Source organism: Leucoraja erinacea, unplaced genomic scaffold (assembly GCF_028641065.1).
Source record: "Leucoraja erinacea ecotype New England unplaced genomic scaffold, Leri_hhj_1 Leri_451S, whole genome shotgun sequence".
NCBI classification, from domain to species: domain Eukaryota; kingdom Metazoa; phylum Chordata; class Chondrichthyes; order Rajiformes; family Rajidae; genus Leucoraja; species Leucoraja erinaceus.
The window spans coordinates 1-115,824 of record NW_026576352.1 but is presented as its reverse complement, the minus strand read 5'-3'; the positions used below and the strand labels follow the sequence as shown (position 1 = coordinate 115,824).

Genomic DNA, 115,824 nt, shown 5'->3' with positions numbered 1-115,824 from the left:
TTACCGCTAGTAAATGCCTATTTACATAGTAGGTATTACTCTTATTCCCCCCTTCATACATGGAGCCTGCACTGCCCTTCGAGCCTGCACCATTCGCCATTCAATATGATCATGGCTGATCATCCAACTCAGTATCCCGCACCTGCCTTCTCTCCATTCCCCCTGATCCCTTTAGCCACAAGGGCCACATCTAACTCCCTCTTAAATATAGCCAATGAACTGTGGCCTCAACTACCTTCAGTGGCAGAGAATTCCGCAGATTCACCACTCTCTGTGTGAAAAATGTTTTCCTCATCTCAGTCCTAAAAGATTTCCCCCTTATCCTTAAACTGTGACCCCTTGTCCTGGACTTCCCCAACATCGGGAACAATCTTCCTGCATCTAGCCTGTCCAACCCCTTAAGAATATTGTAAGTGTCTATAAGATCCCCCCTCAATCTTCTGAATTCCAGCGAGTACAAGCCGAGTCTATCCAGTCTTTCTTCATAAGGACCTAAGAAACAAAATTACATCTGGAGTGCGGCTGCCATTACTCCCTCTGGGAGAAGCCCATTTCTTACAGGTAGCATTTGATGAGCATGTCATCAGCATTTTAATATAATTCCTACAGCATTTCAATATCATTTTTACAGCACTCCAGCATTTCCACACTTGTGTCTGTGTCCTGCTATTTTTCTCACCGTTGCCTCTCCTTTGCTGCTGGGCCCGCTGCTCTGCTCACCGTTGCCTCTCCTTTGCTGCTGGGCCCGCTGCTCTGCTCACCGTTGCCTCTCCTTTGCTGCTGGGCCCGCTGCTCTGCTCACCGTTGCCTCTCCTTTGCTGCTGGGCCCGCTGCTCTGCTCACCGTTGCCTCTCCTTTGCTGCTGGGCCCGCTGCTCTGCTCACCGTTGCCTCTCCTTTGCTGCTGGGCCCGCTGCTCTGCTCACCGTTGCCTCTCCTTTGCTGCTGGGCCCGCTGCTCTGCTCACCGTTGCCTCTCCTTTGCTGCTGGGCCCGCTGCTCTGCTCACCGTTGCCTCTCCTTTGCTGCTGGGCCTACTGCTCTGCTCACCGTTGCCTCTCCTTTGCTGCTGGGCCCCCTGCCCTGCTCACCGTTGCCTCTCCTTTGCTGCTGCTGGGCCCCGTTGCCTCTCCTGCTGCTCACCGTTCTGCTCTCCGTTGCCTCTCCTTTGCTGCTGGGCCCGCTGCTCTGCTCACCGTTGCCTCTCCTTTGCTGCTGGGCCCGCTGCTCTGCTCACCGTTGCCTCTCCTTTGCTGCTGGGCCCACTGCTCTGCTCACCGTTGCCTCTCCTTTGCTGCTGGGCCCGCTGCTCTGCTCACCGTTGCCTCTCCTTTGCTGCTGGGCCCGCTGCTCTGCTCACCGTTGCCTCTCCTTTGCTGCTCCTGCTCTGCTCACCGTTGCCTCTCCTTTGCTGCTGGGCCCGCCGTCAGGGCTTGGTTTGTGCTGTGCCCCGTTTGTGACCGTCTCTCTCCTTCCCTCTCTCTCCTTAGACTCAGGAGGACTCAGAGTCTCTCCTTAGACTCAGTTCATGCTGAAACGTTGCCTATTTCCTTCGCTCCATAATAATAATAAATTTTATTTCAGACTCAAGGTCCAGACAAGGGGCAACATTACATAAAAATGCATTGCATATTAAAAATAATATCATAAAATGCATATAAAATCTTAGTATATCAGATTCAGATTCAACTTTAATTGTCATTGTTAGTGTACAGTACAGAGACAACGAAATGCAGTTATAAAAGCATCATAAATTATATGTTATAAAAAACAACAAAAAAACACAATACATGAATTAAAATCCAGAATAAAAGAATGATCAATGTCCTACAACGAGCCAACGATACCCGTGTCTCCACAGCTGGGATTCGTAGCGTGTAGTGCCAAACCTTATGTTTGACAAGGCCACAATAAGCACATTTTTAGAGTCATTTATCCTGCAAATGAATTTATACATGTGATGTCTTAGGATAGCTTCTAAAGTACTGACTCCTGCAGCCACAAACATATTACTGGCACTACACCATCTAGGTTTCCTTAGCAGTGTTCTCATGGCATCATTATATGCCACCTTTAGTCTCTGCAAACTACATAGATGCTGCTGCTGCATTAGAAACCTAGAAATTAGGTGCAGGAGGAGGCCATTCGGCCCTTCGAGCCTGCACCGCCATTCAATATGATCATGGCTGATCATCCAACTCAGTATCCCGTACCTGCCTTCTCTCCATACCCCCTGATCCCCTTAGCCACAAGGGCCACATCTAACTCCCTCTTAAATATAGCCAATGAACTGGCCTCGACTACCCTCTGTGGCAGAGAATTCCACAGATTCACCACTCTCTGTGTGAAAAACGTTCTTCTCATCTCGGTTTTAAAGGATTTCCCCCTTATCCTTAAGCTGTGACCTCTTGTCCTGAACTTCCCCAACATCGGGAGCAATCTTCCTGCATCTAGCCTGTCCAACCCCTTAAGAATTTTGTAAGTTTCTATAAGATCCCCTCTCAATCTCCTAAATTCTAGAGAGTATAAACCAGGTCTATCCAGTCTTTCTTCATAAGACAGTCCTGACATCCCAGGAATCATTCTGGTGAACCTTCTCTGCACACCCTCTATGGCAATAATGTCCTTCCTCAGATTTGGAGACCAAAACTGTACACAATACTCCAGGTGTGGTCTCACCAAGACCCTGTACAACTGCAGTAGAACCTCCCTGCTCCTATACTCAAATCCTTTTGCTATGAAAGCTAACATACCATTCGCTTTCTTCACTGACTGCCACATCCTCCAGCATTCATTACTTATTCTGTAAGCTTTGTAAAGTTATTTTTGATTTGTATTGATGTGTATTTGTGAGTGTGTGTATATAGACACACACACACACACACACTGAACTTGTTTTCTCTCCTGTTTGTTATATTGTTTACAGAAAGACATTGTTGCCATAGTGGGAGTACAGAGAAGGTTCACCAGACTGATTCCTGGGATGTCAGGACTTTCATATGAAGAAAGACTGGATAGACTCGGCTTGTACTCGTTAGAATTTAGAAGATTGAGGGGGGATCTGTTCCCGATGTTGGGGAAGTCCAGAACAAGGGGTCCCAGTTTAAGGATAAGGGGGAAATCTTTTAGGACTGAGATGAGAAAATCATTTTTCACACAGAGAGTGGTGAATCTGTGGAATTCTCTGCCACAGAAGGTAGTTGAGGCCACAGTTCATTGGCTATATTTAAGAGGGAGTTAGATGTGGCCCTTATGGCTAAAGGAATCAGGGGGTATGGAGAGAAGGCAGGTACAGGATACTGAGTTGGATGATCAGCCATGATCATATTGAATGGCGAATGGTGCAGGCTCGAAGGGCCGAATGGCCTCTACTCCTGCACCTATTGTCTATGTTTCTATGAAAGTGCCAGGAGAGGGGGTGGTTGCGTGGGACGGGACCAGGGAGTTCCAGAGGGAGCGGTCTCTGCGGAAAACCGACTGGGGGGGAGATGGGAAGATGTGGCCAGTGGTGGGATCCCATTGGTAGACAAATAAGCTGGGGAAACTCAGCAGGTGAGGTAGCATCTATGGAGCGAAGGAATTCGGGTCGAGACTCTTCTTCAGACTGATGTGCGGGGGGGGGGGGACAGGAAAAAGAAAAGAAGAGGCGGAGACAGTGGGCTGAGGGAGAGCTGGGGAGGGGAGGGGAAGGAGGGAGAAAGCAGGGACTACCTGAAATTGGAGAAGTCAATGTTCATACCGCTGGGGTGTAAACTACCCAAGCGGAATATGAGGTGCTGCTCCTCCAATTTGCGGTGGGACTCACTCTGGCCATGGAGGAGGCCCAGGACAGAAAGGTTGGATTGGGAATGGGAGGGGGAGTTGAAGTGCTGAGCCACCGGGAGATCAGGTTGGTTATTGCGGACCGAGCGGAGGTGTTGGGCGAAGCGATCGCCAAGCCTGCGCTTGGTCTCACCGAGGTTGATCATACGCTGAATAATCCAACCACATTTTTGTTTGGAAGTGGAAAGAAATAAAATAAATTGCATTCATTGCAACGTGTAAAAAGAGTTGAGATACTATATTATAGATACATAGAAAATAGGTGCAGGAGGAGGCCATTCAGCCCATCAAGCCTGCAACGCCATTCAATATGATCATGGCTGATCATTCAACTCAGTATCCCATCCCTGCCTTCTCTCCATACCCCCTGATCCCTTTAGCCACAAGGGCCACATCTAACTCCCTCTTAAATATATAGCCAATGAACTGTGGCCTCAACTACCTTCTGTGGCAGAGAATTCCACAGATTCACCACTCTCCCTGTGTGAAAAATGTTTTTCTCATCTCAGTCCTAAATGATTTCCCCCTTATCCTTAAACTGTGACCCCTTGTTCTGGACTTCCCCAACATTGGGAAAAATCTATAACAATTGTAATTTTTCTGCATGTCATTGTGGTGTATATCATGTCTTGATTGGTGAGTATGTTTAGTTTGTGACTTTATTTGAAGCAGAAATAATATGAATGCTTCATTGACCATAATTCCGACTTGAAATGCTGCCTAGGTTACCTGACTGTCTCTCTCTCTCTCTCTGTCTCTCTGTGTCTCTCTCTCTCTCTCTCTGTCTCTCTCTCTCTCTCTCTCTCTCTCTCTCTCTCTCTCTCTCTCTCTGTCTCTCTCTCTCTCTCTCTCTCTCTCTCTCTCTCTCTCTCTCTCTCTCTCTCTCTCTCTCTCTCTCTCTCTCTCTGTCCTCTCTCTCTCTCTCTCTCTCTCTCTCTCTCTGTCTCTCTCTCTCTCTCTCTCTCTCTCTCTCTCTCTCTCTCTCTCTCTCTCTCTCTCTCTCTGGTCTCTCTCTCTCTCTCTCTCTCTGTCTCTCTCTCTCTCTCCCTCTCTCCCCTCTCTCTGTCTCTCTCTCTCTGTCTCTCTCTCTCTCTCTGTGTCCCTCTCTCTCTCTCTCCTGTCCCTCCCTCTCTCTCGCTATAGGATCTTTGCTCTCTATCCCTCCCCCTCCCTCTCTCTTCCTCCCTGTCGTTTCCGACGGTTGTGTTTCGGGACCAAAGTGAAAGTAAAGTTCGAGTGTTTGAGTGTGTGTGCCCGCCGCTGCCTCCCCGGGGCTGTAAGGTACCGTAAACCAGAGGGGAACGCGGGCCGGGGGCGCGGTGGGCTAGCAGGGGGGTCGCGGGCCGAATGGGCGCACGAGTGGAGACTGGAGACCCGGTGGGGAAGATGGTAGCGGGGTGGGGCGTTGTCGGGTGAAGTTTCCACCCGTCCTGTCCCGTGTCACACACACACACACACAGTCACAAACACGTACACACACTCACACAGACACACAGACAATAGGTGCAGGAGTAGAGGCCATTCGGCCCTTCGAGCCTGCACCGCCATTCAATATGATCATGGCTGATCATCCAACTCAGTATCCTGTACCTGCCTTCTCTCAATACCCCCTGATCCCTTTAGCCACAAGGGCCACATCTAACTCCTTCTTAAATATAGCCAATGAACTGTGGCCTCAACTACCCTCTACGGCAGAGAATTCCACAGATTCACCACTCTCTGTGTGAAAAAAGTTTTCCTCATCTCGGTCCTAAAAGGTTTCCCCCTTATCCTTAAACTGTGACCCCTTGTTCTGGACTTCCCCAACATCGGGAACAATCTTCCTGCATCTAGCCTGTCCAACCCCTTAAGAATGTTGTAAGTTTCTATAAGATCCCCCCTCAATCTCCTAAATTCTATCGAGTACAAGCCGAGTCTATCCAGTCTTTCTTCATAAGACAGTCCTGACATCCCAGGAATCAGTCTGGTGAACCTTCTCTGCACTCCCTCTATGGCAATAATGTCTTTCCTCAGATTAGGAGACCAAAGTTTTCCTCCACACACATCACACACAACACACACACACACACACACACAAACACACACACACACAAACACACCACACACACACAAACACCACACACACACACACACACACACACACACACCACACACACACACCAACGCACCAACCCTCACAACAACCACCACACACACACACACACCGACACTATCCACACACACACACACAAGTCACACACTACACAGGAACACACACACACACACACACACACACACACACACACACACACACACACACACACACACACACACACACACACACACACACACACACACACACACACACACACACACACACACACACACACACACACACACACACACACACACACACACACACACACACACACACACACACACACACACACACACACACACACACACACACACACACACACACACACACACACACACACACACACACACACACACACACACACACACACACACACACACACACACACACACACACACACACACACACACACACACACACACACTCACACACGGGTCAATTGCCTGTGATCTCTCTCTGTTTCACGGCCAGTGGCAGCGCAAGGCTCTAGTTAGATGCGGGGAGAGAGTATAGACACAGGCCCTTCGGCCCAACACGTCCAGGTAACATGTTCCCGATGTTGGGGGAGTCCAGAACCAGGGGCCACACAGTTTAAGAATAAGGGGTAAGCAATTTAGAAAAAAAATGAGGAAAAACTTTTTCACCCAGAGAGTTGTGAGTCTGTGGAATTCTCTGCCTCAGAGGGCGGTGGAGGCCGGTTCTGTGGAGGCTTTCAAGAGAGAGTTAGATGGGGCTCTTAAAGATAGCGGAGTCAGGGGATATGGGGAGAAGGCAGGAACGGGGTACTGATTGTGGATGATCAGCCATGATCACAGTGAATGGCGGCGCTGGCTGGAAGGGCCGAATGGCCTACTCCTGCACCTGTTGTCTATTGTACTAGTGAAACATAAGCTCCCAATATATCTATACTAAATGCTTTTGTGACTTTTTGGCCTTATCTACCTGTGACGAAGAACTTTGTACCTGCACACCTTAATCCATCTGCTCTATAACCCTCCTTATCTCCCTGTGATGCCACAGTCAATAAATTATTATCCTGTTCTCCAAGATGCCTCTGTTGTACAACATTCCCCATGGCCCTACCATTCACTGTGTACCTCCTGCCCTGGTTTGACTTTGCAAAATTAAACACCTTGCACTTGTCTGCATTATAGACAATAGACAATAGGTGCAGGAGGAGGCCATTCGGCCCTTCCAGCCAGCACCACCATTCAATGTGATCGTGGCTGATCATCCACAATCAGTACCCCGTTCCTGCCTTCTCCCCATATCCCCTGACTCCGCTATCTTTAAGAGCCCTATCTAACTCTCTCTTGAAAGTATCCAGAGAACCGGCCTCCACTCTGCCGGGACTCGCGGATGGCCAGCTTGGACAACAGCCCCTTTAGATATTGGAACCTCACACACTCCAAAAAAGGGTTCAGAGAAGATTTACGAGGATGTTGCCAGGACTAGAGGGTGTGAGCTATAGGGAGAGGTTGAGTAGGCTGGGTCTCTATTCCATGGAGCGCAGGAGGATGAGGGGAGATCTTATAGAGGTGTACAAAATCATGAGAGGAATAGATCGGGTAGACGCACAGAGTCTCTTGCCCAGAGTAGGGGAATCGAGGACCAGAGGACATGGGTTCAAGGTGAAGGGGAAAAGAGGAATCTGAGGGGTAACTTTTCCACACAGAGGGTGGTGGGTGTATGGAACAAGCTGCCAGAGGAGGAAGTTGAGGCTGGGACTATCCCATAGTTTAAGAAACAGTTGGACAGGTACATGGATAGGACAGGTTTGGGGGGATATGGACCAAATGCAGGCAGGTGGGACTAGTGTAGATGGGACATTGTTGGCCGGTGTGGGCAAGTTGGGCCGAAGGGCCTGTTTCCACACTGTATCACTCTGTGACTAGTGTAGATGGGACATTGTTGGCCGGTGTGGGCAAGTTGGGCTGAAGGGCCTGTTTCCACACTGTATCACTCTGTGACTAGTGTAGATGGGACATGTTGGCTAGTATGGGCAAGTTGGGCCGAAGGGCCTGTTTCCACACTGTATCACTCTGTGACTAGTGTAGATGGGACATGTTGGCCGGTGTGGGCAAGTTGGGCCGAAGGGCCTGTTTCCACACTGTATCACTCTGTGACTAGTGTAGATGGGGCATGTTGGCCGGTGTGGGCAAGTTGGGCTGAAGGGCCTGTTTCCACACTGTATCACTCTGTGACTAGTGTAGATGGGACATGTTGGCCGGTGTGGGCAAGTTGGGCTGAAGGGCCTGTTTCCACACTGTATCACTCTGTGACTAGTGTAGATGGGACATGTTGGCTGGTGTGGGCAAGTTGGGCCGAAGGGCCTGTTTCCACACTGTATCACTCTGTGACTAGTGTAGATGGGACATGTTGGCTAGTATGGGCAAGTTGGGCCGAAGGGCCTGTTTCCACACTGTATCACTCTATGACTCTATGTACACGTGGAGCACAGACTCATCCAGTCCACGATCGTGGCAGGAGGCTGGCGAGTCTGTGAAACACGAGAGAAACAGGTTGCAGGGGACTCCTCAGTGCTGTACCTTCCACCCCAGGTCCCCGATGTAGAGGGAGGGTATCCCTGCTTGGGGGGGGGGGGGGTTACTAGGAACCCCACACTCCAATAACTGATGTGTCTCTTAAAGATAGCGGAGTCAGTGGATATGGGGAGAAGGCAGGAACGGGGTACTGATTGGGGATGATCAGCCATGATCACAGTGAATGGCGGTGCTGGCTGGAAGGGCCGAATGGCCTCCTCCTGCACCTATTGTCTGTTGAATGGCGAACTCGGAGGTGGAAGGAAGGAAATAGATTTACTCATTCTCGAGTGTGGGCCGTTTGTACAAGCTATTGAGGGAGTCCAGTGTAAGTTCACAAGCTTAATTCCCGGGATGGCGGGACTGTCATGTGCTGAGAGAATGGAGCGGCTGGGCTTGTACACTCTGGAGTTTAGAAGGATGAGAGGGCATCTCATTGAAACATATAAGAGTATTAAGGATTTGGACACGCTAGAGGCAGGAAACATGTGCCCGATGTTGGGGGAGTCCAGAACCAGGGGCCACACACAGTTTAAGAATAAGGGGTAAGCCATTTAGAACGGAGATGAGGAAACACTTTTTCACACAGAGAGTTGTGATTCTGTGGAATTCTCTGCCTCAGAGGGCGGTGGAGGCCGGTTCTCTGGATACTTTCAAGAGAGAGTTAGATAGGGCTCTTAAAGATAGCGGGGTCAGGGGATATGGGGAGAAGGCAGGAACGGGGTACTGATTGGGGATGATCAGCCATGATCACATTGAATGGCGGTGCTGGCATCTGTTGTCTATTGTCTAATGCTAATGCTCTTCCCTGCAGGCATGCTGGAGTTCGGGCATGGACAGGCAGACGATATCTTGGACCCTAGTTCTGATCCTCTGCCAGGCAATCCACTACGCCTATGCTGGTGAGTTGCTGAGACTTGTTCGAACATCTCCGCTCCTCTCTCTCTGTGTAAACCTCTCTCCATTGGTCACCTCCTCTGTTTCCCCCTCTCCCCTCTCCTCCCCCGGCCATAATCGTTGCCTCCTGCAGCCGCCTTGAAGGTACTGGAAGCATAGAAACATAGACAATAGGTGCAGGAGGAGGCCATTCGGCCCTTCGAGCCAGCACCGCCATTCAATGTGATCATGGCTGATCATCCACAATCAGTACCCCGTTCCTGCCTTCTCCCCTGACTCCACTATCTTTAAGAGCCCTATCTATCTCTCTCTTGAAAGCATCCAGAGAACCGGCCTCCACCGCCCTCTGAGACAGAGAATTCCACAGACTCACAGTTCTCAGTGTGAAAAAGTTTTTCCTCAACTCCGTTCTAAATGGCCGACCCCTTATTCTCAAACTGTGTGGCCCCTGGTTCTGGACTCCCCCAACGTCGGGAACATGTTTCCTGCCTCTAACGTGTCCAAACCATTAATAATCTTATATGTTTCAATAAGATCCCCTCTCATTCTTCTAAACTCCAGAGTGATACAGTGTGGAAACAGGCCCTTCGGCCCAACTTGCCCACACCTTCTAACTTGTTCCAGCTACACTCGTCCAACCTGCCCGCATTTAGGGCATATCCCTCCAAACCTGTCCTATCCATGTACCTGTCTAACTGTTTCTTAAACGTTGGGATAGTCCCAGCCTCAACTACCCCCTCTGACAGCTTGTTCCATACACCCACCACCGGCCAACAATGTCCCAGCTACACTAGTCATAAAGAGATACAGTGTGAAAACAGGCCCTTCGGCCCAACTTGCCCACACCGGCCAACAATGCCCCATCTACACTAGTCCCACCTGCCTGTGCTTTGCCCATATCCCTCCAAACCTGTCCTATCCATGTACCTGTCTAACTGTTTGTTAAACGATGGGATAGTCCCAGCCTCAACTACCTCCTCTGACAGCTTGTTCCATACACCCACCACCCTCTGTGTGAAAAAGTTACCCCTCGGATTCCTATTAAATCTTTTCCCCTTCACCTTGAACCTATGTCCTGTGGTCCTCGATTCCCCTACTCTGGGTAAAAGACTCTGTGTATCTACCCGATCTATTCCTCTCATTATTTTATACGCTTGTGTCTGTCTGCCATCCAAACAGATAAGATACATCTGAACCAAGTGCAGGCAGGTGTGACTATTGTAGCTGGGACATTGTTGGCCGGTGTGGGCAAGTCTGAGGTCCTGTTTCCACACTGTATCAAAATCACAATCACAATCATACTTTATTAGCCAAGTATGTTGTGCAACTTACGAAGAAGTTGATTTTCCGTACAATCATACAAATAAAAAGCAACAAGACACACAAAACACATTTTAACATAAACATCCACCACAGTGACTCCTCCACATTCCCCACTGTGATGGAAGGTGAAATAACGTTCAATCTCTTCCCTTCTTTGTTCTCCCGCGGTCGGGGGCCTTGAGCCTTCCGTTGACGGGACGATCTCACTCCCGTAGACAGTGGCAGGCCTCCTCGTTGGGGCGATCAAGCTCCTGCATCGGGTGGGGGTGAATCTCAGCTCCCCCTTGCCGGGCGATCTACCCCAGGGTCGGGGCTGGTCGAACGTCGTGCGGCTTTTGAATCTTCCCGACTTCGGTCTCAACCCGAGACTGCGAGCTCCTCGATGTTAAAGTCCACAGGCCGCAGTTGTAGTGTCGATCCCAGGCAAGGGATCGTCTCCGATGGTAAGTCCACGGCCCCGCGGTGGGGCTCAAAGTCTCCAGCTCCACGATGGTAGGCTGCAGAGCAACCGGAGATACGATCCGGAAAACAATCTCATCTCAATGTCTATTGACATTGGGTCAGGAGTAGGCCATTCGGCCCTTTGAGGCAAGGTAAGAGACAGAAAAAAGTTTCCTCCAACCCCCACACCCCCGCCCACCCCTCCCCCACACATAAAACAAACCAGAGAACATTAACATAAAACTTTAAAAAAACAAGTTCAAGTGAGTTTGTGAGTTTATTGTCATGTGTCCCTGTATAGGACAATGAAATTCTTGCTTTGCTTCAGCACACAGAACATAGTAGGCATTTACTACAAAACAGATCAGTGTGTCCATATACCATGATATAAATATATACACACATGAATAAATAAACTGGTAAAGTGCAAATAACAGAAAGTGGTTATTAATAATCAGAGTTTTGTCCGAGCCAGGTTTAATAGCCTGATGGCTGTGGGGAAGTAGCTATTCCTGAACCTGGTTGTTGCAGTCTTCAGGCTCCTGTACCTTCTACCTGAAGGTAGCAGGGAGATGAGTGTGTGGCCAGGATGGTGTGGGTCTTTGATGATACTGCCAGCCTTTTTGAGGCAGCGACTGCGATAAAACACACTAGAAATAACAAAATTAGACAAAAAGGGCAGCTATTGAAGCACCACCTGGTGGAATGTACTGTAGAGACATAATCGTTGGTAGTTGGAGATAACCGGTGCTTTGTCCTTGTAGCCACGCCGGTGTTCAAGATGACGGGTCCACAGTCGCCGATCGTGGCCATGGTGAATGGTGTTGCTGTGTTGGAGTGCCAGCTGATTCCGGAGAAGCTGCTGCCCGGGATGGAGATCCGGTGGATGAGGAGTGATGCCCGGGTACACACGGTCGTCCACCTGTACCGTAACGGCCACGCGGTGACGGAGGACGAGGACGAGGCGTACAAGGGCCGCACGCAGCTCTTCAGCGAGCAGCTGGCCGTTGGCAACGTCTCGCTGCGGCTGGCCGGCGTGCGCTTGGCCGACGAGGGCGACTACCTGTGCATGGTGGAGCACGAGAGGACCATCGAACAAGCAGCAGTCCCGCTGAAGGTCACCAGTGAGTTGCCCCGTGATCCTGCCCCCTCCACTCCTCCACCCACCACCCCCAACCACCGTCCACCACCCAGCGATCACCAGAGTCTTGGAGTCTAAAAACGGCCTGTCCCACTTAGGCGACTGCAGGCGACCGCCAAAATATTTTCACCAGAAGGACCTCTTTGCTCCTCTGCTCATTGTTGCTGAAACATTTTCAACATGTTGAAACATTTTCGGCAACAATGAGTATAGGAGCAAAGAGGTCCTTCTGCAGTTGTACAGGGCCCTAGTGAGACCACACCTGGAGTATTGTGTGCAGTTTTGGTCCCCTAATTTGAGCAAGGACATTCTTGCTATTGAGGGAGCCCAGCGTAGGTTCACCAGGTTAATTCCCGTGACTGTCATATGCTGAGAGAATGGAGCGGCTGGGCTTGTACACTCTGGAGTTTAGAAGGATGAGAGGTTATCTTATTGAAACATAAAAGATTACTAAGGGTTTGGACACGCTAGAGGCAGGAAACATGTCCCTGATGTTGGGGGAGTCCAGAACCAGGGGCCACTGTTTAAGAATAAGTAGTAGGCCATTTAGAATGGAGATGAGGAAAAACATTTTCATCCCAGAGTGTTGTGAGTCTGTGGAATTCTCTGCTGATAGAGAGCTAGATAGGGCTCTTAAAGATAGCAGAGTCAGGGGATATGGGGAGAAGGCAGGAACGGGGTACTGATTGGGGATGATCAGCCATGATCACATTGAATGGCGGTGCTGGCTGGAAGGGCCGAATGGCCTCCTCCTGCACCTACTGTGTATTGTCTATTGTAATGGCGACAATTTGGACTGCCGGCGTCATATCAGGGTCCCCGAAAGATTTTGAACATTTCAAAATTCCAGCAGCGACAAAAAAAAGTTGCGACACTTGAAAAAACACCGAGCGCCAATACGTCATCTCGTCATGTATCTTTCGGCAACCCTGATACATCAGTCAATGGTACCGGCAGTCGCCGAAAAAATCGCCAAGTGGGACAGGCCCTTTAGAGTCTTGGAGTCCCACTTAGGCGATTTTTTAGGCGACTACAGGCGACTGCCAAAAGAATTTTCAACATGTTGAAAAAATTTCGGCCACAATGGCAACAATTTGGACTGTTGTAGGTTGTCGCCTGGTGGCGTAGGTTGTCGCCGTTGCTGACATCAGTGAATTCCATTGTCCTAGTCACTGGCAGTCGCCTAAAATATTGTCCAGAACTTCTATCCCACCTGCCGGCTTCATTAACTGACTTATCAGGGTCGCCGAAAGATTTTGAACATTTCAAAATCCAGCGGCGACAAAAATGTTGCGGCTCTTGAAAAAAAACACCGCGCGTCAATATCGCGTCGCGTATTTTCGGGGGTCTGGTACGTCAGTCAATAATGCCGGCATTCGCCGAAAACATCACTAATTGGGACTGGCCCATTAGTGACATGGAGTCTTGTGCACATAGTCTTAGAGTCTTAGAGACATAAAGAGTCTGAGAGGCGTTGAGTCTCAGCTTCATGACGTCTTAGAGGCAGCATCTTGGACATTCTCTGCCTCAGAGGGCGGTGGAGGCAGGTTCTCTGGATGCTTTCAAGAGAGAGCTAGATAGGGCTCTTAAAGATAGCGGAGTCAGGGGATATGGGGAGAAGGCAGGAACGGGGAACTGATTGGGGATGATCAGCCACGATCACATTGAATGGCAGTGCTGGCTGGAAGGGCCGAATGGCCTCTACTCCTGCACCTGTTGTCTAATGTCCTTCCTGGTCAACTGGTCCCTTGAGCCTCTAACACCAGGTAACACCAGGTCAACTGGTCCCTTGAGCCTCTAACACCTGGTCAACTGGTCCCCCTTGAGCCTCTAACACCAGGTCAACTGGTCCCTTGAGCCTCTAACACCAGGTCAACTGGTCCCTTGAGCCTCTAACACCTGGTCAACTGGTCCCTTGAGCCTCTAACACCAGGTCAACTGGTCCCTTGAGCCTCTAACACCAGGTCAACTGGTCCCTTGAGCCTCTAACACCAGGTCAACTGGTCCCTTGAGCCCTTGAGCCTCTAACACCAGGTCAACTGGTCCCTTGAGCCTCTAACACCTGGTCAACTGGTCCCTTGAGCCTCTAACACCAGGTCAACTGGTCCCTTGAGCCTCTAACACCAGGTCAACTGGTCCCTTGAGCCTCTAACACCTGGTCAACTGGTCCCTTGAGCCTCTAACACCAGGTCAACTGGTCCCTTGAGCCTCCAGGTCAACTGGTCCCTTGAGCCTCTAACACCAGGTCAGTGCTGGTGCAGGGTGTTGGTCATCCATTGTTGCCGTATTTCACTGACCGACCTCTCTCGCCACCGCAGGTTTGGGGGCGCGTCCCACGCTCCGGTTGGAAGGTTACCACGACGACGGGATCCTGGTGCAGTGCAACTCCACGGGTTGGTTCCCCCTGCCCACCCTGCTCTGGACGGTCCAGGGACGCAAGGATGGGCTAGACGGCTCTGGCACACGGACCGCCAGGGATGCCGACGGCTTCTACCGTATCTCCAGCTCGGTGGAGGTGCGGCAAGGGCTGGCGGCCGTCTGGTGCCAGGTGCGGGCACCACTGCTGACGGAACTCCAAGTATCCCGGATCCACATCCCAGGTCAGGACACCGCACGCATCCGACGTCTGCGGGCATTGGGGCAGGTGGGCGCGGCGGGCATCGGTACTGTAAGTTCACGAGCATGCAGGTACAGCAGGCAGTGAAGAAAGCCAATGGCATGTTGGCCTTCATAACAAGAGGAGTTGAGTATAGGAGCAAAGAGGTCCTTCTGCAGTTGTACAGAGCCCTAGTGAGACCACACCTGGAGTATTGTGTGCAGTTTTGGTCCCCTAATTTGAGGAAGGACATTCTTGCTATTGAGGGAGCCCAGCGTAGGTTCACCAGGTTAATTCCTGGGATGGCGGGACTGTCATATGCTGAGAGAATGGAGCGGCTGGGCTTGTACACTCTGGAGTTTAGAAGGATGAGAGGAGATCTTATTGAAACATATAAGATTATTAAGGGTTTGGACACACTAGAGGCAGGAAACATGTTCCCGATGTTGGGGGAGTCCAGAACCAGGGGCCACACAGTTTAAGAATAAGGGGTAATCCGTTTAGAACGGAGATGAGGGAAAAGCTTTTCACCCAGAGAGTGGTGAGTCTGTGGAATTCTCTGCCTCAGAGGCCGGTTCTCTGGATACTTTCAAGAGAGAGTTAGATAGAGCTCTTAAAGATAGCGGAGTCAGGGGATATGGGGAGAAGGCAGGAACGGGGTACTGATTGTGGATGATCAGCCATGATCACATTGAATGGTGGTGCTGGCTCGAAGGGCCGAATGGCCTCCTCCTGCTCCTGTTGTCTATTGGTGTAACACTCCATTCTCTTCCTCCCTTTGTCCGCAGATGAATTCTTCCCCAGAGTTTCCAAGTACTTCAGTGCTTTCATGGTGTTCCTGGTCTTTCTGCTCATCGTGCTGTTCGGTGGCAGCATTTATTACTACTGGAAGCGGAAGAAAACCAAGGGTAGGTTGTGAGCAGTTTTGGGTCCCCGTATCTGAGGATGGAAGTGTTGGCTCTGGAGAGAGTCCAGAGGAGGTTCACCAGAACGATCTTGCTATTGAGGGAGTGCAGCGTAGGTTCACCAGGTTAATTCCCGGGATGGCGGGACTGCCATATATTGGCGGTGCTGGCAGGATGGGCCGAATGGCCTACACCTGCAACTATTATCTGTTGTATATTGATATGGATCGGATGCAGGCAGATAAGAGATGGCCTTGGCATCATGTTTAAGAAAGAACTACAGGTGCTGGAATAATCGAAGGCAGACAAAAATGCTGGAGAAACTCAGCGGGTGAGGCAGCATCTATGGAGCGAAGGAAATAGGTGACGATTCGGGTCGAGACCCTTATTCAGACTGATGTGGGGGGGGGGGGAAGAAGAAAGGAAGAGGAGGAGACAGTGGGCTGTGGGAGAGCTGGGAAGGGGAGGGGAAGGAGGGAGAAAGCGCGTACTAAGCGTGTACTTAGCGTGAACTTCGCTTCCGTTTGGTCGCGCCAAACGCATGCAAGTGGGACAGGCCCTTTACTCCAGCATTTTGTGTCCACCCATAACACTGACGAATGGATGTATAGACTCTGGGAATGCCGGGAGGGATTTTCCCAATCTTTTTCCAATGTATATATTTTTCAATATTCAAAATAAAGTTAATCTTTTAAAGAAAATCACTCACCTCTTTCTGCTAGTTTTACTTGCTCTATGGAGCGAAGGAATAGGTGACGTTTCGGGTCGAGACACTTCTTCAGACTGGCTTCATGTACAGCATAGACATAGTGGGCCGAAGGGCCTGTTGTTGAGTTGCCCACTTCTATGTTGTATATTCAGGAAGGAGATGAGGAGGAATTTCTTTAGTCAGAGGGTGGTGAATCTGTGGGATTCTTTGCCACAGACGGCTGTGGAGGCCACAAGCCAGTAGATATTTTTAAGGCGGAGATAGATAGATCCTTAATTGCTACGGGTGTCAGGGTGTTACGGGGAGAAGGCAGGAGAATGGAGTTGGTAGTGTGTGTGTGCCCCTGTGTGTGTGTGTGTGTGTGTGTGTGTGTGCCCCTGTGTGTGTGTGTGCGCGTCTGTCCCCTGTGTGTGTGTGTGCATGTGTGTGTGCGTGTGTGCATGTGTATGTGCGTGTCTGTCCCCTGTGTGTGTGTGTGTGCGTGTCTGTGCCCCTGTGTGTGTGTGCGCGTGTGTGTGCGTGTGTGTATATCTGCCCGTGTGTGTGCCCCTGTGTGTGTGTGTGTGTGTGTGTGTGCCCCTGTGTGTGTGTGCCCCTGTGTGTGTGTGTATGTATGTGTGTGTGTGCATGTGTGTGTGCCCTGTGTGTGTGTGTGTGTGTGTGTGTGTGTGTGTGTGTGTGTGTGTGTGCGTGTGTGTGTGTGTGTGTGTGTGTGTGTGTGTGTGTGTGTGTGCCCCTGTGTGTGTGTGTGCGCGTGTGTGTGTGTATATCTGCCCATGTGTGTGTGCCCCTGTTTGTGGGTGCGTGTGTGTGTGCCCCTGTGCGTGTGTGTGTGCCCCTGTGCGTGTGTGTGTGCCCCTGTGCGTGTGTGTGTGCCCCTGTGCGTGTGTGTGCCCCTGTGTGTATGTATGTCTGCCCGTGTGTGTGCGTGTGTGTGTGTGCGTGTCTGTGCCCCTGTGTGTGTGTGCGTGCGTGTGTATATCTGCCCGTGTGTGTGCCCCTGTTGTGTGTGTGCCCCTGTGCGTGTGTGCCCCTGTATGTGCGTGTGTGTGTTTGTGACCCTGTGTGTATGTATGTCTATGTGTGTCTGCCTGTGTGTGTGCCCCTGTGTGTGCATGAGTGTGAGTGTGTGTTTGCGTGAGTGTGTTTGTGTGAGTGTGTGTGTGTGCGTGTGTGTGTGCGCGCGAGTGCATGTGTGTGTGAATGTGTATGTAAGTGTGCGTGAGTGTGTCTGCGTGAGTGTGTGTGTGAGTGTGTGCGCATGTGTATTCGTGTTTAATAAGAAATGTGTACCAACCTTGTTTTTTCTCTTGCAGAGTTGTACAAACGGCCGACACTGGAGAGTAAGTAAATCTATTTCTTTCCTTCCACCTCCGAGTTCTCCATTCAATAGACAATAGGTGCAGGGCCTGTGCAGTTGTACAGGGCCCTAGTGAGACCACACCTGGAGTATTGTGTGCAGTTTTGGTCCCCTAATATGAGGAAGGACAATCTTGTTATTGAGGGAGTGCAGCGTAGGTTCACCAGGTTAATCCCCGGGATGGAGGGACTGTCATATGCTGAGAGAATGGAGCGGCTGGGCTTGTACACTCTGGAGTTTAGAAGGATGAGAGGGAATCTCATTGAAACATATAAGATTATTAAGGGTTTGGACACGCTAGAGGATGGAAACATGTTCCCGATGTTGGGGGAGTCCAGAACCAGGGGCCACACATTTTAAGAATAAGGGGTCGGCCATTTAGAACGGAGATGAGGAAAAAAAAATTCACCCAAAGAGTTGTGAGTCTGTGGAATTCTCTGCCTCAGAGGGTGGTGGAGGCCGGTTCTCTGGATACTTTCAAGAGAGAGCTAGATAGGGCTCTTAAAGATAGCGGAGTCTGGGGAGAAGGCAGGAACGGGGTACTGATTGTGGATGATCAGCCATGATCACATTGAATGGCGGTGCTGGCTCGAGGGGCCGAATGGCCTACTCCTGCACCTGTTTGCAATGTTTTCTAAAGAAGGCGCTGGGGCAGGGCTCGGGTAACGAGGGGAAGATGGAAGGTTCTAGAACCTATTGTCCATAGTCTATTGGTTACATAATGCTCGCACCTTAACCTGTTGCCAATAAGGGCCTTGTCTGAAGATGTATTTTCTGTTCTTTGCAGAACACAAGACGATATGCGACGCTGTAGGTAAGAAAGTTACATTCTATCTGCTTCAGATCTTGCGTCAAGGAATACTTGGTCAAATGAATGAGTTGATGTTGATGTGAATGGTCCATTCTGTGTGATAGGGGAGGTGCTAACACAGTGCGGTGATCAATGAGGGGTGGTCTACTCTAGGGGGCATGAAGGGGGATGTCTTCTTGCCCACCCTCTGCTTCTCTTCCCTTGCCAAGCTCGAACCTTGAAAACACGTGATTTACAGAGACCTGTTACCCACGCATTCACTGGGGAGAACATGCAAAGCACACGGACACACGCGCACACGCACACACACACACACACACACACACACACACACACACACACACACACACACACACACACACACACACACACACACACACAGACACACACACACACACACACACACACCCACACACACACACCCACAGGCACACACACGCGCACACACACACGCACACACACACGCACATGCACACGCACACAGTCACACACAGACACACACACACACAGACACACACACACACACACACACACACACACACACACACACACACACACACACACACACACACACACACACACACACACACACACACACACACACACACACACACACACACACACACACACACACACACACACACACACACACACACACACACACACACACACACACACACACACACACACACACACACACACACACACACCACACACACACACACACACACACACACACACACACACACACACACACACACACACACACACACACACACACACACACACACACACACACACACACACACACACACACACACACACACACACACACACACAGATAGACAGACACCTTGAGTGGAATAGGCAGGAACTGGGAATGATGATTTTCGTTTAGAGATACAGCACGAAACAGGCCCTTCGGCCCACCACGTACGTGCCCACCAGCGATGCCCGCACATTAACACTCTCCTACACACACTAGGGGCAATGTTACATCTATACCAGGCCAATTAACATACAAACCTGTATGTCTTTGGCATGTGGGAGGTAACGGAAGATCTCGGGGAAAACCCAAGGGGAGAACGTGCAAACTCCGCAGAGACAGCACCGGTAGTCGGGATTGAGCCTGGGTATCGGGAGAAGGGGCGGGTAGTTCAGCTGACTGCCGGAAGGCTCGGTGTACGTCGGGAATAAGGAAGAGATCTCGGCTCATACTGACATCTCTCTCTCTCTCTATTTCAGATGAATTGGAGCTTTTTACAGGTGAGTGCTCACCTTTACCTGGACGTGTCTAGATCAGACACTCGTCCTCATCACCTGGGAAGATGCTGCCTCGCAGGGCCATCTCTCTCAAGTGTCCGTGCCGACCAGCGATCCCCACACATGAACACAACCCTACACACTAGGCACAATTTACAATTTACAGAAGCCAATTAACCTGCAAACCTGCACGGCTTTGGAGTGTGGGAGGAAACCGGAGCACCCAGGTCACGGGGAGAACGTGCAAACTCTGCACAGACAGCACCCGTAGTCAGGATGGAACCCGGGTCTCTGGCGCTGTGAGGCAGCAGCTCTACCCGCTGCTCCACCATGACACCCCGCATCTGTCCAAATGTCTTCTACAACCCATCATTGTACCCGTTTCCACAGCTTCCTCTGGCAGCTAGACAATAGGTGCAGGAGTAGGCCATTCGGCCCTTCGAGCCAGCACCGCCATTCAATGTGATCATGGCTGATCATCCCCAATCAGTCCCCCGTTCCTGCCTTCTCCCCATATCCCCTGACTCCACTATCTTTAAGAGCCCTATCTAACTCTCTCTTGAAAGTATCTAGAGAACCGGCCTCCACCGCCCTCTGAGGCAGAGAATTCCACAGACTCACAACCCTCTGTGTGAAAAAGTTTTTCCTCATCTCCGTTTCAAATGGCCTACCCCATATTCTTAAACTGTGTGGCCCCTGGTTCTGGACTCCCCCAACATCAGGAACATGTTTCCTGCCTCTAGCGTGTCCAAACCCTTAACTGTCTTATATGTTTCAATGAGATATCCTCTCATCCTTCTAAATTCTTCAGTGTACAAGCCCAGCCGCTCCATTCTCTCAGCATATGACAGTCCCGCCATCCCGGGAATTAACCTTGTAAACCTACGCTGGGCTCCCTCAATAGCAAGAATGTCCTTCCTCAAATTAGGGGACCAAAACTGCACACAATACTCCAGGTGTGGTCTCACTAGGGCCCTGTACAACTGCAGAAGGACCTCTTTGCTCCTATACTCAACTCCTGACTGAGTGAAAAAAGTTGCCCCTGACCTCCCTCTTCAATGTGTGCCCTCTCACCTTACGGTTGTGGCCAGACAGGAGTCATATAACACCAGCTGATGACGATGGAAGCTAGGTCCTCTAATGAACCTGTCCCACTTAGGCGACTACAGGTGACTAGGCTGTCTCCACATGGTCGCTGGTGTGTCGCCTGTATGTTCGTGAGTCGTCTCTTAAAGTCGCCCAAAGAGTCGTAGCGTCTTTCTGGTCGACGATGGATTTTCGATATGATCAAAAATGTTCGCCGGCCGTGGGTTTGAGGCCAGTGAGCGTGGCTTGATTTCTCCTGACGTAGGTGTGGTCGTAGGTTGTCGCCAGGTGAAGTAGATTGTCTCCAGGTGACGTGGGTTGTTGCCAGGTTATGTTCAGTTCAAGTTCAAGTGAGTTTATTGTCATGTGTCCCTGATAGGACAATGAAATTCTTGCTTTGCTTCAGCACAACAGAACACAGTAGGCATGAATACAGAACAGATCAGTGTGTCCATGTACCATTAAATATGTAAATACACACATGAATAAATAAACTGATCAAGTGCAAATAACAGATAATAGGCTATTAATGTTCAGAGTTTTGTCCGAGCCAGGTTTAATAGCCTGATGGCTGTGGGGAAGTAACTATTCCTGAACCTGGTTGTTGCAGTCTTCAGGCTCCTGTACCTTCTACCTGAAGGTAGCGGGGAGATGAGTGTGTGGCCAGGATGGTGTGGGTCTTTGATGATACTGCCAGCGTTTTTGAGGCAGCGACTGCGATAAATCCCCTCGATGGAAGGAAGGTCAGAGCCGATGATGGACTGGGCAGTGGTCACTACTTTTTGCAGTCTTTTCCTCTCCTGGACACTCAAGTTGCCGAACCAAGCCACGATGCAACCGGTCAGCATGCTCTCTACTGTGCACCTGTAGACGTTCGAGAGAGTCCTCCTTGACAAACCGACTCTCCGTAATCTTCTCAGGAAGTAGAGGCGCTGATGTGCTTTCTTAATAATTGCGTTAGCATTCTCGGTCCAGGAGAGATCTTCAGAGATGTGCACGCCCAGGGATTTGAAGCTCTTGACCCTTTCCACCATCGACCCGTTGATATAAACGGGACTGTGGGTTAGCGTAGGTTGTCGCTGGTGCTGACTTCGGTGAATTCCATTGTTGTATTCACCGGCGGTTGCCTAAACATATTGCCTAATGCCGCCAGTTTTTCGGCGACCTGCTACGACTGTGACAGTCTCCGAACAGATCCCCTAAGTGGGACGGGCCCTTAAGTCCTCTGCTGGATTGTCAAGTTTGTTTCCCCACTATCGCAACATAATATATTGTCTTTTTTCTTCACTTTGATTTCAGCAAACGCCAAAGAGAATTTGGGTAAGTTACAGGAGATCGTCGGTTGTTCTGGGTTGTTGGGGGGAGAACACATCATGCTGGAGTAGTATGATGAAAGAATGGGTCGACTGGGCTCATATTAGAGTTACAGAGTGATACAGTGTGGAAACAGGCCCTTCAGCCCAACTTGCCCACACCGGCCAACATGCCCCATCTACACTAGTCATAGAGTGATACAGTGTGGAAACAGGCCCTTCAGCCCAACTTGCCCACACCCACCAACAATGCCCCATCTACACTAGTCACAGAGTGATACAGTGTGGAAACAGGCCCTTCAGCCCAACTTGCCCACACTGGCCAACAATCTCCCATCTACACTAGTCACAGAGTGATACAGTGTGGAAACAGGCCCTTTGGCCCAACTTGCCCATACCAGCCAACAATGCCCCATCTACACTAGTCCCACCTGCCTGCGCTTGGTCCATATCCCTCCAAACCTGTCCTATCCATGTACCTGTCCAACTGTTTCTTAAACGATGGGATAGTCCCAGCCTCAACTACCTCCTCCGGCAGCTTGTTCCATACACCCACCACCCTCGGAAAGTTACCGCTCGGAATCCTATTAAATCTTTTCCCCTTCACCTTGAACCTATGTCCTGTGGTCCTCGATTCCCCTACTCTGGGCAAGAGACTCTGTGCATCTACCCGATCTATTCCTCTCATGATTTTGTACACCTCTATAAGATCTCCCCTCATCCTCCTGCGCTCCATGGAATAGAGACCCAGCCTACTCAACCTCTCCCTGTAGCTCACACCCTCTAGTCCTGGCAACATCCTCGTAAATCTTTTCTGAAGATTCTCAAGCTTGACAATATCTTTCCTATAACACGGTGCCCAGAACTGAACACAATATTCTAAATGTGGTCTCACCAACGTCTTGTACAACTGCAACATGACCTCCCAACTTCTATACTCAATACTCTGACTGATGAAGGACAAAGTGCCAAAAGTCTTGTTGACCACCTTATCTACCTTCAATCGACCTTCAATGGCCCTGTACAACTGCAGATGGACCTCTTTGCTCCTATACTCAACTCCTCTTGTTATGAAGGCCAACATGCCATTGGCTTTCTTCACTGCCTGCTGTACCTGCATGCTTACTTTCATTGACTGATGAACAAGGACCCCCAGATCCCGTTGTACTTCCCCTTTTCCTAACCTGACGCCATTCAGATAATAATCTGCCTTCCCGTTCATGCCACCAGAGTGATGTAGAGAGATAAAGAACAAAGAATGAAAGAACTGAGGAGTTGCGGAGGGACTGGTCTCTTGGAAGAGGGGTGGTGATGGGAAGGTGTGGGTGGTGGTGGGATCCTGTTGGAGGTGGTGAAAATGTTGGCGGATTATGTGCTGTATGCAACGGCTGATGGGGTGGAAGGTGAAAGAGCTGAAGGTGGGCTGGCGAGGAGAGGACAGTTGTGTACGCTCTGTACTAACTGGGGCATTGTGCTTACATACGGAGATTAGGGTTGCAAACTGTCCCGTATTAGCCGGGACATCCCGTATATTGGGCTCAATTGGTTTGTCCCATACGAGACCGTTGTTACTCGGGTTGCCTCACCCGTCCAGACGTAGTGCAGCCCATGGAGTGCAGCAGCAGCACCTCGCCCGTGGCCCCGTAGGTCGCTCAGCAGCCCGGCCAGCTGTCCGACCTTCAGACCTTCGCTGACCCCCCACACCACCACCACCACCCCTCCTTCTCACGGACGATCATGAGTTGGACGGGGCGCTGGACTGTGCGGGCGGCCCCCAGGCCAAAACTCCTCAGCTGGCCCCGCCGGCTGGGCTTTGTGTACAGTCCAGCACCCGGGGCCAACTCATCATTCACCCAGACACGGCCCAGTCAGTCAAGATTCAAGAGAGTTTATTGTCATGTGTCCCAGATAGGACAATGAAATTCTTGCTTTGCTTCAGCACAACAGAACATAGTAGGCATTTACTACAAAACAGATCAGTGTGTCCATATACCATTGTATATATATATATATATAAACACACATGAATAAATAAAACAGGTAAAGTGCAAATAAACAGATAATGGGCTATTAATGTTCAGAGTTTTGTTTGAGTTGAGTTTAATAGCCTGATGGCTGTGGGGAAGAACCTGGACGTTGCAGTCTTCAGGCTCCTGTACCTTCTACCTGAAGGTAGCGGGGAGATGAGTGTGTGGCCAGGATGGTGTGTGGGTCCTTGATGATACTGCCAGCCGTTTTGAGGCAGTGACTGCGATAAATCCCCTCGATGGAAGGAAGGTCAGAGCCGGTGATGGACTGGGCAGTGTTTACTACTTTTTGTAGTCTCATGCTCTCCAGGGCGCTCAAGTTGCTGAACCAGGTCACGATGCAACCGGTCAGCATGCTCTCTACTGTGCACCTGTAGATGTTTGTAGGTCAATGAATTGCCGTGGGGAATTTGTCCCGTATTTTGACCTTTTGTCCCTTATTTGGGAGTGGGAAAGTTGGCAAACCTAACGGGGAGAGAGAGACCTGCTGGGCTGCACGCCAAAATATAAATGATGTTGTACCTTGGTACATGTGATAATGAAGAATCCTTGACCAACCCACTGATGGCAATCTTTGTTTTATTGCAGAGCTGGAGAGGACTTTGTGTACTGAAGGTAAAGACTCGAATGTTATAAATCCGCGGCCCCTCCATCTGTGCCCCCCCCACCCTGCTCTCCCCCCCCCCCCCCCCCCCCCACTCCCCCCCCTGCTCTCCCCACAAACCCCATTCTGCCCCCCCCCCCCCACTCTGCCCCCCCCCCCTCCCTGTCACTGTGCTATATACCACCCCCCCATTCTGCTTCACCACCCCACCCCTCCACTCACTGCTCTCGCCCCCCAGGATAGAGAAGTGGTTGGCAGACAGGAAACAAAGAGTAGGGATTAACGGGTCCCTTTCAGAATGGCAGGCAGTGACTAGTGGGGTACCGCAAGGCTCGGTGCTGGGACCAGCAGTGACTAGTGGGGTACCGCAAGGCTCGGTGCTGGGACCAGCAGTGACTAGTGGGGTACCGCAAGGCTCGGTGCTGGGACCAGCAGTGACTAGTGGGGTACCGCAAGGCTCGGTGCTGGGACCAGCAGTGACTAGTGGGGTACCGCAAGGCTCGGTGCTGGGACCAGCAGTGACTAGTGGGGTACCGCAAGGCTCGGTGCTGGGACCAGCAGTGACTAGTGGGGTACCGCAAGGCTCGGTGCTGGGACCAGCAGTGACTAGTGGGGTACCGCAAGGCTCGGTGCTGGGACCAGCAGTGACTAGTGGGGTACCGCAAGGCTCGGTGCTGGGACCAGCAGTGACTAGTGGGGTACCACAAGGCTCAGTGCTGGGACCGCAGCTATTTACAATATACATCAATGATTTGGATGAAGGGATTCAAAGTAACATTAGCAAATTTGCAGATGACGCAAAGCTGGGTGGCAGTGTGAACTGTGAGGAGGATGCTATGAGGATGCAGGGTGACTTGGACAGGTTGGGGGAGTGGGCAGATGCAGTTTAATGTGGATAATTGTGAGGTTATCCACTTTGGTTGCAGATTATTAACTAAAAAGTAACAATTTTTTTCATCACAAGTATTTTTTTACTCGTGAAGTTTCATCAACGGTGTGAAAAAATGTCCAGGAGTTAAAAAATATTTGTGATGAAAAAAATTGTTACTTTTTACTCGTAGAAGCTCGTGAACATACTCGTGGACAGGGGCTTAAATCTTCTCTGTATCCTATCCAGTTTGACAACATCGTTTCTGTACCAGGGTAACCAAAACGGAAAACACAATACTCCAAATTTGGCCTCACGAATGTCGTGTCAAGTTGGGAAAAGGGGAAGTACAACGGGATCTGGTGGTCCTTGTACATCAGTCACTGAAAGTAAGCATGCAGGTTACAGCAGGCAGTGAAGAAAGCCAATGGCATTTTGGCCTTTATAATAAGAGGAGTTGAGTATAGGAGCAAAGAGGTCCTTCTGCTTTTTGGACACATTAGAGGCAGGAAACATGTTCCCGATGTTGGGGGAGTCCAGAACCAGGAGCCACAGTTTAAGAATAAGGCGTAAGCCATTTAGAATGGAGATGAGGAAAAACGTTTTTCCCAGAGAGTTGTGAATTGTCTATTGACGATTGTCTATGGAAGGGCATGTTTACACCATATGTAACTCTAAGACTCTATTCAGTGGTGTAGAGGTGATTAGTTTACTTTTAGTTTAGTTGAGTTTAGAGATACAGGGCAGAAACAGGCCCTTCGGCCCACCGGGTCTGTCCGCGCCGACCAGCGATGCCCGCACACTAACACTATCCCACACACACTAGGGACAATTTATCCATTTACACCAAGCCAATTAACCTACAAACCTGCACGTCTTTGGAGTGTGGGAGGAAACCGAAGATCTCAGAGAAAACCCACGCAGGTCACGGGGAGAACGTGCAAACTCCGTACAGACAGCGCCCGTAGTCGGGATTGAACCCGGGACTCGGGCACTGCAATGGCTGTGAGGCAGCAACTCTACCGCTGCGCCACCGTGACTGCCCAATTAATGTCTTCTTGTTTGTGTTCACAGCTGCTGAGAGGGTGATCGGATCTGCAGGTGAGGCTGGTCTTGTCAACGGTTCACTGCCCTGTCCGTCGGAGAGGGGAGGGGAGTTGCCAACTGTCCAGTATTAGTCGGGACATCCCCTATATTGGGCTAAATCGGTTTGTCCCGTTTGTGACCGCCCTTGTCCTGTATTTGACCGCTACCACTCGGGTCGAGGGGACTGTCGCGTCCGGACCCCGCCTCACCGTCCCGTCCCGATGTAGTGCAGCCCATGGAGTGCAGCAGCAGCAGCAGCAGCGCCTCGCCCGTGGCCCCGTCGGTCACTCAATAGCCCGGCCAGCTGTCCGACCTTCTGACCTTCGCTGACCGCCGACACCACCCCTCCTTCTCACGGCCGATCATCGGTTCATGAGTTGGACGGGGCACCGGACTGTGCGTGTGGCCCCCGGGCCAAAACTCCTCAGCTGGCCCCGCCGGCTGGGCTTTGTGTACAGTCCAGCACCCGGGGCCCAACTCACCATTCACCCAGACACCGCCCAGTCAGTCAACGGATGCCCTCGGGAATTCGGACTCCCAGATTCCGTTGTACTTCCCCTTTTCCCAACTTGACACCATTTAGATAATGAGTCAAGTGAGTTTATTGTCATGTGTCCCTGTATAGGACAATGAAATTCCTGTTTTGCTTCAGCACACAGAACATAGTAGGCATGAATACAGAACAGATCAGTGTGTCCATATACCATAGAATATATATATGCACACAACAATAAATAAACAAACAAAGTGCAAATAAACAGATAATGGGCTATTAATGTTCAGAGTTTTGTCCACGCCAGGTTTAATAGCCTGATGGCTGTGGGGAAGTAGCTATTCCTGAACCTGGTTGTTGCAGTCTTCAGGCTCCTGTACCTTCTACCTGAAGGCAGCGGGGAGATGAGTGTGTGGCCAGGATGGTGTGGGTCCTACATTTAATCATGTAATGATAATGCATGATAAGGGAATGACGTTTAGTGCAAGGTAAAGTCTGATCAAGGCTAGTCTCCAATGCTGTAGATAGTAGTTCAGCACTGCTCTCTGGTTGTGGTGGGATGATCCAGTTGCCTCTATCTGTTCCCTGTTCCTCTCTAGTGCAAGTGACCTTTGATGCTTACACGGCCAACCCCTACCTGGAGGTCTCGGAGGACTGCCAGACCATCTTGTTCAGGGAGGAGTGGAGAGATCTGGAGGAACACAATATGCGTTTCACCGCACGACTCTTTGCCATGGGCAAGGATAGCTACCGGAGCGGGACTCAATACTGGGAGGTGTTTGTGGGCATCAAGCCGGACTGGGACATGGGGGTTTCTGTTCCATCTATCCCCAGGCACGACTGGGTCACCATCTGCCCCAAGAACCAGATGTGGGCCATCGCCAAGAGGGGACCCATCTACGAGGCCAGCTGCAACAACCCACTACCCCTGGAGCGACCGGCCACCGCCCAGATCATCGGTGTGTACCTCGACCACAATCTCGGCCTGGTCCGCTTCTACGACGCAGAGAACCTGGCCCATATCTACAGCTTCGCAGCGGAATTCAGGGAGGAAATCTTCCCCTTCTTCAGCCCCTGGGGATCGCAGGACATCATTAAGATCTGCACCCCTCTTTCCCCACACCTCGCACATCGTAGACCAACCCAACTCAGCCAAGCGTTAGGCAAACCGGCCAATGAATCCAACAATGTTCTTGTTTAACCATCCCGATTCTTAGCCCCACAGGAAGGCACCAAGTTCACATTGGACAGATGCCAGTCAAGTGTTTAGGCTTGTGTCGGGAAGGGGCAGGTAAATCCTGACCACGCAACATACAGACGTTGTCACCTTAGTCTGCAGAAGAAGATTGACAATAGGTGCAGGAGTAGAAGCCATTTGGCCCTTCGAGCCAGCACCGCCATTCAATGTGATCATGGCTGATCATCCCCAATCAGTACCCCGTTTCTGCCTTCTCCCCATATCCCCTGACTCCACTATCTTTAAGAGCCCTATCTAACTCTCTCTTGAAAGTATCCAGAGAACCGGCTTCCACCGCCCTCTGAGGCAGAGAATTCCACAGACTCACAACTCTGTGAGAAAAAGTGTTTCCTCGTCTACGTTCTAAATGGCCGACCTGTTATTTTTAAACTGTGTGCGTAGCCCCTGGTTCTGAACTCCCCCCAACATCGGGACATGGTGGCACAGCACTGGAGTTGCCTCCTCTCAGTGCCAGAGACCCGGGTTCGATCCCGACTACGGGTGCTGTCAGTACAGAGTACAAATGTTGATTCCACTATGGTGGATGTCCGTGTTAAATTTTATTTTATGTGTATATTGTGATCTTTTCACTTAGTAATGACTGTATGGTAAGTCAAATATCACTGACCCTTAGTTGGTTAAGTGTCAATAAATACCAACTTGAACGTGAATTACCCCACATACTAGGGTTAGTTTACAGCAGCCAATTCACCTGCAAACCTGGACATCTCTGGAGTGTGGGAGGAAACCGGAGCACCCGGAGAAAACCCACGCAGGTCCCACAGGTTGAACTGGACTGCATAGTACCTGATGCAAGGCTACGCTTTAGACAATAGACAATAGGTGCAGGAGTAGAGGCCATTCGGCCCTTCGAGCCAGCACCGCCATTCAATGTGATCATGGCTGATCATCCCCAATCAGTACCCCGTTCCTGCCTTCTCCCCATATCCCCTGACTCCACTATCTTTAAGAGCCCTATCTACTCTCTCTTGAAAGTATCCAGAGAACCTGCCACCACCGCCCTCTGAGGCAGAGAATTCCACAGACTCACCACTCTCTGTGAGAAAAAGTGTTTCCTCGTCTCTGTTCTGAATGGCCGACCCCTTATTCTTAAACTGTGGCCCCTGGTTCTGGACTCCCCCAACATCGGGAACATGTTTCCTGCCTCTAGTGTGTCCAAACCCTTAACAATCTTATATGTTTCAATGAGACACCCTCTCATCCTTCTAAAATCCAGAGTGTACAAGCCCAGCCGCTCCATTTTCTCAGCATATGACAGTCCCGCCATCCCGGGAATTAACCTTGTAAACCAAAACTGCACGCAATACTCCAGCTGTGGTCTCACTAGGGCTCTGTACAACTGCAGAAGGACCTCTTTGCTCCTATACTCAACTCCTCTTGTTATAAAGGCCAACAAGCCATTGGCTTTCTTCACTGCGTGCTGTACCAGCATACTTACTTTCATAGAGTGATGAACAAGGACCCCCAGATCCCGTTGTACTTCCCTTATTCCCAGCTTTGACCTGACAGTATTGCAAGATAAAGTCTAGTTCATAGTTTAAGGTTCTCCAGTGAAGTAGAGGGGAGGTTGGGACTCTGGTTGCTGAAAGGACTGATCATTACCTTATAACAGCTGGGAAGAAACATAGAAAAATAGGTGCAGGAGTGGGCTATTCGGCCCTTCGATACCGTTCCTGAATCTGGGACTATCTTGGTGTGAACAGATCCATGTTCTCCTGAGATGCTGCATAATCTACAGTCTTTACTGTGTCTTAATTTGTAAAGCAGCAACTCTTTGTCTGATACCTGCGGAATGTTCCTGGTGTAGACTCACTATGTGAACACTAATGCAAATGTTGCAGTGAGAATATGCCTGTGAGTATATGTGCCTTATTTTTCAAACCTTGTGAATAATGTATTAAATTTTTATAAATCGATATGTTTGGTCTGAATTCCTGGCACCGTTTATTATCACGTTCACTGAGGTACCGTGAAAAGCTTCTTGTCGCATGCCAACCAGTCAGTGGAGAGACGGCGTGATAGTCCAGTAATGTCCGATTCAAAGATAGTCCGAGGATCTCCAATGAGGTACATGGTAGTTCAGGACTGCTCTCCAATTGTTGGTAGGATGGTTGGCAGACAGGAAACAAAGAATAGGGATTAACGGGTTCGGTTCAGAATGGCAGGCAGTGACTAGTGGGGTACCGCAAGGCTCGGTGCTGGGACCAGCAGTGACTAGTGGGGTACCGCAAGGCTCGTTGCTGGGACCAGCAGTGACTAGTGGGGTACCGCAAGGCTCGGTGCTGGGACCAGCAGTGACTAGTGGGGTACCGCAAGGCTCGGTGCTGGGACCGCAGCTATTTACAATATACATCAATGATTTAGATGAAGGGATTCAAAGTAACATTAGCAAATTTGCAAATGATACAAAGCTGGGTGGCAGTGTGAACTGTGAGGAGGATGCTATGAGAATGCAGGGTGACTTGGACAGGTTGGGGGAGCGGGCAGATGCATGGCAGATGCAGTTTAATGTGGATAAATGTGAGGCTATCCACTTTGGTGGCAAGAACAGGAAGGCAGATTGCAGATTACTATCTAAATGGCGTCAACTTGGGAAAAGGGGCAATACAACGGGATCTGGGGGTCCTTGTTCATCCGTCAATGAAAGTAAGCATGCAGGTACAGCAGGCAGTGAAACTGAATGGCATGTTGGCCTTTATAACAAGAGGAATTGCGTATAGGAGCAAAGAGGTCCTTCTGCAGTTGTACAGGGCCCTAATGAGACCACACCTGGAGCATTGTGTGCAGTTTTGGTCTTAACCCAGGAACGAGTGGGTTAACGTACGATGAGGGTTTGTCGGCACTGGGCCTGTACTCGTTGGAGCTTAGAAGAATGAGGGGGGACCTTATTGAAATCTACAGAAAAGTGAAAGGCCTGGATAGAGTGGATGTGGAGAAGATGTTTCCATTAGTGGGAGAGTCTAGGACCAGAGGACACAGAAGGAAAGTATGTTCCTTTAGGAATGAGATAAGAAGGAATTTCTTTAGTCAGAGGATGGTGGAGGCCAAGACTCTTACACTCATAGATAGGGTGGTCAAGAAGGCTCTCAACACATTGACCTTCAACAGTCAGTGGGAGAGAGGAGGGCGAGAGGGAGAGAGAGATGAGAGAGAGGGGGGAGATAAAGAGGGGAGAGAGAGGGGAGGAGGGAGAAAGGGAGGGGAGATAGAGAGGGCAGAAGAGAGGGAGGGGATAGAAAAGGGGGAGAGGGGAGGAGGAGAGAAGGTGGGGAGGGGAGAGGGTGGTTGAGAGAGAGGGGGAAGAGAGATAGCGGGCGGTGGGGAGAGGGGGAGAGAGAGAAGAGAGAGGTGGAAGTGTGTGAGAAGAGGGGAGGAGAAGAGATGGTGGGGGAGAGGGGTGGGGGTAGAGTGGGTGGTTGAGAAAGAGGGAGGGTGGGATCGAGAAGGGGGAGGAGAAGGGATAGAGAGAGAAGGGGGGAGGACAAGAGATTGGGGCGGGGAGAGGGAGGGAGAGATCGAGAAGGGGGAGGAGAAGGGATAGAGAGAGAAGGGGGGAGGAGAAGGGATAGAGAGAGAAGGGGGGAGGAGAAGGGATAGAGAGAGAAGGGGGAGGAGAAGGGATAGAGAGAGAAGGGGGAGGAGAAGGGATAGAGAGAGAAGGGGGAGGAGAAGGGATAGAGAGAGAAGGGGGAGGAGAAGGGATAGAGAGAGAAGGGGGAGGAGAAGAGCTTAGGGCAGAGAGAGGGAGAGAGGGAGAGGGAGAGATCGAGAAGGGGGAGGAGAAGGGATAGAGAGAGAAGGGGGAAGACAAGAGATTGGGGCAGAGAGAGGGAGAGAGCGGGAGGGAGAGATCGAGAAGGGGGGGGAGAAGGGATAGAGAGAGAAGGGGGAGGAGAAGGGGTAGAGAGAGAAGGGGGGAAGACAAGAGAGATTGGGGCAGAGAGAGAGAGAGAGAGCGGGAGGGAGAGATCGAGAAGGGGGAGGAGAAGGGATAGAGAGAGAAGGGGGGAGGACAAGAGATTAGGGCAGAGAGAGGGGGGGTTGAGAGGGAGAAGGGAGTGTGTGTGTGTGAGAGAGAGAGGGAGGGAGATGCAGAGACAGGCAGGCAGGATGTGCTTCAGAGCAAAGATCTGTGGTTCAGAGATACGTTCCCTGCCGTAAGTCGGGGCGGGGTGAGCGGAGTTTGCTCCAGTCAGTAGCAACTGGGCCAAAGTGACGCGTTTAACAAAGTGAAAGTCCCTGGCGATCGCTGAGAGGGAGCGGCCTCCGCGTTGTGCCGCTGTTGCTGTCTGTCTGTCTGTCTGTCCCGGGACGCGGTGAGTCCACGGTCTCTCCCCCCTGGTCAGGGTTTGTGTTGGGGGCGAGGGAGGGAGGGAGACGGCTCAGGGGGGTCCGGCTAGCAGGGAGTGTTACACCAAATTGTGAGGCGAATCCAACGCGGAAACAGACCCTTCGGCCCGGCTTGTCCATGCCCGCACAAGGGTGTAGCCCAGCGGGACAGCGCAGGCGCCTCGGGAGGGAGTTTTCGGGTCGAGACCCTTCTTCAGACCCCCAAATATCACCCATTCCTCCCCCCACACACCATGGCCTATCCCGCTGAGTTACTCCAGCACTCTGTGAAACATCACCTATCCATGTTCTCCAGAGATGCTGCCTGACCTGCTGAGTTACTCCAGCACTCTGTGAAACGTCACCTATCCATGTTCTCCACAGATGCTGCCTGACCCGCTGAGTTACTCCAGCACTCTGTGAAACGTCACCTATCCATGTTCTCCAGAGATGCTTCCTGACCCGCTGAGTTACTCCAGCACTCTGTGTATTTTTGTGTTATACATTTTTGCCTCCACCACAGTGAGGAGGTGTTTGGGGGACTCACTGTGGTGGATGTTAATTTGTGTTTATTGTTGTTTATTATTGTATCATTGTATGTATGACTGCAGGCACAACATTTCGTTCAGACCGTAAGGTCTGAATGACAATAAAGGAAATTCAATTCAATAACCACTTCCTGGTTTGGACAAAAAAAAGAGGTGAGAATTATCACGCACCTTCTGTCTTTTCATCTCTGCTTTTTGTCCGACCATCTGCCTCTTACCTGTCACCTCTCCTCACCTGTATCACTCGACAAGATGTGTCCCTCTCGCCTGTTTTTTTCCTCTCCCCTCTCCCCCCCCTCGAAGGGCCGAATGGCCTACTCCCGCACCTAATGTCTATTGTCCACAGGGCCATAACATCCACAGAACATCAATAGCCAACATGTGCAGCAGTAGGCCATTCGGCCCTTCGAACCAGCACCGCCATTCACAGTGATCACAGCTGATCATCCACACTCAGTACCCCGTTCCTGCCTTCTCCCCATATCCCCTGACTCCACTATCTTTAAGAGCCCTATCTAGCTCTCTCTTGAAAGCATCCAGAGAAACGGCCTCCACCGCCCTCTGAGGCAGAGAATTCCACAGACTCACCACTCTCTGGGTGAATAAGGTTTTCCTCATCTCCGTTCTAAATGGCCTACCCCTTATTCTTAAACTGTGTGGCCCCTGGTTCTGGACTCCCCCAACATCAGGAACATGTTTCCTCTCTCTAGCGTGTCCAAACCCTTAATAATCTTATATGTTTCAATAAGATACCCTCTCATCCTTCTAAATTCCAGAGTGTACAAGCCCAGTTGCTCCATTCTTTCAACATATGACAGTCCCGGGAATTAACCTGGTGAACCTATGCTGCACTCCCTCAATAGCTAGAATGTCCTTCTTCAAATTTGGAGACCAAAACTACACACAATACTCAAGGTGTGGTCTCACTAGGGCCCTGTACAACTGCAGAAGGACCTCTTTGCTCCTATACTCAACTCCTCTTGTTATGAAGGCTTTCTTCACTGCCTGCTGTATCTGCATGCTTCAAGTGCTGCTGGAAAGTGTAGGAAGGAACTGCAGATGCTGGTTTAAACTGTAGACTGCTGGAGTAACTCAGCGGGACAGGCAGCATCTCTGTAGAGAAGGAATGGGTGACATTTCAGGTCGAGACCCTTCTGCTGTAAGGTCATCAACTCGGTGAAAGACTCATTGGGGACAATTTCCAATTTTACCCAAGTCAATTAATCTGTGGACCTGAGTGTTTTTGGAGATTGGGAGGAAACCAGAGCACCTGGAGAAAACCCACGCAGGTCACGGGGAGAACGTGCAAACTCCCACCTGCAGGAATTGGTGGACTGGTGGGATTTCTTTCTTGGTTCTCCAAAATATTCCAAATGGAATTTAAACTGTGGAGGTGGTGAAGGGAGGGCTTGAGCCAGAAAGGGTTATTGGGAAGAAAGAGCTACTTTAAATTTAGTTGCATCTGGTTGGGTAACTATAGTTGGGTGGAGATTATTCCATGTTTTAATTGTGCGGGGGAAGAACGAATTGCTGTACACGTCTGTCTTTGTAGCTGGGATCACAAATTGGATGGAATGCCCTCGTCTGCTCCTAATTGGTTTGGGTTTGGTGTAGATCTTGTAATCTATGTCGATCTGACCATTTAACATTTTGTAAAAACAGGTCAAACGGTGAGCTTCATGTCTGTCTGTCTTGGAGAGGGTTCCACCCTGACCAGAGAATTCAGAAGTTTGGTGACACTCGCTTCTCTCTCATAGGCGTTAGTAACAAATCGAGCTGCCTTTCTTTGGACATGTTCAATGGAAGAAATGTTTTTATTTGTGTATGGGTCCCATGCTGCAACTGCGTAGTCCAAATGATGTCTAACGAGGGTGAAGTATAGCTTCTCCTCGACAGAAGTTGAACAATGGTGAACGTTGCACCTCAGGAAGTTTAGGGCACCTGTTGCTTTCACCGTTGCATGATGAGTCTGACTATTCCAACGCAGATCATTCTGCAATTTGATGCCAAGATACTTGGTTTGTTTGGATTCTTCAAGGGTGACACCAAGTATATTGTAAGATGTTTCGCTGTCCTTGGAGCCAGCATGGACTGTGTGGGCCGAACAGCCTCCTTCTAGGTCATAATATATCAAATTTGTCTTTCAGGAAGCCTGGACTCGTCAGGGCCATTTAGTGGGAGCGGATGGAGTCCTGGACACTGGCCCTGGTCCTTGTGATTAAAGCCACACTAGCTGGTGAGGAGAGATACACTGTTCTCTACACGCCTCTCTCTCTCTCTCTCTCTCTCTCTCCTCTGTCTCTCTCTCTCTCTCTCTCCCCCCCACCCCCCCCCCCCCCCCCCGCCTCTTCTCTCTTCCCCTCCCCTCCTCTCCCTCTCACCCCCATTTACCACCTGTCCTTCTCACCCTGCTACACCTGGCAGAAACAAGGAACTGCAGATGCTGTTTTACAAAAAAAAAGACACAGAGTCCAGGAGTAACTCAGCGGATCAGGCAGCATGTTTGCAGAGTATGGACAGGTGTCGTTGTGGGTCCATGTTCTCCAGAGATGCTGCCTGACCCGCTGAGTTACTCCAGCACTCTGTGAAACGTCACCTATCCATGTTCTCCAGAGATGCTGCCTGACCCGCTGAGTTACTCCAGCACTCTGTGAAACGTCACCTATCCATGTTCTCCACAGATGCTGCTGCACCCGCTGAGTTACTCCAGCACTCTGTGAAACATCACCTATCCATGTTCTCCACAGATGCTGCCTGACCCGCTGAGTTACTCCAGCGCTCTGTGAAACGTCACCTATCCATGTTCTCCACAGATGCTGCCACCCGCTGAGTTACTCCACACTCTGTGAAACGTCACCTATCCATGTTTCTCCACAGATGCTGCCTGACCCGCTGAATTACTCCAGCACTCTGTGAAACGTCACCTATCCATGTTCTCCACAGATGCTGCCTGACCCGCTGAGTTACTCTGTGTCTTTGTCTCGGTTTCGTTTATAGTTGCCGTGGGTACTGTGGTACAGTGGAAAGCTTTTTGTTTTGGCAGTAGAAAGACTATACATGATTACAATCGAGCCGTCCACAGTGTACAGATACAGGATAAAGGGAATAACGTTTAGTGCAAGATAAAGTCTAAGGATAGTCCGAGGGTCTCCAATGAGGTAGATGGGAGGTCAGGACCGCTCTCTAGTTGGTGAGAGGACGGTTCAGTTGCCTGATAACAGCCGGGAAGAAACTGTCCCTGGATCTGGAGGTGTGTGCGTTCGATTTCACACTTCTGTACCTCTTGCCAGATGGGAGAGGGGAGAAGAGGGAGTGACCGGGGGTGAGACTGGCCCTTGATGATGCTGCTGGCCTTGCCGAGGCAGCGTGTAGCTTTTAAGTGTGTAACATTTAGAATATTGTGTTCAGTTCCGGGCACCGTGTTATAGGAAAGATATTGTCAAGGTTGAAAGGGTTCAGAGAAGATTTACGAGGATGTTGCCAGGACTAGAGGGTGTGAGCTACAGGGAGAGGTTGAGTAGGCTGGGTCTCTATTCCATGGAGCGCAGGAGGATGAGGGGAGATCTTATAGAGGTGTACAAAATCATGAGAGGAATAGATTGGGTAAAATCTTTTACCCAGAGTAGGGGAATCGAGGACCAGAGGACATGGGTTCAAGGTGAAGGGGAAAAGATTTAATAGGAATCCGAGGGGTAACTTTTTCACACAGAGGGTGGTGGGTGTATGGAACGAGCTGCTGGAGGAGGTAGTTGAGGCTGGGACTATCCCAACGTTTAAGAAACAGTTGGACAGGTACATGGATAAGACAGGTTTGGAGGGAAATGGACCAAGCGCAGGCAGGTGGGACTAGTGTAGCTGGGACATGTTGGCCGGTGTGGGCAAGTTGGGCCGAGTTGAGAGTGTGGAGTTCTCTGCCTCAGAGGGCGGTGGGGGCCGGTTCTCTGGATGCTTTCAAGAGAGAGCTAGATATGGCTTAAAAATAGTGGAGTCAGAGGATATGGGGAGAAGGCAGGAACGGGGTACTGATTGTGGATGATCAGCCATGACCACATTGAATGGCGGTGCTGGCTCGAAGGACCAAATGGCCTCCTCCTGCACCTAATGCCTATTGTCTATTGTGTGGTCTCACTAGGCCCCTGTACAACTGTGGAAGGACATCTTAGCTCCTATACTCAACTCCTCTTGTTATGAAGGCCAACATGCGCAAAGCTGCACACAATACTCCAGGTGTGGTCTCACTAGGCCTCTGTATAACTGCAGAAGGACCTCTTTGCTCTTTCAGGTTTGGAGACCAAAACTGCACACAATACACCAGGTGTGGTCTCACTAGGGCCCTGTACAACTGCAGAAGGACCTCTTTGCTCCTAGACTCGACTCCTCTTGTTATGAAAGCCAACATGCTCAAAACTGCACACAATACTCCAGATGTGGTCTCACTAGGGCCCTGTACAACTGTAGAAGGATCTCTTAGATCCTATACTCCTCTTGTTATGAAGGCCAACATGCTCAAAACTGCACACAATACTCCAGGTGTGGTCTCACTAGGCCTCTGTATAACTGCAGAAGGACCTCTTTGCTCCTTATTACTCGACTCCTCTTGTTTTGAAGGCCAACATGCCAATACTCCAGGTGTGGTCTCACTAGGCCTCTGTATAACTGCAGAAGGACCTCTTTGCTCCTTATACTGGACTCCTCTTGTTATGAAGGCCAACATGCTCAAAACTGCACACAATACTCCAGGTGTGGTCTCACTAGGCCCCTGTACAACTGTAGAAGGGCCTCTTTGCTCCTTATACTGGACTCCTCTTGTTATGATGTTGTTTAATGTTCTGACCTGTTATTCCAGGTGCAGGGCACCAGTTTCTAGTGAGTGCTCCCCAGCTCCCTGTGTTGAGCAGGGTTGGGCGTGATGTGATCCTGGATTGCCAGCTGACACCCCCTCAGCCCGTGGACAAGATGGAGCTGCGCTGGATTAACGTGGCACAGAGCTACACCTCGCCCGTCCACGTATACAAGAATGGAGCAGACGACCTGACCCACCAAGCTGCAGCCTACCAGTATCGGACACAACTCTTCCCTGAGCTCATCCCACAGGGAAACCTCTCCCTCAGGCTGAAGGACGTTCGGCCCTCCGACCAGGGTCAGTACAAGTGCTTTGTGGTCTCCAACCTTGCCCAGAACGAGGACAAACTCACCTTGATCGTTGCAGGTAGGAGCTGGCTTCCTGCATATGACATATTGATGAAAGAATGGGCTTGTATTCTCTGCAATTTAGAAGGATGAGAGGGAAACTTTGAGATATTGGACACGCTAGAGGCAGGAAACATGTTCCCGATGTTGGGGGAGTCCAGAACCAGGGGCCACAGTTTAAGAATAAGGGGTCAGCCATTTAGAACGGAGACGAGGAAAAACTTTTTCACCATGAGAGTTGTGAATCTGTGGCAATCTCTGCCTCAGAGGGCGGTGGAGGCAGGTTCTCTGGATTGAGCTTTTAGGGCTCTTAAAGATAGCGGAGTCAGGGGATATGCGGAGAAGGCAGGAACGGGGAACTGATTGTTGTGAATTGTGAGTCTGTGGAATTCTCTGCCACAGAAGGCAGTGGCGGCCATTTCACTGGATGTTTTCAAGAGAGTTAGATTTAACTATTCGGGCTAATGGAATCAAGGGATATGGGGGAGAAGGCATGATCACATTGAATGGGAGGTGCTGGGTCGAAGGGCCGAATGGCCTATTCATGCACCTATTGTCTATTGTTTATTGTTTATTGAATCTGGAGGTATGTGTTTTCAAGCTTCTGTACTTCTTGTCAGAGGTGGGTAAGAGGGGTGAGTGGGTGGGGGTGGGGGGGGGGGGGGGGGGAGGGGATGAGGGGGAGGGGGGGGGGTAGAGAGGGTGGGGGAGGGTAGGGGACTAAAGACGGGATGAGTAGGATGAGAATCTTGCTTATGTTGGTGGCCATGCTGAGGTGATGTGAAGTGTAGATGGAGATATAGAGCTCTGCACTGTGTAAACAGACTCTTAGACATGTACATGGATAGAACAGGTTTCGAGGGATATAGGCAGGAGGGACTTGATAGAGGTCTTTAAAATGACGAGAGGGATAGACAGAGTTGACGTGGATAAGCTTTTTCCCATTGAGAGTAGGGAAGATTCAAACGAGAACATGATTTGAGAATTAAGGGACAGAAGTTTAGGGGTAACATGAGGGGGAACTTCTTTACTCAGATAGTGGTAGCTGTGTGGAATGAGCTTCCAGTGGAAGTGGTGGAGGCAGGTTCGATTTTATCATTTAAAAATAAATTGGATAGGTATATGGACGGGAAAGGAATGGAGGGTAATGGTCTGAGTGCAGGTAGATGGGATTAGGTGAGAGTAAGTGTTCGGCACAGACTAGAAGGGCCGAGATGGCCTGTTTCCATGCTGTAATTGTTATATGGTTCTACATGTTGGTTAGCATGGGCAAGTTGGGCTGAAGGGCCTGTTTCCGTGCTGTAATTGTGATATGGTTCTACATGTTGGGTAGCATGGGCAAGTTGGGCTGAAGGGCCTGTTTCCGTGCTGTGTGGTTATTTGGTTCTACATGTTGGTTAGCATGGGCAAGTTGGGCTGAAGGGCCTGTTTCAGTGCTGTAATTGTTATATGGTTCTACATGTTGGTTAGCATGGACAAGTTGGGCTGAAGGGCCTGTTTCCGTGCTGTAATTGTTATATGGTTCTACATGTTGGTTAGCATGGGCAAGTTGGGCTGAAGGGCCTGTTTCCGTGCTGTAATTGTTATTTGGTTCTACATGTTGGTTAGCATGGGCAAGTTGGGCTGAAGGGCCTGTTTCAGTGCTGTAATTGTTATATGGTTCTACATGTTGTCCATGTTGCTGTTGTTTCAGGCATCGGGGAGCAGCCTTGGATGGATGTGTCGGCCAACAGTGGGGTCGGCATCAGTGTGACCTGCCGCTCTAAGGGGTGGTTCCCGCGACCCATCGTCCAGTGGACCGGCGGAGACGGGGTCAACGAGACTGGCCGCGCGACAAACACCTTCCACGAGGACCGCCAGGGCCTGTATCAGGTTCAGAGCACAATCGTCCTGCCCCGGAGCTCGGGGAAGGCCCACTCATGCCTCATCCTCAACCAGGAGCTGGTGGAGTCCCAGCACACACGCCTGGAGATCGCAGGTGTGTCTCATAGATACATAGAACATTGGTGCAGGAAGAGGCCATTCGGCCCTTCGAGCCAGCACCACTATTCATTGTGATCATGGCTGATCGTCCCCAATCAATAACCCGTGCCTGCCTTCTCCCCATATCCCTTGACTCCACTAGCCCCTAGAGCTCTATCTAACTCTCTCTTAAATCCATCCAGTGACTTGGCCTCCACTGCCCTCTGTGCCAGGGAATTCCACAAATTCCCAACTCTCTGGGTGAAAATTTTTTTTCTCACCTCAGTCTTAAATGACCTCCCCTTTATTCTAAGACTGTGGCCCCTGGTTCTGGACTCGCCCAGCATTGGGAACATTTTTCCTTGCATCTAGCTTGTCCAGTCCTTTTATAATTTTATATGTTTCTATAAGATCCCCCCTCATCCTTCTAAACTCCAGTGAATACAAGCCTAGTCTTTTCAATCTTTCCTCATATGACAGTCCTGCCATCCCAGGGATCAATCTGGTGAACCTACGCTGCACTGCCTCAATCACAAGGATGTCCTTCCTCAAATTAGGAGACCAAAACTGTACACAATACTCCAGATGTGGTCTCACCAGAGCCCTATACAACTGCAGAAGAACCTCTTTACTCCTATACTGAAATCCTCTTGTTATGAAGGCCAACATTCCATTAGCTTTCTTCACTGCCTGCTGTACCTGCACGCCAACTTTCAGTGACCGGTGTACAAGGACTCCCAGGTCTCGCTGTACCTCCCCCTTACCTAACCTAACCCCACTGAGATAATAATCTGCCTCCTGTCTCCGTGCCCACGTACGGTTCGGGCAGGGTGCATTGTCCCGAGGCTCGCCAACGTTCCCACTCCCAAATAAGGGACAAAGGGTTAAACACGGGACAAATTCCCCACGGCAATCCGTTGGCCGACTGGGCGGTGTCTGGGTGAATGATGAGTTGGCCCCGGGTGCTGGACTGTACACAAAGCCCAGCCGGCGGGGCCAGCTGAGGAGTTTTGGCCCGGGGGCCACACGCACAGTCCGGTGCCCCGTCCAACTCATGAACCGATGATCGGCCGTGAGAAGGAGGGGTGGTGGTGGTGTGGGGGGTCAGCAAAGGTCCAAAGGTCGGACAGCTGGCCGGGCTGCCGACCTGACCGACGGGGTCACGGGCGAGGTGCTGCTGCTGCTGCTGCGCTCCATGGGCTGCACTACATCGGGACGGGGAGGATGAGGCTGCCCTGCCAGTTGGGGGGGGGGGAGGGGGGGGGGTCGAGATGCAATGGGACATCTACTAGCAGTGGGGGGAGAAGCTTTGTACACTCTATGCTGAGGCACTGAGTTGGGGAACAGGGACTGGGAGGGTGAGGTGGGGACAGATTTACAGAGAGAGTCTCGATCAAAGTGAAGTTGTGGTGGACAGGAGCAGGGAACAGGGAACGCATGGGCGAGAGTTTAGTTTCACTTTAGTTGTAGTTTAGTTTAAAATTTGTTTTAAAATTAGTGTTAGATTAGTTTTGGTTAGTTTTTGTGTTTTTTTTGTTTTTTTTTTAATTTAATTTTTATTAGAAGTACAAGAAGTTACAGTAATACACACCACATATATCTTATTACATTTGTTGTACCCCTTCATTTTTTGAGCTTTAAGAAAGATAGAAATAAAAGAAGTAAGGAAAGTGAGAAAGAGTTGTGAAGGTGCAGGAAAGTGTTGGGCCAAGAAAGCCCCTTAGAAAAGGAGTTAGAGAAGGAAGTTAAGAAATAGACCCTAGAAAAACGAGAAAGAAAAAGAAACAATCGCTCTATTATAAAAAACTGCAAAAAGGGATATACCAACCGTATTTTTCATCTCCCGTTACCAGATCCTGCCACCATTTATTTTTTAAATTACTGTTGCACGTTATGCTTGTAGTAAGTACATATTTTGGAAGTGGTCTGGTTAGTTTTACTTTAATAGGAGATTACTGCTAGGTTAGTGGTAGTTTAGACAGACAAAAAATGCTGGAGTAACTCAGTGGGTCAGGCAGCATCTGTGGAGAACATGGATAGGTGACGTTTCACAGAGTGCTGGAGTAACTCAGCGGGTCAGGCAGCATCTGTGGAGAACATGGATAGGTGACGTTTCACAGAGTGCTGGAGTAACTCAGCGGGTCAGGCAGCATCTGTGGAGAACATGGATAGGTGACGTTTCACAGAGTGCTGGAGTAACTCAGCGGGTCAGGCAGCATCTGTGGATAGAAGGAATGGGTGACGTTTCGGGCTGATCAGTCTGAAAAAGGGTCTCGACCCGAAACATCGCCCATTCCTTCTCTCCAGAGACACTGCCTGTCCCGCTGAAAATAGTTACTCCAGCATTTTGTGTCTATCTTCGATTTAAACCAGCATCTGCAGTTCTTTCCTACACACTAGTTGAGTTGAGTTTATTGCCAGGAGTATGGGGATGTAGTGAGCTGCTGCTGGTGTGTGTGTGGGTGTGTGATTCTCGGTCATGTCTCCTCTGTAGATGATTTGTTTCCTCGAACCTCGGGCTGGCTGGTGGCGTTCTGGATCCTGGTGGTGCTGGTGCTGGCAGCCATCGGCTTGGCTCTGTGGTTCTACCGCAGAAATCAGCAGCACATCCGCGGTGAGTAAAATCACCATCACACATAACGTGTCTGGAATATGTGGCGTGTAGTCTAGTAGTGAGTGTGGGACTGTCCCTGGTCACTACAGTGTTGTAATGAGCGTGCAACAGTGTCCCTGGTCACCACGTTCTTGTAGTGAATGTGAGAGTGTTCTTGCTCACCACAGTGTTGAGTTGTGAGTGTGGGACTGTCCCTGGTCACCACGGTGATGTAGTGAGTGTGCAACAGTGTCCCTGGTCACCATGGTCCTGTAGTGAGTGTGCAACAGTGTTCCTGCTCACCACAGTGTGCTCACCACAGTGTTGTTGAGTGTGGGACTGTCCTTGCTCACCACAGTTCTTGTTGTGAGTGTGCAACAGTGTCCCTGGCTCACCACGGTCCTGTAGTGAGTGTGGGACTGTGAGTGTGGGACGGTGCTGTGGTGTGTGTGGCACAGTGTCCGTGGTCACCATGGTGCTGGAGGGAGTGTGCAACAGTGTCCCTGCTCACCACAGTGTTGTTGTGAGCGTGCAACAGTGTCCCTGCTCACCACAGTGTTGTAGTGAGTGTGCAACAGTGTCCCTGGTCACCATGGTCCTGTAGTGAGTGTGCAACAGTGTCCCTGCTCACCATGGTCCTGTAGTGAGTGTGCAACAGTGTCTCTGCTCACCACAGTGTTGTTGTGAGTGTGCAACAGTGTCCCTGGTCACCACGGTCCTGTAGTGAGTGTGCAACAGTGTCCCTGCTCACCACGGTCCTGTAGTGAGTGTGCAACAGTGTCCCTGCTCACCACAGTGTTGTAGTGAGTGTGCAACAGTGTCCCTGCTCACCACAGTCCTGTAGTGAGTGTGCAACAGTGTCCCTGCTCACCACGGCCCTGTAGTGAGTGTGCAACAGTGTCCCTGCTCACCACGGTCCTGTAGTGAGTGTGCAACACTGTCTCTGCTCACCACAGTGTTGTTGTGAGTGTGGGACTGTCCCTGCTCACCATGGTCCTGTAATGAGTGTGCAACGGTGTCCCTGCTCACCACGGTCCTGTAGTGAGTGTGCAACACTGTCCCTGCTCACCACAGTGTTGTTGTGAGTGTGGGACAGTCCCTGTCCCTGGTCACCATGGTCCTGTAGTGAGTGTGCAACAGTGTCCCTGCTCACCATGGCCCTGTAGTGAGTGTGCAACTGTCCCTGCTCACCACGGTCCTGTAGTGAGTGTGCAACAGTGTCCCTGCTCACCACAGCCCTGTAGTGAGTGTGCAACAGTGTCCCTGCTCACCTGTAGTGAGTGTGCAACTGTCCTTGCTCGTGCCCTGTAGTGTGTGCAACAGTGTCCCTGCTCACCACAGCCCTGTAGTGAGTGTGCAACAGTGTCTCTGCTCACCACAGCCCTGTAGTGAGTGTGCAACAGTGTCTCTGCTCCCCACAGCCCTGTAGTGAGTGTGCAACAGTGTCCCTGCTCACCACAGCCCTGTAGTGAGTGTGCAACAGTGTCTCTGCTCACCACAGCCCTGTAGTGAGTGTGCAACAGTGTCCCTGCTCACCACAGCCCTGTAGTGAGTGTGCAACAGTGTCTCTGCTCACCACAGCCCTGTAGTGAGTGTGCAACAGTGTCCCTGCTCACCACAGCCCTGTAGTGAGTGTGCAACACTGTCTCTGCTCCCCATGACCCTGTAGTGAGTGTGCAAACGATCAGAACTGCCCTGTAGTGACAGCAACAGTGTCTCTACATAGAGTGTTGCCTGTAGTGTAGTGAGTGTGCAACAGTGTTCCTGCTCACCACAGTGTTGTAGTGAGTGTGGGACTGTCCTTGCTCACCACAGCCCTGTAGTGAGTGTGCAACAGTGTCCCTGCTCACCACAGCCCTGTAGTGAGTGTGCAACAGTGTCTCTGCTCACCACAGCCCTGTAGTGAGTGTGCAACAGTGTCTCTGCTCACCACAGGCAGCCATCTCTGTGTTCTATTCACTGTTTTCTCTACTGATGGAGTGTGTGTTTCGTTCTTGCAGCTTTGAAGAAATCGGCAGGGGCTCTGGGTGAGTGACATCTACATCCGCTCTCGTGCAAGAGATGTTTCCAGGCACAACAGTAGTGCAACGATAGAACTGCTTCCTCACAGCACCAGATACATAGACAATAGGTGTAGGAGTAGGCCATTCGGCCCTTCGAAACGTCACCTATCCATGTTCTCCACAGATGCTGCCTGACCCGCTGAGTTACTCCAGCACTCTGTGAAACGTCACCTATCCATGTTCTCCACAGATGCTGCCTGACCCGCTGAGTTACTCCAGCACTCTGTGAAACGTCACCTATCCATGTTCTCCACAGATGCTGCCTGACCCGCTGAGTTACTCCAGCACTCTGTGTCTGTCAATGGCTGTAAGCAAGCAGAAGGAAACCAGTTTACTGGCAGAATACTCACCAAACTCAGCCTCAAGCTTCTTATACTCTGCAAGAGAGAGGAGCGTTAGAGATAGATTGACTAATCTAGTCACACGAGTATAATCTGTCACATGGACTCGATGGAGGGCAGGAGAAGGGAGAAGTGGAACAAGGCAGTACAATGTGCAGGAAGGGATGGAGTAAGTGTGGGGAGGTGAATGTGTGAGGCAAAGTGTCTACCTTCGATTTTTCCAGCATCTGCAGTTCTTTCTTAAACATGATGCCAAGGCCATCTCTTATCTGCCTGTGTGCGATTCATATTAATAGACAATAGACAATAGGTGCAGGAGTAGAGGCCATTCGGCCCTTCCAGCCAGCACCGCCATTCACTGTGATCATGGCTGATCATCCACAATCAGTACCCCGTTCCTGCCTTCTCCCCATATCCCCTGACTCCGCTATCTTTAAGATCCCTATCTAACTCTGGGAGAGGGGGGAAGAGGGAGTGGCCGGGGTGAGACTGGTCCTTGATTTTGATGGTGGCCTGACTAATGGTGGTCATGGGATGATACAGTGTGGAAACAGGCCCTTCGGCCCAACTTGCCCACACTGGCCAACAATGTCCCAGGTACACTAGTCCCACCTGCCTGCACTTAGTCCATATTCCTCAAAACCTGTCCTATCCATGCACCTGTCTAACTGTTTCTTAAAAGTTGGGATAGTCCCAGCCCCATCTACCTCCTCTGGCAGCTTGTTACATACAGCTGTGTGAAAAAGTTACTCCTCAGATTCCTTTTGAATCTTTTCCCCTTCACCTTGAACCCATGTCCTCTGGTCCTCGATTCCCCTACTCTGGGCAAGAAACTCTGTGCATCTACCCGATCTATTCCTCTCATGATTTTATGCACATGTTCCTACCGTGTAGCTGTATTGATATTTTATGGGTTCTTAATACCATATACCATGGATATCTGTTAAATTTTCTCGAATTTTACACTCTTGTTCAGACACTGTGAACTGTACATGCTTAGGAAGGAACTGCAAAAGCTGGTTTGCACCGAAGATAGACACAAAATCAATTTTTTTTATTTTTAGTTTGTTTAAAAGTAAGTTTTGGAGGATTTTTTTAGTATTTCTATGTGGGGGAGAGGGGTATGGTAAGGGAGAAACCATTTCTCAGTCACTTCCTGGCATGGAAGTTCTTCTCATCTCGGTTTTAAAGGATTTCCCCCTTATCCTTAAGCTGTGACCCCTTGTCCTGGACTTCCCCAACATCGGGAACAATCTTCCTGCATCTAGCCTGTCCAACCCCTTAAGAATTTTGTAAGTTTCTATAAGATCCCCCCTCAATCTCCTAAATTCTATGTTTCTATTTGGTCCATATCCCTCCAAACCTATCCTATCCATGTACCTGTCCAACTGTTTCTTAAACTACCTCCCCTGACAGCTTGTTCCATACACCCACCATCCTCTGTGTGAAAATGTTACCCCTCTGATTCCTATTAAATCTTTTCCCCTTCACCTTGAACCTATGTCGTCTGGTCTTCGATTCCCCTACTCTGGGCAAGAGACCCTGTGCATTAATGTAATCATACCTGGTGTTTGATTTTATTTCTTTCTGTTACAGAGAATGATGAGCTGAGGCAGAGAATTGGTGAGTGCTTCTGACATTTCAGTCGTGAATTCTCATCTTTTACTATGGAATCCTGTAATGTTGATTTTTTTAAAAATCTCTTGCAGATGAGCAAGTAAAACTAGCAGAAAGAGGTGAGTGATTTCCTTTAAAAAAATCTCCTTCATTTTGAATATTGAAAAATATATACAGTGGAAAAAGATTGGGAAAATCCCTCCCGGCATTCCCAGAGTCTATACATCCATTCGTCAGTCTTATGGGTGGACACAAAATGCTGGAGTAAAGGGCCTGTCCCACTTGCATGCGTTTGGCGCGACCAAACGGAAGCGGAGTTCACGCTAAGTACACGCTTAGTACGCGCTTTCTCCCTCCTTCCCCTCCCCTTTCCAGCTCTCCCACAGCCCACTGTCTCCTCCTCTTCCTTTCTTCTCCCTCCCCCCCACATCAGTCTGAAGAAGGATCTCGATCCAAATCGTCACCTATTTCCTTCGCTCCATAGATGCTGCCTCTCCCGCTGAGTTTCTCCAGCATTTTTGTCTACCTTCGATTATTCCAGCACCTGTAGTTCTTTCTTAAACAGAGTTCTTCCAGCATTCCTGCTTCCGTTTCCGACTGGAATCCTCATGGAATGTTGTCTGTGTTTTCCAAGCGGGTGTGTGTACAAGACTTGTGGCTCATCAGTCATTTTAACGACTGGATTTCTCTTCTGTTTCAGAGTTTGAACAACATCAGGTGGAGAAAAGTAAGTTGCCAAATTGTCGGGGTTGTGGTGTTGGGTGGTGGGCATGGGGGGCTGGATAGAAACATAGAAAAATAGGTGCAGGAGTAGGCCATTCGGCCCTTCAAGCCAGCACCACCATTCAATATCATCACGGCTGATCATCCCCAATCGGTACCCCGTTCCTGCCTTCTCCCCATATCCTCTGACTCCGCTATTTTTAAGAGCCCTATCTAGCTCCACCTTCTCTGAGGCAGAGAATTCCATATATTCACAACTCTGTGTAAATTTGAGGAAGGACATTCTTGCTATTGAGGGAGTGCAGCATAACATCAATAGACAATAGGTGCAGGAGTAGGCCATTCTGCCCCTCGAGCCAGCACCGCCATTCATGGCTGATCATCCACAATCAGTACCCCGTTCCTGCCTTCTCACCATATACCCAGACTCCGCTATCTTTAAGAGCTCCATCTAGCTCTCTCTTGAAAGTATCCAGAGAACTGGCCTCAACCGCCCTCTGAGGCAGAGAATTCCACAGACTCACCACTCTTTGTGTGAAAAAGTGTTTCCTCGTCTCCGTTCTAAATGGCCGACCCCTTATTCTTAAACTGTGACCCCTGGTTCTGGACTCCCCCAACATCGGGAACGTGTTTCCTGCCTCTAGCGTGTCCAAACCCTGAATAATCTTGTATGTTTCAACAAGATGCCGTCTCATCCTTCTAAACTCCAGAGTGTACAAGCCCAGCCACTCCATTCTCTCAGCATGACAGTCCCGCCATCCTGGGACTTAACCTGGTGAACCTACGCTGCACTCCCTCAATAGCAAGAATGTCCTTCCTCAAATTAGGGGACCAAAACTGCACTCCATGGTCTCACTAGGGCTCTGTAGAGTGGAGCACCTCTTTGCTGCTCCACTCAACTCCTCATCCAAACTGTGATGTTTCTCGGTGAGGGGCAGTAGTGGTCCGCGGAGGGTCGTTCGAGGGACTGCATTGGCAACCCACAGAGCCCGGGGTCAGTCACTAGCCCATCCAATCCAAGGTTACCATGAGAAGTCTGTATAAGAGTGGCGATGGTTGCAACTCTCAGTCTGGGAGAAAAGGTGTTAGGGCATGAAACTGCAGCCTTTGTAAACCTCCTGTTAATGTTTCTTTAATTTCTTCTGCAGAGCGGGCAATGGAAGCAAGGAGTGATGGTGAGCACGAGATGTCTTGGTTGCCAAGTGTGTGTGTGTGTGTAGTGTCCAATTTGCTGCCATTTCTCCGGCCAAACGATGACTGTTCCCATTCTCTGCTGGTGGTATCAGTAACAGGTATTCCTTCCCAAGTGGGTCATAGAAAATAGGTGCAGGAGAAGGCCATTCGACGTGAATGCTTCTACTATATCCCCTCCTAGGAGGTTAAAATCCCGTGAGAGCTCCCTAACCAGCATCACCCCATTGGAAACAACACTAACTGAAACTCACCTGCAGACATGGAAGAACAGATTAGCCAATGTCCCTATTTCATAGAAACATAGAAAATAGGTGCAGGAGGAGGCCATTCAGCCCTTTGAGCCAGCACCGCCATTCTTTGTGATCATAGAAACATAGAAATTAGGTGCAGGAATAGGCCATTCGGCCCTTCGAGCCTGCACCGCCATTCAATATGATCATGGCTGATCATCCAACTCGGTATCCTGTACCTGCCTTCTCTCCATACCCCCTGACCCCCTTAGCCACAAGGGCCACATCTAACTCCCTCTTAAATATAGCCAATGAACTGGCCTCAACTACCCTCTGTGGCAGAGAGTTCCAGAGATTCACCACTCTCTGTGTGAAAAAGGTTCTTCTCATCTCGGTTTTAAAGGATTTCCCCCTTATCCTTAAGCTGTGACCCCTTGTCCTGGACTTCCCTAACATCGGAAACAATCTTCTTGCATCTAACCTGTCCAACCCCTTAAGTGGTTGGACCACTGGCTGATCATCCCCTATCAATAACCCGTGCCTGCCTTCTCCCCATATCCCTTGATTCCACTAGCCCCTAGAGCTCTATCTAACTCTCACTTAAATCCATCCAGTGACTTGACCTCCACTGCCCTCTGTGGCAGGGAATTCCACAAATTCACAACTCTCTGGGTGAAAAAGCCAGTGGAAAATGTCCTGAATGGCTGGGAGACAGTTGCCAGTGATCCTTTGACTATATAAACAATCTCCTTCGACCTCCGTCAACTATGTTGAAGACTAGCTTCGGGAAAATTGGACACCGAATAGTGGAGAGTGAAGATGACCTCCTTCGACCTCCTTCAGCTATGTTGAAGACTATCTACGACTACCTTCGACCACCTTTGATTATCTATGAATGACATGCCGACCTACTAGGTCCTACTTCGACTAAACCTACGAGTAAAAAAAGAATCGATTTTTTCCATGTCGACTTTTTTTTACTTGCGGGCATTTTTCAGCATGTTGAAAAATACGCCGCAACCTAGCTGAGGCCTCGAGTACGCAGGGACTACTCTCCAGCGTGAAGGAGAGTTACAAAGACATCCTAGGACCTTGTGTCAACCATGCTGCGAGTATGAGTCGAGGGTAAACTCGCCAGAACTCGCGGATTAGGTCGCCGCAGTGGGACAGTCCCTTAACTCTCCAATGTGTACAGCAGTGGCGAGCCTCTATATCGCATAAGGACACAAAATAAGAAGAGCTTATCTGGAGGCTGTCGTGTTTAATAGTCTGATGGTTGTTGGGGAAGCAGCTGCTCCTGAACCTGGAGGTTACAGTTTTCAGGCTCCTGTACCTTCTTCCCGATGGCAGTGGTGAGGTGAGCGCCTCAGTGGTGAGGTGAGATCTTGTCATTCATTAGGTACATTCTCACTGACTGCCTTTATAAAGTTGAAGAAGGAACTGCAGATGCTGGAAAAATCGAAGGTAGATAAAAATGCTGGAGAAACTCAGCGAGTGAGGCAGCATCTATGGAGCGAATGAATAGGTCAAGTTCAAATTCAAGTTCAAGAGAGTTTATTGTCATGTGTCCCTGATAGGGCAATGAAATTCTTGTTTTGATGTGGGGGGTTGGCGGGAAGAAGAAAGGAAGAGGCGGAGACAGTGGGCTGTGGGGGAGCTGGGAAGAGGAGGGGAAGGAGGGAGAAAGCAGGGACTGCCTGAAATTGGAGAAGTCAATGTTCATACCGCTGGGGTGTAAACTGCCCAAGCGAAATACGAGGTGCTGCTCCTCCGATTATAAAGTGGGCCCTTAACTTAATGGCGATTATTATCTCTAAATGAGTGACGATATTGTTCCAGACTATCTTGGAATGTTCATTACAATGTTCACTCATGTCTGTGTCTTATCCCTCAGAACTCCAGAAACTTCGCCAAGAATTTGGTAAGAGATGATTTACTTTTTAGACGTTAGAACTACAGCCACCGTGTCCGCACCAACCAGCGATCGTTCCCTACCCTCGCGCGATCCCACACTCGCTAGGGACAATTTACAATTTCACCGAAGCCAATTAACCCACAAACTTATAGGACTTTGGGGTGTCAATAGACAAATAGACAATACCCCGGTTGGCGCAGGTTGGCGTAGGTAGTCACCAATGGAATTCACCAAAGTCACCATCGGCGACAACCTGCCTCATCCTGGCGACAAACTACGACGGCACCTACGTCAGGAGAAGACTACGCTCATTGACGTCAAACCAAAAAGTTTTGAATGAATGAATAAGTTTATTAGCCAAGTATTCACATACAAGGAATTTGCCTTGGTGCTCCACCCACCAGCGACAACGACATACAGTAGACACGAATGACACATAAAACATTAAACATTATTGATTAAACATGTGAATTAAATTAAATACCAGATCAAAGGGGGGCTACAGATTGTTGGCTGTTGAGTAGAGCAACTACTCGTGGATAAAAACTGTTTTTATGTCTGGCTGTGGCAGCTTTGACAGTCCGGAGTCGCCTTCCAGAGGGAAGTGATTCAAAGAGTTTCAAAGAGTTTGTGGCCAGGGTGAGAGGGGTCAGAGATGATCTTACCCCCTCGCTTCCTGGCCCTTGCAGATCGTTTCAAAATCCAGCGGCGACCAGAAAGATGCTTCGAATCTTTGGGCGGCTGAGGAGACGACTCACGACCAGACAGGCGACACCCCGGCAACAGCCTAGTCGCTTAAAAAATCACCCAAGTGGGACAGGCCCTTAAATTGTCCCTAGTGTGTAGGATAGAAGTGATGCGTGGGTTTATGCTGGTCAGTGTGGACTCGTTCGGCCTGTTTCTACGCTGAATCTCTGAAGTAAACTTTGAGCCATTGGCTTGATACTGACAGGTTGTGTTCTAAATGGTTGTGTGCTTGACGCCTGGTACGTTTGTCTTTGCAGAAGAAGAGAAGAAGGCCATCAGAGCAGGTAGGTGCTGGTTTGCTCACAGAGGTATCTACACCGCTCTCCACACACTAGGATCTGGGGGTCCTTGTTCATCACTCACTGAAAGTAAGCATGCAGGAACAGCAGGCAGTGAAGAAAGCCAATGGCATGTTGGCCTTCATAACATGAGGAGTTGAGTATAGGAGCAAAGAGGTCCTTCTACAGTTGTACAGGGCCCTAGTGACACCACACCTGGAGTATTGTGTGCAGTTTTGATCTCCAAACTTGAGGAAGGACATTCTTGCATTTGAGGGAGTGCGGAGTAGGTTCACCAGGTTAATTCCCGGGATGGCGGGACTGTCATATGTTGATAGAATGGACCGGCTGGGCTTGTATAATCTTGAATTTAAAAGGATAAGAAGGGAATCTTATTGAAACATATCAGATTATTAAAGGTTTGGACACGCTAGAGCAAGGAAACATGTTCCCGATGTTGGGAGAGTCCAGAACCATGGGCCACAGTTTAAGAATAAGGGGTAAGCCATTTTGAACGGAGATGAGGAAAAACTGTTTCACGCAGAGAGTTGTGAATCTGTGGAATTCTCTGCCTCAGAGGGCGGTGGAGGCCGGTTCTCTGGATGCATTCAGGAGAGAGTTAGATAGAACTCTTAATGATAGCGGAGTCAGGGGATATGGGGAGAAGGCAGGAATGGGGTACTGATTGGGGATGATCAGCCATGATCACAGTGAATGGTGGTGCTGGCTCTAAGGGCCAAATGGCCTCTACTCCTGCACCTATTGTCTATTGAGTCCAACTGCAGTCTGGGAGGAACTGTAACTGGTGAATCTGTGGAATTCACTGTAACAGTTGACGGTGGAGGCCAAGTCATTGGGTGTTTTTTAGGCAGAAATTGAGATTCTTGAATAGTGCGGGTGTCAGGGGTTGTGGGGAGAAGGCAGGAGAATGGGGTTGAGAGGGAAGATAGATCAGCCATGATTGAATGGCGTAGTAGACTCGATGGGCTGAATGGCCTAATTGTGTGTCCTGTGACATATGACCTGACAAACTAACCACCTGGCCGTCTCGACCCGAAATGTTGACTCCACTCGATTCCTCCTCTCAAGAGATGCTGCCCGTCCCGCTGAGTTACTCCAGCTTCTTGTGTCTTATCACTGGCCTCTCAGCACCCTTGGGGAAACTGGGTGAGAGGGACTGCAGCCGCTGGTAATTGTGTCAGTAATCCATGGCTATCCTCTTCTCTTACAGAGTACGAATTGCGGGAGGCAGGTTTTGGTAAGTATATGTTGATGGGTCAGTCAGGGCCGATATTTGCCAGTGACATTGGGCATCATCATTGACGAGCGAGTGTGGTAGAATGTCCTCCAGTCGTACAGCATGGAAACAGGCCACTCGGCCCAACCTGCCCATGCCCCTTCTAAACCAGACCCATTTGCCCGCATTTGGCCCACATCCCTCGACCCTGTCCGTGACTCCCTCTTGGTCTGGTCTCAGTTGGGTAGGAATCTGAGAACTTCACATAGAAACATAGGTGCAGGCCATTCGGCCCTTTGAGCCAGCACCACCATTCGATATGTTCACGGCTGACCATCCACAATCAATACCCCGTTCCTGCTTTTTCCCCAGATCCCTTGATTCCGTTAGACAATAGACAGTAGGTGCGGGAGGAGGCCATTCGGCCCTTCGAGCCTAACTTCCAGGATGGGTCGGCAACCTACGGCCTGAGGGCCGGATCCGGCCCTTAACCCGAAATCATCCGGCCCGCAGGCGTATTTTTTTCAATTTGTTTTGGCGACCTGGGAACTACAGCCAGTCCCGGGGCAGGCGAGCCGACCTGGGCACTACAGCCAGACTTGAGGCACGCAGTCGACCTGCGCACTACAGCCAGTCCTGGGTTGCTAGATTCTAGGAGCTGGCGGCCTCCAACTGGAATTGACCTTGAGGGCTCCAGTGGCAATGCCTGTGGACATTAGACAATAGTGCAGGAGTAGGCCATTTGTCCCTTGGAGCCAGCAATGCCATTCAATGTGATCATGGCTGATCATCCCCAATCAGTACCCCGTTCCTGCCTTCTCCCCATATCTCCTGACCACTATTTTTAAGAGCCCTATCTAGCTCTCGCTTGAAAGTATCCAGAGAACCGGCCTCCACCACCCACTGAGGCAAAGAATTCCACAGACTCACCACTCTTTGTGAGAAAAAGTGTTTCCTAGTCTCCGTTCTAAATGGCTTACTACTTATTCTTAAACTGTGTGTGGCCCCTGGTTCTGGACTCCTCCAACATCGGGAACATGTTTCCTGCCCCTAGCCTGTCCAAGCCCTTAACAATCTTATATGATTCAATGAGATCCCCCTCATCCTTCTAAACTCCAGAGTGTACAAGCCCAGCCGCTCCATTCTCTCAGCATATGCCAGTCCCGCCATCCCGGGAATTAACCTGGTGAACCTACGCTGGGCTTTCTCAATAGCAAGAATGTCCTTCGTCAAATTAGGGGACCAAAACTGCACACAATACTCCAGGTGTGGTCTCACTAGGGCCCTGTACAACTGCAGAAGGACCTCTTTACTCCTATATTTACCATGGACTTTTACCATCACGGAGCTGGCCGACAGCGGAGGCTGTGGTGGCGTTGTGGCTGCGACATGTTTCACAAAACATGGGGGGGATTGTCCCCCACCTCTCAAAACATGGGGGGGGGGGTACAGGTCCCCGTCCCCCCAGGATTTCCACCCATGCAAAATGGGACTCACTTAGATACTGCATCTTGGTCAGCATGAACCAGTTGGGCCGAAGGGCCTGTATCCATGTTGTATGACTATAACTCAGTAGATACCCTCGCTTGTCAAAAACAACGCTGGAGAAACCAAGCAGGTTAAGGCAGCATCTGAGCAGAGCAACTATTAATGTTTCATATCAATGATCATTCTGATGGAATGACATTTCTCTGCGACACTTGCTCCTCTCTCCACAGATGCTGCCTGACGTGCTGAGTATTTCCAGCCTTCCTTGTTTTTAGTTCAGATTTCCCACATTTTAAAATTTCTGATTAGTTTTCAAAAGGTTTATTGTTAACTTTCACACTTCTGTCTTTCAGACAAAGAGAAGCAGCTTGCATTAAAAGGTACGTGATGGTAACTGGTGCTGAACAGTCGATGTATTTCTCCTTGTCCTGTATCACTGCACGATAGGCAGCGCCGCCAACAGTCTGGGTGCTATTTCATCTGTTTCTGTTATTTTTTGGTGTGTTTTGAAAGTTTGTGTAAATGATCTCTGGTTTGTTTGATGTGGGGGGAGGTGGAGGGGGAAACTTTTTCATTCTCTTACCCGATTGTTATCCGGATTGCATCTCTGGTCGACATGCGGCCTACCATCGATGGAGCTGGAGGCCTCGCTCAGACTGACTTTGATCCCCACCACGGGGACGTGGACTTAACATCAGAGTCCATCCTGTGCCTGGGATCGCTCCAAACGCAGCCTGCGGACTTTATTCTTGCTATTGAGGGAGTGCAGCGTAGGTTCACCAGGTTAATTCCCGGGATGGCGGGACTGTCATATGCTGAGGGAATGGAGTGGCTGGGCTTGTACACTCTGGAGTTTAGAAGGATGAGAGGTGATCTTATTGAAACATATAACATTATTAAAGGTTTGGACACGCTAGAGGCAGGAAACATGTTCCCGATGTTGGGGGGAGTCCAGAACCAGGGGCCACACAGTTTAAGAATAAGGAGTAAGCCATTTAGAACAGAGACGAGGAAACACTTTTTCTCACAGAGAGTGGTGAGTCTGTGGAATTCTCTGTCTCAGAGGGCGGCGGAGGCCGGTTTTCTGGATGCTTTCAAGAGAGAGCTAGATAGGGCTCTTAAAGATAGCCGAGTCAAGGGAGGTTAAAGATAGGTTGTCGCCGGGTGATGACCTTGGTGAATTCCATTGGCGGCAACCTACGTCTACCAACGTCAACAGGCGACAGGTACCGGCGACTAAATTGTCTTGACAGGGTCGTTGCTTGTCGTAGCTTGTCGTAGCTTGTCGCAGGTGGACGTAGGTGTGGTCGTAGATGGAAGTCCTAAGTCGTGACGAATGGGTTGCTGCTTGTTGGTAGCTTGACGTCGACTAGGTGGTACAGACATTGTCGTAGGGTGGAGGGGGGGGGGGGGGCAAGTTGCCGTTTTTTTGGGGACCTGCTACGACCGTGACAGTCGCCGAAAAAAAATCTCCTGAGTGGGACAGGCCCTTCACTGTGGTGGATGTTTTTTTAATATTTATTTTTATTAGAGCCAATTGTTCAGAGGTAAAACATTCGGCATCTAAAATTATACAATTATTGGACAGCTTCATTTTTATCCTTATAACCTAAAAAGCCATGAAAATGAAAAGAGAAAAGAAAAAGAAACAAGAAAGAACAAAGAATAGAAGGTGAAAAGATAGATCGAAAAGGAACATCTCCTAAACTACCAAGTGGTGTGGCAGAAAGATATAGAAATAAGAAATAAGAAAGAGAAAGGTGGAGATATACCTTGCCCCTCGTCCCCTCCACCTCACCCAACCCAACCCAGCAACGGATTTAAATTTAGATTTGCACCATGCTATTGTTGTAAGAATTCGGTGAAGGGTGTCCATGTCTTGAGAAATTGATCTGTTTTTTCCGCCAAGAAAAACCTAATGTTTTCCAAATGTAGTGTCTCAGACATGTTTGTAATCCACATCTTCACTGTAGGGACTGTTGTCTGTTTCCAAAATTTAAGCATTAATTTTTTCGCCAAGAACGGCGAAAATGTCTTTGAAGTCACTGTGGTGGATGTTGATGTTAAAATGTGTTTTGTGTGTTTTGTTGCTTTGTAATGGGGTAACTGACTTGGCAAATGAAATTCCTCGTATGTTGCAAAAACATACTTGACTGATGAAGCATGATTGTGATTGCAGACGCACTCCACCCTCGTTTATACATTACACATTTCCCCAAATCTCTGCTCCCTGTCTCACTTTGCCTCACACATTCACCTCCCCACACTCACTCCATCCCTTCCTGCACATTGTACTGCCTTGTTCCACTTCTCCCTTCTCCTGCCCTCCATCGAGTCCATGTGACAGATTATACTCGTGTGACTAGATTAGTCAATCTATATCTAACGCTCCTCTCTCTTGCAGAGTATAAGAAGCTTGAGGCTGAGTTTGGTGAGTATTCTGCCAGCAAACTGGTTTCCTTCTGCTTGCTTACAGCCATTGACAGACACAGAGTGCTGGAGTAACTCAGCGGGTCAGGCAGCATCTGTGGAGAACATGGATAGGTGACGTTTCACAGAGTGCTGGAGTAACTCAGCGGGTCAGGCAGCATCTGTGGGGAACATGGATAGGTGACGTTTCATAGAGTGCTGGAGTAACTCAGCGGGTCAGGCAGCATCTGTGGAGAACATGGATAGGTGACGTTTCACAGAGTGCTGGAGTAACTCAGCGGGTCAGGCAGCATCTGTGGGGAACATGGATAGGTGACGTTTCATAGAGTGCTGGAGTAACTCAGCTGGTCAGGCAGCATCTGTGGAGAACATGGCTAGGTGACGTTTCACAGAGTGCTGGAGTAACTCAGTGGGTCAGGCAGCATCTGTGGAGAACATGGATAGGTGACGTTTCACAGAGTGCTGGAGTAACTCAGCGGGTCAGGCAGCATCTGTGGGGAACATGGATAGGTGACGTTTCATAGAGTGCTGGAGTAACTCAGCGGGTCAGGCAGCATCTGTGGAGAACATGGATAGGTGACGTTTCACAGAGTGCTGGAGTAACTCAGCGGGTCAGGCAGCATCTGTGGGGAACATGGATAGGTGACGTTTCATAGAGTGCTGGAGAAACTCAGCGGGTCAGGCAGCATCACTAGAGAACATGGACAGGTGAAGTTTCACAGAGTGCTGGAGTACATCAGCGGGTCAGGCAGCATCTCTGGGAGAATATGGATAGGTGACGTTTCACATAGTGCTGGAGTAACTCAGCAGGTCAGGCAGCATCTGTGGAGAACATGGATAGGTGATGTTTCACAGAGTGCTGGAGTAACTCAGCGGGTCAGGCAGCATCTGTGGAGAATATGGATAGGTGATGTTTCACAGAGTGCTGGAGTAACTCAGCGGGTCAGGCAGCATCTGTGGAGAACATGGATAGGTGATGTTTCACAGAGTGCTGGAGTAACTCAGCGGGTCAGGCAGCATCTGTGGAGAACATGGATAGGTGATGTTTCACAGAGTGGTGGAGTAACTCAGCGGGTCAGGCAGCTTCTCTAGAGAAACAGACCATTCAGCCCACCAGAGATGTTTCCTTGACGATTTACATGACGATTCGGGTCAGATGTACAGAAAGGTGAAAACGCACATGTCCAGATTCAGGGACAGTTTCTTCCCAGCTGTTATCAGGCAATCGAACCATCCTATCAATAACTAGAGATGGGTCCAGATCTCACATCTACCTCGATGTTAATCATCTTTAATCAGACTTTACTGGACTTTATCTTGCACTAAACGTTACTCCCTTTATCCTGTATCTGTACACTGTGGACAGCTTTATTGTAATCATGTACAGTCATTTTCACGGAATGGACAGCAAGCAACAAAAAATATTTTTACTCTACCTCGGCACATGTGACAATAATAAACTGAATTAAAGGAGAGGAGTTGAGTATAGGAGCAAAGAGGTCCTTCTGCAGTTGTACAGAGCCCTAGTGAGACCACACCTGGAGTATTGTGTGCAGTTTTGGTCCCCTAATTTGAGGAAGGACATTCTTGCTATTGAGGGAGCCCAGCGTAGGTTCACCAGGTTAATTCCCGGGATGGCAGGACTGTCATATGCTGAGAGAATGGAGCGGCTGTGGGCTTGTACACTCTGGAATGTAGAAGGATGAGAGGGAATCTTATTGAAACATGTAAGATTATTAAGGGTTTGGACACGCTAGAGGCAGGAAACATGTTCCCGATGTTGGGGGAGTCCAGAACCAGGGGCCACACACAGTTTAAGAATAATGGGTGAGCCATTTAGAACGGAGATGAGGAAACACTTTTTCACACAGTTGTGAGTGTGGAATTCTCTGCCTCAGTGGGCGGTGGAGGCCGGTTCTCTGGATGCTTTCAAGAGAGAGCTAGATAGGGCTCTTGAGCTTAGCGGAGTCAGGGGATATGGGGAGAAGGCAGGAATGGGGTACTGATTGGGGATGATCAGCAATGGCTCGAAGGGCCGAATGGCCTTCTCCTGCACCAATTGTCTATTGTCTGAATTGCAGTGGTGAAGAAATTAAGATTGCTTTTAACGTGCTGATTATTTCAATGTTTGTTAAATACTTTGGTGATAAAACATGGTATCGCGGGCAATGTTACGTGGACAGAGTGGGGATTTTATTCATCATTCAACTTTCTCCTTTCTCTACAGAACAATGGAGACCACTCGTGATGAAAGGTGAGTCAGGCCACAGGTGGATGGTCCCAGAATTGGGGAGAAGGCAGGAGAGTGGGGTTTGGGAGGGGAAGTGAGGTCTGCCATGGTTGAACGGTGGGGTAGACTCAAGGGGCTGAATGGCCTTATTCTGCTCCTGTATCTTATGGATTTCTGTTTTCTCTTTCAGAATGGGATAGGATACGCAGCCATGCAGGTGAGCCTGTTGGGGAATGGACTATATGTCCAAGCTGACTGTCAAGCATCTGATCTTGCAACCATGCAATAGACAATAGGTGCAGGAGTAGGCCATTCGGCCCTTCGAGCCAGCACCGGCATTCACTGTGATCATGGATGATCATCCACAATCAGTACCCCATCCCTGCCTTCCCCCCATATCCCCTGACTCCGCTATCTTTAAGAGCCCTATCTAGCTCTCTCTTGATAGCATCCAGAGAACCGGCCTCCACCGCCCTCTGAGGCAGAGAATTCCACAGATTCACAACTGTCTAGGTGAAAATGTTTATCCTCATCATTCTAAATAGCCTACCCCTTATTCTTAAACTGTGGCACCTGGTTCTAGACTCCCCCAACATCGGGAACATGTTTCCTGCCTCTAGTGTGTCCAAACCCTTAACAATCTTATATGTTTCAATAGGATCCCCTAACATCCTTCTAAACTCCAGAGTGTACAAGCCCAGCTGTTCCATTCTCTCAGCATATGACAGTCCCGCCATCCCGGGAATTAACCTGGTGAACCTACGCTGCACTCCCTCAATAGCAAGAATGTCCTTCCTCCAATTCGGAGACCAAAACTGCACACAATACTCCAGGTGTGGTCTCACCAGGACCCTGTACAACTGCAGAAGGACCTATTTGCTCCTATACTCAACTCCTCTTGTTATGAAGACCAACATGCCATTCACTTTCTTCACTGCCTGCTGTACCTGCATGCTTACTTTCATTGTTTAAGAGGGAACTGCAGATGCTGGAGAATCGAAGGTTACACAGAAAAGCTGGAGAAACTCAGCGGGTGCAGCAGCATCTATGGAGCGAAGGAGGAGGAGGAGGGGTTTCGGCCCGAAGCGTTGCCTATTTTCCTTCGCTCCATGGATGCTGCTGCACCCGCTGAGTTTCTCCAGCTTTTCTGTGTAACCTGCTTACTTTCATTGACTGATGATTAAGGACCTCCAGATCCCGTTGTACTTCCCCTTTTCCCAACTTGATACCATTTAGATAAAAATCAGCCTTCCTGTTTTTGCCACCAAAGTTGATAACCTCACATTTATCTACATCAAACTGCATCTGCCATGCATCTGCCCACTCACCCAACCTGTCCAAGACACCCTGCATCCTCATAGGCTCCTCCTCACAGTTCACACTGCCACCCAGCTTTGTGTCATCTGCAAATTTGCTAATTTGAATCTCTTCATCTAAATCATTGACGTATATTGTAAGTAGTGCAGTGGTCAGAGTATGGCGGGTACCGCTGATCCGATGCTTTGATTGCAGGGAGATGTGTGGTCTTTAACATAGAAACATGTGCAGGAGGAGGCCATTCGGCCCTTCGAGCCAGCACCACCATTCATTGTGATCATGGCTGATCGTCCCCTATCAATAACCCGTGCCTGCCTTCTCCCCATATCCCTTGACTCCACTAGCCCATAGAGCTCTATCTAACTCTCTCTTAAATCTATCCTGTGACTGCCTCCACTGCCCTCCGTGGCAGGGAATTCCACAAATTTACAACTCTCTGGGTGAAAACGTTTTTCTCACATCAGTCTTAAATGACCTCCCTTTGATTCTAAGACTGTGGCCCCTGGTTCTGGACTCGCCCAACATTGGGAACATTTTTCCTGCATCCAGCTTGTCCAGTCGTTTTATAATTTTATATGTTTCTATAAGATGCCCCCTCATCCTTCAAAACTCCAGTGAATACAAGCCTAGTCTTTTCAATCTTTCCTCATATGACAGTCCCGCCATCCCAGGGATCAATCTGGTGAACCTACGCTGCACTGCCTCAATCACAAGGATGTCCTTCCTCAAATTAGGAGACCAAAACTGTAAACAATACTCCAGATGTGGTCTCACCAGAGCCCTATACAACTGCAGAAGAACCTCTTTACTTCTATACTGAAATCCTCTTGTTATGAAGGCCAACATTCCATTAGCTTTCTTCACTGCCTGCTGTACCTGTAAGCTTTGAAACATGTTTAGTCAGTAGCGGCAGTGCTGTATCGAAGGGCCGAATGGCCTACTCCTGCACCTATTGTCTTTATTCTCTTGTGTTCCCTTGTAGTTATGGTGGAGCCTGATCCCCTGACGGCTGGTGGATGTTTGGAGTTATCTCCTGTGCAGATTAGCGCAAGATCTGGACCGCCGGCGGTCGTTCCACAAGCTCCGGAACGCTTCGACTCCGTCCCGTACGTGCTTGGGAAGGACGGATTCACGACCGGCACGCACTTCTGGGAGGTGGAGGTGGCCTCCAAGGCCTACTGGGACGTCGGAGTAGCAAGCGAATCCGTCGAACGCAAGGGTATGCCCACCCTCACCTCCGACAATGGCTTCTGGACGCTTGGGCGGGACGGGGAACCCTACGCGGTGAGCGATAAAAGTCGCTCGGCCATCACCGTGACCAAGAGCCCGACCAAGATCGGCGTGTTCCTGGACCTGGGGGCCAGGAAGGTGGACTTCTACAATTCCGATACCATGTTCCTGCTCCACACCTTCAACATCAGTGGCTCGGGCAAAATCTTCCCGTTCTTCTCTCCTGGATGGAGTGATGCCCCCTTGACAATTTGCCCACTTAAGAACTAGCAGTAGCAGGATCGGTCCGAGTTAGCGTGGATTTACGAATGGGGAAATCAAGCTTGACTAATTTTCTGGAATGTTTCGAGGATGTAACTAGGAAAATGGACAAGTGAGAGCCAGTGTCCGTGGACTTTCAGAAAGCCTTTGATAAGGTCCCACATCAGAGATTAGTGGGCAAAATGAGAACACATGGTATTGGGGGTAAGGTGCTGACATGGGTAGAAAATTAAGGTTGCAGGTGTCAACTTATCTACATCGACGAGACCAAGCGCAGGCTTGGCGATCGCTTCGCTCAACATCTCCGCTCAGTTCGCAATAACCAACCTGATCTCCCGGTGGCTCAGCACTTCAACTCCCCCTCCCATTCCCAATCCAACATTTCTGCCCTGGGCCCCCTCCATTGTCAGAATGAGGCCCAGCGCACATTGGAGGAACAGCAGGAACGGGGTACTGATTGTAGATGATCAGCCATGATCACACTGAATGGCGGTGCTGGCTTGAAGGGCCGAATGGCCTACCCCTGCACCTATTGTGAATGTGTCCAAGGTGATTTGTATAGGGTGGACAATATTGAGAGTAATGACTCAATGGTGATTATGTCACATGAGGTGCATCATGCCATGAACAAGCTGTCCAACAACAAAGCAAGTGGCTTGGATCATATTTCTGCTGGACATCTTAAGTATGCGAGTATGAGGATAACTCGTCTCCCTGCTATTTGTATTACTGGCTTTATGATTCATGGCTTGTTACCAAATATCACTCAATGTTGTCTGTTCTGCTAGTGCCGGTCATTAAGGACAAAGCTGGTAAAGTAGGCAGCCTAAATAATTACAGACCCATAGCTTTAGCCAGCATATTGTCAAAAGTCTTAGAAAGAGTTCTGAAGTACAGAGTAAATGAGTTTGTTAACTCCACAGCTAACCAGTTTGGCTTAAAAGCTAAACATGCACTGACTTGTGCATATATGCCCTAAAGGAGATTGTAATAAATATAGAGGCAAAAACTCTTCAATCCTTATGTGCTTTATTGATGCTTCCAAAGCCTTTGATTATGTTAATCACAGAAAGCTGTTTGTTAAAATGAGTCAAAGAGGGGTGCCTGAATACATTGTGAGAATTCTGGCCTACTGGTATGCCCACCAGACTATGCAAATAAAATGAGGCAATAGGGTCTCAGCCCCAGTTGGGGTTAGCAATTGTGTTAGACAAGGGGGGACATTGTCCCCAGTCCTTTTTAATCTTTATATTGATGATAACAATTAAAAGCCTTAATACAGGTGCGTGATTGGTAATATTTTAGTGAACCATATTGTGTATGCAGATGATCTTGTGGTCTTTAGTCCATCTACCACTGGTCTCCAGCAGCTCCTGACTATATGTTCTGTGTATGGTGTGGAACATGATATCCAATATAATGCTTCTTAGAGTGCTGTTATGATCTGTAGAACCAAAGAGGATAAATGTCTAAAATGTCCTGACTTTCTGACGATAATCATAGTGTCTGTAATAAGATCAAATATTTTGGATATTTTATTACAGAACAAATGACAGATGATGAGGATATTTATAGGCAACGACGTATGCTGTATGTACAGGCGAATATTCTCTTACGCAGGTTTGGTGCGTATACAGATGTGGTGAAGATGTCGCTTTTTTTTTTTAGAGCATATTGCACACCACTCTATACTGCACACCTGTGGTCAATCTACGGAAAAACAAGTTTACAGACTTAAAGTAGCTTATAGTGATGCCACGAGAACACGACTAAAGAAATCGAGATGGTGAAGTGCTAGTGAGATGTTTGTGGCTGCAGGAGTCAATACTTTACAAGCCCTCCTAAGAAATCATATGTATAAATTCATTTGCAGGATTAATGACTGAAAATGTAATTATGGTGGGCTTGTCAAACATAAGGTTTAGCACTACACGCTACCAATCTCAGTTGTGGAGACGATGGTATCGTTGTCTCGTTGTAGGACACTGATCTTTCTTTTATTCTGGATTTTAAACCATGTATTGTGTTTTTGTACACAATTTATTGTGCTCTTAAAAGTAATTTACTAAGCCTTTATATGTCATTTATTGTGTTTTTATATGCAATGTTTTCTTGTAATGTCGTCTTTTATCTGGACCTTGGGTGTAATAAAGTTTAATAATATAAAGAAAATACTTTAAAAAGTCATTGCCAATAAAGTGGTTAGTAACCTCTTATTGGTATCAAAAACAGGAAGGCAGATTACTATCTAAATGGTGTCAAGTTGGGAAAAGGGGCAGTACAACAGGATCTGGGGGTCCTTGTTCATCAGTCTATGAATGTAAGCATGCATATACAGCAGGCATGGTCTGGTTTGGCTCAGCCACCAAGCACGACTGCTGGAGGCTGCAGCGAATCGTATGATCAGCTGAGAAGGTTGTTGGCTGCAACCTTCCCCCCATTGAAGAACTGTACTCTGCAAGGGCCAGGAAGTGAGCGGGCAAGATCATCTCTGACCCCTCTCACCCTGGCCACAAACTCTTTGAATCACTTCCATCTGGAAGGCGACTCCGGACTATCAAAGTTGCCACAGCCAGACATAAAAACTGTTTTTTTCCACGAGTAGTAGCTCTACTCAATAACCAAAAATCTGTAGCCTCCTTATGCTCTGGTATTTTATTTAATTCACATGTTTAATCAATAATGTTTTATTATGTGTCATTCCTTAAGGGCCTGTCCCACTTAGGCGATTTGTCAGCGGACTGCCTGCGACTTGAAGCTCGTGGCACTCGTCTGCAAAACCGCGAACTGGAACGGCGGCTGTCAGAGCGTAACACACACACATCACAAAGGCGGGGGTCAGGGCAAGCGGGGGGACCGCTGTCTGAAATACACACGGTGCAAAGCCAAGGTGATACAGACACACACCGCGGTGAACAGGAAGGTTAAGACGGCTAGCACAGTGTACGGTAAGTCCTTTAAAAGAAGGGGGAGAAGGGGGGGGGGGTGGGAAGAAGGAGTGGAGACACTTTTAAGAAGTTGGACAACTTTTAATAAGCCAGAGATACACAGCTGTAAAGTTTAGCGGACATTTAACATTCCCGGTCGGTTATCCTTGGTTCTGAAAACTCGTGTTTACGTTTTTTCCCCCCAATGAGCCAATGAAAATGCCCGGTCAGCAAAGGCAATGAACTAAATTTACTACCTCGACCTACCCATAACTACATGGTGACCCCACTACCACTGCACATACCACTACAAAAGTATTGATTTTCTCCAGGGCGACCAATTTTTGGTCGTAGAAAAACTTTCAGCATGTTGAAAGATTTGCTGCGATCATACTGAGGCCACGACTAGTTCCCAGAATGCGGGAACTCCTTTCGACCATGAAGGAGACTAGCCAGAGACCACCAGCGAATGTGTGGTGATCGCAGAGTCTCCTGCACCCGCCTAAAAAGTCGCCTAAGTGGGACAGGCCCTTAACTGTCACTGTGTCATGTTGTCACTTGCGGGCGGAGCACCAAGGCAAATTCCTTGTATGCGACTACTTGGCCAATAAAATTATTCATTCGTTCATTCAAAGTGGATATTTGGTCATATTGTGAGCTTTCGTCAGGGAGAGTTACAGAAAGTTATATTAGTTGGGATACTAATATATTAAACCACATACTCCATGGTTTATTGAGCTAGTTTTCCCCCAAAAAAACTGCAGTAATCAAAGCCTAAAGGGTAGGATGGGAGTGAAGCACAGTGTTTAGACGGTGGAATGATTTTTATCAGTCTAATAGAATGATTTTCCAACTCCAGTGTTAATTACATTTCTTTTTTCACTCCTAGTTTTCTTTACATATTTTAAGGATGTTCAAAAAGTTAAATGATTTAAGAGAATTTTCCCAGAACTCGAGGGCTTGAGATATATGGAGAGGTTGGGCAGACTAGGACTTTATTCCCTGGAGCGCAGAAGGATGATGGCTGATTGTATAAGAGGTGTATAAGATCATAGAAACATAGAAAATAGGTGCAGGAGTAGGCCATTCAGCCCTGCACCGCCATTCAATATGATCATGGCTGACCATCCAACTCAGTATCCTGTACCTGCCTTCTCTCCATACCCCCTGATCCCTTTAGCCACAAGGGCCACATCTAACTCCCTCTTAAATATAGCCAATGAACTGTGGCCTCAACTACCTTCTGTGGCAGAGAATTCCACAGATTCGCCACTCTCTGTGTAAAAAATGATTTTCTCATCTCGGTCCTAAAAGATTTCCCTCATATCCTTAAACTGTGACCCCTTGTTCTGGCCTTCCCCAACATCGGGAACAATCTTCCTGCATCTAGCTTGTCCAACCCCTTAAGAATTTTGTAAGTTTCTATAGGATCCCCCCTCAATCTTCTAAATTCTAGCGTGTACAAGCCGAGTCTACCCAGTCTTTCTTCATATGAAAGTCCTGTCATCCCAGGAATCAGTCTGGTGAACTTTCTCTGTACTCCCTCTATGGCAAGAATGTCTTTCCTCAGATTAGGAGACCAAAACTGTACGCAATACTCCAGGTGTGGTCTCACCAAGACCCTGTACAACTGCAGTAGAACCCCCCTGCTCTTATACTCAAATCCTTTTGCTATGAAAAAGGATGAGGGGAATAGAGAGGGTAAATGTCTGTAGGGAGAGGTTGGGCAGTCTAGGTCTAAGTGACGTTTCGGGTCGGGACCCTTCTTCAGAGCAAGAAAGAGGTCCTTCTACAGTTGTGCAGGCACAAAGGTTTGTATGAAGATTACGCATATTTCTTGTCTACACTTCCATGTTAGTGTTCTTTTCTCTGTCCCACCAGCCTGCCTGCCATTCCCATTGCTCCGATCATCTCAGTTGTTTAAACCTCATTTCTGAGTTGAGTAGTATCTCCAAACTTTGGAATTATGCCTAATCATCTAATAACAAGTGTCTGCGAAAGAACTGCAGATGCTGGAAAAATCGGGGTAGATAAAAATGCTGGAGAAACTCAGCGGTTGAGGCATCATCTATGGAGCAAAGGAATAGGCGGTGTTTCGGGCCGAGACCCTTCTGTGGGGTTAGGGGGTGGAGGGGAGGGGGGAGGGGGGGGGGGGGCAGGATGAAGAAAGGAAGAGGCGGAGGAGACAGTGGGCTGTGGGAGAGTTGGGAAGGGGAGGGGAAGTAGGGAGAAAGCAGGGACTACCTGAAATTGGAGGTCAATGTTCATACCGCTGGGATGTAAACTACCCAAGCGATCTATGAGGTGCTGCTCCTCCAATTTGCGGTGGGCATCATGGTATATTTCTGTAAAATGTGTTTGGTTGAATATATTCTGATGCATGTTGACAACGTGATGGCCATTGTGACACGATGGCCTTTGCGTTGCCGTGGCAACGGCCACTCAGAGGGGGCAAAGTATTTGGATGTCACCATAATTGTACCAACTCCCAACAACACGGGGACATTACAACACCAGCGCAGGTGACAAGGGGATAAATATCCAACGGCTCAACGATGGAGACCATCAACGTCACTCCGAAAGCAAATGTGATCTGGACCAGTCTCGGAGCAGTGAGTTTGTGCTTTTGTGAAAACTAATGGTTGATGTGTCCAGTTTTGGTCTCCTAATTTGAGGAAGGACATCCTTGTGATTGAGGCAGTGCAGCGTAGGTTCACGAGATTGATCCCTGGGATGGCGGGACTGTCATATGAGGGAAGATTGAAAAGACTAGGCTTGTATTCACTGGAGTTCAGAAGGATGAGGGGGAGATCTTATAGAAACATATAAAATTATAAAAGGACTGGACAAGCTAGATGCAGGAAAAATGTTCCCAATGTTGGGCGAGTCCAGAACCAGGGGCCACTGTCTTAGAATAAAGGAGACATCATTTAAGACTGAGGTGAGAAAAAACGTTTTCACCCAAAGAGTTGTGAATTTATGGAATTCCCTGCCACAGAGGGCAGCGGAGGCCAACTCACTGGATGGATTTAAACATTAAAAAGTGTTTCCTCGTCTCCGTTCTAAATGGCTTACCCCTTATTCTTAAACTGTGGCCCCTGGTTCTGGACTCCCCCAACATCGGGAACTTGTTTCCTGCCTCTAGCGTGTCCAAGCCCTTAACAATCTTATATGTTTCAATGAGATACCCTCTCATCCTTCTAAACTCCAGAGTGTACAAGCCCAGCTGCTCCATTCTCTCAGCATATGACAGTCCCGCCATCCCAGGAATTAACCTGGTGAATCTACGCTGTACTCCCTCAATAGCAACAATGTCCTTCCTCAAATTAGGGGACCAAAACTGCACACAATACTCCACGCCCTGTACAACTGCAGAAGGACCTCTTTGCTCCTATACTCAACTCCTCTTGCTATGAAGGCCAATATGTCATTCGCTTCCTTCACTGCCTGCTATACCTGCATGATTATACAATAGACAATAGGTACAGGAGTAGGCCATTCGGCCCATCGAGCAAGCACTGCCATTCAATGATGTCACGGCTGATCATCCACTATCGGTACCCCGTTCCTGCCTTCTCCCCATAGCCCCTGACTCCGCTATCTGTAAGAACCCTATCTAGCTCTCTCTTGATATTATTCCGACTGCAAAGTTTAATTTAGAAAATTTAATCTGCAGAATCCAGTCCTTGGCATTGAAACAAGGAGGCGACCAACCAATGCAGACATAATGTCCATTTTTCTTGCTTTTGTCTTTGCAGTCTAAGGCCTTGCGATGTGCAAAGAGGAGGCCACTGTTGCTTAGGAGACGGTGGCTGAGGTCACTTCCAGTCAGGATACCAGCGCCGGGATGGAATCTCCCCCTCGGCAACTCACTGGTGAAGCCTCTACTCCGGGTCAGAGGGTTGCCAGTGAGGTTCCTCGCCAGGAAGGCGCTGATGCCAGCCAAGTGGCTGCAGGGGAAGCACCTGAGGAGGCGGCCATTGTCCACAAGGGAGAAGAGATGGCCGGCTAGAGTCCCGCGGAAGGTGGCCACAGGCTGCTTGCCTCAACATAGCTCACCTCGTGGGAAGAGAACGAAGGTGAAGAACATCAGGCAAGAACCATCAGTGCCAGCTCGCAAATCACCAGCCATTATAAATCTACTATCAGCATCTTAAAATAGCATATTGCTAAAGAGCAAAACTGCATCATTAATTCTAATTGATATTGCATCACATAGAGAAATAAACTGTTACACAATGCAAGAGCTATTTGGTATACTAATTTCACTCTGCGTGTTAGAAACATAGAAACATAGAAAATAGGTGCAGTAGTAGGCCATTCGGCCCTTCGAGCCTGCACCGCCATTCAATATGATCATGGCTGATCATAGTAATGGTAAAATTATGCTGAGGATGCACGGTCACTTGGACAGGTTGGGCGAGGGGGCAGATGAATGAATGAATAAGTTTATTGGCCAAGTATTCACATACAAAGAATTTGCCTTGGTGCTCCGCCCGCAAGTGACAACATAGAAACATAGAAAATAGGTGCAGGAGTAGGCCATTCGGCCCTTCGAGCCTGCACCGCCATTCAATATGATCATGGCTGATCATCCAACTCAGTATCCTGTACCTGCCTTCTCTCCATACCCCCTGATCCCTCCAGCCACAAGGGCCACATCTAACTCCCTCTTAAATATATGAACTGGCCTCAACTACCTTCTGCGGGAGAGAATTCCAGAGATTCACCACTCTCTGTGTGAAAAAGGTTTTCTTCATCTCGGTCCTAAAAGATTTCCCCTTTATCCTTAAACTGTGACCCCTTGTTCTGGACTTCCCCAACATCGGGAACAATCTTCCTGCATCTAGCCTGTCCAACTCCTTAAGAATTTTGTAAGTTTCTATAAGATCCCCCCTCAATCTTCTAAATTCTAGCGAGTACAAACCGAGTCTATCCAGTCTTTCTTCATATGAACGACAGTGAAGTGACAGTTAAGAATGACACATAAAACATTAAACATTAATAATAAAGCATTATCGATTTAACATGTGAATTAAATCAAATACCAGAGCAAAAGGAGGCCACAGATTTTTGGTTATTGAATAGAGCTACTACTCGTGGAAAAAAGCTGTTTATACTACATGGCTGATGCAGTATCATGTGGATAAATAGACAATAGACAATAGGTGCTGGAGTAGGCCATTCGCCCCTTCGAGCCAGCACCGCCATTCAATGTGATCATGGTTGATCATCCACAATCAGTACCCCATTCCTGCCTTTTCCCCATATCCCCTGAGTACGCTATATTTAAGAGCCCTATCTAACTATCTCTTGAAAGTATCCAGAGAATCTGCCTCCACCGCCCTCGGAAGCAGAGAATTCCAGACTCACCACTCTCTGTGAGAAAAAGTGTTTCCTCGTCTCCGTTCTAAATGGCTTACCCCTTGTTCTTAAACTGTGTGTGGCTCCTGGTTCTGGACTCCCCCAACATCGGGAACATGTTTCCTGCCTCCAGCGTGTCCAAACCCTTAACAATCTTACATGTTTCAATCAGATTGTTAGGTTATCCACTTTGGTGGCAAGAACGGGTTGGCAGATCATTATCTGAATGGTGCCAGGTTAGGAAAAGGGGAAGTACAACGGGATCTGGGGGTCCTTGTTCATCAGTCACTGAAAGTAAGCATGCAGGTACAGCAGGCAGTGAAGAAAGCGAATGGCATTTGATAAGATTCCACAAAGGAGATTAGTGGGCAAAATTAGAGCACATGGTATTGGGGGTAGGGTGCTGATATGGATAGAGAATTGGTTGGCAGACAGGAAACAAAGAGTAGGGATTAACGGGTCCCTTTCAGCATGGCAGGCAGTGACTAGTGGGGTCGGTGCTGGGACCGCAGCTATTTACAATATACATCAATGATTTTGATGAAGGAATTAAAAGTAACATTAGCAAATTTGCAGATGACACAAAGCTGGGTGGCAGTGTGAACTGTGAGGAGGATGCTATGAGGATGCAGGGTGACTTGGACAGGTTGGGTGAGTGGGCAGATGCAGTTTAATGTGGATAAATGTGGGGTTATCCACTTTGGTGGCAAAAACAGGAAGGTCGTGCGGATTTTGGTGCTTTCCGACGTTGGTCTCTTACCCGAGACTGCGAGCTCCTCGATGGTGAAATCCACAGGCCACGGTTTGAGCGTCTATCCCAGGCTCCGATGGGGGGGCTCAAAGTCCTCCCCTCCGCCCACATAAAACAAACCAGAGAACATTAACACAACCTATTTAAAAAACAAAAATAACAAATAAAATACTGAGGGAAAAAGTGAGGGAGCACCCTAGGGTGAAGGGGTGGTAGTGAGGGAGCACCCTAGGGTGAAGGGGTGGTAGTGAGGGAGCACCCTAGGGTGAAGGGGTAGCAGTGAGGGAGCACCCTAGGGTGAGGGAGCACCCTAGGGTGAAGGGGCAGTAGTGAGGGAGCACCCTAGGGTGAAGGGGTGGTAGTGAGGGAGCACCCTAGGGTGAAGGGGCAGTAGTGAGGGAGCACCCTAGGGTGAAGGGGCACCCTAGGGTGAAGGGACGGGTGAGAGAGCACCCTAGGGTGAAGGGGCAGTAGTGAGAGAGCACCCTAGGGTGAAGGGGCAGTAGTGAGGGAGCACCCTAGGGTGAAGGGACAGTAGTGAGGGAGCACCCTAGGGTGAAGGGGCAGTAGTGAGGGAGCACCCTAGGGTGGAAGGGGCAGGTGTAGTGAGGGAGCACCCTAGGGTGAAGGGGCAGTAGTGAGGGAGCACCCTAGGGTGAAGGGTGAAGGGGCAGTAGTGTAGTGAGGGAGCACCCTAGGGTGAAGGGACGGGTGAGAGAGCACCCTAGGGTGAAGGGGCAGTAGTGAGAGAGCACCCTAGGGTGAAGGGGCAGTAGTGAGGGAGCACCCTAGGGTGAAGGGGCAGTAGTGAGGGAGCACCCTAGGGTGAAGGGGCAGTAGTGAGGGAGCACCCTAGGGTGAAGGGGCAGTAGTGAGGGAGCACCCTAGGGTGAAGGGGCAGTAGTGAGGGAGCACCCTAGGGTGAAGGGGGGCAGTAGTGAGCAAAGATCTTATAGCGAAGCAAGATGGGTTACTCTCCCGCAAACGTGAGGTTCGCTCATGGGCGGTTTCATGGGTGATTACAGGACACATTTTAGCAAGCTGACTCCGCCATCTTGTTCCGCCATCTTGTTCCGCTTTCTTGCTCCCGGCCAAAGATTGGATCCGTAGTGGGGAGAGGGAGTGCGGATCCGTAGTGGGGAGAAGGAGTGCGGGGCCCGGGGCAGCGGGGAGAGAGAGTGCGGGGCCCGGGGCAGCGGGGAGAAGGAGTGCGGGGCCCGGGGCAGCGGGGAGAGAGAGTGTGGGGAGAAGGAGTGTGGGGTCCGAGGCAGCGGGGAGAGAGAGAGTGCGGGGGTCCGGGGCAGCGGGGGAGAGAGAGTGCGGGGCCGGGGGGCAGCGGGGAGAGTGAGGGTGCGGGGCCCGGGGAGAGAGTGCGGGGCCCGGGGCAGCGGGGAGAGAGAGTGCCCCAAGACAATGTTTCTTATTTACAATGTTTCTTATTTAATGTCCCTTGTCTAGTCTGAAATAAAGTTCATTATTGGATTAGAAGAAATATAATTGTGTGTGTTATATACATTTATATAATTTTCATGTATGTGTGTTTATAAACATTTTATTCTTTAACAAGAATCAACAGAATTATGAACTAACAGAATTATGAATCTAACCCTATAATCACGCACAAAAAGTCCCCCCTGTCAATCACCCTGCGGGTCGGGTCGGTTCCGGTTACTACAAAATCAACTCAAACACTGTTTGTGAGCCATTTAAAAAGAAATGATTTAAAAAACATTAAAAAAGACAATTACCAGAATCAAATTTTATTCTTGACAAGAAGTTTGAACTGACAGATTTATGAATCTGACCCACACAAACTGTTGCCCCACAACATTGATTACAGCAAAGATCTTAAAGAAGATCTTTGGATTACAGTGCGAGTCGGGTCGGGTTAGGTAGGCTCAGGTTGCTAAAATGGGCGTGAAAAAATGCCCATGATCCCCTCCATAGCGTACTACACGTCAGTCCATTGCATTTAGCAGGAGTAGCCTATCTTGCTTCGCTATAAGATCTTTGGTTGTACAGGGTCTTGGTGAGATCACACCTGGAGTATTGCATACAGTTTTGGTCTCCAAATCTGAGGAAGGACAGTATTGCCATAGAGGGAGTGCAGAGAAGGTTCACCAGACTGATTCCTGGGATGTCAGGACTGTCTTATGAAGAAAGACTGGATAGACTTGGTTTATACTCTCTAGAATTTAGGAGATTGAGAGGGGATCTTATAGAAACTTACAAAATTCTTAAGGGGTTGGACAGGCTAGATGCAGGAAGATTGCTCCCGATGTTGGGGAAGTCCAGGACAAGGGGTCACAGCTTAAGGATAAGATGGAAATCCTTTAAAACCAAGATGAGAAGAACTTTTTTCACACATAGAGTGATGAATCTCTGGAACTCTCTGCCACAGAGGGTAGTTGAGGCCAGTTCATTGGCTATATTTAAGAGGGAGTTAGATGTGACCCTTATGGCTAAAGTGATCAGGGGGTATGGAGAGAAGGCAGGTACAGGATACTGAGTTGGATGATCAGCCATGATCATATTGAATGGTGGTGCAGGCTCGAAGGGCCGAATGGCCTACTCCTGCACCTATTTTCTATGTTTCTATGAATGGTGGTGCAGGCTGGAAGGTGACCTTTCCGGCCGAAACCCTTCTTCAGACTGATGGGGGGAGGAGGGGGGGGGGGGGGGGGGAAGGAAGGAAAATGGGAGGAGGAGGTAGATGGGGTGTGTAGGGAGATGTGGGGTGTATGGGGTAGATGGGGTGTATGGGGTAGATGGGGGTGTATGGGGAGATGTGGGTGTATGGGGAGATGTGGGTGTATGGGGGGAGATGTGGGGGTATGGGGAGATGGGGGTGTATGGGGGAGATGTGGGGTGTATGGGGAGATGGGGGTGTATGGGGAGATGTGGGGGGTATGGGGAGATGGGGGTGTATGGGGAGATGTGGGGTGTATGGGGTAGATGGGGTGTATGGGGAGATGGGGGTTATGGGGAGATGTGGGGGGTATGGGGAGATGGGGGTGTATGGGGAGATGTGGGGTGTATGGGGGTAGATGTGGTGTATGGGGGGAGATGTGGGGTGTATGGGGAGATGTGGGGTGTATGGGGAGAGATGGGGTGTATGGGGAGAGGTGGGGTGTATGGGGAGAGATGGGGTGTATGGGGAGAGATGGGGTATGTGGGGTGTATGGGGAGATGTGGGGTGTATGGGGTGTGTGTGGTGTATGGGGGTGTGTGGGGTGTATGGGGGGATGTGGGGTGTATGGGGAGATGTGGGGTGTATGGGGTGTGTGTGGTGTATGGGGTGTGTGGGGTGTATGGGGTGTGTGGGGTGTATGGGGGTAGATGTGGTGTATGGGGAGATGTGGGGTGTATGGGGGTAGATGTGGTGTATGGGGAGATGTGGGGGGTATGGGGAGATGTGGGGTGTATGGGGGTAGATGGGGGTATGGGGAGATGTGGGGTGTATGGGGGTAGATGGGGGTGTATGGGGAGATGTGGGGTGTATGGGGAGATGTGGGGTGTATGGGGAGATGATGGGGTGTATGGGGAGATGTGGGTGTATGGGGAGATGTGGGGTGTATGGGGGGGAGATGTGGGGTGTATGGGGAGATGTGGGGTGTATGGGGAGATGTGGGGTGTATGGGGGAGATGTGGGGTGTATGGGGGGATGATGTGGGGTGTATGGGGGGAGAGATGTGGGGTGTATGGGGGAGATGTGGGGTGTATGGGGAGATGTGGGGTGTATGGGGAGATGTGGGGTGTATCGGGTAGATGTGGGGTATATGGGGTGATGTGTGGTGTATGGGGTGATGTGGGGTGTATGGGGAGATGTGGGGTGTATGGGGAGATGTGGGGTGTATGGGGAGATGTGGGGTGTATGGGGAGAGATGGGGTGTATGGGGAGAGATGAGGTATGTGGGGTGTATGGGGAGATGTGGGGTGTATGGGGAGATGTGGGGTGTATGGGGAGAAATGGGGTGTATGGGGAGAGATGGGGTGTATGGGGAGAGATGAGGTATGTGGGGTGTATGGGGAGATGTGGAGTGTATGGAGTATGTGTGGTGTATGGGGAGATGTGGGGTGTATGGGGAGATGTGGGGTGTATGGGGAGAGGTGGGGTGTATGGGGAGATGTGTGGGGTGTATGGGGTGTGTGTGGGGTGTATGGGGTGTGTGGGGTGTGTGGGGTGTATGGGGAGATGTGGGGTGTATGGGGAGATGTGGGGTGTATGGGGAGATGTGGGGTGTATGGGGGTGTGTGTGGTGTATGGGGGGAGTGTGGTGTAGGGGGGTAGATGGGGTGTATGGGGAGATGTGGGTGTATGGGGTAGATGGGGTAAATGAGGTGTATGTGGTGTATGGGGGTAAATGAGGTGTATGGGGGTGTATGTGGTGTATGGGGAGATGTGGGGTGTGTATGGGGAGATGTGGGGTGTATGGGGAGATGTGGGTGTATGGGGAGATGTGGGTGTATGGGGAGATGTGGGGTGTATGGGGGTGTATGGGGAGATGTGGGTGTATGGGGAGATGTGGGGTGTATGGGGAGATGTGGGGGTGTATGGGGAGATGTGGGGGATATGGGGAGATGATGTGGGTGTATGGGGAGATGTGGGGTGTATGGGGAGATGTGGGGTGTATGGGGAGATGTGGGGTGTATGGGGAGATGTGGGCTGTATGGGGAGATGTGGGCTGTATGGGGAGATGTGGGTGTATGGGGAGATGTGGGGTGTATGGGGAGATGTGGGGTGTATGGGGAGATGTGGGGTGTATGGGGAGAGATGGGGGTGTATGGGGAGATGTGGGGTGTATGGGGAGATGTGGGGTGTATGGGGAGATGTGGGTGTATGGGGTGTGTGGGGTATATGGGGGGATGTGGGGTGTATGGGGAGATGTGGGGTGTATGGGGAGATGTGGGGTGTATGGGGGGATGTGGGGTGTATGGGGAGATGTGGGGTGTATGGGGAGATGTGGGGTGTATGGGGAGATGTGGGGTGTATGGGGAGATGTGGGGGGGGGGGGAGATGTGGGGTGTATGGGGAGATGTGGGGTGTATGGGGAGATGTGGGTGTATGGGGAGATGTGGGGAGATGTGGGGTGTATGGGGAGATGTGGGGTGTATGGGGTGTGTGGGGTGTATAGGGTGTGTGGGGAGATGTGGCGGGGGGGGTGAGGTGGTCGGGGCGGCAGCGGCCGGGAGGGGAAACAAGGAGGATAAACAATTGTAAAACAGGTGCAGGCAACTCGGGCGGTTCCTGCAACTCAAGGTGATGGTGGAACAGACGGTCCCGCCCCCTCTCTATCCCGGAAATTGAACATTTAAAGTTTTAAAATCGCGATTACAAAAAATTGGTGGTGGGGGGTTCGCCCCCCGGTCACCCCCCGTCGCCGGCGGCGCTCACTCTACCCCCCTCCCTCTCTCCCCATAACCCCTGACACCCGAGAGATAATTAAGAATCTATCTATCTCTGCCTTAAAAATATCAATAGATGGCCTCCGCAGCCTTCTGTGGCAACGGATTCCACAGATTCACCACATGGGCAGCAGTGGGGTTAAATAATTGCTTAGGTGCAAGTTTATCTAAATCGGGGAGTGCTTACAGATGCAAATTGACAGATTAATCAGCCACTTTAACTTGTCATTCATTTGTAGGTGAGTTGTAAAATTTGGGGAAAATTGTGAAGAATTTGGGGAGCATAAAATGGGATTTGTGTTGGATCAGTGTAATTGGGAAGTTGGTCAGTATAGACACGATGGGCTGAAGGGCATGAGTCGATGCTGTGTGAACCTAAAAGATCCTTATGAGTCATAAACTTCACAACATCATATTTCTGAGCCATCATTAACTATCTTTTCATCCAAGTGTTCTCTGTCTGAAATACTCAAAGATCAATAGGAATTCATGGGTGTGGCTTGTTTTCTCTTAAGGAACAAAGGCTGAAGGTTGAACTAATAGAAATCTTTAAACTGCTGAAAAATTGGGTGCAGAGAGAGTTGTTTTATTTTGTGGGGGAAAACAAAACCAAATTGCAGATAATTAACCAGAAATGCAATAGCAGCAGGAGAAATAAGATGGTGGTGTGATTGAAATATTGACTCTCTGAGACAAGGTTAGAACAAAGCACATAGAACATGGAACAGTACAGGCCCTTTGGCCCACAATGTCTGTGCTGTTCATGATGCCAAGACCAAATCTTACAATAGTGGTGTTTACAAGGATTTTAGACAGGAACATGGATATGGAGGGATATGGATCATCACGGGCAGATATGGTGTTGAAATTGGCATCATGTACAGCACAGACATTGTGGGCTGAAGGGCCTGTTCCTGTGCTATACTGTTCTATGTACCGTATATCCTCTGTTCTAAGTTACCGCCAGCAGAAAAGAGAACCTACAGACCTTAGACTGAAATGAAGTTAATTCCCTCAATAATGTAGTCTCTAACCCACTGCGTTGTTTTGTTCCCTGCAGTAACTCACACAGTACAGTACAGTACAGGAACAGGCCCTCAGCCAACAATGTCCTTGCTGATCATAATGCCTGGCCAAAGTAATCATCTACACTCTTTTTTAAAAGTTTGTACTTTGTAAACACTGGTCAAAAAGTACTACTTTGTATTGAGCAATGTTGTATATTGGATCTTGAGCATAAAACAAATTGTTGGAGGAACTCATGGGGACAGGCAGCATCTCTGGAGAGAAGGAATGGGTGATGTTTCGGGTCGAGACCTTTCTTTAGAGTATCTTTGGTTTAAACCAGCATCTGCAGTTCCTTCTTACACACGTATCTGTAGAGGGAATGGACGGATGATGTTTTGGACTGGGACCCTTCTTCAGACTGATGGAGTGTGCTTTCTCCCCACCAAACGCCATCCCAATCAGTCTGAAGAAGGCTCCCGATCGCAACGCTATCAGTCCCGCTGAGTTTCTCCAGCCCTTTGTCTGGGCTCGGGTCTGCGCTAGGGGCTCCAGAGAGATGCTACCTGTCCCACATGCGTGATTTTTCGGTGTTCGGTGTAAACCAGCCTCTGCAGTGTGAAGAAGGGTTTCGACCTGAAACGTCACCTATTTCCTTCGCTCCACATCGATGATGCTGCTGCACCCGCTGAGTTTCTCCAGCATTTTTACCCACCTTCGATTTTCCAGCATCTGCAGTTGTTCCCGGGGCTCGGCTCGGCTCGGCTCGGCTCGGCTCTGCGCTCGGGGCTCGGGTCTCCACTCGGGTCCCGGGTCTGCGCCTGCGCTCTCTCGGGCTCGGCTCGGCCGGCCGCCTTACACATGCGCACTGCCACGGCAACCGGTCGGCGATGGGCCACTTTCCCCCTCCCTTTGCATTGTGGGAGATCTGGCCGCCATTGCTGTCCGAATCAGATGCAGATTCAGATTCAACTTTAATTGTCATTGTGTCAGTGTACAGTACAGAGACAACGAAATGCAGTTAGCATCTCCCTGGAAGAGCGACATAGAATATGATTTCAATAAATAAATCTATTTACATGCATACAGTCATAGTGTTTTTCCTGTGGGAGGAGTGTCCTGGGAGGGGGTGGGTCCCGGGTCCCGAGTCACTGCCCCCCTCCTCCACTGACATCCCCCACATCAAGACGCTGCCCTCTGCCATGCTATAGGATGCACCCCCTACTGAAGCCGTCCACATCCCCTGCATGAGGACACCACACCCCCTTCTCATCAGCTCACGACAACCCCCGCCTGAAGCTGCCCTTGGCTGCACGACATTTACCACCCATAGGGCAGTGTCTTGAGCAGGGGGATGAGTCTGTGTATGTGTGAGTGTGTGTGTGTGAATCTGTGTGTGTGTGTGTGAATCTGTGTGTGGGTCTTTGTGTGAATGTGTGTGTCATTGAGTTTGTGTGTGCGTGAATGAGTCTGTATGTATGTGTGAATATGTGTATGAGAATGTGTGTGCGTGTGAATATGTGTGTGTGTGTGAATATGTGTATGTGTGTGTCTGAATATGTGTGTGTGAGTGAATGTGTGTGTGAATATATGTGTGAGTGTGTGTGAAATAATATAGTATTTCGTAGTTCAGAGCTTATTTGTTAAGTTTAATAGCGTGATGGCTGTCAGGAAGAAGCTGTTCCTCAATGTAGATGTTACCGTTTTCAGTTTACAAAAGTCGGACGTGACTCCAGAAGTCGGGCATCAGTCAGTCCACAAGCCGTGAGAGTCAGTCAGTCTAAAGGGCATGAGTTAATCCCAAGGCAGTGAGTGAGTCCACAGGTCATGAGTAAATCGCTCACTGCCCCCTCTCCTCCACTGACATCCCCCACCTCAAGATGCTGCCCTCCGCCTGGCTATAGGATACACCCCCTACTGAAGCCGCCCTCATCCCCTGCATGAGCCCCCCTTCTCATCAGCTCACGAGAACCCCCACCTGAAGCTGTGCCCCTCCCTTGGCTGCACGATGTTTACCACCCCCCACCCCACCCTGACAGCCCTCGCATCAAAAAAATGTTTTGCACAAAATCTTCAGTGTTCATTAACAACTGAAATTGTCTTTGGGCTGCTTTTTCAACATCATTATGTCAGGAAATGTTAGAGGTCAAGGTGATGTGGCTATTGTTGTAGTATCCTCTAGGATAGCAGCTACATTTCTGCCTGGTGGAAGAACGACACATTCTCGATTCAAGATACCCATTCAAGTGGCCGAGGATACATTGTGCAACATCGAGAAGATCTCTAAGACGGCACATTTCACGAGGCAAGTTAGTCATTGTTTGGGATGAATGTCCAATGATTAGGAGAGAATGCTTTGAAGTTGTGGACAGAACTCTTCCAGATGTCTTCCGCAACACCAAGCATTTTGGTGCCCCCCTGCCAGTACAGGCCTCAGTGACTGAGCTGCCAGCCCTTAGTGACTGAGCTGCCAGCCCAAAAATCCATTCCGTCCACAAACTCCATACTAGCCCTCTGGAAACCAGTACCTTTGGCCAAACATACTAGCTCAACAGAAATATGAAGGGAAATGTCAAAGGTTTCGTGAAGGATGGAACATCGCCCAAGAATGTTGTCATTAATAGCGTGCTTCGTTGAATGATGACTTCTGAGATATTCTCAGATTTTCCTTCTTAAAATTTGACCGCTGACTTTCTCTATATTAAAATTGTCTCTTTTTATCAACAGGAAATAGTCATCAAGAGGCAGTGAGCAGCAGAACACAACAAGACGCAACAAGAAACACAACAAGTAAAAACTTAATAAATCTCATCTTTTAAATTTAAATTGTTCTTATATTTTAAGAGTCATTCACATTTTAAACTTTAATAAAACTTTTTTGCACTTTTAATGCTGTGTGTTCATCACAATAGAACCTAATAGGCAGGAATGGCTGCTCTGTGGGAGAGCACTTAGAGTGCATGGGGGGTGGTTGTTTGGAGATGCACTGAATGTGTGGGTGGGAGGGGAATGGCAAGGAGCAGAGTGGGGGGTGTGGTGAAGGTAGGTGGGGTGACTGAGTGAACTGCCAGCGTACCAGACGTGAGTGACTGCACTGCCAGCCCACGAGCCGTGAGTTAGTGAACTGCCAGCCCACCAGCTGTAAGTGACTGAACTTCCAGCCCAATAATCCATTCAGTCCACCCTCTTCCCCCTTCCCCCTTCCCTATTACAGTCTGTCACCTGTTTTGGGCAGAATTTCTGGCAGTTTCTCAGCCGCCAGCCTGCCAGGTCCGAGTAATTGTACTGCCTGCCCTCAGTGACTGAGCTGCCAGCCCTCAGTGACTGTGCTGCCAGCCCTCAGTGACTGTGCTGCCAGCCCTCAGTGACTGTGCTGCCTGCCCTCAGTGACTGAGCTGCCAGCCCTCAGTGACTGTGCTGCCAGCCCAAAAATCCATTTGGCCCACAAACTCCATACTAGCCCTCTGGAAACCAGTACCTTCTGCCCACAACACTCATACTAGCGCAACAGAAAGCCCCCCACCCTCCCCCCCCCCCCCACTGGCCAGCAATATTGGAATTGGTGGAGAGGAGGAATATTGTCTCCAGCCCTCCCGTGTGATGCTGGGACCCAACGGGTCCCACTCAGTCTAGTACCATTATATAAATATATACACACATGAATAAATAAACTGATAAAGTGCAAATAACAGATAATGGGCCATTAATGTTCAGTTTTGTCCGAGCCTGATGGCTGTGGGGAAGTAGTTTAGTTTAGTTTAGTGATACAGCGCAGAAATAGGCCCTTTGGCCCATCGACCAGCGATCCCCGCACACTAACCCCCTTAAGGGACAATTTTTACATTTACCGAGCCAATTAACCTACAAACCTGTACGGCTTTGGAGTGTGGAAGGAAACCGAAGATCTCGGAGAAAACCCACGCAGATCACGGGGAGAACGTGCAAACTCCGTACAGACAGCACCCGTAGTCGGGATGGAACCTGCGTCTCCGCCGCTGTAAGGCAGCAACTCTACCGCTGCGCCACCGTGAGCACCACTGTAATCCTGAGGGGTAACTTTTTCACACAAAGGTGGTGGGTGTATGGAACAAGCTGCCAGAGGAGGTAGTTCAGGCTGATACCAGAACAAAATGTAAAATCCGTTTACACAGATACATGGATAGGAAAGGTTTAGAGGGATATGGACCAAAATATAGAAACATAAACAATAGGTGCAGGAGTAGGCCATTCGGCCCTTCGAGCCAGCACCGCCATTCAATGTGATCACGGCTGATCATCCACAATCAGTACCCCGTTCCTGCCTTCTCCCCATATCCCCTGACTCCGCTATTTTTAAGAGCCCTATCTAGCTCTCTCTTGAAAGCATCCAGTGAACCCGCCTCTACTGCCCTCTGAGGCAGAGAATTCCACAGACTCACCACTCTCTGTGAGAAAAAGTGTTTCCTCGTCTCTGTTCTAAATGGCTTATTCCTTATTCTTAAACTGTGGCCCCTGGTTCTGGACTCCCCCAACATCGGGAACATGTTTCCTGCCTCTAGCGTGTCCAAGCCCTTAACAATCTTATATGTTTCAATGAGATACCCTCTCATCCTTCTAAACTCCAGAGTGTACAAGCCCAGCTGCTCCATTCTCTCAGCATATGACAGTCCCGCCATCCCGGGAAATAACCTTGTAAACCTACGCTGCACTCCCTCAATAGCAAGAATGTCCTTCCTCAAATTAGGGGACCAAAACTGCACACAATACAGACCATGTAAGGTCATAAGTGATTGGAGCAGAATTAGGCCATTTAGCCCATCATGTCCACTTCGCCATTCAATCATGGCTGATCTATCTATCCCTCCTAACCTCATTCTCCTGCCTTCTCCCCATAACCCCTGACACCCGAGAGATAATTAAGAATCTATCTATCTCTGCCTTAAAAATATCAATAGACGGCTTCCGCAGCCTTCTGTGGCAACGGATTCCACAGATTCACCACATGGGCAGCAGTGGGGTTAAATAATTGCTTAGGTGCAAGTTTATCTAAATCGGGGAGTGCTTACAGATGCAAATTGACAGATTAATCGGCCACTTTAACTTGTCATTAATTTGTAGGTGAGTTGTAAAATTTGGGAAAAATTGTGAAGAATTTGGGGAGCTGAATTTCCCGTCTCTGAGGGAGTAGAGGCGTTGGGATGCCATCTTGTCCGTCACATCAATGCGGTTGAACCACGACAGATGATTCTTTGATGTACTTCTGTACACGTGAGAATAATGAACTAAACTCACATTGACACAAAACGTTGGAGTAACTCAGTCGGTTTATTTTGTAGATTGACCGGTTGTGTTACTCCAGTACTTTGTGTCTTATTTTGTAAACCGGCATCTGCGGTTCTTTGGGAATAAACTAATATTGCTGGTGTGTGTTATACGCAGTAGTACCAACATCTCCCTTTATCCCTGAACTCATGTTGCCCCTGGGAGATTGGACCTTCCCTTGTGTGAGGGGTCACCCTCGGGACTTGGCCCCTCAATGTCTCTCAATCTCCCTCAATGTCTCTCGTCCCCTCAACATCAGTCAGTGTCCAGTGCTCCCTCATTGACCAACTGACCCTCAGTGACCAATGGTCCCTCAAAATCTCCCTCATGTCCCTCATTTCCCTCAGTGTCCGGCTTGGCGCCAATATGTGAGGGTGGGGGGGGTCACGCGGGCTCGAGGCCGGAGCGAGCGGACAATCGCTTTGCACGAGCTGTCCATCGCGCGCTGAAGTTTGGCGCTAAAATCTGGCGCTGACGGACAGCGGTCTCCGCCAATCGGATGGACTGTCCACCCCATGGCCAATCGCCGTGGCCGGAGCGAGGTCCAATGGTCAGCGAGGGGGGCGGGAGGGGTCTGCGTTCCGGACACGACCAAGGGTCAAGGCCAAAGACATCGCCCCTCTGCCGCAATTTAATAAAATATCCTCTCACTCCTTCCTGCCCACCCGCCCTGTCCACCCAGCCGCTGACCAACGGGCCGAGTCCCCTTGAGGAGCGAGGGGTGAGTATGAAGGGGGTGAGGGCGGGGAGTCTCTTTCTTGTGTCATTCTGCTCCATTGATGGTGTTCGCGGTTACACAAAACTCACCGGCGCTAAATCCCCGCAAGTCCAGCTCCGCGCAAACATCTACAGGTCAGGTTGGGTCCGAGTAGATCCAGCGCCCCTGGACCGTTCTACGACCCGCCTTGAAGACGATGCCGTGGGAGGGAGACCGCGACCGAGATGTGCTCCCAGACCGAGATCTTGTCGGAGATCGGTGAGCTTCAATCTCCTCGGTAAGAAGACGAGAGCTGGAGGAACTCAGCGGGTCAGGCAGCATCTGTGGAGGGAATGGACAGACGCCGTTTTGGATCGTGACTTCAAGACTCCATTGTAGTCTCCATTTTACAGGTCAGTTTATGAGACAGCAGGTACCAGAGGTTGATGGTCACCAGGGGCTGGAAGGACACATGGTTGAACAACCCAAAGCCCAAGTTCTCTGTGACCTTCCACACCTGGCGTTGGAGAAGCTGTTGAGGAACAGCTTGGTGAGGATTTTTGTCGCCCTGGATCTCCTCCAGATGGTATGAAGGGTAAAACATGAAACATCTGCGACTGATGTGATCCCCAGCTGTTTGCGAGGAGCTTTCCCTCCAAAGACTTGCAGGAAAAAGCCACTGGGGCAGATGATGAGACGGAACTGGACGAGTTTGACAAATTTCTTAAACGATTTGGATTCTCCCATGCACCCCCAAGGGGGATTGGATAACACGCAACAAAAGTCTTTCACTGTACCTCAGTACACATGACAATATAAACTAAATTAATCTAAACTAAACTTAACTAAGATAAATTGAACGTCAAGAACTCGAGCGCCGTTCGTGAAAAAACCATCGGATTTGAAGCCACAATTCGGTGGGAACCGCACCGGGATTTCTCACTCCGTTCAAGGCCCTGTCATGAGCCACTAGCCACCCAGCCCGCGCTCTCATCTCCATTTGGGATTTCATCATCAACATTTCCCAGTACAACGTGAGAATCCACGGCGTTCAAGAAATTTGTCAAACTCGTCTGCCTCCGACTCATCATCTGCCCCAGTGGTATTATCAGAGGGAAAGTTCTTCGTAAACAGCTGGTGAGCACATTAGTCGGCAGGTGTTTCATGTTTTCTCCTTCACAACATCTGGAGGGGAACCGGGGCCACAAGAAATCCCACCAACTTGTTCCTCAACAGCTTCTCCAGCTCCAGGTGTGGACGGTCATGCAGAACATGGAGCAAGATTGGCCTTTGGGATCTTCAACCATGTGTTATTCTAGTCCATGGTGAACATCATTCTTGATCAAGAAGGCTCATCAGCGTCTCTTCTTCCTGAGGAGACTGAAGAAGGTCCATCTGTCTCCTCAGATCCTGGTGAACTTCTACCGCTGCACCATCGAGAGCATCCTTACCAACTGTATCACTGTATGGTATGGCAACTGCTCTGTCTCCGACCGGAAGGCATTGCAGAGGGTGGTGAAAATTGCCCAACGCATCACCGGTTCCACGCTCCCCTCCATTGAGTCTGTCCAAACAAAGCGCTGTCTGCGGAGGGCGCTCAGCATCGCCAAGGACTGCTCTCACCCCAACCATGGACTGTTTACCCTCCTATTATCCGGGAGGCGCTACAGGTCTCTCCGTTGCCGAACCAGCAGGTCGAGGAACAGCTTCTTCCCGGCGGCTGTCACTCTACTCAACAACGTACCTCAGTGACTGCCAATCACCACCCCCCCCCCCCTGGACACTTATTATTATTTATTCAAATCGTTTGCTATGTTGCTCTTCAAGGGAGATGCTAAATGCATTTCGTTGTCTCTGTACTGTACACTGACAATGACAATTAAATTGAATCTGAATCTGAATCAACCTCTGCTATCTGCTGTCGTTGTTAACTGACCTGATGAATGGAGACTTAAAGGGCCATGACCCAAAACATCATCTGTCCATTCCCTCCACATATGTCGTCTGACCCACGGATTTCCTCCAAACTGTTTTTCTACTGACCAATGAGATTGAGCCTCGTTGATCTGTTCCGGAGCCACAAGAAGTTGTTCCTCAACAGCTGCTCCACATGTGGAAGTGTGGTCTCCACATTGGTGAGACCACACCTGGAGTATTGCGTACAGTTTTTGGTCTCCAAATCTGAGGAAGGACATTATTGCCATAGAGGGAGTGCAGAGAAGGTTCACCAGACTGATTCCTGGGATGTCAGGACTGTCTTATGAAGAAAGACTGGATAGACTTGGTTTATACTCTCTAGAATTTAGGAGATTGAGAGGGGATCTTATAGAAACTTACAAAATTCTTAAGGGGTTGGACAGGCTAGATGCAGGAAGATTGTTCCCGATGTTGGGGAAGTCCAGGACAAGGGGTCACAGCTTAAGGATAAGGGGAAATCCTTTAAAACCGAGATGAGAAGAACATTTTTCACACAGAGAGTGGTGAATCTCTGGAACTCTCTGCCACAGAGGGTAGTTAAGGCCACAGTTCATTGGCTATATTTAAGAGGGAGTTAGATGTGGCCCTAAAGGGATCAGGGGGTATGGAGAGAAGGCAGGTACAGGATACTGAGTTGGATGATCAGCCATGATCATATTGAATGGCGGTGCAGGCTCGAAGGGCCGAATGGCCTACTCCTGCACCTAATTTCTATGTTTCTATGACACAAACAATCTTCCTGATGAACTAGTGGCCAGAGGATCTGGGGTGACGGAGGAACTGAAGGAAATCCACATTAGGCAGGAATTGGTGTTGGGTAGACTGATGGAAGGTTGATAAATCCCCAGGGCCTGATGGTCTGCATCCCAGGGTACTTAAGGAGGTGGCTGTAGAAATTGTGGACGCATTGTTGATCATTTTCCAATGTTTAATAGATTCAGGATCAGTTCCTGTGGATTGGAGGGTAGCTAATGTTATCCCATTTTTTAAGAAAGACGGGAGAGAGAAAACGGAATTATAGACCAGTTAGCCTGTCATGGGTGGTGGGGAAGATGCTGGAGTCAATTATAAAAGATGAAATAGCAGCACATTTGGATATAGCAGAATAGGGCTAGTCCCACTTTGCGATTCTTTAGTGACTGCGAATGTCAGTGACCGTAAAATCGACAAGTTATACGACATATACGCTGATGTATGCTGTCGTACAACTGATTCCTGGGATGTCAGGACTGCCTTATGAAGAAAGACTGGATAGACTTGGTTTATACTCTCTAGAATTTAGAAGATTGAGAGGGGATCTTATAGAAACGTACAAAATTCTTAAGGGGTGGACAGGCTAGATGCAGGAGGATTGTTCCCGATGTTAGGGAAGTCCAGGACAAGGGGTCACAGCTTAAGGATAAGGGGGAAATCCTTTAAAACCGAGATGAGAAGAACTTTTTTTCACACAGAGAGTGGTGAATCTCTGGAACTCTCTGCCACAGAGGGTAGTTGAGGTCAGTTCATTGGCTATATTTAAGAGGGAGTTAGATGTGGCCCTTGTGGCTAAGGGGATCAGGGGGTATGGAGAGAAGGCAGGTACGGGATACTGAGTTGGATGATCAGCCATGATCATATTGAATGGCGGTGCAGGCTCGAAGGGCCGAATGGCCTACTCCTGCACCTAATTTCTATGTTTCTATGTATGCTGTCCTGCGGGTGATGCCTGGTTAGGGTTAGGGACCACAGATGGGCTGTAAAATATTCTTCCTTCATTGCATGGATTTTAAACATTAATATATTAAAATTAATACAATAAAATCAATTGTGCAAATGAAAAGCTGTCAGAGTCGTTCAGTTTTATTTACAAATGTATTGGTCCGCTTCCAGATCCGATCATTGTCTCTAACTTTTCACCGGGATGGATTCAGTAAGTGTAGACTGAACTCCCCTCTCTCCCCTCTTCCCCCATCCCTCCTTCTCCACTGCCCCTTACCCTTCTCCCCTCCCCTCTCCCCCTCTTCTTCCCTTCCCCCCTCTTCCTCCCTTCTCCCTGCTCTACTCATCACCCCCTTCTCCTCCCCTCCCTCACATCCCCATCTCCAACCCCCCACCCCCCCACTTTCCCCGATGCCCCCCATTTGTGGACCCAGTCTGTGACCAGCGAATACACACACACTATCCCACACACGCTAGGGACAGTTTATCCTAATCCTAACACTAACCCTAACCCAAACACTAACCCAAACACTAACCCAAACACTAACCCAAACACTAACCCAAACCATAACCCTATCCCTAACACTAACCCTAACATTAACTCTAGGTTGATAGGCTTGGTATAAGTTGTCCCTAGCGTGTGTGGGATAGTCTGCAGGGGATCGGTGGTCGGTACGGACTCGATGGGCCGAAAGGCAATATGTCTCGGGACTAAATGTGACACAGGGGCCCCAGGGCTTGGACTCGAACCCCCAATGTTCTGCCTGCTCCTTATGGGAACGAAACTGTTGGCCACGAGTTGTCCCAGAGGGCAGATCTCGCTTCCAATGTTCTCTCCAATCCCCCAGAGGCAGCGGGCTTTCCCTGTGAAAAGTTAGAGACTGTGATTGGATCTGGAAGTGGACCAATGCATCGGTAAATAAAACTGAACGACTCGGGGCATGTTGTCATTTACACAATTTATTTAATTGTATTAATGTTTAAAATCCACGCATTGAAGGAAGAATATTTTACAGCCCATCTGTGGTCCGTAACCATAACCCTAAATGGGCGTCACATGCAGGACAGCGTACGTCAGCGTGTGACAGGGTGCACCACATGATGACACACCCAGATGTCGCCTCTGGATTTTGAACATTCCAAAATCCTGGGGCGTCCAAGTCAGCATGGATTTACAAAGAGGAAATCGTGCTTAACTAATCTTCTGGGATAGGAAAATGGACAAGGGAGAGCCAGTGGGTGTAGTGAGCACAATTAGGGCACATGGCATTGGGGGTAGAGTGCTGACATGGATAGAGAATTGGTTGGCAGACAGGAAACAAAGAGTAGGGATTAAAGGGTCCCTTTCAGAATGGCAGGCAGTGACTAGTGGGGTACCACAAGGCTCGGTACTGGGACCAGCAGTGACTAGTGGGGTACCGCAAGACTTGGTGCTGGGACCAGCAGTGACTAGTGGGGTACCGCAAGGCTCGGTGCTGGGACCAGCAGTGACTAGTGGGGTACCGCAAGGCTCGGTACTGGGACCGCTGCTATTTACAATATATATTATTGATTTAGGTGAAGGGATTACAGGTAACATTAGTAAATTTGCAGATGACACAAAGCTGGGTGGCAGTGTGAACTGTGAGGAGGATGCTATGAGAATGCAGGGTGACTAGGACAGGTTGGGCGAGTGGGCAGATGCAGTTTAATGTGGATAAATAGTGTCAAGTTGGAAAAAGTACAATGGGATCTGGGGGAGTTTGTTCATCAGTCACTGAAAGTAAGCATGCAGGTACAGCACGCAGTGAAGAAAGCGAATGGCATGTTGGCCTTTATAATGAGGAGCTGTGTAAAGGAGCAAAGAGGTCCTTCTGCAGTTGTACAGGGCCCCAGTGAGACCACACCTGGAGCATTGTGTGCAGTTTTGCTCTCCAAATTTGAGGAAGGACATTCTTGCTATTGAGGGAGTGCAGCGTAGGTTCACAAGGTTAATTCCCGGGATGGCGGGACTGTCATACGCTGAGGGAATGGAGCGGCTGGGCTTGTATATTCTGGAAATTAGAAAGATGAGAGGGTATCTTATTGAAACATATAAGATTATTAAGAATTTGGGCACTGTCGAGACGGGAAACATGTTCCCGATGTTGGGGGAGTTCAGAACCAGGGGCCACAGTTTAAGAATAAGGGGTAAGCAATTTAGAACAGAGATGGGGACACACTTTTTCACACAAAGAGTTCTTAGTCTGTGGAATTCTCTGGCTCAGAGGGCGGTGGAGGCAGGTTCTCTGGATGCTTTCAAGAGAGAGCTAGATAGGGCTCTTAAAGATAGCGGAGTCAGGGGATATGGGGAGAAGGCAGGAACGGGGTACTGATTGGGGATGATCAGCCATGATCACATTGAATGGCGGTGCTGGCTCGAAGGGCCGAATGGAAGCAAGGTTGTGTCCCAGCTCCCATGCTGTTCGGCGTCTTCCTATCAGCCCTCTGTCCTTTGTCTTCACGGCTGACACAGAAGGAGCGTATCTTCACACTAGAAGCGACAGGAACCTCTTCATTCCAGCAACGCTGAAAGCCAAGACCAAGGTAAGCACTGTGTTTATAAATGTCCAATGGTTCTTTATTTGTCATATTTACCGAGCTAAAGTGGAATTCATTTCTGTACACAGATTAATACATGTATCACCATACATAATCACTTTCACAAATCTTAAATAAGCTTCTTAGATACGGTACAAGTGTATAACAGTAGTAGATTGAGATAGTGGACAGAGGGGCCAGGTTTGGTGCCATTATTCAAGTCTAAGTTTGTACATGGGTGGGGGGTGGGGGGGTCGGCAGGGGGGAGGGAGGAGGAGGGGCAGCGAGCGGTGTGGAGGGGAGTGGGTGTGTGGGCGGGTGTGTGTGCAAGGGAGAGGTGTGTGTGTGGGCGGGTGGGTGTGTAAGGGAGAGGTGTGTGTGGGGGGGGTGTTGCTGGGGTTTGTATATAGGGGGTGTGTGTGTGGGCGAGGGGAGTGGGTGTGTGGGCGGGTGTGTGTGTGGGCGAGGGGGGTGTGTGTGTGGGTGGGTGGGATAGGGGGTTGAGGGGGAGGGGTGTGTTGTCGGGGGGGGGAGTGTGAGGGAGGGGGTGTATGGGAGGGTGGTGTGTGTTGGTGGGGAGGGGGTGTATGGGAGGTGGTGTATTTCTTGCTGTAGATTAACAAACCTGTAATTGCAACAACACAAAAATGTGTTAATTTACATTTTGGTAAATTTATACTCACGATTCTACTGTAAACATGTCTGTAATGCAACAAAGACTCAGTCCATAGTTCTTCACAGTTTATAGATGTAGTTTGTGTCGGGCAGTGTTCAAGAGCCTGATGGTTGCTGGGAACAAGCTGTTCCTGAACCTGGAGGTCACGTTTTTTGAGCTTCTGAACAAAATAATGGGAGCGTAGTGCAACAACACACAGGTAACTAATAAAATAAAAATACAGGAAATTAATAATTGAATGCTAGTGTAAAGAACATCTGTCGGGCAGCGAAAGACACAATCCATAATATCTCATCGTTGTGGTTCATGTTGTGCAGCATTCAAGAGACTTGTAATTGCTGGGAAGAAGCTGCTCTTAAACATGGAGGTCAGTTTCCCTGCTTATGTTGGCTTTTCACACTGGTAGGGCGGTGTGGGTCTTTGATATTAGCTGCCTTTTGCAGGTAGCATCTCCTGTAGATCCCTTTGATGGTGAAGAGATCATCACCTGTGACGGACTGAGCAGTTTCTGCATAACACACACGTAACACCAACATCGTCACACTGTACAAGATCAAGGGAGTGCACCAACTACAGGGACATCTCACTTCTGAGTGTTACAGGAAAGGCCTTTGCCAGAGTGATCCTGCAAAGACTGCACAGACTCACTGACCTGAGGCACAATGCAGTTTCCATGGAGGTAGATCCACAATAGAAACATAGAAATTAGGTGCAGGAGTAGGCCATTCGGCCCTTCGAGCCTGCACCGCCATTCAATATGATCATGGCTGATCATCCAACTCAGTATCCCGTACCTGCCTTCTCTCCATACCCTCTGATCCCCTTAGCCACAAGGGCCACATCTAACTCCCTCTTAAATATAGCCAATGAACTGGCCTCAACTACCCTCTGGCAGAGAGTTCCAGAGATTCACCACTCTCTGTGTGAAAAATGGACATGATCTTCTCCCTGCATCAAATACAAGGAAAATGTCAAGAGCAGCAAACCGCATTGTTCATCGCCTTTGTGGATGTTACGAAAGCTTAGAGGTGGTCATACGTTTTGTGTGTGATTGCATTGATGTGCTGGACCCAGGACAGATCTTCAGAGACATGGAACCAGGAACTTGCAACATAACGTTCTCCACCACTGTCCCATGAATGAAGACAAGTTTGTGGATCATCGGCTTTCCACTCCTGAGGTCATCGACCATCTGCCATGTTTCCTGTGATTGACCAGAGGACAATATCTGACGAGACGGCCATGGACCAGGGCTGGCACGCAGAACCTTCATCACACCTGACCCTGCTGTGTTGCTGAGGAAGATCTGGTGTCACTGGGAATGTGGAGCTGATCCTCTGTAAACTGCCCTCAGTGGAAGACTGTGATGGAGATGTGTTTATAGAGCTTGGCTGTCAGCGAAGGTGGAACAGAAATCTGCTGGAGCAACTCAGTGGGTCAGGCAGCATCTGTGAAGGGAATGGACAGACGATGTTTGGATTGGGACCATTCAAGACTCCATTCTTGTCTCCATTTACCAGGTTGGATTATGATGACAGGAAATGGCCAAGTTTGATGATCACAGTGGACTTGAATGACAGATGATTGAAGATCCCGAAGACCCAATCTTGTTCCACATTCTCTGTGACCTTCCACACCTGGAGCAGGAGAAGCTGTTGAGGAACAACTTGGTGGGACTTCTTGTCGCCCTGGATCCCCACCAGATGGTGTGAAGGGGAAAGCATGAAACATCTGCCGACTGAAGTGGTCACCAGCTGTTTGCGAGGAGCTTTCCCTCCGAAGACTTGCAGGAAAAAGCCACTGGAGCAGATGATGAGTCAGAGCTGGACGAGTTTGACAAATTTCTTAAACGCCTTGGATTCTCCCGTGCAACCCCAAGGGGGATTGGATAACACACAACAAAAGCCTGAAAATGGATGTCAGGACCCGGAATGCCGTTCGTGTACAACCATCGGATATGAAGCCACATCGGTGGGGACCGCACCGGAATTTCTCACTCCGTCCAACAAAGGCCCTTTTAAGAGCCACTTCTAGAAAGAGCTACAACCTCTTCCCTGCCCGCGCTATCGTCTGCATTTGCGATTTCATCATCAACATTCCCCAGTACAACTGGCGGCGATCTGTTGCACGTGAGAATCCACGGCGTTTAAGTCTGGCTCTGACTCATCATCTGCCCCAGTAGCATTTTCCTGCAGGTGATCGGAGGGAAAGTTCCTCGCAAGCAGATCTGAAGAGATGGCCATGGACCAGGTGTGGCACGCAGAAGATTCATCACACCTGTCCTTGCTGTTTTGCTGAGGGAACATCCCAGTGGGTGCCGGAGGTCGGTCGAGGATGTGCCACTGAGAAGGACGAGGAAAAGAGAAGAGGTCCTGAAAGGAGAATTTAGGGAGAATTAAGGAGAAGGACCAAAAAAGTGTCTTTGTCTTAAATGTCTTAAATTCACCAACCTAGGATCTACGGTGACTGACAGCCATTCTCTGGATGAGGAAACCAATTCACGTACAGTAAACCACCTTCCTCTACAGCACCCACCTTCGGGAGACTAAGAAAGTTGACATAGAAGAACAGGAATCTGACAATGAAGACCAAGACCACTGTCTACAACATGTGAGTGTTGAACATGTTACTGTACAGCAGTGAAGCTTGGTCAACTTACCTACATCAAGAACGGTAAATGAATGGGAGAGGACCAAGATAGGACCTGGCTGTGAGCAGCCTAGGACGGGCCCGCGGTGGGTGCCGGAGGTCGGTCGAGGAGTGATGTGGGGAACAAAATGGGACCTGCGTTGGAACCAGGACAGATGTTCAGAGATATGAACGCCCAGGAACTTGAAGCAGGATCTTGGAACATAACTTTCTCCACCACTGTCCCATCAATGAAGTCAAGTTTGTAGATCTGCGGCTTCCTCCCGAGGTCAACAAATAGCTCTGTGGTCCTGCGGACATTGAGAACAACACGTCTGCACTGGCAACATTCCCTCAGATTATCAATCTCTCTCCTGTACTCTGACTCATCATTGTCCATCATTTGCCCAACAACGGTGGTATCGTCGGTGGAATTTAAAGACGGCATTGGAATGGTCTGACTGTGCAGTCCTGGTCATAGAGCAGGGGACTGAGCACACAGCCTTGAGCTGGTCCTGTGTTGGTTATAGAGGAGGAGGTGTTGCCCGTTTGTGCTGATTGTGATCTGCTGATGAGGAAATTGAAGATCTAGTTGTATCGGATTGAGCAGAGGAGATGTGTGAGGCAAGTTTTGGTTTAACAGAGAAGGTGGTGAGTGCCTGGAATCCACTGCATGGAAGAACAGGAAACTTACATGAAGACCAAGATAGCGGTCTACAAAGCGTGTGTGTTGAACACGTTACTGTACAGCAGTGAAGCTTTGGACGACTTGCCCACATCAAGAACAGTAAATATAATTATCATTTCTGCTGTTGTCGTCACGTCCTGGGAGTTTGTCGGTTGGACAAAACCACCTTTGAATCTGTCCTCTGTCTGACCAACATGCCCAGCATCCCTGCGACCCTCAAACAGAAGTGTCTCCGCTGGCTTGGACATGTCCACAGGATGGGAAATGGATGCATCCCTAGAGATGTGGTGTACGGGGAGGTCATCAATGCATGGTGATGGAGGCCAACACCAGTGTGGCATTTCAGTGACTGTTGCACTTCGTGTGGGTGCAGAGGGACATGGAACTTGTGCAGGCGAGTCAGAGTTGGTTTTGCCATTATGTCTGGTACATTATTTAATTAGTTCTTGCTGCATCTTAACTGGCCTGTAAATTCAACAACACACTGATAAAAAGATCAGTATAATTAATTAAATGCTACTGTAGAACATTGTCCACAGTGGAACCAAAGACACAGTCCATAATATCTCATAGCTGTGGTTAGTGTCTAGAATATGCTGTGGGGTGGGGTGGTGGTTGGGGCAGGCACGTTAGTGGCATTTCAGCAACTTTTGGTTACATATATGGATACACAGGAAATATTGAATTTGTGCAGTTGTTCTTGGCATTATGTTTAGCACAGACATTATGGGCCGAAGGGCCTGTCATTTTACTGTTCTGTTCTAATTATTTAATTGTCATATGTACAGGCAACAATTTAAATTATTTTTTGCTGTAGATTAACAAACCTATAAATGCAACAACACAAAAAAGTCTCCCAAGTGGGACTGGCCCTTAACAGGATTGGCCTGAGTCAGCATGGATTTACAAAGAGGAAATCATGCTTACCTAATCTTCTGGAACTTTTTGAGGATGCAACTAGGAAAATGGACGGGAGAGCCAGTGGATGTAGTGTTCCTGGACTTTCAGAAAACATTTGATAAATTTGCATGTAGGAGACTAGTTGGCACAGTTGGGGCACATGGTATTGGGGGTAGAGTGCTGACATGGATAGAAAATTGGTTGGCAGACAGGAAACAAAGTGTAAGGATTAACGGGTCCCTTTCAGAATGACAGGCAGTGACTAGTGGAGTACCGCAAGGCTTAGTGCTGGGACCGCAGCTATTTACAATATATATTGATGATTTAGGTGAAAGGATTACGTAACATTAGCAAATTTGCAGATGACACAAATCTAGGTGGCAGTGTGAACTGTGAGGAGGATGCTATGAGAATGCAGGGTGACTCGGACAGGTTGGGCAAGTGGGCAGATGCATGGCAGATGCAGTTTAATGTGGATAAATGTGAGGTTATCCACTTTGGTAGCAAAAACAGGAAGACAGATTATTATCTAAATGTGGTCACCAGCTGTTTTCGAGGATTTTTCCCTTCGAAGACTTGCAGGAAAAAGCCACTGGAGCAGATGATGAGTCGGAGCTGGACGAGTTTGACAAATTTCTTAAACGCCTTGGATTCTCCTGTACAACCCCAAAGGGGATTGGATAACACACAACAAAAGCCTGAAAATGGATGTGAGGACCCGGAATGCCGTTCGTGTACAACCATCGGATATGAAGCCACATCGGTGGGGACCGCACCGGAATTTCTCACTCCGTCCAACAAAGGCCCTTTTAAGAGCCACTTCTAGAAAGAGCTACAACCTGCCCGCACTCTCGTCTGCATTTGCGATTTCATCATCAACATTTCCCAGTACAACTGGCGGCGATCTGTTGCACGTGAGAATCCACGGCGTTTAAGTCTGGCTCTGACTCATCATCTGCCCCAGTAGCATTTTCCTGCAGGTGATCGGAGGGAAAGTTCCTCGCAAGCAGCTGGAAAACAGATCTGAAGAGATGGCCATGGACCAGGTGTGGCACGCAGAAGTTTCATCACACCTGTCCCTGCTGTTTTGCTGATGGAACATCCCAGTGGGTGCCGGAGGTCGGTCGAGGATGTGCCGCTGAGAAGGACGAGGAAAAGAGAAGACGTCCTGAAAGGAAAATCTAGGGAGTTAGGAGGAGAGTTAAGGAGAAGGACCAAATTACTGCCTGTGCCACGTGACAGTGAGAGTAGGAATGGAGCGAGGTGGAGGATAAATGCGTGGCTGAGGGACTGGTGCAGAGGGCAGGGATTCAAGCTTCTGGATCATTGGAACTTCTTTTGGGGAAGGTGTGACCTGTACAAAAAGGACGGGTTGCACTTGAACCCGAGGGGGACCAATATCCTGGCGGGGAGATTTGCAAAGGCTACTGGGGAGACTTTAAACTAGAACGGTTGGGGGGAGGGACTCAAATAGAGAAAGCTAGTAGTCAGTGTGTGAGGCAGGGGGCAGAGAAGGGAAGCACTCAGACCCAACATGTAGGGGAGAAAGAAGAAAAAGATAATAAACAGAGAATAAGAGGTGGTGGGATTCTTAAATGTGTATATTTTAATGCTAGGAGCATTGTAAGAAAGGTGGATGAGCTTAGAGCCTGGATTGACACCTGGAAGTATGATGTTGTGGCAATTAGTGAAACATGGTTGCAGGAGGGCTGTGATTGGAAACTAAATATTCCAGGATTTCGTTGCTTCAGGTGTGATAGAATTGGAGGGGCAAGAGGTGGAGGTGTTGCATTGCTAGTCAGGGAAGATATTACAGCTGTGCTTTGGCAGGATAGATTAGAGAGCTCGTCTAGGGAGGCTATTTGGGTGGAACTGAGAAATGGGAAGGGGTAGAAACACTTATAGGGGTGTATTATAGACCGCCAAATGGGGAGCAAGAATTGGAAGAGCAAATATGTAAGGAGATTGCAGATATTAGTAGTAAGCACAAGGTAGTGATTGTGGGAGATTTCAATTTTCCACACATAGACTGGGAAACACATTCTGTAAATGGGCTGGATGGGTTGGAGTTTGTAAAATGTGTGCAGGATAGTTTTTTGCAGCAATACATAGAGGTACCTACTAGAGAAGGGGCGGTACGGGACCTCCTGTTAGGAAATGAGACAGGTCAGGTGGTGGAGGTATGCGTTGGGGAGCACTTCGGGTCCAGTGATCACAATACCATTAGTTTCAATATAATTATGGAGCGGGTCAGAACTGGACCTAGGGTTGAGATTTTTGATTGGAGAAAAGCTAACTTTGAGGAAATGTGAAAGGATTTATAAGGAATGAATTGGGACAGTTTGTTTTATGGGAAGGATGTAGAAGAGAAATGGAGGACATTTAAAGGGGAAATTTTAAGAGTACAGAATCTTTTTGTCCCTGTTCGGTTGAAAGGAAATAATAATAATTGGAAAGAGCCCTGGTTTTCAAGGAAATTGGACCCTTGGTTCAGAAAAAGAGAGAGATCTACAATAATTATAGGTAGCATGGAGTAAATGAGGTGCTTGAGGAGTATAAAGAATGTAAAAAGAATGTTAAGAAAGAAATTAGAAAAGCTAAAAGAAGATATGAGGTTGCTTTGGCAAGTAAGGTGAAAGTAAATCCAAAGGGTTTCTACAGCTATATTAGGATAACGAGGGATAAAATTGGTCCATTAGAGAGTCAGAGTGGACAGCTATCTGCAGCCGAAAGAGATGGGGGAGATATTGAACAATTTCTTTTCTTCGGTATTCACCAAGGAGAAGGATATTGAATTATGTGAGGTAAGGGAAACAAGTAGAGTAGCTATGGAAACTATGACATTCAAAGAAGAGGAAGTACAGACACTTTTGAAAAATATAAAAGTGGATAAGTCTCCAGGTCCTGACAGGATATTCTCTAGGACATTGAGGGAAGTTAGTGTAGAAATAACAGGGGCTATGAAAGAAATATTTCAAATGTCATCAGAAACGGGAATGGTACCGGAGGATTGGCGTACTGCGCATGTTGTTCCATTGTTTAAAAAGGGTTCTAAGAGTAAACCTAGCAATTATAGACCTGTTAGTTTGACGTCAGTGGTGGACAAATTAATGGAAAGGATACTTAGAGATAATATATATAATCTTCTGGATAAACAGGGTCTGATTAGGAACAGTCAACATGGATTTGTGCCTGGAAAGTCATGTTTGACTCATCTTCTTGAATTTGTTGAAGGGATTACTAGGGAAATTGATGAGGGTAAAGCGGTGGATGTTGTCTATATGGACAACAGATGAGGTTGGAGGAGGTGCAGGGGAACCTCTGCCTAACCTGTCAGGGTCCCCGGTTAGAGTCGAGAGAGGAGGTATTGGGACAGGTGTTGCAGGGGAAGGTGCCTGGCTGGGGAGGGGGTGGTTTGGGTGGGATGAGTTAACCAGGGAGTTGTGGAGGGAACGGTGTCTGTCGAAGATGGGGAGATGTGGCTAGTGGAGGCTACGAAAATGTCAGAGCATTATGTGTTGTATGCGACGGCTGTTGGGGTGAAAGGTGAGGACTAGGGGTGTACTGCCCCTGTTGAGACTGGTGGAAGGGGAAGCAAAAGCCTAGATGTGGGGTACTTAGAAGATACATGTGTGGGCCTCATCTATGATGGAAATGGGGAACCCCCGTTCCTTAAGAATGAGGACATCTTGGATGGGCGCAGATGTGGCATAGACGGAGGAATTGAGAGTAGGAGACAGTGTCTTTGCAGGAAGCAGGATAGGACAAAGTGTAGTCTAGATAGTTGTGGGAGTCAGTAGCCCGGCACCTGTCTGCGTTCTCCACTAATGCTGCCCAACCCGCTGAGTTACTTCAGCACTTTTGTTTCAGTTTTGTCAGCAAATGGGACTAGCATAGATAGGCATCTTGGTTAGCTTGGACTAGTTGGGCTGGAATATCTGCTTCTATGCTGTACAGAGCCGGATTTACGTACAAGCTAGACAAGCTTAAGTTTAGGGCCTCGTGTTCTAGGGGGGGCCTACTCACCTCGCTGCCTCACCGACCATCCGCTCAATGGGACCTCCTACTCTTTGCCCGCTGACCCTGGCCACTCCACCGCCCTCCAGCAGCCCGCAGCCATCGCCTTAACTGCAGCCTGGACTCGGCACCGGGCCTCAAATTCCCACTCCCCCTGGGTTTGACTGTGCTGGGCCCTAGTGCTAGGCCCCCTAACCCTGGTAATCTCAGTGGCTGTACAACTGGGTCTTCCCCACCCCCCTCAAACCATGTGACCCCAGCTCTTCCCCACCCACACTACAGTCCTCATATACCCCCTACCCCCTGATCACCCACCACCCCTACACCAGACATCACCTTGACCTCAGTCCACTCACCTGCCTTCCTCCGGCCCCACCCCCCATCCCTGCTGCAGGCCCAACACTCCAGAGCTTCAAACAGCGATCCAGGTAAGCCAGTGAATCCAAGATGTATTTTAAAACCAATGTTTAATGACAACATACAGTCGGATCTAATAGTGCCACACTGTTACTGTCGTGTAGTCATGGTCCTCTAGTCGTGGGGGTGGGGGATTGGGAGGGGGGGGGCCTCACAAGTGAAATAGCTTAGGGCTTCTCTTCATCTAAATCCAGCCCTGATGCTGTATGACTCTGATTCAATATATCACACGTTGAGCACATCAGAAAGAGCAAGCCCTTGTGTCCCGACACTTAGTCATTGAAATCCCACCTTCAGTTTTGCATTTTGTTGTCCGAGTCCTTTCCATCTCCGCCTGTCCAACAATTACTGCTGACCGCTCCTTTATACCGGCCTTCTTCCTTTGCTGTATCTTTAGCATTTGTGTGACAAATATATTTTGACACTTGGCTGCAACAGTCTCAAGCCTTCCAACCATTCACTTTTTCCTTAAACTTTTCCTTGCCCTTTCCAACTTTTTCTTCATTACATTGGCACTATTTTTTGTTTATTTCAGTGAAATGTCAAGCAACTCTTCTATGCCGCAGGTGTTTGAAAGATTTAAAATAATTATATTGATTTTAAATGTACTAAAAAAAAACGTTTTTCGCCTCGACTTCATTGGGTCAGCAGATTGAGCTGTCCATGGCAGACAAAAATGTCGCTGACACCAGAGGTTTTGAGATTGCGAAAACTAAATAGTGAATCAATTAATGAAAAATCTTTTGTACGATTCAAAGCACAGAACAACGTTCCTCTGGACTTCTAATCAATCCCTCCTTTATTGACATGCAGGGTATTTCATTGGTGCTTATGAGCTCAAGCTACACAGAATTGATTGCTAAATTTGCACATTAATATAATCCATCAAGTTCTCATAGAATTGCACAAACCGTATAGCACATACAGCTATAAGCTAAAAAGTTTAGATTTCTTCAGTGACTTACCGGGAGCAATGTTAAAATAGCTGTTGATCTTGATCAAAGTAAGGTGGAAATTTGGTGAGGGCATCGCATTCTCTTCTATAGTCTTCTTCTACACCAAAGTGCTTCTCGACCCTGGTAGTTGTTTCTTATTTTCTGTGATGGTAGGTTTATTGTTACTGAGGTGAGCATCCACTGTATTCTGCATCACCACCAACTGAATTGGAGACTGGATAGGTTTGTCCATTTCAGGACCATATTCCTTACTGGGATCTTTACCTCTGCAGTCATACAAAATGCAAGAAATAAGAAAAACCAAAAGCAGAATCACATAACTTGCAATAAGTATAATCAGGTTCAATGTTACAGGGTCTATCTCCAAATAAAACTCCATTTGATCTTCCTGTACTTGAGTGCTCAGTCTAGCAACATGGTCGCCCCCAAGTTCCGAGAAGTAAGACAGTTATACGAACCAGTGAGATCAGGCTGCCTTTGTGATAAAAAATATCTAATCTCTGACTCGGAGCCTGAACAGAAGGGATTTAAACTACTCAGTTTAATAACTTAAGTCCTTTCAAACTAGGATACCATCAGCAAACAGAAATCTGATTACTATGAGCTGAAAAGTCAGAAAACATCAGCATGGAGGGATTTAGAACAATCACAATCAGTGTCCACATGTAATCCAGAGAATATGCATCAGTCATTGTGAAATAGATTGTGATCATTTATTGATAGCGTTGTGGGAATATGGCTGTTGCAATCCCTCTCTTGTGACCACCAGCAGCTTCCTCTAATGTTTGTGTGTTGATGAATGTTGTGTTGAGTGAAGGTGTGAGATAATTAAGAGATTTGGCTCCAGACCATTGCAGTTGTGGTCCAAGCATGGACAATAGAGCTGAATTACACACATGGAATGAGAGTGCCAGCTGTTTGGTACTGGTGTTGGATTATTAATGTCGTGTAGTGAGACACAGTGAAAGGCTTTCCTTTGCATGCTACCCAGTTAAATCAGATAATACTAAACATGGAAAAAAGCAATCAGGTTGCAAAGTACCGCAGTAGTTCAGTGGGTCAGGCAACATCTCTGGAGGGCATGGATAGGGTCAGGACATTTCTTCAGATTAGACATGAATACAAGTCAAGCTATACATAAATGCAACATTGAGATTTAAAAGAGTGGCGCGTTTCTATCAGATAATAGTCAATCCGCTTCTAGGACCAGCAAGCAAAGAGTCGCCATGTTCCAGCACCACTTGCATTATTCTTAAAATTAAAGCAGCACTGAGGAGCCTGAATCAGTCTGACCTGGTCACAAAACATCGCATCACTAGTTCAGAGAGCGCAGCAGCGTTTGCACTTTCTGCACCGGATGAGAAGAGCTCACCTCCCCCATCCCGTCCTCACCACTTTCTACAGGGGCACCATAGAGAACATTTTGACCAGCTGCATCTCTGTCTGGTTTGGTGACTGCAAAGCCTCCGACTGGAAGTCCGTGCAGAGAGTGGTGAGGATGGCTGAAAAATCATCGGGACTTCTCTTCCTTCAATCCTGGACATTGCGTGCAAACGTTGCTTGTCCAAGGCCAACAGCATTATAAAATACCCCACACATCTCCATCATGGACTGTTCACTCTGCTGCCTTCGGGTAAAAGGTATCGCAGTATAAGGAGCAGATCGGCCAGGTTTTGCAACAGATTCTTACCCCGAGCCATCAGACTCTTGAATTCCATATCATGTGCTGCCGCTATTATCTATTTTATCCTTTTGTTATTTTATGTTGCACGGTGAGCCAGATGAAACAACATTTCGTTCAGACTTGCATTTGTTGGTGTATTTTTGAATGACAATAAAGGCTTTGATTGATTGATATAAATCTTCATGTATACTTAACACAAAGGAAGTTGAAACTACAGAAGAAAATTAGATTGGCTCATTGAGTGTAAATCAGCTCACTCACCAACCTTTAAGGGTAATCCAGCTAGACCTATTCTCCTTTTGCAGATGGTATTACAAGTAACACAGTTATGGGTAGCAAGGAAGGTTATCTACATACCATCAAGGTGCCTTGGTAAAACGGAGGTCAACATGAAAATACACCAACTGAAGGAAACGTACCTTGCTGACAGGAAGATTGTTATGCCTGTCAGACGTCAACCATCCCTCACCTGGGTGATCATCAGGGCTTTGTCCAAACAATCTTTTTTTGCATCATAAGGTCAGAACAAGGATGCCTGCATAATTCCATTCACAATCCTCAGCAAGTGAAGCAACAAGAGACCTTTACTATTCCATATCATCTGAGTCCCCCACTGCCAACATCCTGAGAATCACCTCTAAACAGAAATTCAACTGCGGCAGTGGCTACGAGCATGTCTGGGCCTGGGGATATTACGGTGAGTGACATGTGTTCTGACATGTCAAGGCCTTTATGTCATTTACAAAGTATAAATTAGTGTATAATTATATACTCTCTCTTCACACGAGTGCTTGACACCTTCCAGGGCAAAGACATCCATTATCCGAAATGTTCACTAATATATAAAATACATTGTAGTTACGAACCTACACTACTCTGATAACACCTCTCAAACCCGTGACTTTTTCCACTGACAAAACTACCATCTGCAGCTTTCCCTCCAAGTTGCACACAAGGAATATTTGGAAAAATATAAGTAGTCCTTTATCATTGCTGTGTATAAATATACCAGCATCACCGTGGGAGTATCTTTACATGCAAACTTGCAGTGGCTCCAAAAACTGGCCCATCACACCAACTGTTAGGGATAGGTAATAAACGCAGGCCTTGCTATATTGCCCAGATCCCAGAGGATGAATAAATTTAAAAAATAGCCAGCACTACACATTTACTGAAATTCATATCCGATTGGGAAAGCTGACTTGGTTCCTGGACAACCTAGAAAGCAAATCTGTTCTCCAGATGTCGTGACATTCAGAACTCCAAGAGCTTGACAATGATTCTCATGGGGAAGATGGCTGGGAAATAACACAAGATTCTCAAACCAAACTGAGATAATAATTAAAGAAAAGCACCTCCTCCCATTGGACTATCCTGTCCCACTACACAGGCTGTTCTGTTTCCGTTTAACTTTGACAAAAAGGTGTAGGGGTGAGCAGGAACTATTAGAATTCTTGAATTTGTCCAAGAATGATTGGAAGCATCAGGCAGGCCATCGATGTTTGTCTGTCAAGAAGATTGAGTGACAGTTCAATCATAATTCAGTAACATGACGCATATTAAAGTTCACCAGGGAATTAATTAGTCAGGAAATAAATGAACGGTTGTAAGTTATGAGAGGTGTGTTCAATCGACTGGTAATCTCAGGGAAGAAGGTGTTGCTGAATCTGGTGTTTGGGCGTTCCAGCTTTTGAATCTTCTGCCAACAGGAGAGGAGGGAAGAGGGAATGACCATGGGTGTGAGTGGTCCTTGATAGTGTGGGCTGTTTTCTCGAGTAAGCACAAGGTGATTGGTGGGAGGCTTGTTTCCATGATGGACTGGTCTGCATCAACAACTTTCTGCAATGTATTGCGGCGTTGGGCAGAATAGTTGTCAAACCAAATTGTGATGCATCCTGATAGGATGCTTTGTACGAGTCATCTGGAGAAATTGGTACAAGCCATTGGAGACGTTCCAAATTTCCTTAGTATTTGATGGAATAGTTTCTTGTGGCGCCACAGTAAGGCTGATTGTACTGCAAATATTTAACAGTATTATTGGCTTCTTGTGTACTACTAATTATATTATCCATATCTCTCTTGTATGCCTTATTCCAAAGATTCACAACCATTAATAATAAGAGTACAGAAGAGAGTGAGAAAAGATCAGAAAAGAATGAAAAGAAGATATCTGTAGGAACATTTTTCACCCTGAGAGTCGAAGTTGACAATAGTTAAGTCGTGCCTGGAAAAGCCTAGACATAGAAAGCCAAGGGCTGAAAAATTGAATCAATATAGAGGGTGTGTTGAGCCAAACGGTGTATTCCTGTTCTGTATGATTCTGTGATACTATCCACAGCTGCAGAATGTTGATTGAGGAACATAAGTTTCAAGTGGAGAAATTAAATTCAGGTAATGAAATACATTTGGAATGACAAGATGAAGTCAGTGATGGTCATCATAAAATTATAGATAGTTATGAAAATACAGCTAATTCACTAATGTCCTTAATGGAAAGAGATCTGTTAATAAAAACAATAAGAAGCTGGACAAACTGGTTAACGAGCTAGTTCAGTGCTGGAGGGGAGAGTGGACTTTGGGATGGATGTGCTTGAGAGGCACAAGGTGCAGGTCATCCTGGAAAACCCCGGGCATCCCCTCCATGTATTTCTGGAGAGTCAAAAGTGCCGGCTCCTCTCCCTGCGCTGCAGAACGGAGCGGTTCAGGAGATCCATCACCCCTGCAGCCATTAGATTTTATCATTCGGACAGCTAGGCTGTAGGGGATGCATTGGTCTTTTTAAATATTTATTGTACTCGGGTAGTGTCCACATGGTATTTTATGTATTTCCTGTCTGCGTTTGTTCTGAATGTGTGGGTTTGTTGGTTGGGGGCTTCTGGACATCTGAATTTCCCTGAGGGGATCAATAAAGTATTTTTAATTATTATTATTATTATTATTATTATCTAATTTAGTGACCAGGCCGAACGACCTGGCCAAATCATTTAGTTCAGCAAATGTCAAGGAACCCTCGTCTATTCAACACCATTCTACATCTGCTCCAGCTCTCCTCCCATTCTAATCTACAATTCCCTGATCTTTCAATTAAAAATAATCTACTTCTTCCTAAATACCTCCAGTAACATAACCTAAATAATCCTCCAGGGCAGAACTCAAATGGCTCCTAATCAGCTCCTAATGTCCATCTGTACATGTATCAGTATGTGGACATAAGGGAGCAATAACTTAATTTCTGATTTTGCCAAATTAATATTATTTTCACTCGAATATGTTGCTGATCTTGCCAGTAACATCCACATCTCAACAATGAATTTTAAAAGAAAGTCCCTCATTTTTGACCACTCACTGTGAGACTTGTTCTACAGCCTCCAGCCAAAGGAAACAACTTCTCAAAACAAAACCCTGTTAAGGGCTTGTCCCACTTACGGGATTTGTTTCGGCGACTGCCGGCACCTGTCATAGGTCGTTGTAGGTCGCCGAAAATCCAGCGGCGACCAGAAAAAACGCTACGACTCTTTGGGCGACTGAGGAGACGACTCACGACCATACAGGCGACACCCTGCCGATATGTCGCAGGGAGAAGCCTGTACGGTCGTGAGTAGTCACCCAAAGAGTCGTACCTTGTTCTGGTCGCCGCTGGATTTTCAACATGTTGAACATTTTCGACCACCTGCTGTGACTATAACGGGTGCCGACAGTAGCCGAAAAAATCACGTAAGTGGGACAGGCCCTTAAGGATGTTTTTCAGAATATTATCTATTTTAATCTGATAGTGTATCCTTCCACTAAATTGCAGTGACTATATGGTGATCTGCTCAATCTCTTCATACCTACATAATTCCCAGAATCAACCTCATGTACCTATTATTCTCCACCATTAGGTTTCAAGCAAAACTCCCACAATTCTGTCCTATCAACATTTAAACTTGCCATGAATAGAACAAAGCATCCTCTGTGATATCCAGCTACATCTGACTGGGTCAAATTCAGCATGAGTTTTATTATTGTTTTTTTATTTTCTTAAGATGTTTCCCAGGATTTTTTTTTCTTTTATTATCCTAATGTCATACATTTATTATCTTCAATTTTACAAAAGTTATTCTCATTGCTGTACTGGACAGCTAGCCCTTATTACATGACTGTGACCCAGAGTTCTAGACGTCGCCCAGTTCTATCATGCCCCAAAGAGTTGTGTATATTTCCCTGAGGCCATTCTCATTCTAATTTTGAGAGAAGAGGCATATTTTATTTTAATCCCCACTCAGTTGTAGGCAAGGGCTCCCAAGCCTTTCTGAAAACCAGCCACTTTCAACTTCTCATTTAAAACATTCTCTGCCTTTCTATTTCTTTGTAGCATTGTGGATGACCTTGTATTTTATGACACCATTTTTCATTTGCCTGTTGGCTGAGCCTGTTTAGCCTGTCAACATTTGCTTAACAGCCAACACTGCCACCTAGCTTAACACAATCATAAATCCAAATTATACTCCTACAGCTGGGAAACAGACCTTTGGCCTAATTTACCCCGACCGACCAAGCTGTCCTGTCAACAGTTGTCCCACCGTCTTGTGTTGGGACGACCACCTTCTCAAACTTTCCAATTCGTATCCCTGTCCAAATGTCTTTTGAATGTTGTTATAGAACCTGTCTCAACTACCTCCTCTGGCAGCTCGTTCCATAAACCCACCACCCTCTGTGTGAAATGTATAAGATTATGAGATAAATAGATAGGATAAATACAGACTTTTATCTAGAATGAGGGAATTAAGTTTAAATACATGAGATCGTTCTATTATCTTTATGCTAGTTACAAACTCACAAAATACCAAAGATTAGTGATACATCCATGCTGATTCTGCTCATTCTTATTCTTACTTTCCAAGTTTCCTGTTACCACATCCTTAATAATAAATCCCACTAATTATGTTCATCTAATTTCAGTAGGGTGATTGGCTTTTCATGTACTTGGGTTTTTTTGGGCTTTTTTCACTAATATTGACATTTCAGCGAGGTCCACCTTTGTACTCTTGGCAAGTATATTTAGAGTGGACTTTTCAAAATGACAAAGAGGAGCAATTGCCACTTAATAATGGCATTTTTTAAAAGATGTTTTTGATGATTTGGGAATACTGTCAACTTACATAGTCTACTGTAGGTATCAACTGTTGAGATGGTTCCTGACTATAAGTTTCAGTAAGTTCTATTTGATGTTGAGAGTTTTGTTCTCAAACTCAGCTGACGGTGTTATTGACAGATGTTGAGGCAGAGTCATGTTGCATCAGGGCCAAGTTCTTGATAAGACCAGACGATCTTTGAAATAAGTGACCATTATAGGATAAAAGTTGGTTATAATGTGCATTCTTCAAACACCATCATGGGAATGTTAATGTCACTTCTGAAGGGTCTCGACCTGAAACGTCACCTATTCCTTCGCTCCATAGATGCAGCCTCACCTGCCTCTCCAGCATTTTTGTTTACCTTCTCATGGAATACAGATCAGCTTAAGTATGATCTAAAAGATAGTATTTCTGACAGCACCTACTCAGTTCAATGCTGCTATTTCAGCCTAGGGTTTTAGTTCTATCTACAGAGTGACAGCAAGTCCATGACTCTCCAGGTATCTTCCTGTGAGATGTGCCTGAAAATGATGAGCAGCCACTTACCAATTTACAGCCTGTCCAGTGTGTGGGAGATAGTCAGATCAGTGCTAAATTGTTTATTAAAATTAAAAAATAACCTGTTTTTTAAAGCTATTCTCACAAGGAAAAATAAGGACGATAAATGTATAGAAAAATGTGTGTGTTTTAAAATTAAAATTGCTGATCTTCTTGAATAGAAGTGGCGGCGCTGGTAAACGGCTGCGGCTCGCCTGCAGTCCGTTTGTTTTTACTTTTTAATGTTTTTTTTCGTTTTGTCTAGTTAGTTTTTGTTTTGAGGTTGTGTTTATGTGGGTGGGGGTTGAAACAGGGGCTTGCTGTCTCTCCCTTCGGGGGAATATGAATTTTTTGTCGTATCCCCCTTCTCTGCCTCCGTCTGCGCTGAGGCCTAACGGCGGAGCTGGCGACCTCGAGACTCCGGAGGCAGAGCCTGTCGGGACTTGCCCTGGGCTCGCTCCCATGAGGGCGATCCGGCTCGGGGTTGGGACTCTCCCGTGAGGACGGCCCAGCTCGAGGGAGGTACGGCACTCACGTGAGGGCGATCCGGCTCGGGGCTGGAATGGTGCTCCGGTGGCTGGGACGGCGTTCTGGCGGCGGTGACCTGAGTCCGGGGTTTAGCCGCGGGCCAGCGGCTGCGTTCGCTGGACTGGAGGGCGGCAGCTTCGACCACCCCGGGCCGCGGTGTTTGAGCCGGCCCGTTTGCGGGGTTCGGTGAGCCGCGGGACTGTTTGTGCCATCGCCCGGTGGGGAATCGCCTCAGCGCAGAGGGAGAAGAGGAGGGAAGAGACTGCAGCCCTAAGATTTTCGCCTCCACCACAGTGAGGAGGTGCTTGGAGGATTCACTGGGGTGGATGTTAATTTGTGTTTAGTGTTGTCTATTATTGTATTATTGTATGTATGACTGCAGGCACGAAATTTCGTTCAGACCGTAAGGTCCGAATGACAATAAAGGTATTCTATTCTAATAGCATTGCTGTTATGATCTTAGATTCACTATATGAATTTTCTATCTGGTGGCAGGATATTAAACAACAGTTTCATGAAGACAAATGAAACTAAACTGTTTATTTGTACTGATTTTATATTTAGGGTGGGAAATAATTGCACAGCTCTCATGAACAAATGAAAGAAAACTATGTAAAACCATGATTACAAATCGTGACAAGTAGAAACACAACGATAGATGTCGGCAGAGCAATATCAACATCTTCTTCTTGTTGCATATGGCGAGCACAGCCTAAAGTTGTGGGACAACTTGTTCTATTTGATCTTATTTGATTGATTGCATTCGTTAAAACAGGGCGGACCACATGTAGGTCGACATCTCCCACCCCAATATTAACATGGAACCCAAAGACAAATCGTGTTCCTTACAGCAAAATATGATTACTCTTGGAAACCTGGGATTAGCAAAATCTTCAATATTGCAACTTTACGTACTTTAGCAACATAGCTCATGCATTTTGTTTAAGAAGGAACTGCAGATGCTGGAGAATCGAAGGGTACACAAAAAAGCTGGAGAAACTCAGGAGCTCCATAGATGCTGCTGCACCCGCTGAGTTTCTCCAGCTTTTTTGTGTAACGTAGCTCATGCGTTTCACTGGCCCATTTTTAGATTCCTCTTCACTGACATCGTATTGGGGATTTTATTCTATGTTCAACACTTTGCAAATCAGTGATGAGGAAGCCTTCTTCTTCTCCTTGCGTATGGAGTGCACAGCCTAAAGTTGTACGACAACTGTTTGATCTTTTGTTTGTGCACGCCAGGTAGATTCCATTCGTCGAAACAGGGTGGACCACGTGAAGGTTGCAATCTCCCACCCCATGAAGTTCAAGTCACGTGTGCTTTTGGGTTATGATATTGAGATGGGTCCTATGACTGAATGTGGAGATTATTAGACTTGTTCAGATTTCTATGCCACTGTGTATATCTGATACATACATGAAGATCGGCTGCTTTGCTCGCCTGCAGTCCGTTTTGTCTTTTCTTTTTTTTTGTTTTCTTTTTGGCTCGTTTCAGTATATTTTGGTTTGTCAGGGAGGAGAAGCTTGGTTTGTAGCCTCTTCCTTTGGGTAGATGCGACCTTTCTAGTCGTATCCCCCGTCTCCGTCTCCGCCTGCGCTGAGGCCTAATGGTGGAGCTGGCGGCCCCCAACGGAGACCGACCTCGAGGCTCCGGAGGCAGAGCCGGGACTTAATAACCATCGTGAGGCTGGCCGACTTTGGGGCTGTGGCGGCGTTCTGGCGGCGGAACCCGGATACGGGGCTGTTCCGGCGGCAGCGACCCGACTTCGGAGGCTCGGCCGCGGGCCCGGTGGACGATAGCGTCAGGAGCTCGCTGGTCACAGGTTGGTGACCTGTTTCCGGAGCTCCCTCAACAACAGCTTCATCCGCTGGACTGGAGGGTGGCAGCTTCGACCACCGGGCCGCGGAGTTTGAACCGGCCCGTTCGCGGAGCTCGGATTCAGCCGCGGAACTTGCTTGCCATCACCCGGCGGGGTCACAACATCAGAGGCCTGGATCGCCTTGGCGCAGAGGGAGAGCAAGGAGGGAAGGGACTGGGACTTTGGGACTTTTGCCCTCCATCACAGTGAGGAGGTGCCTGGTGAACTCACTGTGGTGGATGTTAAACTGTGTTAAGTGTGTGTTTTGTTATTTTATTCTATGTTATGACTGCAAGCTAAACCATTTCATTGTACTGTAAATGTGCAATGACAATAAAGTTGAATCTACGGTATTGGGGATTCAGTGGATAGAGAACTGGCTGGCAGACAGGAAGCAAAGAGTAGGAGTGAACGGGTCCTTTTCACAATGGCGGGCAGTGACTAGTGGGGTACCCCAAGGCTCAGTGCTGGGACCCCAGCTATTTACAATATATATTAATGATTTGGACGAGGGAATTTAATGCAACATCTCCAAGTTTGCGGATGACGCGAAGCTGGGGGGCAGTGTTAGCTGTGAGGAGGATGCTAGGAGGCTGCAAGGTGACTTGGATAGGCTGGGTGAGTGGGCAAATGCATGGCAGATGCAGTATAATGTGGATAAATGTGAGTTTATCCACTTTGGTGGCAAAAACAGGAAAGTAGACTATTATCTAAATGGTGGCCGATTAGGAAAAGGGGAGATGCAGCGAGACCTGTGTGTCATGGTACACCAGTCATTGAAAGTAGGCATGCAGGTGCAGCAGGCAGTGAAGACAGCGAATGGTATGTTAGCATTCATAGCAAAAGGATTTGAGTATAGGAACAGGGAGGTTCTACTGCAGTTGTACAGGGTCTTGGTAAGACCACACCTGGAGTATTGCGTACAGTTTTGGTCTCCTAATCTGAGGAAAGACATTCTTGCCATAGAGGGAGTACAGGGAAGGTTCACCAGACTGATTCCTGGGATGTCAGGACTTTCATATGAAGAAAGACTGGATAGACTTGGTTTATACTCTAGAATTTAGAAGATTGAGAGGGGGATCTTATAGAAACTTACAAAATTCTTACGGGGTTGGACAGGCTAGATGCAGGAAGATTGTTCCCGATGTTAGGGAAGTCCAGGACAAGGGGTCACAGCTTAAGGATAAGGGGGAAATCCTTTAAAACCAAGATGAGAAGAACTTTTTTTCACACAGAGAGTGGTGAATCTCTGGAACTCTCTGCCACAGAGGGTAGTTGAGGCCAGTTCATTGGTTATATTTAAGAGGGAGTTAGATGTGGCTAAGGGGATCAGGGGGTATGGAGAGAAGGCAGGTACGGGATACTGAGTTGGATGATCAGCCATGATCATATTGAATGGCGGTGCAGGCTCGAAGGGCCGAATGGCCTACTCCTGCACCTAATTTCTATGTTTCTATGAAAGACTTGATAGACTCGGCTTGTACTCGCTAGAATTTAGAAGATTGAAGGGGGATCTTATAGAAACTTACAAAATTCTTAAGGGGTTGGACAGGCTAGATGCAGGAAGATTGTTCCCGAGGGTTTCGGCCCGAAACGTTACCTATTTCCTTCGCTCCATAGATGCTGCTGTACCCGCTGAGTTTCTCCAGCATTTTTGTGTACCTTCGATTGTCCAGCATCTGCAGTTCCTTCTTAAACCCAATGGCAATGACGTATTCCAGCTTGCTAGGGCATTGAGTTGCTGACTGTGTTCAAGGAGACACGAGAAACACACATGAAGCATGCTGATGGGGGGGTGGGAGTGGCCCTATGTGATAGAGGCCAATTGGACTCAACCTGGTTATGTATTGTGTGCTGTTCAATGGAAGGATGGGTGCTGTTAATGAGACACTTACATCCCGATTGTAATTCCTTTTAGTTTCTGTTGGGAGGGAACAGTATTATCAAGGTCAGAAAAAAGAGCAGGAAATGACTGCTTTCCTTTTTTCATATACACTTTTAATTGCTTATTTATGGGAAGTGTCCTATTTAATTTTTCTGTTTTAATGCAAATATCAGACCTTTTGTAATATGATGCTTCAAATTTCATACTTTTTTTTTCTACAGCGCAATGCAACAAGTAATTTTAATGACTTCTTGTGCATTGCGATGAACATAACTGGTGATGTTTAAAACCTCTATGAGACTTCCTAACTGAATTTGTAAAGGTTCATTAGAAAGATTTTCAGGCAGATGGCCAGCTGTCAGTAGTCCTGCTTTTCTCAGCGGAAATGCTAAATTTAATCTTTGCATTTTATTTTCACATCAATGAGATGATCCATTATTTCCCAAAGATTTGTCATCTGCCCCCATTATTCTGAACATCCATTATACCTCCGGTGCTTTGCTTGCCAAGTAATTATATACAATAGTAGTTTTAATCCCAATCAGAATGGGTTATGAGTGGTTTAGATGTCAATCTTTGAAGGGGCACATGTAGAAACTTGGAACATTAAGAACATGAAGGGAAGTCAGACAGTTGTCAAACAAGAAGATATTTGATCAATTTAGGAAGTACATGATACATACAGAACACCTTCCCTGCAGTATCATATGAAACATTTATAAAATGCAGCATGATGCATCATTCTTCAAATTTAAAACATGATCATGACACTGCTGGTCGGTTTGGTTTATCTGAACACATGAGTGGCTTATCAATCTAGAATGTAGATTAGAATATAGAACAGTACAGCACAGGACCAGGCCCTTCGGCCCACAATGTCTGTGCCAAACATGATACCAAGATAAACCCCTCTGCCTGCGTGTGATATCCAAAAGCCTCAAATGCTGCTGTGGTATCAGGCTCCGCTGGCAACCCCAGCAACATACATGTTCCAAGCTCCCAGCACCATCTGTAGGTGAAACCTTGCACCACCCAGCCATCTCTTTTAAATGTCGCTCCTCTCATATTAAGGCCGTCCCTTCTAGTCTTTAACATTTCCACCTTGGGGAGAAGGTTCTGACTGTCCACCCTATCTATGCCCTCCACTATTCCACACACTCCCATCAGGTCTTTCCTTGGTACCTGGTGCTCCAGAGAAAACAAACCAAGCCTGCCCACTCTCCCTGCAGCCAGCAGCCTTCCGTCCCGGCAACAAGTCTGGCCAACCTCCTCTGCATCTTGCCCAAAGCCACAACATCCCTCCCACCATAGTTTGTGCTTTGAACTATATGGTGGTTTAGTGTTGCTGTTTTTGTGGGTCAGCCTTGCTCCTCTGGAAGACTGCATCTACAGGTGGAACTATTTTGAATGAGATTCTCCCTCGTACCTCATAGAAAATAGATTTAGGAGGAGGCCATTCGGCCTTTCGAGCCAGCACCGCTATCAATATTGAAATATTCTAAGGATAACTTGAGTGATTGTTCAAAACATTTTTTTTCTGGTTTCCTCATGAACGTTTTTCTTCCTTTAGCTTTCTATTGAACTTATTTTAGGATTATGTTATCTGAGATCCTGGTGACATGGTGTGTACAGTTCACTTTATCGCAGAGCAGTCTGTGCAAACATCAGGTTTAACCGCATAATCGCTTGTTTACTGATTGGTCTTTATTAGCAACATGTTCTGTTGAGGTAGTCAACATTTCTCCTGCCAAGATGGTTCAGCCATTTATTGCCATTTAGTAGAAATGTGCTCTGTACACTCTGGTCAAACAATAACGCACCTGGATATTCTGTTGCCCTTGTACCTTTCCCTGTACTGAGAGCCTCTTTCTGTAACATAATTATGGTTCAGGAATAGACCAAAAGTCACAATGTGGAAGATCAGAAGGACATGGATGTGAGTTTGCATCAATCGTTGACAGTGGCGGGGAATATTGACAGCATGGTTTGTGAATATGGAACTTGGAATTCACAAATAAAGCCAAAAAATACATAAATAGAAAAGTTATGTTGAGATATTTAGAACATTGGTTACAATGCAATGTTCACCCAGTATTAGGGAGGATGTGAAAATACTTGAGAGGGCACAGAAAAAATGGTTTCAAGTATGAGAGACTTCAGCCATAAGGTTAGACTGGAGAGGCTGTGGTTGTTAGTTTTGGTTGGAGCAAAAGAGACACAATAGTGGCACTCAAGAGACGTTTGCTTAGGCCAGGGGTCGGCAACCTGTGGCCCCCGGGCCGAATGCGGCCCGTAACCCGTAAGCATCCGGCCCGCCGAGCGTTTCCCCGAGCAGCGGCCGAGCGCTGGCCGTACGGCATCCTGCGCAAAGCCACCGGCACGGCCGCGCACCTTCCGTGAACACGTTTAACAAAGAACGGCAGATGCTGGAAAAATCAAAGGTAGGCAAAAATGCTGGAGAAACTCAGGGGGTGAGACATGCAAGGGTTGCACGAGGCTGCCTCACCCGCTGAGTTTCCTCAGCATTTTTGTCTACCTTCTGTGAACACGTGATTTGGTGCTGCCATCCGGGGCGGGATCCACGTGTACACGGGATACATGTGGCCCGCTATCCGCTCACAGGTATGTGTCCCGGCCCCAACGCAGAACAAGGTTGCCCACCCCTGGTTTAGGAAGAGAATGGAGGGACGTGGAATATGTGAAGGTTGATGAGAGTTGGTCTTGGTATGGTGTTCGCAAAGAGCCTGTTCCAATACTGTAGTGTTCTATAGTCTGTAAAGCTGAGAGGAGATTTAGTGGGAGTGTGCAAGAATATTGCTAGTTTATATTGATGAAAGCGGGGGAAGTTGCACCCATTTGCAATGGGCAAGAATCACAGGACATAGACTCAAATTTCTGGGCAAAGATAAAAGATGAGAAAGGAAAAAATGTAAATATCATTGAATATATCTGTTATCGCCACGACTTAGCTTGCCGAGTAATGACAAATGATAGCACTAATCTCGATTTGCTGTTGTCATCCAGGCTACTAATAACTAGGGGAGTTCCAGGGTTTTGACAAAGATTTGGCTGCAGGTCGGCTACAGTGGGCTGGTCTGGGCCCAGTTTTAATTTTCTACCCAATTAGGCCTGCACGCACTAACGGCAGGATATGTCGGGGAAGGAGTTTGAGGTGCAGATGTCCATCATCGTGTTGAGCTTCTGCAGTGTGATTGGCGCTCTTAACACCCAACCACACCCTTATCATGTATAGATGATGAGAGACTTTGGGCAACACTAGGTCAAAAAGTCTCAAATATTTCCAGCAATTTGTGCTACAAATGTTCACAATTCAGTGGTTCTGATGTCACCCCCCCCCCCCCCCCCCCCCCCCCATCCCCTCCTCCTTAAAGTACTAAAATTAATAATAAATCAGACTGAATGGCAACATCACACGTATGGCATCTCTGATCCCCTCTTTCACCTTTCCTCTGTCATTCTGAGAAGGTGTACATGCAATTAACAATGAGAACTCTCTTCATTGTTCCCAGAAGTTATCCAATGTGCCTTGGTTTATTTGGGACAGATTGCAGCAGAATAATCTGCTTATTAGTGAGCGAAGTGCAATGATGGAGAATCTTGAGCCCGTGACCACACCTGGCCA

At 48.4% G+C, this 115,824-nt stretch overlaps 3 protein-coding genes across 4 annotated transcripts; 2 read left to right on the top strand and 1 right to left on the bottom strand.

Annotated features, from left to right (window-relative positions):
• The first annotated feature begins 4,948 nt into the window (after positions 1-4,948).
• On the top strand, positions 4,949-30,597 carry LOC129693868 (butyrophilin subfamily 3 member A1-like). Its single transcript, XM_055630613.1, has 12 exons — positions 4,949-5,101; positions 9,315-9,402; positions 11,926-12,285; positions 14,621-14,902; positions 15,687-15,806; positions 17,829-17,855; positions 18,660-18,686; positions 19,929-19,949; positions 22,332-22,352; positions 24,961-24,987; positions 26,919-26,945; positions 28,023-30,597. Exons 2-12 carry the CDS (start codon positions 9,333-9,335, stop codon positions 28,622-28,624), a joined length of 1,584 nt encoding a protein of 527 aa, XP_055486588.1. The 5' UTR covers positions 4,949-5,101; positions 9,315-9,332; the 3' UTR covers positions 28,625-30,597.
• A 2,156-nt stretch (positions 30,598-32,753) lies between these two features.
• On the top strand, positions 32,754-64,775 carry LOC129693867 (butyrophilin subfamily 2 member A1-like). 2 transcript variants are annotated; one of them, XM_055630612.1, is made up of 19 exons: positions 32,754-32,997; positions 33,622-33,711; positions 35,706-35,794; positions 38,405-38,767; positions 40,442-40,726; positions 43,205-43,324; positions 45,304-45,330; positions 47,304-47,330; positions 47,417-47,443; positions 48,025-48,051; positions 49,196-49,222; positions 51,366-51,392; positions 52,391-52,417; positions 53,643-53,669; positions 55,490-55,516; positions 57,541-57,567; positions 59,794-59,820; positions 59,987-60,013; positions 62,096-64,775. In XM_055630612.1, exons 3-19 carry the CDS (start codon positions 35,743-35,745, stop codon positions 62,611-62,613), a joined length of 1,662 nt encoding a protein of 553 aa, XP_055486587.1. In that variant the 5' UTR covers positions 32,754-32,997; positions 33,622-33,711; positions 35,706-35,742; the 3' UTR covers positions 62,614-64,775. The 2 variants fall into 2 exon arrangements, with proteins under 2 accessions (XP_055486587.1, XP_055486586.1); XM_055630611.1 differs by lacking the exon at positions 33,622-33,711 and having other exon boundaries at positions 32,755-32,997.
• Positions 64,776-100,510: 35,735 nt separating this feature from the next.
• si:ch73-256g18.2 (small integral membrane protein 36) lies at positions 100,511-100,950 on the bottom strand. The gene has a single exon (XM_055630614.1). It carries the CDS (start codon positions 100,948-100,950, stop codon positions 100,669-100,671), a length of 282 nt encoding a protein of 93 aa, XP_055486589.1. The 3' UTR covers positions 100,511-100,668.
• Positions 100,951-115,824: the final 14,874 nt, after the last annotated feature.

Bases quoted from the DNA above. Each gene is read 5' to 3' on its own strand.
- LOC129693867 (XM_055630612.1), top strand. From the start codon at position 35,743: ATGGAGTCCTGGACACTGGCCCTGGTCCTTGTGATTAAAGCCACACTA. The intron at 47,331-47,416 runs GTGAGTGCTTCT...AATCTCTTGCAG, and splicing joins TGAGCTGAGGCAGAGAATTG to ATGAGCAAGTAAAACTAGCA. The intron at 55,517-57,540 runs GTACGTGATGGT...TCTCTCTTGCAG, and splicing joins GAAGCAGCTTGCATTAAAAG to AGTATAAGAAGCTTGAGGCT.
- si:ch73-256g18.2 (XM_055630614.1), bottom strand. From the start codon at position 100,950: ATGGAGTTTTATTTGGAGATAGACCCTGTAACATTGAACCTGATTATA.
- LOC129693868 (XM_055630613.1), top strand. From the start codon at position 9,333: ATGGACAGGCAGACGATATCTTGGACCCTAGTTCTGATCCTCTGCCAG. The intron at 15,807-17,828 runs GTAGGTTGTGAG...TTTCTCTTGCAG, and splicing joins GAAGCGGAAGAAAACCAAGG to AGTTGTACAAACGGCCGACA. The intron at 17,856-18,659 runs GTAAGTAAATCT...TGTTCTTTGCAG, and splicing joins CAAACGGCCGACACTGGAGA to AACACAAGACGATATGCGAC.